The sequence below is a fragment of the Seriola aureovittata genome, chromosome 5 (genome assembly GCF_021018895.1).
Source record: "Seriola aureovittata isolate HTS-2021-v1 ecotype China chromosome 5, ASM2101889v1, whole genome shotgun sequence".
NCBI lineage: Eukaryota > Metazoa > Chordata > Actinopteri > Carangiformes > Carangidae > Seriola > Seriola aureovittata.
The window spans coordinates 11256445-11397500 of NC_079368.1; the positions used below are offsets into that span (position 1 = coordinate 11256445).

Sequence of the window (141056 nt, forward strand, 5' to 3'; positions counted from 1 at the left end):
TGCTATTAAACCTCATAATGCATTATCAAGACCTCTTACAACAAAGCATGTGTGTGTTGTAATGATGCAGGTATCTATATTATGAATTTCTAAACATAATGCATAAAGTTCTAATTTCATTTATTCTTATTTTATATATAAAATTGATAGAGTGAGCATAAACTAAATAACTGGACAATGTCTTTACTAGTAAGGGAAATGAAAAAAGGCCACATTCATTACAGGACCAGTTGACTTAAAAATGTGATACAGCTGATGTAATTATACACTTATCTGTATGTTTGTGTTTTCACTTCTGTTTCTCTTACAAGAAGGAAAAAAACACACAAACAAACACGCTAGCCATCATGCATTAAGATGAACCAACGTCATGCACAGTGTGAATTTGCATTGGAAGAGTTCAACTGTGGCTCTGAGGACACTTCAGGACTGTGCTAATTTAGGATCAGCCCATGGTTGTGAAACTGGGACACACAGTGAGACCTGTCCACAGCTAACGCATTATGGGCCACAGTGGCTGGGTTGGATTACATCAAAGAAAACAAACCCCATGACAAAGATGTACGTGTCATCACCTATATAGTGATCTGACAGCTCTGGTTGGATGCCACTACAGCAGCTATTATGTGGAGGTTACCCAAACAACTGTACTGTATCACTAGTCAACAACAGGCAGAGGTCATCAACTATTGCTCATTTAAGAGGGCACTTATCTATCAATCTAACAATAAACCTGAGAATTATATGATACCCAAACTATGAGGATGTGTTAAATGAAAAATCACAGTTCAGACCCTCTACAATTGCTGCTTAAAGCACAGTAAGCATACAATATATAGACGGACTGCTGTGAATAACAGCAGCTTCATTACATACCTTTGCCTTAAACGTGAACTGCTTGCCCACTTTTACCTTCACTGACGACAGCAGAGCAACTAGGTTAGGAGCTGTAGGCGGGACATTCAGTAACAGCAGCGTCCACTGGCCCCGCGTATTGCAGGTTGTGATCCAAACATCGAGCTGCGGCCTGTAAATGCAAAGTCACAAGGAATCTATTGGACCGCACAGCCAGTCACATGATGTAGCAATGCATATAATTTGTCGTTATCATTAAAAATGTTAAGTGTGGCAGCTGAGTGAGGGACATGCATGTGTACATGCTACTTTTGAGCAACCCTGAAGGCTATTGTTTCTTATTTTTCTCGAAAAAAAAATGAATGTTCATTCCGTGCAAACCTGCATGATCGTGCTTATGTTGGATCAAACGAGGAGTGAATGCACTATTTCATCCCCTTGCAAGTGACTGTACAAATATGACACTTAGAAACATATGTGAACTATAAAATAAATAGGCTTCTACGACATGCTGTCCCCTCTAGCATAAAACGTTTTAGGCAACAGCGTGGGATTGGGGGCGTGATGTGGTTATGTGCCTAACGCCCCCTGTTGTAATGTTGCATTCGAGTGCCTCTTTAGCACGTCGTAAATAGGATTGTCTATGATAGCAAACGGCCCGATAACAGGAGCCCTTAAGCCATAAAGAAACATATATTCTTTGAATTATTGTGGGAGAATGAATAGGACAAAATATAGACAGTAAAACATATGAAATAGACACGAACATCTTTCCTTCCTCGTTATACGATCAATAAACAGCTCATAACTTTTTTTCACTTCCATTTGTGGCATCAAATCAAGAAAATCTCATTAAACGATTTGCAAATAAGACTATAACTCTAAATCAGTTGTTCCAAAAGCAAAGGGGGGAATTTCTGATAATGAGTGGGATGATGTTTGATGTAGTTTGGACACACTTTCAAAGTGTGTCCAAACTTTTGAGTGGTAGTCTACTGTTTTTAACATCAATTTGCAAATACGGCACTAAACTAGATGTAGAGTTTCAATTATGATCAAACACACACTGTTCTGTTTTCCATCTTTATCTCAAACTCTTCCATTACTACTACACTTACTGTGAATGTAATTAAAATCTAATGATAAAAAAAAACATATTCATATTTTAGATAACATAACATTTATTCTGAATTTTGTTTTTTTTTTATGAAGATACCCATTTTTCCCGATCACCTCAACTGCTTGAAGGCAGCATCCTCCTGGATCAGCCCTTTTTATGTCTGTGATTGGTCAATTGTCCCATCACTCAATCCTGTGTAAAGGCGATTCCAAAAAACAAGTCACGTTTCCTGTCAGCCAACCACAACCCTGTTTTATTATGACACCGCGGGATTCCGCGAAATTGTTTCTTGGAGTTGGGAGAAGTGCTGCTCGCAGTAAAATAGGACAAGTTGACGCATGTGTGGGAGCGCTGATAAACGCAGACACAATAGCTCAGTCGGTAAACGCAGAGTTTTATTGATTCGTCATTCAGAAGAAAAGGGGTCTAGAAGGAGTTGGAGAAAGGAAAAGCCGGGAGGCAATTTGAACTGGTATCTTTCACGAGGGGGTGTTTATTTATCCGCCCTGTAACCTCAACAAGAAAACGCAGCCTTTGCGGAATAGTCACATTGAAGACGACACGTGTGGATGGTTAACCACATGTTTTCGGGAAGGACTGCGGTCTGATCACTTCATTGCACCCGTTTTGTCGGATTGTTTTATACATTGTATAGATACTCTCGATAGTTTCTTTTCTCCACCCGGATCTGCTACAGTGATGTCGGAGGTTGACGTCTCTGCAGAGTTTGTCCCCAGCCGACCACCGGGGCGGACAGAGGACACGTTGAAAGAGAACCAGGAGAACAGGACTTTGCTGATGGTGGCAATGATTTTATTGGACTTGAACAAATGCAGTCCCAATGTTATCAGCACTGGGGCCAGCAGATGTCTCGGGGGCAGCGACACTGGCACGCAGGAGAAGGTGGAGCGGGGGAGTTGCCGATTGAACGCCGGGGACAACCGGGGCCCGGTGGGAACTAAACAGTCCCGGAACAAGAAGGCGGCAGTAGTAAGGAGACAGGAGTCCCCTGAGAAGAAGCACTCCTGCCCCTTTGCCGGCTGTGGGAAGATGTACGGCAAGTCGTCCCACCTCAAAGCCCACTTAAGGGTCCATACCGGTAAGTGGAGGCTCTGCTTGGCAACTTGGGAGACACGCCTACGAAACTAATGGGCTCGGTTCAGTTGACGACAGCAAAACCGCTCTGCGTCACTTCTGCCATTATTTTTAATTTCAGACGCATGTTGACATCACTGTTCAAATTCTATTGGCTATTTCTAGGACATCGAATATGTTGACGAAGATGAGTAACATAGCAGTCTGTGAACATTTAAGAACTACTGTAAGACATTAAAGCTGCTATGATGATGTCATTATAAAGTCATGATTTGATACTTAAGAATGTGATATTAACATGATGATCTTAAAGACCAAGCCTACAGCCCGTGTTGTGTGTGTAATGTGACATGAGAGACCACATGTTCTTGCTAATGAATAACCGATTATAAGAAAGGTGGTCCCATGAAATTGTCCCTACTGGGGGTGTGACTGACCGGGGCGAGTGTGGGATGGGGGAGGGGCGGGGGTTGTTCTTTAATGTGCTATTGACACGCACCCTGCGAGCTGGGAACACCGTGTGCCGCATGATGTTATCCGAATAATGACTCAAATGATTGTTTTTCATCGCTGGTTATCATATAAGAGATGCAGCTGTTTTGTGTTAATGTATATCATATGTGTTGTAATAACAGCGATTGACAGTGTAGTAAACACCGACATATTGGCTTATGATTCACATGCAGGTCACTGCGACACTTTTGTCCCCACACGTTCTTATCCCGAGGTAACCCTCCCTGCACCACCATTTCCTCATACGTCATCCCCCTCCACTCGCCTCACTTCGGGTTGTAAACAAGAGCAGACATGTGGTTCGATAGAGCACGTGGAGGGGAAGATGGGGGTGGGGGTAACCATCGTTTTTTTCATTGTGTGCTTTTTTTTAATTCACGAGGCTCTTATCATGACTCACCATTTTTAAATCAATATGTTCTGTTATTGTTCCCAGAAAAAAGTGTCTATGTAGGCATTCCCATTTGATTTGCCTCAGACAAAAAAAAGTTTTGGATCTGTACTTTGCCCTCATCTTATGTTCACTTGGTTAATTTTGTATCTGTTTATCTTATTGCCAGCCCTCCCTGTTTCAAGGTAATTACAGTATTGAATGCAAATGTTTATTAGGATTAGTTTAGAGTGAAGGTTATAGCTTAGATGTGCACTCATGGGTAACCCTAATGTATTCTTTGGGGTTGCCAATCACAGTCTCATTTTAACACTTGAAAAAACATATTTGACATTGTTTTCTTCTTTTTTCATCTTGAGACTTTTGAAATGACGACATGATTCAGACATAAAAAATGATGCATTATCTCTGTTTGACGCAGCTGTAAAAAAAATGTTATGGATATTTTAGTATTAGACTTTGCTGTTAAAAGAAGAGTAACCATTTGAACAGTTTTCTCCATAATGGGTTTTGAAAAGGTTAGAAGAAAAGAAAAAAAACAGTTATTTATTTATTTACACATATACCAGTGGAGTCTGTGTGTGGTAATACAAAACCTGTGTGTGTGTGTGTGTGTGTGTGTGTGTTTCCTCAGGTGAGCGCCCCTTCGAGTGTACCTGGTCCGAGTGTGGCAAGAAGTTCTCCCGATCAGATGAACTGACACGTCACTATCGCACACACACGGGTGAGAAGCGCTTCAACTGTCCAATGTGTGACAAGTGCTTCATGAGGAGCGACCACCTGACTAAACATGCCCGGCGACATGCAGGCTTCCATCCCAGCATGCTCCAGGGCTCCAGTGCGGCTAAGAGACGCCGCTGCTCCCTGTCTGTGTCCTCTGATTCTGGTGACCAAAGCCCTGCAGGGGTGTGAGTTACACCCAGCATTGTTAATTACTGTAGTATATACTGTACATATATACATAACAGTACATGTGGTACATGTAGTAGATACAGAGGCTTACACAAACATGGACACACTCACTCGTGTGGTGTGCACACTTACATGCAAATTCCTTCAAGCCAGACAACCCAACCAGCCAGGACACTATTCAGAGAGTTTTTCTGCTACGCATGTAACATTGGGCAACAGCAAAAAAAAACCATTTTGAACCTGACTGTAATCAAACTAGAGCTTCACCCTCTTCTTCCCTGAGGTGACTGGTATTTATTTAGGGTTATTCAGGGTCTGCCAGACAGGTGTAGTTGTTTTGACATTTGTAATTATTTTAATTTGTGTTGTGCTAAGTGTTTTCGTGGAATAATCTGCCATCCAAATGGTATTCATGTACATATATAGTTTTCATAAACACTATGTGTCTTCACTTTGCATTACAGACTTTTGCAGATGAAGAAACAAAATCTTGCGACTGAGATGTTCCCAGTGTGTCAAAATGTTTTGGGAATAGTCCTTCAGTGAATGTTATTATTGCACACATAAACACATACTTCCACTTGTAGAGTTATTCTTCAGTCCGGAACAAGGCAAATGTACAGTATAGTAGTATTATCATGTAAATAGATTATACAGACCACATTTCAAATGGATGATATACTCAGTATACTGTAGTTAAGTGTTATTAGAGAGTAATAAGACAAAGCTATAATATAGAGAATTACAGAGCTTGGATATTTAATTTCATACATTTGGCTATGGACTTAGTAAATCAGGTATACTGTGAGCTTGTAGGTATAGGCAGTGTGTTTCCTGTGTTGAAACATAAATGTTGTCACATGATGATGAACTTGCAAATAATTGTACCAAAACACCTTTACAATACTTACAGCAAGACCATAATATATAAGCAAACCTCATGCATAAAGAAAGTTCATCTTTTGGGTTCCTCTTTCAGGCTTGCATTGTGTCAGTAGTACAGGAAACATAACAGGGTAAAGCCTTGAAAAGCTTAAGTGGAAACTTGACTTTTTCACTTTTGTGTTAAGACCACAGTGATTAATGTTTAGTAAAAGTGTGCAAACTGTAAACAGGAATGTCTGTGCCTTTTAAGGGTTTTGTAGCAGAGAGGAATTTCTACATTTTCAACCTTTGGAAATACTACGTGAACGAACATTGTCAGATTATTTATGTTGATATTCAATACTTTGAATATCAATGACTGTCTCTTATATATGCCAACAGTGCCAGTTGCTGTACATTGAAACTAACTTTTGTTTACTCTATATCTGGACTGAGTTTTATCAGGGAAAAATGTGATTCATGGTCATTTCAACTAATATTACACCCCCTGGTGGTGACATGGAAGCACAACATTTCTCACAACAGAAAGTCATAAAACCTTTTTTATTTTCTGTCTTAGCATTTTAAGGCACACTCTCGTGACTGGTTTATTTGTGAATCAATGAATTCCATCATGTAGCATGTTTGTATGTATTCGTTTGGTACAATGTATTTTTTATTTGTCTGGTAATTTTTTATAATATTACTAATAGGATGAGAGGTCTTATTCGTCCACTACAGTAGCCAGAAACATGTCATGATGTCATTAGATTTCTTTTTATACTTGCCACATAATGCATTGAAACATCCAGGTAGAGTGTAAAGTTAGGTCTAGTTAACCTAGAACACAAACTACATACATTTGTAAAGTGAAACGCTGTTTTTTTTTTCTGGCATTATGACAACTGTGATTAGATGTTGGTGCCTTTCAGGTCGGAGCCCTTACTTCTGATGTTACTGTACTGTAATCAGGGACTGTCAGTACAGACCCCATGTTATCGCAATATACATAGCTGTGTAATAATTACTGCTCAAAAGTTTTAACATTAAAATAATTTTTTCTTTCTAAATATGTGCTCATTACTTCTTTCCTACATCACACACCCATATCTGACACTATTAACGTGGAGCTTAAATAAAGAAATCCTCTTCTTTAATATCAAATTAATAATATAATGCAGAGGTGTAACAAAACAGTAAGGTAGAACATGGAGCGCTCCATTAGCTTTGTGTTTATTTGTTTTCATACACCGCACATAACAATAACATTGTTAAATACTGGAATGGAAGTGTTTACAATACAAGAAAATCATTTAAAAAAGGAAAACCAAAGAAAAACAATAATCACCCGTGTCTAAATGTAAAAAAAGCATAACTTTTTAGACAGCAAATGCTCTTCGAATAAACTAATTCATCAAGATGGGAATAAATACACATCTTTTAAACTTCTCTGTACTTAAGGCATACTCCAATTGCAAATAATCAACTGATTTAAGGGAGAGGGGATCATAAATGAAGTCAGTGATCCTTGATGTTGCAATTAAAAAACAATTTCCAACCTATAAGTCAAAAGAGACAAATAGATGCCATCTCACTCTTTATTTTGGTATTGTATGTCTGTATGCATGCATATGCATATATGTATGTGTGTGTGTGTGTGTGTGTGTGTGTGTGTGTGTGTGTGTGTCTGTGCAAGAGTAGAGAGGATAAATCTTTCTGTCTGAACCTGTATGCTCCCTTAATGATCGATAGAAATGGGGGAGGGGGGAGTGTCCAGTGATCAGGTTCTGTGACACTGACTGAGAAAAGATAGAGTGGGGTAACACAACAAACTGTGCTGAAAAAAATCCAAAGCCCCCCTCCAGTCCCTTTGGCCATGATGACATGGGCATCATGTGTTAGAGGGTTGGTGCAATGATGCGTGATCTTCCCTTTTGACACAGTTCATTTCAGATAAGACACTGTCACTGCTATGCAGGAAAGAGTACAAAGATATGCGCCTGAAAAATAAAAAACAAAATGTGCAAATTCCAAAAAATACAAATCAGGCTAGTGCCACAGCAGTAGCATGTGATTGCACAACAGAAATGGGGCAAAAATCAAATGTGCAACAAGCTACTTGCTTATTTTATTCAATTCCGTTATTCAGTCTGGTGCTCTTCATGCAAATTGTTCCTCAGCCATTCACGTTTATACATTCATCCCTAAACTGTGTAATGAAACATCCAAGCCAGAAGGGCAAAGAAAGCTCAAGTGTTGAAGGTGGTGTGAATGAGTGCAATGACCTGGCATGTGCTACATAACAACCCTGTACAGTACAATGAATACAGTACCAAATATCCTCTATTTGGGGTACCGAGACCGCAGTCCACACTTCTCAAATATTTCCACATCAACACATACAATCATTCTGATCCCTCTGGTTTAAAAAAAGGTAAGCATTTAAATAAAAACTTAAAAAAAAACTAGAAAAATGCAAAAATGCAGCCCAAAATTCAGGTAAGCGGAACTGTTGAGTCAGCAGTTATGATAATGTTTCTTATTCTTCAGGGAAATTGAAATCACTTTACAGCATCAATTGACCCCTTGTTTTCTGTCTACTAACATCAGTGTGTTAAGTTACATCATGTTCACCAGGAGAAGGGCTCTCAAATACAAGTGCACGTCCTACCATAGGAGGAAACCGCCACTTTTAATCATATTTTAAATACATATTCAATCTTTTTCACATATGTTCCTTCTCCTAGATTTTAAACCAAAGTTTCTATATGTTAATTTGATTATTTGTCATTGTCATTATCATCATAGCACTTAACTGTCATTACAATATTCTACCAATGTTTCACTGTCGCTGCTCTGGCGGCGAAGTAAACTCACAGCAGATGGAGATCAGGGGTTATGTTGTGTGGAATGGGGTACGGGGCAGAAGGTCAGAGAGGCGGGGTTACTGTATTTGACAGGTGGTGGAGGAGGTTGCCTGGCAGCACATGCAGGTAGGGTTGACTGATTTTGGTGGGATCAGATCCAGGTCCTCATCGTCGGGGATCTCGTCTAGGCGGTAACCATCTTTCAGCAGCTGGATGTTCAGATCTTGGTTGATTTGCTGGAGAAGGGACAACAGACAGAAGAGGTTGATGGGTTACAGCAATGTGTCCCAACCCCTGGGCTAAGGACCAGGAGACCAGAAGCATTTCCTCCTGGGCCACAAGAAAAAGGTATGATTCTGCCATAAAATCTGAATACTTATAATATAACATAACAAGCTGTTTCACTCCCTGTTACTCCCACAACTTATTACAGTAAAGTAGGCCATCAGTTTGTGAGGTAGCTGTCCATCATTAGCTACATGATCTGCACATGGTGTGCTAACCCTCTGCACATTTTGTTTGAACTTGGGTCAGGTCGAGAGTTATTAAGAAATTTCTGTGTGCGCGCGCCCAAAATAGATACATAACACGCAGTGGGAAGAGTCAAAGAAACAATGCTTACTGTAGAAAATGTGTTGCATTAGCCTAATGAAATGACAAGCTCATACCACTCTCATGCCTATCGACTCATGCTGGACCATTGCTTGGCTGGTACCAGCAACTTCCTGGAGTCTCCACTGGTTGACTGGCGACTGCTCCAATAATATGGAAAGCCAAAAGGTTCATAATTCGTCTCAGTTTCCACGGTACTTGGCGTAGACGTTGAGACTAATTATGAACCTTTTGGCTTTCCATACAGTAATTGACAAAATGTTGAGCTAAACCTTTACAGAGGTTATTTGTAAGCTTTCTCTCTTGCTGAATGTGGTTTCTTGCTGGGAGCGGGTAGTGGTGATCGGCCATCGTCTTTATAATACAAGAGGTTATAATATGCCCTCCGAGCAGTGCTACGCCTAAGGGGCAGATTGGACGCCACAGAGAGCCATTAAGGTAAGGTGACGAGACGGGCAGGAGCTAGCTGGTTAGCGTGCTAACTTCAGTAGAAGAAAAAATGTGATATAGACAAAGGTTAACGTTTGCGTTGCTTTTCACCGCTGGAGACAGTTCTTGGCTCGTATAAGAATTAAGTTTGATGCTGAACTCACAACTTTTCTTCTAGACTGGTAAGTAAACAACTGATGATGCGAACATTGACTATGTAGCAATAGCAAAACTTACAAGTAGCTCCCTCAAGAGTTTCTTTGGCGAAGTTATGGGAGACAGAATATATAAGCTGCAAACTTCATGTTAATCTTAATACACCCCCACCGCATTGACGAGTCCACAACAACAACTACAACAACACTGATTCACAGTGCCAATAAAGGTTGGTAACTCGTGGGTTACAGGGAGGTAAAAATAGTGCTGGACACTCAAGGACAGGTAGAAATCTTAAGGTACTGGTAAGAAATCAAGCATGCTGATTGTAATGAAATGCATAATTTGTGATTAGATCTTGGATCTGTGGATTTGAAAGTCCTCATTTACCAAGACCTACATGAAAAAAGAAATTCACCTGTTGAAGTAAATGACTTGTCTTGATTTTCATGAGAACAGAGACAATGTATGATGTACAACATACAGATATTAAGCTTATAAACACACTGGCTTAAAACTCACAATGGCAACCATGGCAAAGAGAGTTATGGCACTTTCACAGATGGGTGTGAACTTTGTCATGAACGGGGTGACTGTCCTAGTTTGATTGTTTTTTCTTTTTAGCAAAAAAAACTTTTGTTTGCATACAAAACAGAAGCAATGTCTTCACTTTAAATCCCAGCATTTACATTTTTATGTAAACTCTCAGTAGACAAGTAGGTAAACTGTATACTGTAATGTACTTCATAAACAATAACCATAATTCTCTACTTTGTTAAGCCACAACACAACAACTAACAACTTGCTGTTGTTAGCTTGTACTAAGAAATAGGAGCGAATGGCTAAAGTGGGTTACATTTGCTGTTAATTAGATAATTATTTCCAAAAACTAAATAAGATCTGAACACCTGTGGGCTTATAAATATAACCTACAATATATCCTCGAGCATGGACTTGTCAGGGACAGAAAACTGATGTTGAGGTTGGGACCATGTATCTGTGATTAGCTCTTATATTTGCAGCAGTGCTGAAAACATTTGCAGTAGCAGACACTCAGAGATTAAATTTCATTTGTTTCCAGCTTTGTGGCTCATATATTTGTGTACAAGTGCGTCTGCAGTGTAATCATACACTTGCAGGGAGAGCACGGGCCTACAGAATTAACATGGCTAAAAATGGGCATTCTTCAAGACTTAGCTTATAAAATCCTGACTCTTGGCTTCTTGACAGTCATGGAAAATGGAGGGAGGATGGCAAAGGGATGAAATGAATGAGAGAGCAAATGTGAAGTAATGCAGCAGAGTGCAGATACATATCTGCACTATAACACATCTCACCTCAGCAGAGGAGTATCCCGACGATGAATATCTAGACATGTCAAAATCATCATCACTGAAAAAAAAACACAAGTTAGCTTGTTTGTGTGTTTATGTGTTTCTCTGGTAAAAAACGGAGGCAAGAAGTATATTTATGAGTGTGTTTGTGTGCATGTTCACCTGTCTGTGTCTAGGGCCACCAAGGGCTTCTCATCTGGGCTCTGGTCTAAAGAGGAATAGCCTTTATTGGGCACTACCAACCTGTGGGGAGGGAACACAGAGAGAGAGAGAGGACAGAGGAGAAATTATCATTGGAGCAAAAATAGCATGTAACAGAAGAAGAGGTGGAGGAAGGAATATAAATTCCCGAACAGGAAGGGGTGAGTAAGGACTAGCAGAGATGTTGAAAGAAAAGCAAAGTGCACCTGGAGACAGTATCACAGATGAACTGAGTAACAACAGAGGTGTGAGGTTTAATTCCTCGGTCATCTTACAAAGCCTGAATCAATAAGACAGTTTTTCTTTAGAGCCCTACTCACAGAGAAAAGAAATGGATACATGAATAAAATCCATCTATTCAAGCCCATTCAAACATGTTTTGGATATTGCACATGAAAATCTATATACACAAAAACTTCAGCTAACTGAATCATTTAGCTGTATAACGACTCAAGTTGTATTTATCACAAAAAACATAATATATTTTAATTACTGTCATCTCTCGGAAAGACACCATCAACCAACAGAAGATGGAGGTCTCATTTTCTCCACTAACCAAATACCACAGCGCTCACTCCTTACCGTGTTCTGGCCATGACATTGTTCTTCTTGGGCTGCTGGTTGACTGGACTACCTACTGTGTTGCTGTTCTTCAACGAGCCCTTCCTAGCAAGCTCTCTCTGTTTCTCTGCACAACATTCACAGACACAGGAACACACACATCAGTTCAGCTTGAAATGACACCTGAGTGGCACAAAACATGATGGAATAAGGTTGAACTAATGTCATCTACTTAAGTGCTGTAATTTTGCTTATAAGACGATTCTTAAATAAACCAGGAAACTTTTATAATTTGCTGATGTGACAGCATGGCATTGCTGAGAGACAATATGATGCAGGACAAACATACTTCTTGACTTTCAGCTGCATGTCATTTTGTCACATTGTAAACTCTATGAAAGCCTGCTCAGGTTCTAAAATTTGCAAAAGAAGAAATCAGTATAATTTAAACAGACACACATCAGGAAGTGGGATGCTCGGGGAATCCAACTGGGTTTATTTCTACTCAAAGTCAGTTTTCACTTTGAGAAGACCATGAGATCCTTTCTTTCTGAACGTGACATCAGGGCTGATCAGTGTCCACAATTTACACAGTGAGCAGTGTTTGATGTGATTAAAATCTGAAAAGCACAATTCAGAAACAACAGAATTCTAATGTGATATCAAACCCTCTTGCCTTTTTCTCGTTTGTTTGATTCTAATTAGTGATCAGATCATACATGATGTTGATGATGTAAATGATGTCATAAATGCTGTTAGTCTAGTCTGAGAGTCTGAGCCAACCATCAACTAAAGTATAATGCATCAGAGACCTGTTGTGAAAAGCAGGACTAGCACTAGAAAATGTATATGTACTACAGTTTTAACCCAGAAAAGAGTTTTAAAAGGCTATCAAATGTACTTTTCCATCTCAAGGTCACAAAGGCAAAGTGACTAGTGTAACAAGCATGCATAATTAAAGGGATATGCTCTGTTTTAAAGATAGGAATTTTTTTGAATGTGTTTACAAGTCAGAAAAAGACTATAAACAACCAGTAAGATTCAACGAAATACAACTGTAGTCATCATTATGGTCTCACTTTCAACAAACGGCATGGATGAAAAATGAAATGAAATTCTAAAGTGGCTGTTGCTGTCATGTAGGTGGAGTTACATCTTAAAAGGACCCTTTTTAGGCATCTCTATCACTGAATAGTTTTCTTTTTTTGAATATTCATGGTTCTTAAAGGCTTTAGCTAGGAAACTATTATGGCAGGAGATGGCAGGTAAAATAAAGAAGTGCTGCTACGAACCACTGGACTCTGTCCAAGGTGCTGAAATGACACTTTAAGGACTAGCTTTTCATAAACAGAAGAGACTCAATTTTTCCAACTAAAAAGGCCAGACTGGCTAATTTTTCCACAGATATCCACGAGCCAAAAAATAAAATGGATTTGAGCTGAAACTATTAATCGATTAATCGATTTTTTTTTTTGATAGTAATGGACAAAACCTTTTGTTGTATGGGGACTGTTATTGAGGTGAAAAAAAGCAATTTGAAGGGATCACATTGGTAACCCTTTACTCTGAGAACTTTTGATTGGCATTTTTCACCATTCTGTAACATATTATAGACTAAATAGTTAGTGGATTTATTCTAAAGTTTGCCTTGTGCTTCTATGAAAACTGATTCCCCTCGTATCTCTGTCTTGTCTAGAGATTATGCCGCATCAACAATCTTTTCAGGACATCGAATTTACAGCCGATTACAGGATATGCTGATTCCCACAGGCAGAGACTTGGCCTACAAATACTGAAGCTCTTACTCACCTATTTTCATCTGCAGGGGTGAGGGCTTGTAGTTGATAGTGACAGGTTCTCCCTCTCTGGTGTCTGAGTCTGCCTCTGAGGCTGTGGACGAGGCCGGGTCCTGGAGGCAAATAGGAAGATGGCATGGACAGAACGATGAGCAGAAATGTGCATTACTGAGGGCTTGATGAATAATTTACGTCTTTTTGTAATGCATAATAGACCCTTCTATGCCCAGACAATGTGAATAAACAGTTCATAAAGAGATAAAACGTGAGGAAGTGTCCCTCTCTATAAAATGAATGCCAGTTTATAAAGTGTTATGTGGATCATTTCTTTCAAAAATATTCATACCTACACACACATACTGCTTGAGAACTGAGAAAGAATCCTTTTAAAACAAGTTAGGTTTTGTTACCTCCAACCGATAAGGCAAAGATTGAAACTGAATAAAAATAGCTCTTACACTTTCTCATTTGAACATATTTTAAGTAAACGCAAAACTTTGAACTTGATTTATTCCAGTAACTCTGGGATCTTTTGGTTCCTAGATCTCAATTTAGAAAACTCTCCTAAAAAATAGATCCTCTACTCACAGGGCAAAGTTTAGGAGGAAAACTACGTTACACAAGACACGGGGAGGTATGTGGACGCCTGGAGACAGCAGGTCAGACTGCTCAGGGTCTAGTCTGGCTCTCTGGCGGCCCCGGCCGTGGGCAGCAGAGGCCGCCCTGCAGGCTGCAGTAACCCAGGGCCCCGCTACAGGCCACGGAGCGCACCGCCAAATCATTTATACTGTTTTTTAATCAAAAGATGGTGGTTCAGTGGGATATATGAGCATATATTCGAGATTAAGAGCCGTTTATTAATCCCGGTAAGGCCATACAAGTGGCGTCGAAGCCGGGGCAACTTGCTGCATGGATGCTGAGGATGTAGCAGCAGTGTTGGGATGGGATGCTTGTTTTCGCCAGACATGACGGATGCTGCTCACTACGCAGCAGACCGGACGCTGCTTGTTTTACACATAGGAACAGAAACGCCAGTATATGGGCAAATGATTTATCCCCTGATTGGTTACACCGCCGTTTTAATGTTTAAGTGTTTGTTGATAGTAAAAAAAAAAAAAAACTTAATGTAAATACTCTATTGGTAGGCTACATGAGCCAATATTACGCATGGCAGGTGATGGATTTGTTGGGATCCCAAAGCATAACATCATGAATGGCAGGCCTCATACACTGAACATCCTGGAGTAATAATATCATTTTAAATAAGAAAACAATACCAAAACACTGATCGATCATCCAACATATAGCAGCCAACAAATCTGACTTACCAGCGGCTGCATCTCAGCCTGCATCTCCGCCTCCTGTACGGCACTCGGCACTTGAAATCTGTCGATTTCTTCCATCATTTTGGCAACGCGCCTCTTTGCTCCCTTCTCTTAGAAACTGAATATAATGGTAACCGGTCGTTATCGCCGAGACTGCGAGAGATCTCAGATTTGTCACAATCTCTGTAGTTCTCCGGTGGCGAGCTTCATCCCAGCAGGCAGTATGTCGACGGTGGTGTGACTGGTTGGGTGACGGTGACTCCACCACCCACTTCCGGGTGGGGTATCCCAAGCTAGGGTCGGAGGACCGAAAAGGGGCCTTTTGAAGAGGACCAAGGTGGTCCCCAGCAAATTGATTACAGATTATTATCAATATGACTATTGTGAGGCAGTTTGTTCTTTTTTGTCTCTCTGATGCATATCAAATTTAAGTGAATAAATCAAGATTAACCATCTCTAAACTATCACAAAAACAAAATACATCTTTAAAAGGAAGGCACTCTCAGAAATTAAGTTTTTAATGTTTAAATGCCGGTCAAAACCCTGCTGACATATAAATACTCACGACATTTCCTTATTACAAAAATACTAGAAAGACCAGAAGCAGACCCCTTAACAACTCATCACTCAGGAAGTCAATTAACAAAAGTCTCTTTTGTGGAATTTCAATTAAAAGCGAATAAATTACTCAGTCAAATGAACAACTTGGAGCCAATTAATTAATTACAGTGCCAGTAACTCAGTTCATCAAGGAAAAAACCTATATCTGACAAAAAAAAAAAAAAATCCAGTAGGATATTACTGATTTGGAATATGTTTGCTTTCCATATTACTTAAGCATTTAGTATGACTATAATGAACTTAAATTCAATTAAGATATAGAAACAACAGGGCAGCCATTTTTGCCTCGTGGTGTCACTCAGCATCCTGCTTGCTATGAACAGTGATGAAAATCAACAAAGTACATTTACTCAAGTATTGTGTGTACAGTTTTGAGGTAGTGTAAATAAGCCTATTTCCACTTTTTTCTTCTTAACAATTCAACTCAACAACTGTATGGTACTCTTAAATCCACAGTCTTTATCTAACATCTATAATTACTTTTACAGATTGAAATTTCTCATTAACCATATGATGAGCTCATAGATATGATGCAGTGTTATCTATTAAACTACCAAACAAGTAACTCAACTGGCTACAGCCCTAAAATGCTGTCTCCATGTTCATCAGCAATATTCAAATAATATAATATATAGCACTCTGAAACCAGTCATTGTGTTATGGGTGCTTTCACTTTTTATTTACATTTTGCTGATAATATATCTGTAGCTTTACTTAAGTATATTTTGAATGTAGGACTTGTGGAATAAAAAGTAGTAATAGCAATAAAAAGAACCTCAGTTTTCTTCCACTACAGGTTAGAAACAATCCACAAGACTCTTGCCTGGACATGTAGCCTAATTTATTTACAAACCAATAAACACATAAGTACCACAAAAAACAAGAGGTAGGCCTACAGTGCCTTGAGAAAACTTCTTTTGTGATTAGCATTAGTATAATGTTTAAATAAACATTTGAGACGTTGTCATTTTTACCTCCAAATGATTAATTTTGATAGTCTACAAAATCTTTAGAAAACGACACATTAACAGAAACACTTATAATATACAGTAATACAATCCAAATTAACTAGTGCTGGAATCAGGAAAATGTATCTTCACAATTCTGAGGTGTTGTACTTCCACTTTATACCAAGCCTACTTTATACTTCTGCACCACTACATTTACAGATGCAGATTTAGATTGTACCCTAAAAAACAAAACAAAAGAAAAACAAAAAAACATGTGATCAACTTTGTTATAAAAAAACATTGTTATAGAGTAAATAATCACCAGTATATAAAGTAGTTAGAAATAGCTTCACCCTGACCAAGTACAACATTAAAATATAAAAATTCCTTATGCATCAGTTACAGTCCTATAATAATTGGATTATATATTTATAACTTAATAAACTAATTCTGCTGCTTAATAACTGCAAGTATTTTGTACTTTCAACATTTCAAGTACATTTTTTAATGATAACGCTTGTGTACTTTTATTTAAGTGAGTTTTTGAATGCAAGACTTTGACTTTTATAATGGAGTATTTTTACACTGTAGTGTTACTTTTTCTTAAGTAAGGTATCTGAAAATTTCTTCCACCACCTAACTACAGCGACTACAAACAGCTGATTCAGTGCCTCTCTGAAGGTTTAAAATAAAAACAACAACATTATAAACATCACAACAATAGGAATTATTTCTCGACTATCGTGCTATTCTGTCCATTCCCTGTATGTACCTGTAGGGTTTCCATCTCAGTAACAATGATTGTCTATATTAGAGTTCTGCAAATTTTAAGTAGAAAACTAATTGAATCTACTTTCTATTTTAAATTACATCCGTGCAGCGTATGCCTCTATTATTGGATGACCTTACATTTTGGCAAGATGAATGAGCAGTTGCTCTCATCATACAACTTTAAACAAACACTGAATTAAATAATAACACAAACATCATGGAGCACATTCATTATAAATTCATAAGAAAATATCATAACTAGTGGCTAATGATGGCCTGCCAGAAGAACATCAGTGTGACTTGTTCTCATTGAAAGTCACTGACTACACGTCTGAGTGCACATTGTCCTTACCTGGAAATACCAGCAGAGAGCAGCAATAGCACGGTCTGCTGCACAATAATGTAGAAGCGTTTTGGCAGCTGTGGGCCCCTGCTGCAGCCAACACCAGGTGCTTACAACCGCTATGAGGCGGCACATTGTGAAGGTTGAGCCAGCAGGTGGCAGTCTAACTCTACACATGAGGAGGAGAGGCTAGATGGTGGATGAATGATAATGAGATGTGTGCAGGGTCAAGTAGGTCGGACTGTTGCAGTCGTCCAAAAGCAAGTAGTTTGAGGTGCATACCTCTGGTCATGCATATGCATTAAGTGTGACTATAGGAGCATATCTGGAGGTCAAGCTCTGTAAGTGTGGGAAATGTGATACTCTGGAAAAAAAAAGTTGTGGATGAAAAACTTCATTTTCTTAAATGTTCCCACTCTCTAATTCCTATATATCTCACACACATTGTTTTTATTTTTCTGCTGTATCATGCATACTGATTGAGTTTTCCTATCACTATCATTATTTCTGCTTATTTCATGCTATAATTAAAACCTCTGTTGACAGGACAAACATTCATACTGACTAAATTATACTGAAATATAATGATTTTGATATCAGAGCTGCACTGTTGTCAAAATCTATTTAATGACTGTGTGTGTGTGTGTAATTGTGATGAGTGCTCGTGACTCTATAGGGGTCCTGGTGTGAAGATCTGATTAAATGTGATTAGAGTTTTGTCATTAGTTATACATACACAAGGACAGTAAGATAGCAACATACACATGTATACCATCCGTGCACATTTTTACATTACTCTATAGTGCATGAATTCATGCTTCATACAGGTCATTAATCACAGAAAGCCCGAAAAATAACAGTTGTGAAAATAGATTCTCTCTCTCTCTCTCTGGGACACACACACACACATGCGTGCACACACACTTTATTTGGAGCCACTGAATTAAATTATAGATTACATAAGATTCAAATATTAAAATTTCACACATGTAGTGGCCAAAACATAGATTAACATTTGATCCCTTAGAAACACACACACACACACACACACACACACACACACACACCACACACACACACACACACACACACACACACACACACACACACTGCCCATGACTCAGTCTAGGCTGATGTGGGTTATGCAACCCCTCCAGCGGTGCAGATGAAGCTGCAGATTACTGGCCCCTCATATGTTTATTAGTAATCTCTCTGTCTGTAATATTTGTACTGATCATTATATAACACCATATTAGGTTCAGTGACCCTGTTCCATCTCAGTTACCATTGGAAGACCAGGGAAATTACTTTGCTGCTTCGTAATGCGATGGCAATGAGTTCAGTAACCATGTTTAATCTCAACTGGATGAGGTCACAGTAAACATCATCCAAAGTATAACACTCTTTCCTGAGATGATCAATAGAGTAATTGGCAGGAGAGCAGATGGATTAAATGAATGCTTATTCAGTGTTTTCTTGATAAACTCCTTCAGCTATCTCGACTAGAACATTGGCTTTGAAAACCACGGTTTTCAGCTCAGTGCTGTGGTTCATGAACTGTGTGAGTCAGAATGTGCTGACCTTCACATCCAAACAGCTCACTGTAGAGTGGATCACTGGATCTGTGCTGGCCAGTTTGCAGGGCTTTGGCACTGGTCTGGCTGGATGGGAATGGAGAAACAAATAAGAGGAAGACAGCCAAAGAGATAGATAGAGAGAGAGAGAGAGAAGCTGGCAGGCAGATAAATAGAAGGGACTCACATAAACATGAGACAGCTGTAGAGCCGCCTTTCTGACGAGCAGTTTCAAATCAACAGCCCACCAAAGGCCCAAACCATCTGTCTCATATGTGCTATAAACCACTGTTTTACACATGTGCATACATGTATTTGAACTGTTTCTGTCACACACTCTCTGGACATGCAGCTTATATATCTCTGCTATAAACAAAAACATTACACAGTTCTTTATCTCATCTCGTAATGCAGTGAAATCCATGACTCTTACAAATGTCTTACGTGTTAGCTGTTCATCTCTATAGGGCCCTAAAACAATCATGAAGTGGTGAAAGATGTATTCAGGTGCTTTTCAAGTAAAAGTAAAACCCTGAATTACAAATATTCCATTACATATAAAGATTCTACATTCAAATAGTTACATCACGTAAATATTGTGAATCAGTAAAATATACTTCAAAACTAAAAGTACTGGTTACTGGTACTGGTCCTTATTGTTACTATTATTGCTAAGCTGAATTTTATTATGTTGTAGCTGGTCATGGTGGAACTGCTCTTATTTATTAGTGGTAGTTAGGGGTAGTTTAATCTATCACAGTTTCCTGTATTTTATAAGATAATCTTATCTTTTTTTATGAAAGTTGAAATCTGTATTGTATCTACAGTAACTAGAGGTGTCACATTAATTCCTCTGAAATGTAGTGAAGTAGAATCATGGCATAAAATGGGAATAGTCAAGTACGAGTACCTAAGAATTGTGCTTAATGTAAGTGCAGCACTTGAATAACAGTACAGAATTTCATTCTGCTTTTGTATTTCCACAAGACACGACAGAGACAAATCATAAGTCAAATCAATGAAACTCTGTATAATTAAGTCGCTGCTTGTCACTCAAAGAAAATAATTGCAGCAGTTAACCCTCTGAAGATCCCTCCCTCCTCCCAATGGTGGATCATGGTTATCAGATAAGGATTATATGGTTGATGTTGACTAACAACAGGATGTGGGTCAGTGTTTAGGTCAATATGTTCCACATTGATTACCTCTGTGCAGGAAGCTGAAGTCAACTGCTATTTTAATTCAATTTCTAATGTTTAAAGAATTTGGAGGGCTGACAATGCTAATACTCAGCAAAGAAACATGGCAACAATGATTGTGGATCACATTAGTTATAAACAAGAGTGAATCATTTCATTTATTTATCAGTGAAAGATAAACTGTCATCAGAAAGCACAGAGCACAGCAATTACCTCAGTGCCATTCAGGTGAGTTCTTCTGACACTTTTTTTTATTGATTGATCATTTAATCCATAAAAATAAAAAAAATATCAAATCACCACTGCAAGTTGCAAAAGTCCCAAGTGATGCTTTCAAAGTTGTTGTTTTGTTTGAAAAAAATAAGTTATTCAATTTATAATGAAATGAAAGAAATAAAAGCAGCAAATCTTCACACAGAAACAGTGTCTGGAATTATTGATGAAATATCAAACTTGTCATCAATTCATTTTATTTTAACAGATAACTCCGCACTTCTGCGGTAGTTTTGTATCCATCATAGTAATTTTCCAAGAAACATCACATAAATGAAACACAACACAAAGTGCTGCAAGGAAAATAAAGTTAACTAATACCTGATATTAGATTTCAACTGATGTTTCTCCAACACAAAAATAAGAAACATTTCCAAAGCCCTTTCACTAAATTCAAACTGTATATGAGACAAAAACATAAATGCAGCTCTTTTCCATTTATTCCACTGATGTGGAGCTGAAGTTCTGATTGGCTCAACATTTTGTCAGTCTGGTGTGTCTCATCTCTCTCCCACCCTTAAAACAATCTTGGTATCTGATAGGTAGTAGCTGAAGTACATTGACTACAACAAATACAATACTCACTTGTTGCTGTGAAACAGTGAGTGTTCTGTCAGTCTGTCCTTTCTGGTGAAAGCTGTCTATAAATATCTTATTCAACCTTTAGAGGAGCTCACAAAATGAAAGAGAGGCACACCGGGACACGAGTAACATTGACGCTGTTACTTTTAATCCCGTGGGAGTCGGATCGGTAGAACCAGAGACGTGTGTGTCAAATGGGGAGACTGTCAAGCAGGAGCCGTGAGCTCCCTTTTCTGTAAACAACACATCAAAGCGAGTCTTCCCCTGCACTTTATCATTCCCACCAAATACATGCCCTTTATCTCTGTCTGTCTTTACTCAACACACTTCCTCCAGCAGCATCCCTCTCCTTCCTGACTCTCTCAGGCTTTTGGGTTCTACCTGTTGTCTGCAGCTTGTGAGCTCACAGTGGTACATTTTTTTTCTTCCTTAATGTGTTATTGTGACTCTCAGCCAACCCTGTCACCCCAAACTCTTCTTATCCAACTGACTCTGTCTTTGCTCTTTCTCCTCCACGTCCTTTCAGTTGTTTCATATGAAGGGATGAAAAAGAAAGGAGTAGAGGAGGCGATCATGATCTGCCTGTGTAGAGCAAAGCAAAGAGACTGACAGATGGACAGTCCCAGCGACGCACAGCAGAGATAAGAGGATTGGACCCGCTTGTTGTTGTTGTTGGTCTTGCCACAACTCTTAACGCAGATAGCTCACTCTGAGCTCCACTGACTTGCATAGAGGAGATGGGGCTGGTAGTGGAGACTGGAGAGATGTGAACAGTAAGACAAAAGGAGAAGCTGAGCAAAAATAATGACAAGAGCGGTTGAAGAGGAGGAGAGTCCAGCTGGTCTTCTAACATCCTGCAGCTCAATATTTGGCCTCTTGCAGATCCACAAAGTTAAATTTTGTTTCCACCTCAAGTCCGTGTCAAGTCATGATTAGGGTGCAGCTAGTAGGTACCTCTGTTCCCTCCTCTGCTCTGGCTCTGCTGTGAAAACTGGCACTTTCTCTTGGTGTGAAGGCACCTTGCAAGCCTTGTAGAGGACAACAAAGAGGATGAAGATGAGGACGCCCACCACAGAGTTACAAACGATGGCCACTATGGACCACACAGACAGTCCCATCCTCAGTTCATGCTCCATGGTTGACTGGACAGCTGCCTCCGGACTCGCTATGGTCACATCAAACTTCAGAGGACGGTCTGAGGTCTGCAGCCGGTGCCACCTTGGTCACTTCAATTCCCACCATTTACCCCTGAAAGAAAAGAAAATGTCTCACTTGATCGCAGAAAATCCAGACACATGCTCACATGCCCCGTACATACGCACACTTTGGCATACTTGGCTACAGTTAACCTGCCTGTCACGTGGGCCTGCTGAGTCCACTGGTGAGGTCAGCTCAGTAAAGATTACTTTCCCTCTGACAAGGTAGTCACTAGGCCAAGGTGGCTTTATCCCTGCAGGTGCTATATATGTGGAGGAACCTGCGTACTGTATGTCCAGCACCTGCATGAGTAGGTTGTATTCTCAAGACTTGCTTAAGTGTCAAATACAAAGCCTTACAAGGGCCTCTAATAAAGCTACACAGTGGAGCATTATTATGATATTTCAGCACAAGTGATGTACAAGGAAAGTGTCAGACAGATGCAGAGAAAATTTCATTTTAAGGACTTTGTTAATAATCTGTGGATGATATGAGACTATTACAGGACAAGAAAGTGCCTTTTGGTTTCAGTTGCATGTCGAAGCATCTTTTTTTTATTATTATTCTTGCTTCCTTTATACTGGCAGAGAGCGATGAAGTTATTAAACTGATAAAGAAGGTGCCAGTAAGCACTTTTTCTCACTGATTTATTTTGAATGAGTTTCAGCAGTAATGTGTTTTCAGGAGGAACATGTTGGAATATAGTTGCCATTTTTGTGGCTGATATTAAATGGGTCACGGAGGTGTACCGGTGAGACAGTGAGACAGAATGAGAGAGAGAGAGAGAGAGAGAGAGAGAGAGAGAGAGAGAGAGAGAGAGAAATCCGTTCAAGCATTAGATAGAGTGTGAATATTTTCCCTCTCAGAATTTAACAGATAGAAACTCCAGCTCATCTCCTCACTTCTATACCTCTCTCCCCTCCCTCTAATGCATTACTAATGAGGCCACATATTTCCTCCTCTCTCCAACTGAGGTATACACTACAACAGACCAACCCTGCTCTTTTCAAAGTTATCCTTCCCTTCATAGGCGTTTTATGACCAAGCCAAATAAAGATGGATAGCTCAGAGTCAGAGTAGGTGGCACTGATGCATTTGATCTGCTCTCCAACTTGTGCAGTCGGTCTCTGTTTGTACCAGATGGGTCCCTCTCAGGATGCTGGTGGCATCACTGTGGGGAAAATAACCCTCACGATCACTAACTGGGATTGCTCTCAATACAACTGCCCTCACAGTCTTGCAGAACATTTCCAAACCATCCTGAGGAACTTTTTCGCAGAATTCAAGTGACATTAAATGTAGCGTATCCAGTTTACAATTTCAATTAGAGCGAAAGCGAGGAATGTGTAAGCTATTAGATGACAGAGAGATGTGATGGGGAAGATTCTGTGTGTGTGTGTGTGTGTGTGTGTGTGTGTGTGTGTGTGCACACGTGTGTGCAAGTGCGTGTGCTAGAGAGAGGAATCAAATGAGTGTATGAGCAATGTATTGGAACAGAGGACTGCTTCCATGCTTATATACATTTCAGACAATCAGTGGTGCATATAACAAGACAACACACCACTGTCACACTGTCTATTCATTATCAACAATTATTATCATCACATTTTCATAACTTATACTTCCCAACGTACATGATTGTGGTTCATGCCTCTTTGACTACAAGAATAATTTGTTCTCATTTGCACTATAAATATATTTCCTCTGAACACTCTGATAACTATGTTTCAATTAGTAACCACACTAGAGAAAACCAAATGTAATCAGAAGTCATTATGTTACATTTGCACATTCAGGGCACCAACATGTTTGTGGGTTCCAGCATTACAAGTAAAGAAAATCCTTTCCTTTTGTGCATTTAAATTTTGTAAAAGGTAATAATGCAACACTGTTATTGACAAGTAAAAGATGTTCAGTTAACTGAATCAGGGGTTTAAACGACTCAACGATTGTTTGGCTAGATTGAGCGTTCCAAAGATCAGAACAGCACATGACTGACCATTACACACATGCATGCACTCCCTGAGCTCACAGTCAATACAAAGATAAGTTCATCTGTTACGCAATGACTCTGTGCTCCGTGGTCGTAGCAAGAAATAGTTAAGCTTTAGGCCGTGCAACAGCAAAATGCAGCATGAGAATGTGCTTGAGCTGGCATATGAACATTCATGAATGGTGTCATTGACCCATATAAAGGGCCTTTGTGCACACATGCAAACAATCTAATGTAAATGTATGCAAATATTACATGCACCAGAAAATGCTTTCTTTTAGAGGGGCAGGCATACGGGCACAGAGCTGGGCCTTCAGTGACCACATGGAAAACAGGCAAATACTTGTGCATAATGCATCAACTTGTGGTAGACTATCAGAATCGGTGGCCTCCATCTCATGTGACAGAACTGCCTCCCTTCCTCTTCAGCTCATTTGAAAACACCAGCTGCATGCGTTGCCACAACTTCACCGTGAGTTGGAGAATCAACAGTGTTGACTGCTGACACTTTCTTTTATTACACTTGACTGTTGCAGTTTGTTTTCTCTCAACCTGGGCATAATCAAACATTGAATAATAGGCTATCCTAAACTCTTACAACAGCCTACCTCACTCCTCCCACTGGTGTCTTGTGTCCATGCCTTTGGAGTTTTGTGTCCTCGCGCCTCAGCTGCAAAAAAATGGGTTGAGATAAATCTTTCAAAATGAACACCGGTCTTAAGTAACTTCACCAAACCGTTTGTGAAGCGGGAACTTTTGCCTCGAAGTAGGTCACCAAACTCTAACCGACCGTTTGGCGATATGTCTGAGCAGCAGCAGCAGCGGCAGCAGCAGCAAACGCTGGCGGGCGGTCAGCTCCGGACTATTAATGAAGTCACGCTGGCGGAGTCCCGGCCGGTTCCCAGTGACTGCTGACAGGCACAGGGCGACAGAGCGGAGATGCTGCTGTCAGTGTGGCTGCTCGTCATCCCCCGATCCTCCCCCCACCCACCTGCCACCCATCCCTTCCTCTCCCTCTCCCAGTGTGTTGCTGCTGAGCCACTTATAATAGGACGCTCTTGGATCATCCCATCTAGGGCTTTTCCTCGCCTCTGTTAGGATGCCAGATCCACAGACCAGTGCAAAAGGTCTCTGCATAAACAGTTAGTACAGAGCACCATAAAAGAGATGTTGCACCATAAAAGAGGTGTTACACCATGCAAACACCGTGCATTTTACTTGATCCTGAAGGAATATTTAGGATTCAGTTAAGCCAACTTCAACTTCAAACAGCTTCTTTTCCCTTGTCCACCCTCGTACCAAACTGACTAAAACCCTGTTATATAAAGGCTAATATACAGTATGTATGAGTTATGTTCGAAAATATGCAAAAATGTGAAAATACATGTAAAATAACCGGTAAATCTTTTTCAGAGTTTCAGAGTTTAATACAACAAAGTGAATCATTTTCAAATTAAATGCAGAAAGACTTCCAAAATATACAACATTAAGAGTATTTTGGTCTTGAAAGTGCAGTGAATTACAAGCACCTTCTTCCCTGCTATTGCACTTAAAGCAAGTTGTGCAAAGCTGAATAGCAGCTGCACAAACTTCAAACTTGTTGCCTCCTCTTTTTCCTCATTGGTATTCACTGCAGCAGCAGGGTGTCCCTGGGGGAGTTTGCTCAGCTCACCCTGTCTCTCTCTCTCTCTTTGTGTGTGAGTGTGATGTGTGGAGTGGGGTGCCCTGACCCACAGAGTTCAGTCACAGACAAAGCTTTCTTTTGAGGCCTCACTCTCACCCTCATCAGTGGCTTGAGACAAAAGTTTTGCAGGGGATCAGATCCACAGAGCACCAGTTTAATCAAAGTGCTGCATACACTGGTTTGCATGTTAGCAATAATTCAAGGGCTGAATTATTTAAATTTACTCTGACTGTAGTGGCTGACTAATAACTGCCAGACAACGTAGTAACTCCATAAATGTAATTAAATGCGGCATAAATGAGCTAAAACTGCAATTAAACTTCAAACATCAGGTTGCCACCAGTTAATATAAATGTTTTGTTTTTTAAATCAATAACTGTGATTATAATGTAATGTTGCATTCATCTTATAAGTTATTACATGTGGTCCATATAATGATTACAATACATCATGTTTTATTCTTCTCTAACAGTTTGAATAATGTCACGACATTGCAAGTTAGATCAATAGGTTTGATTATATTTTTTAATCTTGTTATTTGATACAATTTTGATGAATTACTGCACTCAGTATTAAATTATTAAATTTTCATTCATTATTACTTTATGTGTAGATTTATTTCATGGATGCAGTTCAAAGTAGACAGTCGACACTCATGGATCCCTTCACTGTTTGTCACAGTCAGACTGAATTAGTCCGGGGGCAGCACTACACGAGAGCTTAGATGGGATAGTTATCACTGATCACAGGCTGATACTCCTGAGAAAGCTGCTTCAGAAATGCGATTCATCACATCAGAAATGCACTCAGATACAGCCTGAGAGAACCGTCGAGACACAGTGAAACTCCCTGTGTCTCTGCCTCTCCTCCTGCCTGCTCTTAATACACACACACACACACACACACACACACACACAATCGTTATTGCTTGCTCTTGCAGGACGTGTCATGTGTGATCACTGCCTCTCATGTCAATAAAGACCCTCGCACACCTTCATTACCCTGTCAAAACGTATCAGTGTGTGTGTCTGCGTGTGAGCCTTGCAAATGAGACACAGCGGAGAAAGAGTGAGATAGAAAAGAAGAAGGTCAGAGCCAATTTAATTTCTTTCTTAATTTTTTTCCCCCCTCTACTCTCTCATTCCCATCTCATCACAGGGTGGAAAAAAAAACTGACAGAAGTGTTAATCTCAACTTTGCCATTCTAGCCTTCTTCTGAGTGCTGTTATCATGAGGAAAATAGACTTCCCAGCTGAGTATTATGGTTTTCATAAAGGCCGCCTGTTGAGAGGACACGGAGTTAAACCGGGCTGGTCTTCAAACAGGGATATTAGATTCATATTTTATGTGAAGGAGCTGTTTCATAAGGACACACACACATCATTCACTCTAATCCTCCAGTTTTCAACTTATTTGACAATTTGACATATAAATGGACAGTTTTGTCTGAATCACCTGGTTTGTGTATGTGGGCTATTTGCAGTGAATCACATGTATTTGTTGGTTTCAAAGCAGAAACATTGGTCCTTCTGCACAGTATCCTGTTTTGGAAAGCTGTCAGAACCAATTCCCTATCATGAGTGTATGAGGACACCTGCTGGACATTTGTTGACATCGTTTCTTTTTCTAGCAAACCTCCAAGGACAGGACAGGCCAGAGTCTGTGTCTGTAATGTGGCTAAATAAAGCCCATGATTCATTTACTGTTCATCTGGATGTGAATCTGGTGAGCATTGAAACAAACACATCACTGACAAGACAAATGCAGTTTCAGGGTTTTTTTTTTTATTTTATTGACACTTCGTCTTCTTTAGTTGCTCATCATGACCTGAGAAGAAAAAGATTTAGTCATTATTTGAAAAATCAAACAAGGAAACAGCAACTGGAGATTTTCATTCAAAACAAAGTTTAATTCTGTTTGTTTGTCTTTTTTTTACCTTGTCGATCCAGCCGTTGAAAGCAGAGACACGGGTGAAGACGGTGGGCTTCTTCTCATAGTTGCAGCCAAGGCCAGAGACGAAGCTGGCAATGCCGTGGACCTCCCAGACGCCCTCGGTGTTCTTGCAGTTAAGGGGACCACCGGAGTCACCCTGGACACAGGAAGAGAAGAGGAGGGCTCATGTTTTATTCATTTTGTGGACGTCCTAGAAGACTGGTAAGGTGCAACTGTGAGAATCCCAGTCACAATGTTTGTCCAAGTATAATGGGAACACGAAAAATATTGTTTCTTTGCAGCTAGATAAAACTGAATATGATGAGAAAAATTCCCCCTCTGATTCCTGGGGCATGTCTTCATTTCATTCATTCATCACACTAACCGCATTTATATTCACATTTGCTTTGGTTGCATACTGTAACTGAGTACATTATTGCCAAAACAGGTACAAGCTTTACAATGTAAGTTTTAATTCTTTTAAAAAAAAGAAAAGCAAAACAAAAGAAAAGAAAAGAAGAAAAAAGAAAAAGCTAAAAATGCAGAATCGAAAATAAAGAATTCTCACTCTGCTCACACACGCAAACACACACAGAAAACGAGCTTACGTTGCATCCAGCCACAATTCCATCCCCACCGGCACACACCATGGTGGTCCTGACAGCAATACCCCACCAGTCAGGCTGGGAGCAGGTGGCATGGTCAGCCACAGGCATCAAAGCCTGCTGCAGCTTATCAGCTATGGGGCCTCCGGCTAAAACACACAGGCAAGGTCTATTAACATCATCCACATACACGAGCCGTCTGTCAGATCTGCTGTACAGCTTTTCCCCAAGCATTCACAGTCCACCCCAAATTTTCAATTTAAGAATAATCCCCCCCCCGAAAAACTTTCAGCTAATACCTCATGCATGTGATTTTCATCTAAACTTTGGAGGTTCCCTGGGTAACCCTGATGAAAAAAATACAACAGGCTCACAAACACAGCCAAGCCTTCCACAAACAGTGACTTACTGTACAGCCTGCCCCAGCCGGTGATGTAGCAGGGGTAGAGGTTGGGCAGCACAGAGCCAGCAGCAGGGATACATCCCAACTGCACCTGACTGCTAGGAGTCACGGACTCAGACAGCTTGATCAGGGCAATGTCGTTACTGCAAGAAAGACAGAAAGAGAGAGAGTGAGAGTGCAAGCTGTATTTTTGAATTCTTTCTTTGGTTATCATGCCTCTACATACTAATACATCGGCTTAGTCTTATATCTCTGACTTTCCACTGGGGAAAAAGTCCAGCTGCTTATTAGAGAGTGAAAAAGGAATTTGAGATGAATGAAGACAGACAACTTGTGTCAAAGAAATGAGCTGGACCAAAGTGAATAAATACAACTTGAGACTCAGTGCACTTTGTCACCTCGACAAAGAACAGATGAGATTATGATGGACTATATGTCACAGCAGGAGACTCAGCCTGCTATTTGTACTGTACGGTGGTGCTTGTCTTACCCGAGGGCCACGAAGATGGGGTTCCATTTCTCATGGACAATAATCTTCTCGGGCAGGATCGCCTTGGAGCCAACCTCTTCCTCAACCAGATTGTATTTGCCAACAAACACCCTGTAGGAAAGCTTGGTGCTGTGGGACAGAGCAGACTGTGAGGCCCAGGTTAAACCAGACAGAAGATTTGGTACAGATTTGAACTGGGTAGCGGCCTATATGACCTTGAATGTACTTTTTTTTCAGTGACACTTGAGTTTTAAACATTTGGACTTCATAAACTGTCCAAATACTCATTTCTACTAGGGTTAAGAAGGATTTAGGGTCCAGAATAAGGCAAGTACTGTGGAGCAGAATAAGTACAGTACAGTCAAAAAGAGATCTGTTTGAGACTTCTAGGTGTGTGTACTAGTGGTTGTGGTGTTGTGTTTGTGTGTTCATGTTCCTCTGCTGCTCATACTTGATGCAGTGAGCAGCAGTCATGACCCAGTTGGCAGCAATCAGAGATCCCCCACAAGTGTGCCTCCACACACCACCCCGCTCATACTGCAGAGAGATCTGGAGACAAAAAAAGAACAACATAAAGGATACAGTAAGAAGCAGGTTGTGGATGTGTACATGGATGGCATAATTTAATGGTTTAATTCAAAAACAAATATTTAAGCACAGAATTTTCAATAGCCACTGGGTATAGCAGCTAATATCCAGATGCAAGGCCCATAAGGTTTGCCAGTAAATATAAAAACATTGACAGATGTGTATGTATTAGCATACCTGCCAGGGCCAGCTGTGGGGCTTGGCATCCACTCCATTGACCACACGTGAAGTCAGGGGCTCAATGGGTGGGGTCCCGCACCCAAGGGCTGGACAAGGAGGAGACAGTCATGAGTGTGATGGGCATGAGAAAGGAGCAGGAGGAGGAGGAGTTGAGCAATGAAGTGCTTTTATTCCCATCAGCAACAAACTGCACCATTTTTCTTTTCAGTTTCAAGAACGGGAGAGAACTGAGTGCTGGCTCCCTGTGTGGTAATATGCAAGCACGCACACTCACTCACACAACTTTGAAAACACGTAGACACAATTACACACAAAATTAGAAAATGCCAGATGTTCTTACCGCTAGCAATGAGCACTGAGGCCAGCACAATGGGGATCATGTTGATTGATGCTTCTGCTGAGGGACAGCAGGACACACACTCTCTTTTAAACTTTCCACCACAGGCGAAGCCCGCTCTGAAAGTGGGAACACACACTCCTATTGGTTTGTCGCGGCCTCCGGGGGATGAAGATGGACCAATGGCAGTGAGGGTCAGTACAATTGGATGGCTGACGAAATAACACAGGTGTGTTTAATGGAACATTTCCCATGACCTTCACATAGAGTTACATGTATGTGTGATCCGCTGCCGTGCATCGGATGTGTGTGTGTGTGTGTTCAATAGCTTTCAGATGTATACATGCAGAATATGTGTATGTATGTACACGCAGAAGGCACATTGCAGACCACTTCCACATCATATTCTGCATTTTACTTTCACTGCTCTCCATCACAAAGTATCTTCCCTGAAACCTGGAATTAAATGCTTGCATAACAGCATGGGAAGCCAACATCTGGATTACTGGCACTGACTTGTTTTCTCCAAAAAGTAAAACAAAAATCAAACTAAGAGGCATTACTATGATAAATAACCAGGACAATGAGAAACAGATGGTGTCACTGATGTAGAAAATATTGACAGATACACCACAATCCTTTTGGCATCTTACAACGTACATGGTTCTGCAGTGAATTCTGCAGTGCCAGGAAAGTGAGACACACTGAGTGACTCGATGTATGATCAAACTTGTCACACATTTCATATTCAAACAAATGTGTCTGTGCTGTGTGTTTGTGAAGTCAAATGCACAGCCCCAAACACTGACCAAGTGTATCATGAGGTCATTATAATGACTTGATTGAGTAAAACTTAAGTTATGAGACTTGGAGGACACAGACACAACTCCTGAGGTATGAAAATGTCATCGTGTGCAGGCCTGAGGTGACTCAGCATGCAGACATTGTAAATCTGTCAAAGGCTGCTTGGGTAATATTCAATGATGCAATAAAGGTTAGGTGTTACGGTGGCGCAAACATGTAGAGTCAGTAGAAAAGGTGTTGAGTAATAGCCAGTGTATTAATAGTCAAAGGCATAGTATATATAATGATCGTAAAGATGTTTCTGATGAGAGAACCTGACATCACTTTAAACACAATCAGGTCATTGGGCCAGAATTTTTTTCAGCTGTTGTAAGAGCTTTATCTCTGATCTGTGAGCTCTTTAAACAAACACTGTGCTGTAATGCAAAGTATTTCAAACAATAAAAGGAACATTTTCATCAAACTACGTCAGATCACAGATTGAACTTTTTGTTCATGAATCATTTAATTTCCCAGCTCACCACTAGATGGGACAATTTATCTGTTTAGACACCAAACAGAGTTACATTCTTTTACAAAAAATAAAAATTCAGGGCAATATTTTGCGTCCGTTTGCTGCAAGAAACTATATCCAAACCTTGTCGAGTGAGTCATTTAGGAAATCAATTCTCAATCTAACCGAGCTGCAGAATCTGAAAAGGAGGTCAGCCAAAACTTTGACATTGAAAATGATAGTAAGAGCCCTTCACTCACTGCAGAGAATACGTTGCAACTTATAAGAGCTGGATCAGTTTGTTAAAGCTGCCCAGCTGCAGTTTACAAACTGGATAAAATACTTGATAGGATGAAAAAATACTTGAAAGGCAACTGCAGGAACATAACGGGCTAGACACACTCGAGTTGTGTGAGATTGAATGTGTTTGTCCGAATGTACTTGTGTTTGTGCATGTATTGTTGCCGTGGGTGTGTGAGCTTCTCTACAGTTTTGATATGCAATTAATTGAAAGCTAATCAAAATTACTCTTCAAATCTGTAAAACATTGTTAAGCATATTACAGTCCAGTGTCCAGAATAGATGCTTCTCTTTTCCATTTTCTGATTTTCTCTTGTATTCATTAATTTCATATCGGCCAGATGACACAAGATAATGAACTGAGGTACACACGGAACTGATATAACTACATTAAACAAAAAAAGAGATGAAAATAGACGAAGTAAATAATCTCAGTTAATGCAGTTTTTTGTTGCAAAACATATCAACCTGACCTGACCATCCATATCAAGTTCAAAACCTCTGAGCTCCACAATCTGCTCCTTACCACTGAAATACATTTATATGCAGTCAGATACAGTCTGTCAGGTTGTGAGATGAGGCTCACTAGCTTCATTGCTGAGCAATGACTGAACCCCCCCAGGGGTTTGTAACAGGTACACTCCAGCCTGTTTTCCCTATCAGAGCAGCCGCTGAACTCTGAATGACACTCCATGTGAGCTTTATGGCTGGTCTCTATCACTTTGGTGCAGTAAACGCTGTACTGGCCACTGCCACTCCTCATGTGGAGCAAAGGCGAGCGATTTTACAATAATGCATAAATATTGTTGTGACAAGTCGGTGCTGTTGGCTGTGGTCAGCTGTTTGGTTTTTAACCCATTTCCCTTGCATACCTCTTTGTACCCAGCATTACCACCACTGGTATGTGTTAGCACAGTGGGCTGGATCATTTGATTTGTTGCAACAGACTAATGTTTAGCCCATTTTGAGCCCACTAACGTCCATATTGTTAAGCATTTTTGCCTTTAAAAAATATACAGCTGTATTTTTCAGTGGCTGCCTTATTTGCCACAGGCAGTGTGTTTTGAGCCGCAGGGCTGAAGTAAATCCAAACATCGGCTGTCTGCTGCTGATTTGCTTTCATCATTATCCTTCCTACTGATGTTAACAGAAGGCTTTCCCTGCCTTCGCATTTCGATTGTCAGTGCATATGTTTATTTCATTTGGATGCCTTTGTTTATTGCGGTTTTAATTCGCCGCTTCTCATCATTTTGGGTTTGTCATCCCTTCGAAACTCCCAGGTTGGGAACTACTGATTTAATTAAATCTCATAAGCACATCATGACCCAACTGGTCTTCCTACAGGTCTTGTATGTACTTGCCAGGTTTCCATTCTTCCATTCTTTCATGTTGAGTGGGAAAGAGTGACAGGGGAGTAGTGGGACTAGGTGCAGCCTGTCTCACAACGTAGTGCCTAAAAGACTGTTTATTGTTTGAACATGTTATTTGTCTGATTTGGACTTTGTGCCTGGTATGCTCATGTGCCTGTAATTTACACTCACTCAGAGTTCCTGTTTTCACTGGAAAACATCCTCTCTGTGTTTCTATGACAAATAAATGAACATGAATTCAATTTGTCAACCACAAAAAACAACAACAACAAAAAATATATATCTTAGTGTTTATTTCTATGTTTTGCCTCAACCTTACTCTAATACCTCAACCAGACTTAACATTATAAAACTCTTCATAGATATTGGAGACTGACATCTCATTTTTCATCTACCCTTTATACTGTCTTGTTCACAATTGTCATTTTTATTACTTTTTTATATAAAAAACTGTTGTTACTTTAGTTTTTATTATTCTGTCTTTTTCTGCATATGGGTGTTCTTCCATTGAGTATTGTTCTTCTGCACTGAGACCTGTCTCATACTTATTCACAAATCTCTGCAGAGTTATTCATAGTAATTTGGTTTAGGAACCACCTCAGCCATTTCAGACTTACGGGGCCTGTTTTTCTCATATGCAGAGTTACTGAGGGACTTGGGCAGCATACAGTGACATAGAACTTGAAAGCAATGCTTATCAGAATTGGACACATTGACAGAATATTGCACAGCCAATTAAGTCTTAAGTGGTCTTTGAAAAAAAAAAGTCTTCATTACCTTTGTTTATTTATTTATTTTTTTTAACAGCAGTTAAGTCTATTGCAAACTATCTTTTGATCACTCAACCTAAATGATGAATTTTCAGGCTCCACAGGGCCTAAGATATCGCAACAGTTTGTTTTAACATTTACAGTAATTACAGACAGTTTATGTAATTTGATTCAGCACAAATGTGTAGGAAGAATGATTGCAGTGTAACACACACACTGCAGAACATTGACAATGTGTGGTGAGATTAGATAAAATCAGCAAATGCAAACTATATGGACTAAATTCTAGGCTAAATATAATCTAAAGGTCATTTGAAGAAGCGTTATTGTACACATATAACAACAGCAACAAAGACTAGCACAACTACAACCACTGATAACACAATACAAACATGATATAATACTTTGTGCCTGTACTATATGGCATTGATTTGGAACAGGGGTTTCTGTGTATTTCTTCTACAGGAAAAATGTACCAAGTGTATTTTTCTGTTTCCTAACATCAAGAAATGTTCACTATGCCACTCAATGCAAACAGTGACCTGCATCATGAAGCAATGGCCACTGTCTTTCTTGTGACTTTTTTTTAATTGGTTTAATGATACAGTCAACACTGTACCTGTCTGGTGCCTGAGATCACTCAATTTGGCAAGGGTCCAAGTGTTCAAAGGTTTTCCTCAGGGCTTGTATAAATCCTCTGCATACGTCTTATCAAACCTGCAGAACGTCCAAGACCACAGAGCCCCAGACACACAGCAGTGAGTAGACACCACTTTCAGATGGTTTTTTTTTTTTTTTTTTTTTTTAATTATTATTATTGATTTTGTCTTTATGTCTACCTAAATCAACATTTCACTTATAACTAAAACATCAAAGTGTAATGTAGCATTGATGCATCTTGGTGAAGCTTTTTTTTTAAAAAAAAAAGAACTATTCAATAGCATCTAAATCCCCTCTTAAGAGTTCACACACTTGTACACACAGATGTGCATTTAGATAGTGTGGTCTCTCTAGCTTTTGTTTAGTCATAATGGTATTTTGTTGCATTTCAAAATCTGAGCTGCAGTTACAATAAGACATGTTGACATTTTCTATTGTTCCTGCTCCAAGGTCTCCTGTTGAATCAGAGCTAGTGAAAGAATATTCACAATGTCTCATTAACAGCTTGTAGTCATTCTCAGCTCTTAACTAAAAGAAGAAAACTGTCTGACAGGTCCCTACAGAGTAAAAATGAAAAGAACAGAAATTAAAAAGATGTGCAGGAATATAACAGCTAATTTTAAAAAAAAAAAAGTAATTTACTTGTACACTGACATACTGTTAGTGCCATGAGGAAAACAAGTCGTTAAAGCAATAGCTGTTAAAAATAAACTACTGTTGCAATTGTTATTATCCAAAAATGAAAGATAAAAAAAGCAATACCTGAAGCTATTATCCACAACAGTTCTGGGCTCGTCAGTGTCGCTGTTTTGTTTTCAAGAGACTCGATTTTGAATGCGGCAGAAGGAAACTACATGAAATGCCCCCCTAAAAATGACAGCACACAGTCAGGCATCATTTGCAATGCTGCAGTAATCACAATCAAAACTCACAAAGTCAACATTGTAAGAGACTGTTAAAGCCTACAGCGGTTATCTCCCTATTGCACATTCCCATTTTTATTGTCTGTTGTACTGGTGTCATGGGAATGAACAAAATTCTGGCACTGCTGATTGGTTCCAATAGCAATTCACATAGTCAGAAAAACTCTGATATTGTAGCCGAAACTCAGCATGGGGCTCCGTCTTGAACTGCAATGATTTGCTTTTGCTAATCACGCAACTCTCATATATATTTTACAATCTCCATTATGCGTGCAATGTGAGGTAATGAAAGGGAACTGGTTATTGGATAACAGATAAGACAGCAGACATTGCAGGTGTCATTCGCAGTGCACAACCCCCCGAGAGCCATGAGTTCGCACGAGCAGGACCTGATACATTACATAATGTCTCCTCCAACAGAACAGATGCTCTTTATCTCACAAAACCATCTTTAAATCACTTGTAGTGTTCGATTGTTTAATTTGAGCGTTGAAACCTTAAAACACAGGCACAGAGGTGTGAAGGACCATAGAGGGATACATAGAAGGTGTGAAAGTGTGATTTACTGTTTGTTTACAACACAGCGATCAAAAAATTTGGCTGATTCAACTGATTTATAAAAGATGGGCCATGGCTGAGATGATAGAGCAGGCTGGCTGCAGATCCCTGGCTTTCCCAAATTCAGGTTGCATCAGGAACCAATGGCAAATCAAACGGCTCAGCTGTGGCAACTCCTCATGGGAGCAGCCAGAAGACAACAACATTGATTTACAAAGATAAAGCTGCTAAAGACCTGGGCAGCCTGTACTGGTGGTTATAATCTTATTATTTAATTAGTCACAACAATGATGAAGTATTCTGTATTAACATGTGGTTTCTGTAGAATCTTACGCAACCTCCTAATTCATGCTCGTACCTAGTTCCAGGGCTATAAATGGCTCAGACACCTAGTATCATACCTGTGTGTGTGTGTGTGTGTGTGTGTGTGTGTGTGTGTGTGTGTGTGTGTGTGTGTGTGTGTGTGTGTGTGTGTGTGTCAGAGAAAGAGAAATGGTGGGATAGGTGTGGTTGTGGGCCAAGAGATGTGCTGCTGCTTAAAAATCACTTGCTGTCATGACTTTCTCTCTGCTTTATCGTCATAGATTTTACAGTATTCTTTAATCAAAATTCAGCTTTCAGTGACACTCCTCTCCTCTCCTCTCCTCTCCTCTCCTCTCCTCTCCTCTCCTCTCCTCTCCTCTCTCAGTGTCCAGCAGGCAGCGATGTCCACAGGCCAATGGGCTGGAGAGATTGGCGCCCCTGGTGCATTCTGTGGAAGAAACCCCCGATCCAATCCCGACCACCATCAAGGGAACTATTCCAACGTGGATCAATGGGAGCTTCTTGAGAAATGGTCCTGGGAAGTTTGAATTTGGGAAAGACAGGTATTTGAGGAACACTAGGAATAAATCCTACAGCTCACTGAGCACTGAGCTTTATTGGCATGATAGTTTACAGAAAGGTACAACGTTGACACATTACATTAGGACTGAAACTTACATTCAATTCCTAACTGAATTCACAAGGCAACAACTAAAGCAGTCGTGATGGTAAACTTTTCTATAAAGTTGTATAAACCTGTATGGTCAAACAGTACAGACTGAACAAATGTCAATAATAACAGTAATTATATGTAGTGAGAAATTACACTTGAACATTTATAGTACATCATCACCACTGGGAACTGCAGAATAACAGAGGAAACAGCATGAGTCAGCAGACTAAATGCCACCAGCATACAACAGCTTTGAGGTAGCCTGTGATCTGTATCTTTGCCTTTAAATGTACAGTAACAGGATTGTTCAGGATTTACAGTCGGGAGAAATTCAACGAATTATCTGAAGAGGCAACATACATAGTCAAGCCACATAGTTTAAGCTGTCACTTATTGAACCACACAAGGGGATGCTTTCCTTCATCCATGAAAAATGTAATTTTTTCTGTCTTCATGATTATGGTGAAATTAGGATTTTCCCTCCCAGTGTTTAACAAAGGATTGATTCACCATTCACCATTCACCATTTTTCAGTGTCTCCACTGTGCCACTGTGCTCACATCACTCTCCCTACTTTGTCTTACACAAATACCCTGGCGGGAAATGAATTGCCCTTTTTTTCCCCCCTCTCAGATACACTCACTGGTTTGACGGCATGGCCATGATGCACCGGTTCCACATCTGTGAGGGCAATGTCACATACAGCAGCCGCTTCCTACGAAGTGACTCATATGTCCAGAACTCAGAGAAGAACCGCATTGTGGTGTCAGAGTTTGGGACATTAGCAATGCCTGATCCCTGCAAGAACATCTTTGCACGTTTCTTTTCACGCTTTCAGATTCCTAGTATGTATGTCTTCTTTACATATTGCATATTCCCATGTTTAATTCACAGCATAATGTACCACCAGCATTGCCAGATGTTCAGTTCATTTGTGGATTTACGTAGGTAACAAAGCGGCTATGCCAGATTCCCAGAGGCAAAGTGAAAATCAAACATATAGTCACAGAAAAAAAAACATATCTTTATATATGGATATAGATGTTTTTTATTTGCCTTTTACTGTATGTGCTATACTGTGTATTGCTTTTGCAGCTTAATGCAAGCTGATGTTTCATTATATTGTGTTTTTAGTTATTGAGGGAAAAGGAACAATATATTTGTGCATGTGTGTGTGTGTGTGTGTGTGTTTGTGTGCGCGCGCGTGTGCTTAGCTGCGAGGGAAAGATCAATCTGAGGGTTGACATAAAGCTTCTGAAAAATTAAAGAGGAAGAAATTGATTTAAAAAGTAGACTTCAGTGATAGCAGTGAGAATGACGGGCTTTGCCAAAGTGCTGTATTTCACATGTTCCGGACATCTGTATGTGTGAACAGAGGCCACAGATAACGCCAGTGTGAACTTTGTCAAGTACAAGGGAGACTATTATGTCAGCACAGAAACCAACTACATGAGACGGGTAGATCCACAGAGTCTGGAGACAAAGGAGAAGGTGAGTCATTGCATGAAATATAAAAGTGTCCATTGAAAGTTCATGCTGAGTCAGAGGGTAAAGATGAGGATGATGGGTAACTGTTGATGATGATGATGATGATGATGATGGGGACAACAAAGCTAATGATTCTGTCCATTTAAGGTGGACTGGAGTCAATACATTGCTGTTAACTCAGCTACAGCCCACCCACACTATGACCGAGAGGGGGCCACGTACAACATGGGCAACTCCTATGGCAAAGGCGGTGAGCGTCTTTGCTCCTCACCTGTCTACATACTTAACTAACTGAACTATATTTATGTAAATATCCTTATGTTATCCGTCCTAACACATGCTGTACAACATGATTTGTTTTTGGGCCTCCTCAGGTTTCTTCTACAACATCATCCGTGTACCTCCTCCAGAGGACAAGGCAGCGACGGAGGACTCAGCAGACCTTACTGGAGCCAAAGTGATCTGCTCCATCCGTGCAGCTGAACCCAGGAAACCTTCCTATTATCACAGCTTTGGTGAGATTCACACTCCAGCATAACAAACAGGCTGCGCCCTCTTTAAGTTGTCTGCATGCTGGATGTATACTGAAGTGGAATTAATGATTTCTATGAGATTTTGTTTTCTGCCTGCACTGACAGGATGAGTCTACTTCAGTGAAAGAGAGCATCACAGTTTTTTTTCGTGCTCTTATTAATTACTAATTTGAATTCTTGTCTTGTCCTGCTTCTTTTTGTCAATCACAGTTCCTTTGTCTTTCTGTTCAGCTCTCACTATCTTTCTCTGTCTATAACTCTGCCTCTGACTCATACACAGAAGTGCACACTTTCTCTTCTACTCTGCATCTCTTGTAAAAAAAAAAAGGAAAAGTAAAGGAAAAGTAAATTAAAGAAATAATAATAATGATAAATCTGTTTAAAAGACACACAGTAAACTTTTACTGTAGTTTCTTTTATGGCTTGAGTCTGAAAGCACCGTTATCAAAACATGTAATAGGGTTTTGTTTTGTTTTTTTACTTGTATATGTCTATAATTCAGTCACTGATCATTTATAGCAAACGTAGCAGGTTATATAGTTGAATTTGGCTGAAAAAGCTCTGCTCTTTGAGGGAGAATTCCTGCAGGAACATGAAGTCTGCTGGGAGAACTAATCCCCCTTAATAAACAAATACATGAATATTAGATTGTAGTATAGTCAGTGTGGAGGTTGGGCGGATGGGGGGAGCTGCGACAGCATTGGCGTAAGCAGCAGTATCAGCAGAGTAAAACAGAGGGTCGGGTTGGGGTCTTGTTATAATGGTCCCGCAGTACACCTGCACAAATATGTTTGGGCGTTACTAGTCAAGCAAGCAAGACTTCACCACCTTGCGTAATCTAACGCAATGTTGCTCCATTTGTTTTTCGTACTGCACCAATTCCTTGATTACATCTCAAATAATATTTCCAGCAGACCACCCTTGCTCTGCCAGACTGTCTGGCACCAAGAAATCTCACAAGTGACGCAGTGTTGTACAGTTATACAAGGCGCCACATTATAACTAGAATACTGTATCAGCGTTGCACTGATGAGTTATGCACTTGTCAGATTCCGATGTCTTATGCCACCATGACACAGCAGGTCTACAGAGCTTGAGAATATGATTGGTGATATATGATCAAATCTGAAGGAAACTGTGCGTGTATTTTAATGCATGCGTCTTCTCCTGCGTGTGCCCTCCTTCTCCAGTCATGTCGGAGAACTACATCGTGTTCATTGAGCAGCCGATCAAGCTGGACCTGCTGAAGTTCATGCTGTACAGAATCCAGGGAAAGAGCTTTCATAAGGTCATGACCTGGGAGCCTCAGTATCAAACCAACTTCCACCTTGTCAACAGGCACACTGGCAAGGTGGGTTGAATTTAGTTCACTGCACAGCCATACATTTGCTTCATGCAAGACAGTACAAAGTAGGAAATTACACATTCAGCTGCTGAAGAGTCTGAACGAAAAAAAAAAAGGAAAGCTGCAAGCTAATCTCTTCACGCATGATGAAGTTTTTTCCTTATTTGTTTTGATGAAGTCACACTCTAATGGTGTAGCTTTTTTTCTCATACATTGTTACTCTCAATTTTCTCATCTCATTACACAGCATTCCCATTAAGCATACAATAACAAACTTTCAAAATGTGAAGGTACAACACAATAACAGCCGTGCCAAAGAGGGAGCTTGTCTTCAAATGTTAACAACACACCAGCTCCTTCTTGTTTGTCCAAAAGCCTTTATAACCCTTATTATTTTGGTAATATGTTATGATTCTGAGTCCTGATTGGTTGATGTTTCTGGCCCAACAGGAGAGTGAAGTGAAATACCAGGCAGCACCAATGTTCACACTGCATCAGATTAATGCTTATGAGGACAACGGGTTCTTGGTTATGGACATGTGCTGTGGGGACGATGGTGAGGTCATCGGCGACTTCACGCTGGAGAACCTCCGAAGAGACTCGGGAGAAGAGATGGACAAGGTGAATGCATTCCCTTTTACACACACACACACACACACACACACACACACAGACACACTGATCCATCCATCCAGTTGTTACTTACTTTAAACAATCTCCACAAAACACAAAAAAAAACTGAAAGCTAAAATCTAAAATCTGAAGCAGCAAGGATCTGGAGAATTTTTTGGTGGTTCAGTGTGAAGGAGCCAAGGTCATCTCCCTCTCACTCTCTCTTTATATGTTTTTTTCAACAAAGTCTGTCTCCTAGGCAGAGATGGTCCAATTGCATCTGATAGCCTCTTATTTTTTCATTTACTCTTTCTTTTTCATGAATTGGTAAGTTCCTGATGCAGTGTATAACTTTAATCAAACCGTGCTCACTGTACTTAAAATATAAAAAATACCTCCAAATAATATCACCACAATTTAAAAAACACAATTTTGGGTCAGTATCTCATAGTTCCTGAGGCTGCATCGCACCTTTCAGCAAAGAAGCCACACTAACAAATGTTCATGTCGGTCTGATTTCTTTTGGCAGTTTTACAACTCGTTGTGCAGAAACCTTCCAAGGAGATACGTCCTACCCCTGACTGTGGATGAGCAAACTCCTTTGGACCAAAACCTTGTCACTCTGAATAACTCTAAAGCCACAGCCAAGAAGACAAAACCAGGAGAGGTGGGAGTGCATGACGGTCATTGTATATATAAAGGATTATGTTTAGCTGCACATCGCACTGTACATTGATCCTTTTTTAACTGAAAGCAAGTAAAGAATGAGACCTGTAATGATGAATACAGCCCACACACTCACACACACTTGCTTTTGTCCAGCATGATCTGATGCTGAATATACTTCCTGCGAGATAGTAATTTCGTGGCTTTCAGCAGATAAAAATGTCAAAAAGAGAAAAATATGGGTTTGTAACTGCAATTGGGGGTACATATATTTTTAAAGGAAAATTAAAAGACATTGATTTATTCTAACTAAAGCTTGAAATGAATGGCCAGAATTTTGTGCAGGTATCCATTTACCTGTTTTAGAGAATAATGCGATATTGATTTTCGCCCTCACAGCATTAATAGTTCACAGTAAATCAGGTCTGTTGGTGTGAATTAACTGCCCACATTTTTTTTTGTGGCTAAAATCTAAACGTGGCACAGATCTGTGAAAAATCCTCACTTTCTCTTGTGACCCCACAGGTTTACATGACCCATGAGGAGCTTCATGATGACGAGCTGCTGCAGTACGGCGGCCTCGAATTCCCTCAGATCAACTATGACCGCTACAACGGCAGACCTTACCGCTACTTCTACTCCTGTGGCTTTGGACATGTCTTCAGCGACTCCCTGCTCAAGATGGATGTCCACACCAAGGAGCTTAAGGTTCTCTATCAATCAAAGACTACTTAGAGAGACCCCATTGTTAACTGGGCCACGTATTATCACATCAAAGTGATTTCTACTGCTGTTTCGCTATCATTGAGTGGGAGCAGTAGGTTGGGAGTTGGTTTTATAACATGAAACAGCTCGGAGTGAAGGGGATGTTTATGTAATCTTCCCTGTCTAGGTGTGGCGTTATCCCGGCTTGTATCCGTCTGAGCCTGTCTTTGTTGCTTCGCCCAAAGCTACTGAGGAAGATGATGGAGTGGTTCTGTCAGTCATCATCACACCCAGAGAAGTAAGTCAACAAATGCAAAAAAGAAAACAAACAAAACCAATCTACAAGAGAAGCAGCACACAATATTAACTTCGTGACAACCTTACTTTAACTGATACTGACATTATGTTGTATCTGTTTACTTTGATACTTTATAAGGAAAAGGACACTTAACCACACACAGTCATAAAGCTTACAAAGCAGACTTTGTATATGTTTTCTGTGCGCCCTGACCACACATACTGTATATGCAAGTAGAAGACAAATGGTTTAGTGCTTTCACTATCATTACTGCGAGAAGGGTGTTCTGTGACCTTTTTCTTTACATATCATATTTAATCTCCTCTGTTTCTGTTTCCAGGAGAAAAGTACTTTCCTACTCGTTCTGGACGCCAAGACCTTCACTGAACTGGGCAGAGCTGAGGTCCCCGTCAATATTCCGTACGGGACCCACGGCGTGTTTAACGAGATGGGTTAGATGTGCCGCTGTTTGCATTTCTGTGGCAATTTGCGGAAATTCACCCAGCAACCGACCACTTTGTTCACAGAATATAATATCTCTGTTAACGTCACTGCCTATAAAACCCCTGAACTGTAAAAGAAAGACGAAAAGAAATAAGAGCTGGGGAAAAAAAACTGCAGACTCATGCTATTTATTTGTGCCTCCTTAATAGGAATAGGTATATGTCCTCAGTGTGTGCTGCCATTACAGTCAGAAAGATGGCAATCTTTTGGAGACAAACAAGACAGACAGTCCAGCACGGCTTCAGCGCACTGATAAAGTTTGTCCTCTATGTGTTCTTATGTGCTCTTGTAAGATTTTGAAGGACCTTTGGACAATGGCCAGATTACCATGCAGATGGTGCTTACTTGGAAGGACCAATACTTTATGTGGGAAACATTTAGAAACGAATACATGAAAGTCAATACACACATTAAAATAAAAAAGCATTTCTCTTTTTTTCTGTTTAAACCCAAAGTGTTTTTGCATCATCACACCACTGGAAACGCTATACTCCCAGTGAGGACAGAACAGCACTTAGGATACATAAAAATGCATCAGAGGAAATGCAATTTCTGTCAAAGTAATGTGATAGAAATGGACAACGTCTGAAATGCCTGGAAAACAAATGGATCTAACTGGTCGATAGCCACCGGAGAGTCTAGCAGAGGTCACATCAGACATGTGGTGCTTTTTATACGCTCACAACAACCCAAAACAAAGTTGACATACACATAAACACTGACATGTAGGACCTTGTGTGTGAACAAGAGCAGCTTCTTGTTTCATTGTATTAGACTGTGAGCTAACCAGAACAATGTAGAATATAACACACAGGCCCTACCCAGAATGTGAAGTAGCCCACAGCTGCACTTGTCACTCCAGCGGCTCTGCAATTGACTTTACTGATGCTTATTTCATTGGCTATTTTCCCTCTCACATTGATCCGAATGGACTGATTTGAAGTGACTCCGGGCTCTGCACCTGATACAGGCACTATGGCTGTGTGAAAGCTGAGACGTTTCAAATATATTATGACCCATATATTTTTTGCCCTTTTTAATGTTTCAAAATTGACTTTTAGTCAAGAGTCAGAGTGGGGGAAGTTTTACAGATATTTTGCAACACCAAGTCCCAACCTTCAATAATTTATGTCTGCACAGTACACACAAGCAGAGGTTTTATCTTTAGCTTCTTGTATTACTCTGAACTGAATAAAACAGGAAGGAATGGAGCTATAGTGTCCTGATTAAATTAATTTAATACTGGGAATTAACAACACTTATGTTTTTGTCATGTTCTCCGCTCAACTCGGGTTGTGTCTCCTAATAAGCATGCTGCACAGGTTTCCCAAGATACACATTAATTAGCCCATAATTCCTAATCTAATCAGTCATGCTTAACCTCAGTGTGTGCTTGTATATGTGCCTGTGTGTGTGTGTGTGCGCGCATACTGTATGCTCATGTTCATTAGTACTCTCTCCAACGTTCATGACCGGCAGAGAAAGATACAGTGACCTTTGCCCTCGGATAAATCTCAAGCACATTTTTTTGTTGGCAAAGCTGTGAGGTGAAGCAAACCCTTATCAGTGTTGCCCAACACCCATTTTAATTTAAAGTATTAATGGATAAGACATTAAGAATAAGGATCAATGGTTCATTCAAGGTGTTAGTCTAGAAGTTAACACTATGGCTAAAAGTATTGGATTCACGTGGGTTGAGTTTAAATGGCCAAACATTCTAACTCCAGGCATTGTGGAAACACACTCACTTATGCAGCCATCTGTACACGCTGTAACACAAATAAACTAGCGTACACAACATTTGTATGCAAGTTAGTCTGTCCTGCTTTCAAGGTGACAGTTTCAGACTGTCTAAGCTCTTATTTGACCCATGAGAGTAAGCATGAGCTCACTCTCAAAGCCCCCTGCTGTCTCACTAAGCACAAGTTATTGCACAGTCTTAACTTTGACTGTTATCTGTGTCATTATTTCATATCCCATGAATTCATAATAATAATAATCATAATCATAATCATATATATTCACCATATTACACACACTTCTGATTTTCCTGCAATAGTGAGAACACTGTCTTCTAACCAGATTGTCGTTCCCTATCTTCATGGTCTTGAGCCATCTTGTGGGAGTGCGGTTATCTGACATACAGCTGATGTGCACGTGTCTGAAAACACTTTCTCGCACGTAACTGTTACGAGTGTATGAGAATGAGCCATGCTTGAGTGTGTGTATGTGTATGTGTGTGTGTGTGTGTGTGTGTTGCTAATGTACACGCAAAAAAACTGCTGATGCTTTATGAAGTCAGAATGCAGCAATTAAAGACCCATGGAGGAGGGTGAATCATACAATGTCAACAGGAATAAACTTCCTCCATGGACCTGACAGCCTGGCTCGAGACAAAAAAAAAAAAGTCTGAGGAGAAGATTCATCCATATTGCACTATTATGGATGGAAATAATGTGATGCCTATAAAAGAATTCAAAATGTAAATTTAGCTGTTTTATTCACTGTTGCAGCTAGTGTTTCTCTCTTGATTTGGTGCCTTTTGGTACTTCCTCTTCCTGAGCCTCCTTCTCAGGCAATTGTAAACTTTATGTAAAGTTTATGCAACTGCTCCTCAGTAAGAAATTACTTGAATAACCTGACGCCTTCTTTGTTATCTCCTAGAATAAAAGAGGGAAATTGGTATTGAAAACAGTTGCTTGAAATGCAAAAGGTTCCAATTCTGTGTTGAAATGTACTAGCATTTGAAAACAATTTAAACCCCAGGATGCATCAGTCACTGCCGTACTAATGCAGGACAGATACATTCATGATGGTGGATGATGCTTTACAGTGTCCTAATAATGAAAGAGACTTCAAACTCTGGGGGAAGACGAACACAAGCCCGGGCCAATATAGGCAGAATGAGGCTGATTTTGCCATTATAACGGCAAGCTCTTTTCCCTCTTGGATGGAAGCCTGGGCTGACAGTCAAACATCATTATGAGCCAGTGGCCTTGCAGTTTGTCACTGTCAGAGCCTCTAAATGGAGACTTTGTTTTCAAGATTTGTAAAGATTTATGACATTCCTGGCACTAGTTAAGCAATGATGCACAACAAAGTCATTTTGTTTAATGTGAAGCCACTTTGAAAAATGGCTCGATTCTGTGGTTTGTGGGGTTATTTCCTGTGAGCACAAATATAATACGAGACGTTGTGCTCTTTTTTTCTTCCAAAAATCTTTCCTTCAAACAGATGGAAACAGATGCCATGAGAAGTGTTGGGATATTGTTGAAATGGATGGTGACATTTGCATCATCATTGTTCAATCCACCTTTTAACCCTGCTCCTAAAAATCACTTGCAAATTTCTATGGGTTTGTGGTGATGTCAGCCAAAAATGATTTGGCCCAGCGGCCACGTTAAATACTTGAAGAAAAGAGTCACTATTTGCTGGCTGACCGGATAATCTTGTCATGAGTGCAAGTGGCCAATACAGTTATCTTGATGGGTAGCAGTTGTGGCATCCCCACACCTACAGCTGCACTTGCTGAACAGCACTGTAACGACTCCCTTATGAAAGAGATAGTATCCATGGGAGAGGGGTATTATACATGAATCACAGAGATTGTTACACAAAAGCTTTCACAGAGAATCCTATAGCAATACCACAGGCTTTTAGAGAAACAGGCTAGGGGAGGTCACCCTCATCTCACTGCTGAGGACCACAGGTGCATCTGTCCTCAGCTCCCTGCACGAAAATTACAGGAACATCGTGCTGATTTTTTCTATAGGGTAACATGCATTATGGGGCTTCGTTATGACCAAGTCCCACGTTTTTTCCACTGAGAGCAGCCGCCGGCAGCGCCCTCTGCTGGCTCACAGAAACTCCTCTTTATAAAGTGCCGTGATGCCTCGACACGCATGCAGTCAGTGCAAAAGAAGCGTTCACTCCCTCTCCAGAGGAGCGCACAGCTTTTTGAGGGAGCCAGTGGTTAGGAGGGGGAAAAAAATCCAGTCAGCGTTTTGTAGCACTTTCCGATGAGTTCTTCTACCTCGTTAGAGACACTGGCATAGCCGACAGATCACTGTTTGCCAGCTTAAGGGATGTTTTAGGGACAAATTGTCTCCAAAGGGCAACTGGAGCGGGCAGTCTGAGCCCTTATAATGCGGGCAGACCAAGTCTCAGTAGTTATGAACGCAGCGCAGACGGACCCTGAGAAACTGCTTTCATGGATTGACTGATTGATTGATTGGCATTTGATTTTTTTATTTTTTCAATATCAGAGGATTTTTTTCACTCTGTGTCGTGATTCCCTAGTCTGTTATTCAAAAAAATAATTGTGGATTATTATTGGGGAGTCGAGGATTTTTTCGGAGGTGCGTCTTTATTTTGAAGTTGAATGAGGATATTGACTTTTTACAGTTAGCCTGCCTCTGGGTAAAGGATCAGAAGAGTGGAATTAACCTCTCACAAGGTGGAAATATTAGTCTTATTGGACCCCAACTCATCTTTCTCGCCGCTGAGTCCAATATGAAGTCTGTCACTGTGTGGATGTGCGTTTACGTCTTTCTACTGCTCTTAGGTGAGAAGTGAAATGTGGAAACAACACCTACAATTGTGTGCAAATTGTGAATTTTGAGGCTCAGAAGATAAATTGTGACATCAGTAATTATTGTCAGAGGGCAATTTCTGGTAGCCTGTGTGTGCCATGTTTTTTCTCTAGCCGGAGTTGTTGGAGGGCACAAGGTTATTCCGTGTTTTTATGATATGCAGGAAAATGCTGATGGGCGTTCGTGTTATAGTCGGATGGTTTAATTAGATTATGTGTAATTGTCACACATTGCTACACACCGAACTTGGTCTATGTGATTGAATCACTTATACTGCATCCATTAAACAACCACAGCTTCCACAGAGGAAATACAGTTCATTATTATAACAGCACAATACAGCCTTTAGGCGGTAAAAGGAAAATGTGTTTGGTCTTTTCAGTTACACACTTATGTTTGGTTGATTATGAAAATATCATCATCATCATCATCATCATCATCATCATCATCATCAGTATCATCAAGAACAACACGATTATCATTATCAGTGTCGTCCAAGAACGCCAGTAGGCTACACCCGTTAAACCCATCTGGACTGATACGTTCAATGTACAGTGAACTTCATGTTACTCTCCTCACACCCGTTGCTATCTGATTCTGATGCAGTATCACTTCGTCTCCTCCGAGCTCGATGCTCAAGATCACCACAAGGGGTCTCTCTTGCCATTTCACCAGAACTCTCTGTGCTTTGGTTTGTGTGAAGGCGCGTTTCTATCTTGACTCCTGTCAAACCGCAACACCTGTGTCTCTGCTCTGTGGATCACTGTTTACCAAGTGCAAGCTCATATATTCCTGCCCACCTAGATGTGAATTAAGCGCACTTTTTGATTAGTTGCTCGTTTGATATGAGATAATTAGCAAGATATTCTCCAATGATCGAGTCCTTCTTATGATTAGATTTAATAAGAATGTGAAAGGTGCGGTATTGTTTGTTTTGGAGGCACTAGAGTGAATACAGGAAATCACAGGTCACTCACTGAATATTAAGTAAGTGACACATTAACAAGACCTCAGGTAGAAATGTATGAGACTGATATGAACCATGAAGAATGTAACTGATTGCTGAAGGTGCCTTGTCATGCCTGGGCATGTCATAGGCCATCACACCTGTCGTTTCAAACCTGTTTCATGGGCTGCAAAAAAAAAAAAAAAATGAAAGCAGGTTTATGATATATGTTTGCACTTGGAAACACTCTCAAGCACACTCATAGACGAACACAATACCCCTCGCACATTAATTTACAATTTCTGAGCCCCCTTTCTCTTGTCACCCCCACCTCTTTCTCCACCTAGATGAGGCAGCGAGTTCCTGGGACGGCCCCTCAGCTTTGTCTGTGTCCTTGGCCACCAGTGTTCCAGGATCTCCAGGCACCGGCTCTGGGCCCGGAGCTCAGCCAGAATGGGTGGACTGCATCCAGGCGAGTGACATGTGCAACCAGAACCCTTACTGCAGCTCTCGGTACCGGGTGATGCGCCAGTGCCTTGTGGGCAAGGAGAAGGAAGCCATGCTGGACAACAACAGGGAGTGCCAGGCTGCCTTGGAAGTGCTGCTGGTTAGTCCTCTGTATGACTGCCGCTGCAAAAGGGGCATGAAGAAGGAGCTGCAGTGTCTGCAAAACTACTGGACCATCCACATGGGACTCACTGAAGGTATGAGGCTGATGGTTTTATGAATCTCTGTCTCATATAATTCATATCACATCATAGTTAACTATATGGCAACTTCAGAACCTGTGATAAAATAACACATTTTTAAGTGACGCTGTTTTAAAAAAAAAAAAAATCTGCAAATGTATTCATGTAAAATTAGCACTTGCTTTTTCAAGTTTTTACCAGTCAGCTTACCATGAATGATCTGGGTCTTTCTTTCCTGCTGCATTCCCTTTGTGTGAATTCAGCTCACATCATGTTCAGTCGTGTTATAACTGAATATGTATCACAGGGCTCTACCTGAGCCTCATGGTTATGTACCACATAACATTGTATGACAAGATGCATGCTCATCGCTGCAGTAAGTATTCTGTAGTTGTCGAAATGCTACATACCTCTATAGATATTAATGCCTATGACTAAGTGCATTCTTCAGCATCATAACATCTATTTTAAATGAATCTTATGAACTCAAGTACCAGTGTACTTTCCAAGCAAAGACAAGAGGGATATACACAACACCCATTGTTGATGCCCTATTCCCTGATGCCCTGTTATAGTGATACCCAGAAGCCCCTGATGAAAAATATATGCTTTCCTACTTTCCTCGCCCTCTTGAAGGTAATGGAGCTATAATGGGATTACATTAGGTAGACCTGTTATGGTAGACTTATTGGTTTTTACCTAAAGTGTTCCATATTACCATGTAATTAGGTTATAATCGTATAGCTCAGTGCCCTTTATGTGTCCACTAACGTAGGACATAAAATAGCACTCTTCTTGTAACATTGAAACCTTCTGGTTTTTAGACTGCAGTGCATTTAGAGAGCATAAAGCAGCCTCCTGGACCGACATTACTCTTGGTCCATCCTTAAGGGTAAGAAGCACACAGTGTTTCATGTTAAGACAAATCTGACTGAATCCGAGCTGCTGGAGATGCGGTGCCCTGGGGATCGGGCTAAAGGGGGACCTTAACCCAATAGTGACATTCCTCCATGCTGGCCAAAGTCTCTGTGACTCCGGTGTCACGCCATGTAAACACGGAGGACATAATGTACTCAGCTGTTTTGACACGTGGGCCAATGGTGGAAGCATTGCAAAGTCTTTGAGCTTTGAGCGTTCTGGGCTTTTGTGTTGTGATCCGTGAAGTGATTCGCCAGGCTGACTGCTCATAGCACCAGCTACACTTCATCAGACTGATGGCAGCAGAGGGTCCCTGACATGAGTTCAAGGGAAATGTAATGACATGGATGCTCCCCAGGCCTTGTGTCCTTTCCTATCATTCTCCCCTTTACTAACTCTTTCTCCTTTGTAATGATCTGTCTGTTTCTGTTCTCCCTCTGTGCCACTTTCTCAATCTTCTTCTCCTATCCCTAACAAATATCTGCCTCCGTCAAAGTGTTTGTGTTTGAATGCATCATGCCATTTGTCTGGATATCAAAGATAGAGACCTCCGGTGCCTGCAGCATGCCCTTCACAGAGCTTGTGTATCTTTGCAAAGAATGCTTCCCAGCAGTGTCCCCTTTTGGCCCCGTCGCCCTCGGAGATAAAACCCGCTTTAACACAAACGAAAAGCTCTTACAGTGCAGCTTTAATCTAATCACGATCCATTGTGCAGTCAAGCAGGCTTTTGTTAACTGGAAACAATCTATGTACAACATCCTTCTCTGGAAACAAACACGAAGGGCAGAATCCCATCAGACCCTCTTGAAATGGTGCTAAACCACTTTTTACAATTGTTTGCAGTGTTGGGAGTAACTAGTTACCTAACGAGATTATGTAATTAAATTACAAAATAAATGTAACTGTAATCTGTGAAAGGTACATACAGGTCTGTTACAACATATGCAAATAAATCACGGTTACTAATCAAGATGTTGGTGATTAAAAACATCTGTATATTTTCCTTCAACGTCTTAAATCTAGAATATAACATTCATTACCAGATAGGTGTGAGGTCTAATAACACTCACTAACTTACTTCAGCATTGTGTTTTCATTAAATATTAACTTGGAGAGGTCATTAGGTTGTGAAATCTCAACAGGGCACCATCAGACTAAATTAATTGTGCTGAAAAGTCATCAAAAAATAATCAAATGTAAGAAGTTACATTACTTTGATGAAGTAATTAAAAAAAGTTACATTACTAATTGCATTTTTAACGGGACGAATCTCGCAACACTGATCGTTTGTCGACAAAACAGGAAGGTTTGGATGAAGTTGTTGGGTTAGCTGATGCGTAATGCTTTGAAAGATTTGTCTTACTCATGTTAATGAGGAGAGATGAAAACCACCAGTGTGTGTGAGAGGATAGGAAGGAGGAGGGCAGCGATTGTTAAAGGCCTATGTAATTTCTATCGATGTGATGAGCTATGTATGTAAAGTACTGCCTGCTTGATGGTTGGAAGACAAATATATTTAGTCACTTTGCGCATATGGCCACTTTGCTGCAACCTAAGGCCAGTATAAAGTGTAGAAAGCCATATAAAAATCTCACCCTAGCTAGAACTTGTTTCTTGTGACCCGTGTTGACCAGGGGAAGGAAGTTGGCCTGCAAGCTTGAGGGCTAAACCATTGAGTCTGTGAAGAGAAAGCTGATGTCGATCAGTGATGGACTGGGTTTGAAACAATGCCCTGCTCCAAGACCAGCCCTACACGAACGGCACACTGATACTCCACTGCCTCGGGCAAGGTCACCACAGTTAGTTTGTATATTAACATTCTTCATTTCAAATACAAAACCAGGTGAATGTTGCAAAAGTTCATTAAAAGTGTATCTTTGAACAAAAATAATCATGTTTCCCTATAATGGACAAACACAGCAAACAGGAAAAACAAATCAAATGTCTTCAGAAAGACAGAGGGCTCTATGTTCCTTTTTTGTCAGAGCAAATGAATTTAGATTTGACTGTTTTCCTGTGAAATGTAAAGACATAAAGTTGAGCTTTTTTTTAGGACCACATCCATTATTAGGCCACTTATTAAAGAGTGTTTTTTTCGTTAATGCTGATGATTTTGTACTTTCATTCTCAAGTAAGAACAAAACATCAATGCATCAAAGAACTGCATGATCATTTCTTCACATATTCCTACCCAAACTGTGCTCAATAGAAAAATAGGTAATTAAATACAAGGCAAATATGCATAATAAATATTTATGCAGGTCCATGGTTAGCTGCTCAGAATTAAGACACTGTAATAATCAGACCACACATTTTTAATGTGTGAGTAAAGGAAGGATCGCTTCCAGAACATCACGCAAAGAACAAGCCCGAGACGTTTGCACTCAAATCAGAAATGACTCAATTTAAATGTGCCCAGCATTGCATGTTTAATCTTGAAGGTCTGTATTTTCTAGATCAAAAGGACTTTGTCAACGAAAAGACCATAAGTCAGAAGTATTCACCGTGTGGATCAGTCTAGGGAGTGTACTTTAAGTGATATGCGGAAAATCAGTCATCTTAAACATTCAAACTGATCCTGGTAAAGTCTGCATCTTGAAATTCATTACTATGCTGCTTCTTCATTATTACTACAAACTAATGCAATAGTAAGAACTCTAAAAAATACTGAAAATAATAACAAACCTTACTGTCAGATGTTTTTCTTTCATCAGTTCCTTTTGTTTTTGTAATAGTGAAATAGTGGTTTCAGGTTTGGAATGGATATTTATAATATATTGTAGTAATAATTATCCATATACACATAGATGAAAGGCTCAGGACAAAATGTGTGCAGTTATATGAGTTTTCACCCCTATTAGTATAGTAGTGATAGCATTTTACATTAGGTGAGTGGCCTCCAAGTGAATGCATAAAATTAAACACCTTTAGTTTTAAGACAATTATGGTCAAAGGTAGGGTAAAGCCAGGTGTGTGTCTAATCATCAACTGTGAATAAAAATCAAGATGAGAAAGAAAGAAAGAAAGAAAAACTGTTGCTCTTCTCTCACCAAGAAAAACAGGCCTAAAATATTGATAAGTAGGTGCATTTTGTATTCGTATACAGAAAAATAAAGAAAATATGAAATCAAAAAATAGTGCTGCATTTGTAAATACAATTTGAAAAATTGTGTTTTCAAATTTAACTTCCAGTATTAATTTCTTTTTTACTGAAAACAATATTTAAAAAATGCTCTCCAACACTGTGGTAGTTATTTAGGCCTGATTATCATAAGAAGGGCATGAAAGAAAAAGTTCAAAATGATAACAATAAGGATAAAAGGGAATATGTGATGTAACCAGGTGGTGTGATGTCAGTAGGTGTAATGCCTGGTGTCTGTAGCCATTTGACATTGCTGTGAATTTCAGAGTGATTAAGTAAACATTGTTCATGTATAAGCTTTAAACCACATGCACCCGTCTTAACCACTCTTTCTCGTGGAAGTTCACTGCTCCTTCACTGAAAACTGAAAATTTCATTCTTATTTGAAAGCAAACTGAAGAGTCTACCTTGAGACTAGAAAGTTAATCATTTGATCTTTAGCCAAGTCAGACCAGACTCGCCATAAAATGCCCTGGTGGAAAGGCCCTCAAGCTGCAGTGTGTCCTGTGTCCATGAGCTGTAACTGTAAATTACATCAGTAATAGCAAACAAGGTCCAGGCACTTAGGAACAGGATGAGTTTTCTCTACTTGCACAAGTCCAGTGACAGGCCTGAATCTTTGAAAGGTGTTTGGAAGTTGACAACTTTTGTGATGAAACACGGTATTGCCGCTGAGAAAACGCCTGATACAGTACAGAGCGCCTGAGTGTCACAACAACGTGACTCAATGCCATCGTCAAGTGTTGCTTGATGCTTGCTGTGTCTTCGTGAAACAGCAGCAGAAAGCATTTTCACACATTACAGCAGGTGGTGGGACCTACCTTTCTGAAGCATTTTTAATTTGAAAAACACATTCTTTACCGGTGTGGATCTGTTCACATAACAAGGCCCTGCAGGTACAATGTGGGGTCATATTTTCCTCTTGATCGTTATACTGTTGTTTCCTTTAGGTTACTGCACTGCCCTGTTTAGGCTTGAAACCCCAGTTAAAGGGTGTTAAAATGCCTTTGAGCCATCACTGATGGTGCTAATGGTGACCTCTTAATTGTGTTTTCTAACGAAAAATGGCAGCTGAATTCAATGCGTCAGTGCAGCTATTCTTGATGGATAATGGGTGGTTTCTGCACTGAACAGGCCTGTGTCGGTGTGAGGCAATAAGGTCTGGCAATTTGAATCTATAAAAGAAGTAATTACTAAGAAAGAATCATTGGCTGCTATATACAGGGATATTGTATTGTATGGTTCTCTCTCTCGTGTGCTCTGAACCTCATGTGGATATAGCCTTGCAGGTTTGCAGTAGAATTGGTAATTTAAACAATAAGTTCCACATCTACAACATACATTATTTCATGGCCTCAGCTTTGAAATCACAGCCTTGGTCTCAAAGTAGGAATCGAAGATCTTTTGTGAGGACCTTTCAGAGCAGTTTAATTAGCCGGGCCAACTTTTACTGCAGAGAGAGAAAGGAGCGCTCCACCAGTGGACCACACCAGTCTGCTCCAGCTCAATGTGAGAGGAGACTGTATCCCAACATGAAACAACGAGAATACCAGACAATTTTGTGGAATGATTTATTTCCTCCATTTTCTGGACTGTCAGCATTGCAAAGGTCATCCTCTCAATATGTTACTGCATCATGCTAATACAAGAAGTTGCATGAAACAGTGTAAGAATGCTGTGCACATCATGAGAGAGCAAGGCAGGGGACAGGATAAATGGAGAGGGCGAGAGAGCAGGCAGGAGGTGCAGACAGGAGGTGCGGACAGGATGTGGGGACAGGAGGTGGGGACAGGACAGTAGATAAATGACGGGGGGGTTAAGAGAGAGACAAAGAAAACCAAAGATTGAAAGAGCGAGAGGAAGAAAGAGAGAGTCATGGGGGGAAACTACAGAGGAGGGGAGGGGGTTACAAAGGTACACAGTATTCCTGGGTGAAACCATCATTACTATGAGCAATGGTAGCAGTCACCGGCCATTACCTTAGCCATCCACTGTCATAAGCAGAACATTTTTCCAGCCTGCCCTGCATGTCAGGGGATAGAGGAAGCAGGCTCCTGCATGCTGAATATGTCCTCTCTACTTTCTCTCTCCCTGCGCCGGGGACCCAGCACTCGCTAGGTGGCTACTTCATCATCAGAGGAAGGGACCTGTCGATAGCTTCTGGATGTGATCAATGCGGTCATTCAGAGCTTTCCCCTCATTGTCCTTTTCATCCCCCCTTCTCCCCTTTCATCTTTCATCCCAAAATGTGAAACGGATCAGTGAAATATGATGACAAAACAGGAGCTGTTTGTCCTCGTCAATGTGTCTAATGATTTTCTATACTGTGTAAAGTGAACTGCCCAAGATGACTCCCATTCACCATGAGGCTGGTATAGTGTGTGACAGTGCCGCTGGAATGGGGGCCAGGTAGCGGGGGTTTAGATTAGCCTTTTATAGCAGAGTGAGTTCTCAGGCTCTCTGTCAGAGGCGAGAGTGAGTGACGGCCCATTCTGCTCAGTGAATACTGTCATGATGTGGGCATTAAGACTCACTCCTGGCAGAAAGGTTCACAGCGATGCTGAATGAATGTGCATCGCAGAAGTCAACTAGCAGGCCCGGCGGCTGTCATCACAGCATGGCTGCCTCTCTCTTTCTCTCCCTGTCTTTCGCTCTCTTTCACTCTCTGCATCATTAATTGAAAGAGCTGCTTGTTGAAATAACATAACCAAGTGTTCTGTCTTCCATATGAAGGAATTCAAAGCACAATTAGGAGTCAAACACATTTTATACAGTCAGATTAATTATTTGGGTTGCCATTTCTCAGTTGCCAAATTAATTATACAGCAGCACTAATCATGTTCACAGAAAATAATTAAATTGCTTAATATTGGTTATTTAAGCTGTTATAAACTTGTACCATCCAAAATTATGAGGTTTTCTATTCATTCATGCTGATCTAAAAAAGAAAATGGTGAGGGGAGGCTGCAGTGCTGCTGCCTGTTTGTGATGTTCTTCCCAATATGCTGCTGTGCCATGAAGACGGTGACAGTTTTTATTGAAAGTTTTGCAGGATTTACACCATTCAACATTTAGTACCTGACACCAGGTATTAAAATGCTGATTTAGGTAAGCGAGTGTGTAACTATTCATATTAACATCGCGTTCGCATTGCCAAAGGGAAGGCTGAAAATTTCAGCACTCATTTTCTCAGCTGTGTTTGCCCACCATGCCACACTGGATTGGAATTGTGACTTGAAATATTATTCTGAGCTAATCCAATATCCTATTTGTATGGTTTGAAATTGAGTTTAAAATGTCAATATCACTTCAAAAGCTGAGCCGTTAACTAAATTTATGGTTCAACTTGTGTTCAGTTAAGCACAGTTTGAAGAAAGATGCATTTGTGGTATCACTTTATCTTTTCTTTGTCGAAATGAGCACATTATGGGAGGAAGTTGCGAGAAAAGATTAATGCATTTTATCCTAATGTAATAAAAATGTGAATTCCCATATTCCAGTGTTTCCTCTAAAACAGAAAGCACAAGTGTGCCTTGAGAGGCAATTTAAAGAGGAGACTGGTCTGTCTGGCCTGAACTCCACTGACAGCTCATTTGCAAACTTTGGGAGCTCTGACAAAGGCTCGGTCACCTTTTGTTGCCAGCCGAGTTTATGCAACAGCCAGCAGGGCTCTGCAAAGGACCTCCGGCTGTGCTCCAGGCTGCTCAGGCCTGTGCTAAGCTTTCTTTGTATGTAATTAATAGAAAAACAGAAATAGTGTTGTAATATATTGCTAATATTTGAATAAGAACTAATATGTAACATGAGAGTTTTTTTTTTTTTCTCCAAACTCCCCTGCAGCAAAAATAGGGAACAATATAAAATCAATATTAAACAGGAGCACAATTGATATAGGGCACCTTTGAAAACACAGCAAGGTGAATGACAGTTATTAAAATTGACTTTGCTTCCAGCCATAAACGGTTTGCCAAGAATGTCACTAAAAAAATCCATAGGACAGTTTCCATCACCTCAGGAGTTGAGCTCATTGATAATGCATATGAAAAGGATGAGTGATGGAGCCTAACAACTTCATAAAAACCCTTATGGCAAAGGAGAGAGCTGTGAATCCACTTAAAAGCAGTATTCTTCTCATGCTTTAACTAGGGAGAAGCCTGATTGTCTGTCTGAACCGTGCCGGTCATGCTCCATACTGTCAGAGCAAATGAAGTCAAACGGAGGCTTAATTACAGCGATCAGTTGTTGCCCTGCGGCTAAAAACATCTTATCACTAAACAGCTGGGAAGAATTTTCTATTACTTGATGGATACATAATTGGGTCCAGGGTGACTGTCAAAGAGCAGTTTTTTTTTTAAAGTACAACAAGGGCTCCTGCTGTGGGGTTTTTTACATCCTGAGGGCGGGTGTGATTATATTGTGTTTTGCAATTTTATGATTCACCACAGCTGGTAACATCCATGTAAGTAAGCTTCTAAAATTCATTAAGTACAGCTACTGTTAGTGTTTGACATTATTGTTTTACAGGGTCACCACAGTACACACTGTACAGTTGGGTGTAATGAAATTTAATGCGCCCTATGACCGTTTGATTCCCGGCTGATTGTGCAGTGAAGCTTCTCTAAACTGCAAGGAGCTGTGTAGGCATAATGCCTCGTAACAAGATGTTGTGTTTTTGGAAAAAGACAGGGCTACTCTGTACTGTACAAAGTCTTCTTGGTGTACCAGATGAAGCGTTACACTTTTCTGTGGAACATCTGTCCCCTTTTTTGAAGTACACAGTCACTGTGGTTGCTGCTGAAAAAACATAGAAGGAGGGTTAAGGAGTTTGTTTTCTGAGTACGTGGTTGTATTGAACTCTTGAAAAGCTTCTAAAGCCTTTAGATGGTAATTGTTGTAGTTACACATAGTGAGAGACCTGGAGTCCAGTCCCCTCTCACGTCCCTCTGACTCAACAGAAATGTAAAAACAGAGATAAGGCTGACGGCAGAAGGAAAAAAGACAGAAATACTCTTTCGAATAAATTCATGTGCACGCATATCTTTCAACACACAAACAAAAAAAGACAAGGAAGAAAGGCTCATACGCTCAAAACTTGGGGGATTTAGGTAATTTTCTCCCTCGCCTTCTTTATGTTACTCCTCTCTTCTTCTGATTTTCCTCTGTCGTCATCTGTCTTTTCTTTTCTCTCCTTTGTGTCGCTGAACTGTCTCTCCGCTGCTTCTTTTCTCTCTCTCAAACAACAAAAACATACAATCCTCAACTATGCCAGATGTCAATAGCTATATGTGCTCAGAGAATAGCCAGCTGAGCTGCTCCATCTTGTTATGATTGTCAATATTGATTTAGAAGAGAGATGTAGAACTGCACATAAAGCAGTGACTCTGCGGACGCACACAAGTCTGAGGTTGGTTTTCTTTACTCTGTGGACAAATTATGATAGAAAATTCCCTTTAGTAATTCCCAGTTTAGTCATTCCTCTTCACTGTGTGCCAGTGCACATGTAGATATCGTCCCTTGCTCTTGATTAATTTTAATGAACAAATTCAACTTGTATAACTTGCATTCCACCTCTGGTGAAGTATGATTACATATAGCTGATGTTATCATGCCTTATTTCTGACTCTTATTATATTATTATTATATTATATGATTAAATATAATCACAGGAGAAATGAATAACTTTGTATTGTATGAACCAGTAACCGGAGGCGCACACACACACACACACACACACACACACACACACACACACACACACACACACACACACACACACACACACATACACACACACACACACACACACACACACACACATGCACAAACAAATACAGCTTCCACACAAGCCTTGCCCATTATCACAGCAGCTAGAAGACAGCGTTTTATCAGCTCGCATCATCTTTTCAAAAGAATCCGAGGAACATGTTGATAAACAGAATGTACTGTATCTATTGATTGGATCTACTGATTGGTTGTCCATGCAGCATCGGCTTGTACCAACAGGTTTCAGATTTTCTCATTTTTAACAGCGGGTCTCCGAGCCTTCCTCACAACACCCTCGCTGTGTTTCTGTTGGGATCAGAATGCAAAGCTATTACACACTGGAGGGTTTGTCTCAATCACACCGAATGGCTATGAATTTTAAATGCAGGATTAGGGCCTACAGAGAAGCGGGCACATGGGAGGAACTCAGTCAGTTGAGTGCTAATTTGATTTTTAACTTTTTTTTTTTTTTTTTCTTCTTACAATCAGCTCTGGCAAGACATTGTTAGCAAGAAAAGATGCACTGCTCACGCTTTAGTCCTTCGAATGCTCCACCAAATCACACCACAGCAGGAACAAATACTCTCTCCAAAAGGAAATGATCTGACCGTGATGAACATCCTGTTTTCCATATCAAAAACAAACAAACCAACCACTCATAGTGGGAGTCAGTTGTAGGTCAGCCACTTCAATACAGTGAAATGATTTCAGTACAGTTTAATATTACATTTTGATCTTGCATTCAGTCGATCTCTTAAATGAAAGATAAAGAGCCTGCTCTGTGAAAATCCAGGGCTGAGAAAGGAATCATGACATGAATTTCCTCTCTGTTTTTGTTGAGTGATCATGAGTCTTTGTTGTCCTTTTTATTGTTTCAGGTGGAGACATGGATGACTCATCTCCGTATGAACCTGTAGCACCAAACCGACACCCTGATGCATTCCGCTTGGCCTCCATCTCCTCAGGTAACACAGGTTTGATCTTAACTGAACATGTTGTAGTTTTTCCATATAATCGAAAAAATGATGTGAATATTTGTCTTAGATATTGTGTAATGAAGATTCCTTTGGGATAAAAAAACGAGACCAAAAATAAAACAGTGTTGTGGTCCAAAGAGCCTGTGTTGATCTTTCCTCGCTGGCATTCCAGCAGTCAACTTAACTTGGCCTTTGAATAAATTATGTGGTTATCGTTTGATCTGTTTTGCAACATATAACGCCTGGTGTGGGTTTGTGAGGTAAACCATATAGCCTCTTTGTGCTACCCCACATTTTTTCCACAGCTATTGATTTTGCTTTCAGTTTGATTTCCTCTTTGGTGTACTAATTAAACAGCCTAGCACTCAGCAGGGGAGCTATAGCCTGCTATTTCATTTTCTGGTTATTACCGTCATGGTATCACTAATCAATGCAGGTCTTATTATAAGACGCAGCTACAATGGTTATTGCAGTGCACAGAAAGGAGGTATACAATAGGTGTGATTGGACATAGGGACAACGCCTGTCCATTGCCAGAGCTACAGGCTTCAGTCACTTGAAAATTCAATCGTTTTCTTTCATCCAGTTCTGACAGAAATTTCCGGAGGATGTTCTCTTCTATTTTTTTTCCTTTTTAGCCAAAAGCAATCCACGAACATTGAAGACAGCACATTTTCCTTTTCTCTTGGCTGATGTATCTTGCTTTGTTTTATAACTGGGAGGTACAAGAAAGACACGCTTTTTGCATAATCCCCTTAGCTTGAAATCAGCAGTGTATCACTTGTTTTTGAAAATGCGCTTGTTTGATATATTGAAAGACCAGAATAAATATGAAAGAGTGCAGGCTTTGATTAGTTTTGAGTTTTGAGCGACGATGGCAAACTGCCTTCTCTGAATTAAGTGCAGGTTCATCTAGAAAAGCATTCAGAGAGCGCATACTGCCGCCAAAGCTGCACAATCCTCAAAATTAGTTACTTTGATGATAGAACATTTTTTAAAAGTTGCATCTGAATTTGAGATCTGCACCAAAATATTTAAAATCTACAATCTCGCTGATTCATGATTAGGTTCTATTAGGGCTTTGTGCAAGGATAAACTTTCAAGCTCGTGATCACTGAGTTATGGCCATTTCCATTCATCATATTGCTGTACCGCCACCTATATGCAAACTGCCATCAAGGATTGCAAAATCACTCAGAGTTGATTTGTGCACTAAATATGGCACCAATTATACAGTCAGCTCAAGAGTAATGGCAGTATATTTCAAATAGGCCTTCAAGGATTAGGCAACTATTTATAAGACCAAAAGTATGAAACATTAAAAATTAGATACCTTTTTTTTCATCCTACAACATTTTGTACGAGAGATGGTAAAGGCTGGATGACATATCCAGCGGGTACAAGTGCCCTGGTAAAACAAGGAGTGCAGTACAGTATACCTAGACATATTAAGATACAACAGGGGGCTCATTACTGTATCCATTTTGCTTCAGCTATTTCCTGCATTCTCTCTAAGGTGAAATATTGGATTTGCTCTCTGAAATCTGTTTAGCCGCAAGCTTTCCTCATTATTTATCATTTCTGAGGACAGAGTAATTGATTGTGGCGCTGAGAGGAAACCACAGGCAAACAGATAAGTAATTACACACTTGTTTTGTGGAAATACTTCTCACTTCAATTACTAAACTGCTCAAAAATATTCTTAATCACCTATATAAATGTATAGAGACCCAGGGAATATATGATAGGAATATATGCTATCTGGGTTCTTGATGAGGACAGGGGAATGTATACTCTCCAAGAGGAAAGGTAGGAAATTGAAAAATAATCTCTTATTTTAAAAGTTTTTGTCTGGGAGGAAGATAAGGGACAGAAGTGTGATAGAAATGAAAAAGAATTATATACTATTGTGAGCACTCACACTCTGAAGTTGAAATGAAACAGAACATATAGAGACTCTGTTTCTGCATCGCCTCAAGGGATACCTGCAAAACTGTTTAACTCAGGCTTCTCCTTCTAATGGTTACTGTGTCGTCTTAATGTTGCACGTCTTCAAACTGAAAATCTGTGTGCAATGTACACGCACACAGACAAAAAGACAGTATTCAATCCCCTGGGATGTGTCCCTTAAATAAGGCCAGTGGCCGTCTTTGGCCTTGTCTGCTTTTACAGCAACACTCATGACAATATAGCCAAGGATGGCTTCGTCAGAAACACTGAGATAAATTTTGTTCCTCTTGCCCTCGCTCTGCTGGCACTGTGCACCTGCATCAGCAGTGTTTCATCACCTTGGTGCTCAGCACAGTTGCATCGCGGGCTGACTAGAGTGTCCTCGTTGACAGCAGTGGGCCTTTTTCCAGCAATTTCTTTGCTGTGATGGCACTGTGGTGGCTCTCTCTCGAGCCCTGTTCCTCTTCTTCTGCGAGTCACGCCTCTCAGCACTAAAGAGTGAGGGTGATATTATAGGTTAGGTTAGGAAGTAGCTAAATGAAAAATATGAGCGGGTTACATTAAAAAAAGGATTCTTTCGAGCTTCTTTTTCATCGAGTGGCCCTATGCGGACTGCAGGTTAGCCTTTAGTTTCTTTTTTTAAATGGACCATTAGTCCAGTTTACACAGCACCAGACACCTGACATAGTTCAGATAGCTCCTCTATCAGCTGGAATGAACTTGTCCTGTCCAAAAAGTTCTGTGTCAGATAGATTAAGCCACATTTTGTCCCACAGGCTGAATATGGCCACAATCTGGTTTCTGTCATGAGGTGTGATGCTGCACTCCTGCCCACCTTCCAACCATCTGCTTAAGCAGTCAGCTTTTTGTTGGGTGTAAGCTGTGACACTTTATTGCCATGTCACACTGTCAGCGTCAGGGCAGAGGGTACAGTTCTGTGATAGATGATGGAAATGATAGAGGGGAAGTGAGCAGAGGTTATACAGGGTAGAAAACATGTGAATAGGACAATACTGACAGCTCACTTGAAGTGGCAGTGACCCCTGTTTACCAGCAAGTGGAAATTCTGTGGAAAAACACTGGTGTTCTCCTTTGGGAGTGCATGTGACAGCTCGAGTGAATGCAGTCCGGTCAGGACCCAAGGCTGGTGACAGGTGAGCCGGTATCTGAAATATGATGATGGTTATACTGTATGTACTCTATGTGTACTGTAAACCTATAGTTTTCTTAACATAGGTGCCCAGTTTGTAGGAAGTCACCCTTGTGAAAACTTAAAGCTGCAATAATCAAATACTGATCACAGCAGTATCCTGAAAACACAGAGTGCTGTCTCAAAGTTTATTGTCACTACAAACATACCTGTCACAGTGAGTGACGCATAGAGAAACACAGAGATGAATCGAGTGACTTTATCAACAAAAGTGTTTGACTTTCATTAAGAGATATCTTACTATGTCTATAAAAACAAGGACGTGTCACCACTGTCCCCAAAACACAGACAGCACTGGTTTACAGTAGAAATTAAAAGATTCAATAACGCCACAAAATATACCTTTCAGCCACTGTAGAGAGTGACTGAGCAAGTGCCTCAGTGTGATAGAAAAATGTAGCTGTTATCATCAGTATCTGAGCTGTAGTAATACTATCAATGACAGAAGCAAAGAATATTACATGCATGTGAAGTCATCTCTGTTCAGCAACACAAAACTTCAGCGTGAGACCCATGATAACAGTATTGTCTTTAACAGCAGCAGCACATCACAATATTATTTTTTATTAACTGCTGCTATTTTGTTTACTTATCTAGATTATTTCAGGGCATCGTGATTAGACATACAAAAATATATTTTAGCATGCTGCTACAAAACCTATTACATGGCTGGACTGCAGTTTCAGCCCATTATCTGTTGCTTCTCTCCTATTCTCAGTGCTCACATATACAGTATTTTAATACAGCCGAATTTCCATTACAGCTGTTCTCATTTACATGTTTCTGTTTTTCAGACAACAGAACAAGTATGAAATAGTGACTGAAACAGCCCATTAAGTCTACATATTAGCCTCCAAGCCGTTTTCAAGTGGCTGCTCTGCTGCTGCTAAAGTCCTGATTTTACAACCACACCGTCGTCTGACAAAATCACCAAACACATAAAGACAAAAGGCTGTGCTGTGGTTTTAGCTATATTTAACTGCAAAATGATGACTCAAAGAGAAAGTTAGAAGCAACAGAATATTAGTGTTTTCACATATAGTCCTTTTTAAGTGAACCAAACTCAGTCCTGTTAAAGTGGACCAACAGAAAAGCATTGTGAGCTCATTTGAAAGTGGACTTAGTTCTCTTTATGGTCCACTTCAGCTCTGATGGACCTTCAGTCCGTGTGCGTGTGTGTGTGTGTGTGTGTGTGATTGTGTGAGTGATGTGAGATGTTTTTTCGAGCGTCCGAGTGCAATATCATGTTAACTGCATTGTCTTCAGTGGAAAGCTTAGGTACAAGGGCTACAATTAAGCTTGTGAAAAGAAAGGCACATGTGTGTAACTTTTTGTTACAAGAAAAATCTTAATCATCAAATGATGCTGAAGGGAGCTAAGTGAGTCTTTCCCAGGGGAAATCTGTTGATAATCAGCTCTCTCTGCCCAAAACCCCTTTAGTTGCCGTAAAAATTGAGCACAATAAGAAATATTAATGCATAGTTTTCTTGTTCTAATCAGATTGTACTGAACACCAGTGAGAATCTAACAAAATCAAACGAAAAGATGAAGCATGGAGGTGTTATAGGAAGGCACATTTGTCTTGTTTATGGTCCCACACCTGCCAATGACAGACATCTCTTCGCCCCACTGAGTTCAGTTTGTTCAGAAAATAATCACCTTTGGTGCTTGATGTGATCGTACTAGTTTGTTTGATGCATGCACAAACTTTTTGTCGATGCAGAGTAGGGCTGCAACTAACAATTACTCTGATCGTTCATTAACATGCTGATTGTGTTCTAAGTTAATCGATTAATTGTTTGATCCATAAAATATCTGAAAATAGAGAAAACTCCACTATGATTTCCCAGAGCGCAAGTTGACATCTTAAAATTGCTTGTTTTACCCGGTCATCACTTCAATAAAAGATATTTAGTTTACTGCTATAGAAAATGAGACAGCAGCAAATATTCTCATTTGAGAAGCTGGAAAAGAAAATGTTATGGCACTCTTGCTCACATGTAGAGACCCAGTAGAGGGTTCTCGCTGCGTTCGCGGGAACTTGACTTACAATGAATAACCATTATTTTTCTCAGTTTCAAGACAGAGATGCTGTGCAAGTCAATAGCCCTATATACAAATCAATAAGACATCATGTATGAAAGATGTGGGAGAGAATCCCTCCTTGACAATGCACCAGAACCCTTATCAAAGCCCAAATGACTGCCATATTACGTACAGCATGCAAAGATATTATTGACTCTCATTGTTAATATGCTCCACGTGAAATGTATTCTGTTCTCTTGACCCAGCGCTGAGCTAATTAACTTATTAGGAGCAGAGGGCAGCATAGAATCCTGCATTCAGGGGTCCCTCCAGGAATTAAGTTTAACATCCCTTAGTTAGACCTTCTAACTCTCCGTACTAAGCCTCTCACCTCTCAGCTCAGTGTGCACACCATCCAATTAAATCCAGAAAGCTGTTTCCACAGCTGGGGAAAAAGGACCAGTGCAACAGCCGTGCTCAGCATGCTGTTGAAATGTTTGACATTTTCACATTGTCCTCATAATAATTACTATTACTTAGGCAAACACTAAGATCTTTTTTTTTTTTTTTTTTGCATGTGTACAGTATGGGGGTTTTGCTTATTAGGGGCCTGACTGTATCTGTATTTGTTTGTGCAAGGTTGGTTTTGTGTGTACCCGGGATTGTGCCTGTGTGTATTACTTTGTTTATATGCTTCATTATTTTGTGTGAATTCTTTAATCAGTTTACCCTTAGTCCTGCCTTAGATTGTCTCTCTGTGGGTCAGTAATGAGCATTGTTGTTTGCGGCTCACTTATCAGAGACACTTTATAATAGTCAGCGTTTTTCTAACAAGTTTGAATTAAACAACAAAGAATAATCCACAGAAGATATTTCTTTCTTTTTTTTTTGTTTTTTAGGTAGTTAGTTATTCCATTCTTGTATGTTGGTGATGAAAAAGGAAGCAGATTATTGAAACAATATTGTGTAGGTTCACCTGACACACAGATCGTGTTTAGATTATTTCAGCATGTTTTGCATTATTACCAGTGACGGCTGAAAGAGCTAAACAGCATGCATATTAAGGAGTGAGGGGGCCACTGAGGACGCTCCGGCTTTGAATTTCACTGGAGGAAGCCCAACTTGAAGGCAGATGCTCATAATCAGCTCAAGTATTTAGAGGTGTGTTTACAATTATTTAAAATTCCTTTGGACACCCTTTCTCCCACCTCCATTCTCACATACAAATATTTAGTCGTCTCTCATCATTTCCATCTCCCCTCGCTCTCTCCTATCTGGCATGCATTGTGCAGTGATAATTTCACGCTCAGAGGTAGAATTCACTTGATCCCTGGGAACAGAGGACTTCATGAACTCCGTTTGTCTTCCTCTGATGACGTCTACATGTCTAACTTGCTCAGTAAGGCTTAGGGAGATGATGTTGTAGATCCAGTGCACCCTCTTCTTCCCCTCTGCAAACCCTGCTGCGACGTGGCGTACAGAGCTAATGACTGATGAGCCCTTTGACACGGAAATGCTTGACATGCTCCTCGGGGTCCAGACTAAAGACTTCCCTAACAAGCTCTCGCACGCTCACCCAGGGCCGTATTAAATCCAAACTTTGGCACCTTTCCTAATTACTGAGAACATACCCGTAGCCAAGAACCTCTTCCTAACCTGGGCTGAACTCCCCTCTGCAGCCCAGAGTCCCTCGAGTATGGGATGATATATGAAATGCAGAATTCAAATTAGGCTGACGGAGAGCAATTACTGGGGAAGGAAGATCCCTATACAGAGTATGTGAACGTTTTATCCACTTCTTCTTATTGATACGTGCTCTGTCCACCTCTTTCACCTCTCCCTTTCTCTATTTATTATTCCTCTCTTTTTTCTCAGTGGAGCACAGATCTTTTCAGTTTCTCTCCTTCTGTCTGGATATAGGTGTCTCCTGCCTCTGCTTCTTTCTTACTTCTTTCTCTTTGCTCCTTTCCCTCTCTTTCTTTTTCTTCCTGTGTGTGCTATATGTTCAGAAAGAATAGATGGTTATTTCCACTACATTGCCATCAGTGGGGTCTAATTTATGATGCCCATCGAGTAGAGAGCCCTATTAAAAGCCTATTTACAGTCAAACGGCAGGATCACTGAAAGCAATGACAGTGCTTTAACTGTTGTTGACACCAACTAAATGTTATGAGACCACATTTTCTGTACACACTGGCAGCTAGTTGTGAGTAAACAACATGAGAAAATTTGATAATCTTATTGTGAATTCATGTCTTGTATTCCTCAAATTAATTTGATGTCACATTGCTCTACGTGCACACGTAAAACATCTCTGCATGCATTCATATTAGTTTATTCTTCAACCAACAGGTACCAAGATATTATGGGGGGAAAAATTATTTATGACATTTCCTGCACTTAATGACACTGATTGCTCTGCGTTTATAACATCCGTTAATCAATCAGTGCACCCACTTGCCCATCTATGTGTTCATTCATTTAGTCAATACCCTGCTTGCTCATTAATGTATAGTACAACAGGCAGCAAGGTAAGTTAATAGATACGTGCAGACTATTGTGATGCTGAGAGCTGTTGATTGCGCTGCTGATGGGCTGGGTTAATTATTCCGACCAAGAGTCACACATCTTTCCTAAATTAGGCTGGATTAATTGAAAGCTCTCCAGCATGTCTCTGTAAGTGTCCAATCTGTTAGTCTGTGTCCGCTCATTTGATCTCTCTATCTGTCATGATCGGCTGCTGTAATCAACTGCTCAAGTCTCCTCTCCCCTCTTAAAGCTTTTTCCATTTTCATAATTCTTGTATCATTAGCTTATCAACCCCTTTCTCCTCACATTATAGCCGAATGTGTTTGGTGAAAACCTTCATTGTAATGCACTTGGAAAATCAATTATAACTCTGCAACACAATACTGCACATTTCCCTGACCATCTCCACTTCTTTGCTTCCTTCCTCTTCTCCTTCTGCTCTTGCTATCATCCTGTTTGTGTGTAAGCACGTCAAAGCCATCAAGTGGGCTTTGTGTCTTATGTTCGCCCCAGGACATCTTTTTGGGTTGAGCTCCAAATTCAATCTCAGCTCCCCAATCAGAGGTAGTAAAAACCCATCCATCGCTGCAGCCTCAAAAACGGCTTCAGCCCTGCTTGGTCAGATAAATCTTAGTAGCTCATCCTTCTCCTATTTTCTTTTCATCCTGGACCCCCCAGTGGCCCGCATTAGAGCCTGCAGATGGCCAGGGGAGATTTAGGAGCTGCAATCCATCAATGTAATGTAGCCTGAACCACTGGACAACCACCCTGCTAACCTCTCCTCCAGCTGGACTGTACCGCCCCGCTTCGGGCCAGCTTCAGCCGAACTTGGCCCACTTTAGTAAAACTTTGGCCCTGCTTTGACCTCCTCATGCTCAGTGCCAAAGTCCGCTCTCTTTCCCTTTGCTATTGTAATCACAGATCAACCAAGTTGCTCCCGCTTGACGTGGTTGGCTAATTGTCTCACATCCTGCCAATAAGGTTTTATGTTTGTTACTGTTGCGTAGGTGATTGATCTGAGCACAGTTCTGTCTGCCTCTTCAGTCACTTACATTAACAAGACTGAGTATGCTGTGCTATAAGGCATCTGTTGTAGAGCATTTATACTGACTCCCCTCAGAGAGTGCAAGGATAAACAAGTTTCATCTGATGTTACAGGGATGTCTTATGTGAATAAGTCCATGCTCTGATCATTTGAATGAAAAAGAAGGGAAAGGTTCTCACTGGTGACCTGCGCACCTACATCTGTTGAACTCAGGACCTGTCTCTTAACACCCTGCCCTGTTTTATCAGAGCGGCTGCTACATTTAACCTTGATACATCTAAATGAAAGCCCTGGTTAATGGAAAGCTAGAGTAAGTGTGCTTTCTTCCTTCTCTGATAAACCCCCGATATTCTACTTCTACTATTCTTCAGTGGCAGTGAGTTTTGTTTTATCTGACGTGATCTGAAACCGCAAAGTCATTAATTTTAGGGGTATGCTTATTTTTTTTCCTCCTGTTGCAGTGTGATGTGTTCTATGTAACCCCATTTCTAGGATTGATAACGTGCGATGCACCACTTGAAAACAGTGCAGCATCTTTAGCAGGCCCTCTCCCTATAAAATAAATGGTCTTCTTCTTGCTCCAGGCTGTCTGATAGACACAGAGTGAGATTGGTTCTGTTGAATAAGAGATGAATCTCTCTGGGTGTCACCATGCCGCCACGAACTCTGAAATATCATTATCTACAGGGGAAGGAGGTTAACTTCTCTAATATAGCCTGAATACAAGAGAGGGGTGCCACAAGTGAACATGATCCTGCTTTATTACTGGTATATCTCAGGGAAAGGTGTGTTTTTTTTTTATTGTGTTATATGCAGTATGTCAGAACACCCAAACACACCTAATGATATAATCTGTTTTCCACAAATATGATGTGCAGCCGGAGGGGTAATTGCAATGTTTCAGTTTGTGATTATACTAAAAAAAAAAAAATAATAATAATAATAATAATAAGAGAACTTAATCTTGTACTTGAACCGTCCAATAAGTGGATCATGCAGCACAGCATGTAGTCTTTGCCAAGTCCTTAAGCTTAACACGTTTTGGGCAGACGATACAGTATTTTGCCACTGACCAGTAATCACATCAACATGCTTTCTCATCAGTATTTTCCCAAGGACTCCTGTTTGCTGTGCGTTATTTCCATTAGACTAAATCAAATTTCTTGTTTCTGTCATTATAAGTCAAATAACAAAAAATTACAGTACATTTCATTGGTATTAAATCAACATAAAGTTTAATACATTAGATGACAACTTTATAATGTGCTAATATTATGGTAATCACATCATAATATTACCTGTAAATGAATAATTTATTAATATCCAATTTGGAATCATAGTTTAATTCATTTATATTTCACTCAAGCTCTGAAACAGACTGAATCAATAATTCAGTTAGAGTGGATTTGGGCTGGCTGCAGGCATCTCTCCAGTGGCTCACTCTTGGTTGGAGAAACAGAGAAGCATAGATGATATTGAAGCACCTCCTTCAGTGTTCAAGCCTAACATGTGCAATGAACTCCCCGATGGGCAGAGATGCAAGGATTATTGTTTTATTTGTTGATCATACTGCAGCTGAGCCATCTGTAAACTACATACGATCGGTGATGTTGATTCGGACTATCAATGAAAAGATTTTTACACCTCTGTTGTGATTATATTTGATCCAGGATGTGTTTGCTAACAATCCTTTTTTGGAAATACATGTGAATAAGACTGAAACCCACAGGAGTACTTCTACCTCTAATGTATCTGCTATGACAGTGATGTCTGCCATTGGGTTTTCAAGTGATTTAACCATAAGAATATGAACTTTTTCACCTTTCGGTTCACTAAAGTCTCTAAGTTGTCTTCTTTGTATCCACTCTCAGGGATGCTCACAGTAGCACCAAAGGGTTTCCACTGTCCTGATGCCGAGAGAAACTGCAACCCCTGTCTTGATGCGGCCAAAGCCTGCAACCTCAACAACAGCTGCAAGAAGCAACGCTCCAGTTACATCGCTACCTGCAGCAAGGAAGACCCCAACAAAGGTGAAACGTGCAGCAAGAAGCGCTGCCACAAAGCGCTGAGGATGTTCCTGGACCGTGTGCCCACTGAGTACAGCCACCGTCTGCTCTTCTGCCCCTGCCAGACTGAGGGCTGCGCTGAACGACGCAGGCAGACGATCGTGCCTGATTGCTCCTATAAAGATAAGGAGAAACCCAACTGTCTGGAGCTACGGAGGGTCTGCCGCCAGGACTCTCTCTGCAGGTGCAGTAAAGGGAAAGCCTGCGGGGTGGGATGTGAAGGGCAGAGGAAGAGTGTCCCGTACTGTGTGTGTGTGTGTGTGTGTGTGTGTGTGTGTGTTGTGTGTGTGTGTGTGTGTGTGTGTGTGTGTGTGTGTGTGTGTGTGTAGTGCGAGGGTTGGCAGGGCACACATTCATTGTATGTGAATACATATCAGTTTTGTTGGTTTGATCGACAGATTTTTGCGCTGTGTGTATGAGACGAGCTGCTGCCAAGTACATCTGAGGATTCATTATCATCTTCTTATATTCATGGAAATGAGAAAAAAATAAAATTGAATCTGTGTGTTAGAGAGGGTTCCTGGTTTTGGTGGCAATTTCCCAGCTCCCACGGCATCCTAAAGTTTTATATTTCTCTTGCTGTAACTTTGCCAGCAAAGTAATTAGACTTTCAGGGAAGCCGTGGCTATTAGACTCTGGATGAAGATGTGAGGCTAAGTTGAAGGGACAACGCTCAATTAAGCTGAGCAAAACATTAGTGGATCACTTTGGCTGCATGGGGCCTCTATTGGATTCAAGCGGCCAGATTCAATTCACACCTACCCAGCCGTGACATGTTTTCTGGTGTTAATGCCACTGAGAGCAGGTGAAACACAGCGGTTGTACTATCAGCCAGATCAGCAGGCAAGATCCTTTTACCCCCCCCCCGAACCATGTGCTCTGTCTGGCCCTCAGTAGGGTACACATCCAACCAGCTGAAGGAGATATGCTCTGCGTTCATTAGTCTAATAGATTAAGAAAAAAAAAGTGGGACATTTGAATAATTGTAAGCATTTAAAAGCTCATTTATGAGCCTAATGGTGTTCGACCGAAACGTTAGACCCTAGAAAGTTCTTTGCTAAAAATAATACTCATGATGTGTGACTTATCAGAAGGGTGAGTTTTTGGCTAATTTTTCATGTCCCAGTGTGATGGATGATTAGGCAGCTGATACAATTCAGTGACAATCAGTGACGGGTCTTGACAGAGTTTGTGGATTTAATACACCAAGTAGCTGTCCAGCCTCCGTCGGCATGGAAGATGATAGCACCCTCCCTGGTTCGTTACTCGCGGTAACTGCCTGAAAATTAGACGCCTGTCGCGTCTTCCAAAAAGTGCTTTCAGTTACTGTCACCGTTTGCTTTCATGGAATAAATTTGGTTAGGTTTTTGTGGCGGACACGACAACCAATACAATAATTTAAAAACTCATATCTTGTGCACTAAAACGAATAATATGTTGCACAATATGAATAATAGTCATAAAAAAGCATTAATCTAAGTTTGAAAACACTTCATAACTTTTTTATTACTTGTGGTTTTGCTCTATTTCGGATAACTAGCCAATATCATATGTTTCTGTAACAAGTAAGAATGATTTAGAGTCAGAAAAATTTGAATTAGACTAGCTAATGGTGCACAACAATTCCTTGTGACTAGTATTTCCGTAGTACTTTACATTCATCCTGTTTCCATGGAGGTGAGCAGCCTTTGAGGCTGAGCTTTAACGGTGAAAACCCAATTCTAAATCCAACCACTCCGCTGCTAAAGACGGGAAAATCTATGGCCTCTCCTGCGATTTATGATTGTCTTGATAATTACCTGCTTGCCTGCATTGTGTAATCTGTTTTCAGGCTGAGTTGCTTTCTTTGACCTTTAGGCCCTCAGGTGTCTGCTGTGCTCCTCCTTATTGAGAAAGATGAAATAGAACGTTAAAGCTCATTATCTGTGGCTGTGTTATGCCCCACCGAGGTCAACAGCTCGATGAGCGTGCACACACTCATACGGATGGTACGGTTACACGCTGGCCTGTGCACCCACAGACCAAAAACCATTTAGCAGCCACACATGAACACACAAACACACACTTTTACACACAGCCACTTTGATCTTGAACGTGACTCTAATAATCCGCTGTGTGGGTGCTGCATTCTCCCGCAGTGAATAAGAGCCGCCATGCAAGAGAATGTCACTACGGTGCAATTAAAGTGAGATGTCATTGGTCAGTGCTGGATTTACAATGCTCTCTGACTGGTGATTTTATCCTTGAGGTGTCTGCAATCACTACCATCACCATGACCATGTGACATATTCTTAATGTGTCCTCTATCTGTCTCAATGTCCCCTCTCTGTTACATGATGTCAGGAAGTCCTGGAAGACCTTTGAAACAATAATTTGTTACTATGATATCAACCAGCATGTGGTGCTCTTAATTGACTCATCTTCAGTGTTTTGTTCATGCAAATTGAACTTAAAACTTATTTGTCATGCTAGTAGACACAAAGTGCACAGATGAGAGTTTGGTTTGTGCAATGTTGATGATAAACACAATTGAGCAACTCTTAAAAAAAGAGCCCTTAGTAAACTTTTTAAACGCAGAAGTCACAACACGCTCAAGTACAACACCCGAGGAAACTTTGCTTGTCACCATTCTCCCCTCTCAGAGATGTGTTGATAAAAGAAGGGGGAGATCATTCAATGTCAGGCCTGCCTCCCCTGGGGATGCCTCTCTGACTCCAAACAGGGGATACACAGATAGCCCGAGCCTATTTCCCTTTAACACAAGGGATGGATCGCAAGAGGAGGGAATAAGAGGAGGAAGAGAAGGAGGGAAAGATAATGAGACAGAATGAGACAGAGAGGAGAGGGAGGGAGGGTCACAGCATCGATCCGGGCCGTAAAGCTACTGCAGTGGGTTGGAGGTCAGTGGTTTGGTCACACAGCTATGGATCAGCAGACTCTGCTGGCCATCTCAAAGACAAGCTTAGCTCCCTGCAACACATTCTGATGAAGAAAGGGTCACGGCTCAAAACACGCCCAAGTCAAAACGGATTTAAAAATGTAGACTCACCGATTTTATTATTTATTTTAGATTTACAGAAGCCAGCAGTTCCTTGCATTGCACTGGGGAAGAAAATGCCTCCAAATACTTACCTTTAGCACATTGGATGCCAGATTGGCTGTGATTTCACCTTTGGAGACTGTTCAGATTGTTCCAGGTGGAGCTCAGAGCTCAATCAAACAAAAAATAAACATTTGAGAGGATTTCAAATATATACTTTTGGCTTGGGCTTAGGTGGCATATTGCACTGGAAGATTTCATTCTCCTTCTGTCTCTGTGGAGGCAATTGTTGACATACTCTGGAGATCTAGGGACTGTAGATGGACAGAGAACAAGCATTAAATGGAGCAGCACTTATTCCTTACACCTGGTTGTACTTCTGCTGCAGTTATTATGTTATTTCCTCCCATAATCCTGCACAAACAGAAAAAAACAGTCATTCCTGTGTTTGTTACTGTTCTCCTGTTTTCCTCACTTCCTCTCCTCTCCTCTTCGCATCTCTACCCTGTGTTCTCACCATCCTTCCAGTGCATCCAACATGTATTCATATGGGACTACTGAGTCCAGAGAGTGACAATAGGCTATATTTGGATGTGCTTTTTTGGGTAGTGTGTGTGTGTGTGTGTGTGTGTGTGTGTGTGTGTGTGTGTGTGTGTGTGTGTGTGTGTGTGTGTGTGTGTGTGTGTGTGTGTGCATGTGTGCGTGTGTGTGTTCACGCATGTATGCAAGCAGAAAAATTCCCAGTCCATTTCCATGTCAGTTCACACAGCACAAGCCCAATGAAGCCTAACCCAAAGAGCATTGAGTTGTATATGTATACCGTATTGATTGGCTGAAGGATCAATGCAACACTTCTATCTTTGATTTATATCCATTGGTCTCCAGGCTCACTGGGTGCTCTTTGATTGAGTTCTTTGGCCACTGGTTTTCAAAGTGGGGAGATAATCGATCACTGTACAGGTAACCTGACCCAGTTTAGGAGATGTACTGTACCAGGCCGCCTTTGCTAACAGAAATCTCACAGACTGCAACACTCCCTCTTTTTCACACACACACACACACACACACACACACACACACACACACACACACACACACACACACACACACACATTCACTGCCCTAAATCAACAGTTGGTTCTGTTGTATCTGACAACTCCTTCACTGAGGGGAACGGTGTAGGGAGAATGACTGGCCCAGATGGCATTACCCTGTAGCTTCTGAGACAACTCTGACTTTTATCATCAGTTTTTCTCACTTTCTCTCTCTCTCTCTCTCTCTCTCTCTCACACACACACACACTATCTTGTGCTCTCGTACTTGTGAGGACCCTCAATGTATTCCCTGGCCACTAACCCTTCCCTAACCTCCTGTTCGCACATACGGTCAGCTCTCTATGATATGCTGTAACTTTAATGAGCAACCAGGGCTTAAATTTAAAAAAAAATGCTGTGTGGAATTAGATTGCTCAAGAAATTAACTACTTCGTTGAGTGTGGGTAAAGCAGAACGCCAGAAAATAAGTTCATAATGTCTATGTAAAAATGCAAATACGCCCAAAGCTCCAGACTCATGGGGATGCCTGCTATTAAAAATCTGTATTATATGTGTGAACAAGGCATTAACCATCACAACTACATGCCTAAGCTCAACGCTTTCTTATAACATTGATTAATTAATTTTTCTTTTCTTTTTTTCCTCCCTTTCATACAGCAGAAAATTGACAATTTTTTACCTCGCTCTGAGAGCAGCAAGGACAAACCAAGACAGTAAAGCTGTGGCTGTAAAACCAAAACAATTAGCTGAGAGACACTAACACGCTCTGTAGAGTTGAGCAGTCACTGTAGTTACATGCTTAAAACAGAGGAAAATAGACTTGAAATGTAAAAAAAAAAACAAAAAAACACTTCAGGTCATTGTTACATGCATATAGTGCATTTGAAACACAAGCCGTGACAAAAACCTTTGTAGACAGCTGTACTGATTAAAGTACAAGTTTATCTGTTCAGTCATGTGAAGAATGCAGCTGAAACAGAAAGAAAGTTCTTCACACATAGTTATATCCTTTGTCAATACAAAAGTATGGACTGATTAGCTTTAAACCTGAACCAAATGTGATCTGATTATGATCTATGGTCTAAAACCAAGTCGTAACCCTCAAACAGCCTGTAGAAGAAACAAGGAGATGTCCTCACTTTCCACAAATGTTCTCTCATGGTCTCAAAATCAAAATGGTCCTCACAATGACAGAAGTATAAAGGCATACACACACACAACAGATACAACTACTCATTTAAAAAGTTTGTGCTCAAGGTAATACCTTGACTGTTTCTATCTCCCTGGCTACAACACAAGCTATCAAAGTGAAGTGTCTTTTCTGATAGTGTAAAGCTCTGGTTTTGCAAGCAAAGCATGTGTCAATTGGTGACCTTTTCCTCATATATAGTACAGTTTTCTGCAGTGCGCGGCTTTAATCAGGCCTTAGCTTCACTGGAGACGTGCTCAGCTTGCTGGCTACACATGAGAGCGGCAAATGGGGGGTGAGAGGAGAGCGAGAGCGAGAGAGAGAGAGAGAGGGGAAGAGAAATTGTGAGAGGGATGGTGCAGGAACTGGAAATAAAGAGTTTTGTATTTAATTCCAATACATGGATTAGTATATGCCCATTTACTTTCCCAACCGTAATCTCTAAGGGAACATGGTATAGCGGAAAACTGCAGTCATTACCGCCTAGGCCTCATCCTTTCCTCCAATGGTACCGTATCTATTATTAATGCACACATTATCAATAGGGCTGCAGACTTACCTACAGAATGTCCGATGTGTGGTTTTGAATGTGTCAATTAGGGCCTGCTCTTTCACTCTTCATCATTCTCACTCTGAACTTCTCTTTGTACTTAAGGAGTCTCACTCTGAACTTCTCATTGTACTTAAGGAGTCTCACTGAAAGCTGCAGCAAGTAACTTTCTGGAAACTTTTCCCACAGAGTTGTCTGACATGTGACTAATAGTTCTATAATTACTGGTAATAACAACTTTTGCAGCGTACTGCTAACTCTTTTTTCAGGGACAGTTCATCCATTTTTTTGACCTGTACACTTTGTCAGGCGGATGGCTGTTTGCCTTGTTCAGGGAGTATTTAGTGAGTTAAGATAACCTTGAATAATCTGCTCAACCCTTTCCAAACAGACAGTACTGGGTTGTGTGTGGCACGCTTGGTTTAGCATTAATCCCAATGACATAACATTCAGTTGGGGGCTGTAAGATATCTGCAGCGGGTGGTGCACACAGAAGCAGAGACAGAAAGCGAGAGAAAGTGAGAAAGTAAAAGAAACAATGAATTGCAAGCCAATTTTCTGGTCACCAAACAAGGAACATTGCAATCATGCAGAAGTAAGTGTTTCAAAATAAAACGAAATGTGGGTTGATTAGATGAAAATGCAAGTTCAGACTGTTGCTCTTTTTATTTTTTTTACTTTGGATTTTCTGCTTAATAATGCAGGGGAGGTTGTGTCACCAGACAGTTTTTGTTGGTCTCAATTCTCTGCTGAGTAAGGGGGCGAAAGGTTGTGTCATGTGACAGCTAAGCTAAACTGCCTTGTGTTTTGACTGAATGCCATCTGTCCACATTGCCCTTTTAGAGTATTGACTCAGAATCCCAATGAGTACAGTGCTGCCAAAAAAAAAGGCAAAGCCTCTGTCCAGGCACATTGAAGAGAAAATAACTGTGGGTAAAATGGACCATCACCTCTGACCAGAGCAACACAGAGGGTCTCAGGGTCACCAGCAGAAATTTAGGTGGGAAAGCAGAGCAGAATGCAGCTGCAGCCGTTCAAAGTATAAGATTCTTGAGAGTGTCTTTTAGTGGAAAGAAAAAAATATCTCTGACAGATTTTATGTCCTTTTAATCAAAATATATTCTTCGCACTCCACTCACAAGGTCAGTGCTATATTGTTGGGTTTACATAAAAATGGTTATGACGTAATCAGCCGTGCTGCACAATGCAGAAAATTCAGAGCGTCAAAAGAGAGTAATAGTAATGCATCAGTATTGCCGAGCCGCTTTGTTTGCTTTGGCTTTTAACATTTAGTGACACAAGGACACACAAGGCTGTTGAGTCCTATTGATTGAACCGGGGTCAAATTCCCACACCATGAGCTTGCACATGAACATTTGAGGCTGCAATGACAATCAGTTTGTTCGACAGTGACAACAGGACATTACTGACAGAGGAGAGGTTAAGAGAGGAGAGGAGAGGAGAGGAGAGGAGAGGAGAGGAGAGGAGAGGAGAGGAGAGGAGAGGAGAGGAGAGGAGAGGAGAGGAGAGGAGAGATAAGGACAGATGAACACAACATACAAGAAAAGAAAGGCAGGGGGGCAGAGCGGAGCAGAGAGAAACATCTTTTGTTTTTCTTATTTGCTTCATGTAACTGCTATTATGTTGGCAGCTATTGTGTCATGCTTATTGTTATGCTCTCTGTAGATGAGTGAAAGATATGGTTCCTAAAGCCTCTCTAGGCTGATGACTGAGGGAAGTGATAAGACTGAAGAGCCGTAATTTTCGCATTTAACAGAAATTATCATCCGTAGAAGAGATCATATTTGCAGACGGAGCACAGAGGGATAGTCTCTAAACCAGATATGACTCTCAATAGACTGTTGTTTTAATGTAGAAAGGCAGCTATTAGAGGATTTTGGAGTCTGATAAACGTTTTTCCTCCTGCCTCTCTTTCTTCATGAGGAAATGGTTTCCAAGGCTGACACTCATCTGATTTGAGTCACATTGTTTGTCATGGGCATCAAGTGATAGGAATAAGAATCCATATAAAAAGCCATTAGTTTTCTATTACTGCCAAGCTGGATGGACAGGCACTCAGCGCTCAGCCGAATCACTGTGTTTAAAGTGTCAGGTTGGTTGAAAGAAGTCTACCTCTGTGGGGGCTCCCCTGCCACTTCCCTGGGGGCTGAGTGGCTGAAATGACCATAAAACTCTGTTGAGCTAGACAGCCTGTAATTTCAGCAGCGAGTGGCGCTTCGCCGAGGTATAATGGAAAGCCCTTGGAAGCCATGAAATGTGCTGCATCCCGGTGCTGGAACACCATTGTCTGAACACTCAGGACACCTCTCTAAACTTTAAATTACTGTTTTTAAGCCATCATTGTCTGAAAGAGCTCCGCTTCTATAAAGAAACACGGTGCTTGTTCGGTTTCTTTAATCTTCAGTGGTCTTTGCCTTTCCTACAGAAATCTGACGTTTACATTTTTTTTGTTACAGACCCATTGCCCATAAGAAATAGAAAAATGGAAAATGTGGTTCTAAAGGTTGCTTTGTATAGGCACAATAGAGTTGTTCTCTCTCCCCTGTCTGTTGTATCTTTTTTGTCATTTATGGCGTGAGTGTGGGTACAAGTACCTTCTTTCAGTGTGAACAGGAATGGATTAGAGAGGGTTTCAAGTGAGGAGGACAGGTGTGGAGAGGGGAAGCTTTGTATTTGTGTGTGTGTGTGTGTGTGTGTGTGTTCTTATTTCTTGTGAATTAACATTAAGCATTGTGTATCGCTATATGAGTGTGCGTGTGTTTGCATGTGTCGACTTCTGTGTAACTCGCTGCAGCCATGGCAGAGCGAGCATATGTCCCGTTTTCTGAGGCGAGGCTCTCAACGTGTTAGCAGCACGTCACGTCGAGAGGCTCTCCGGGTGATTTGATAGGAGGGCGGATGGAGATGGAGTCGGAGTAATGAAGTGAGTCTCAGTGGGGTTTGCTGCTGGAGGCCCAAGCTCATCACACCACACTGGCTTCTGTGGTGAAAGACACAAAGAGAGAGAGAGAGAGAGAGAGACACACACACACACACACACACACACACACACACACACACACACACACAAGCAGACAGACAGGGAGATTGTTACCTCATCACCCTGTATCCACCCTCCAGCCAAATCTGATGTCTTCTTATTCACAGTGTCGGGATGCAGCATAAGCACATTGCAAAAACAGACTCTCTCTGATTGTATTATGGTCACATGTATGAGTTTCCTGAATGACAGTGTCTATCCTGTCGAAAGCAATAGATTCTGTTTTTATTTGTTTATTTATTTATTTTTGCAGATAAACATGCAGGTTGAAGCTCAGTGTAATTACAATGCCTCTCATCTGATCCAATTATTTTAGAACCTTATAAAAAAGGGCCAAAATGATAAATATGTGATCAAGTGTCTGCACTCATACAGCTGCAATGCATATTTATAGACAAGGCAGGACGTTCATTTCTGTGATAACATTCCACCTGATGCACCTATCAGCGCTTTGTTCTTATTTCTTTTTAACATGGATCTCTTGCTCAATGCATGAATGCAATGCTGTAGATGGATCTGACAAAGTTTATCATGAAATGCAGTATAATTTAGTCACTTGATAAACAAGTCACATGTGTAAATATGAAAATATATGCAGAGGCTTTGTTCACATATTGTGGCCAGTATTGCTGTTATTCGGTCAAAAAGTATGTATTTCATTTATTTACAAGTGCTACATCTGTAGCGTTTTAGCATGAGGTGTTATCACATCCATTTTGAGACACCACCAGGTAAAGACTTTACACATTTTTCTTGTGTGAATTGCATTTTGTGAGTTTTATGGAACAAATCAGCAGAGAGGAAACTTTTCCTGCTGCACAAATTAAGGTAAATTTTTACATTTTGTCCACACGGACTACAGCGTAAAAGCATGAGCAAAAAAAAAAAAAGACATAAAAAAGGGGCTACTTTGTATGTAGAGCATATGAGGAGCATGAGCTGTCATTATGAGTTTTTATATATGGACAGCTGCATTAAAAGTGTAAAAATACGTGGAAGTGAATCTGTCAGATCAATGAAAAACCTGGTTAGAGTAAAACATGTCAGCCTCTTATGTAGACAGGTTTTACAATTTGTTAGAATAACATTGAAACAAAAAGCCTTGCCTTCTTCATGTGAAGTGAAAGACAGAACTTCTGATTTTGGCACCAGGAGAAAGAAGTGTCTAACTAGAAGTGGCTAGTGGCTATGATAAGATTAGACTAACTAAACTATCTACTGTACAGACATGAGGGTATTTTCCCCAAAATATCGAACTATTCCTTTAAGCAGCACCAACATCACTGGCTTGAGATAAATCCTAGCACTCTGGCTGGCATCTGGATGACAATTAGTTTCTTTATGGTAATTAAAGTGTGTCACAATGAATCTGACAATGATGTATTGCTGTTAAAAGTCACCCTCATATCACCTTTTACATAAAAAAAAAAAAGAACACTGAAACAAATGACTTTATAACAGGCTGAGAAAAGAGGAGAAGGTTATCACAGCAGCTATCATGAATGAGTCGACTCAAATGCTGTTTATCAGTTATCGACTCGGCCAAAAATTAGGAACCAGTCACATATTCAGTCAGTCTGCACTCACTAAACCTGTTTCTGTGTGTGTGTGTGTGTGTGTGTGTGTGTGTGTGTGTGTGTGTGTGTGTGTGTGAATGTTTGTTTGTGTTCGCAAAGGACAACACAGCCTGAGGTACGTTAGAGCACCTTTGAACTTAAGGCGGCAAAAAGTGGTCAGACCAGGTCAGAGTAAATGAGTCATGACAGAGAGAGAGAGAGAGAGAGAGAGAGAAATGTGCAATGGATTGTGATTCACTTAGTGGGCAGCTGTGATGTGAACAGTAGAGACAGAGCAACTTTGCACACGCTACTCCCAATAAACCTACTTAAGTGGATTAGCAATGCCACCCCGGGGGCTTCCACAGACTTAAAGCTCTTATCACAAACACACACCGAAACAAAACATACTATTTTTATCAGTTCCCTCAGTTTGTGGGGAAAGTGAGTATGGGAGACAGTTGAGATGTCCAGGATAAGCATGAAAGCTACGGCCAGAAGAAGCATGTGATATCATTCTCATCCTTACACTAATGCCCCTGCCTTTAGGTTTATGTTGCATGTTGTGAAGATAGTAAATAGCTAGCCGGTGCTGAGGCGTGAATGAGACGTGGTTGCTATTCAGCACACCTGTTCGAGCAGCCCGGAAACAGATGTTGCATATACTTTCCCAGTTTTGATGCTGGTCACAATTGGCAGCTGCTCTTGAGGAAAAACGGTGCCAAAAAATTAGGCCCAGTGCTTTGAATTTGTGTATGTGTATGTGTGTGTCTGTGTATGTGTGTGTCTGTGTGTGTCTTTGTGTGTTCATCTGTCATATGATTGAAGTTTATGACTGAGCCCCTGCCTCTCTTTCTCTGTCTGTGCCGTGTTTCATGTTTGTTGTGCAGGTCTCGGCTGGCTGATTACCTGGTAAACTGCTGGATGACTCCGCACGCAGCGAGCACCTGTCCCAACCAAGACAATCACCAAGCCTGCTTGGCCTCCTACGCAAGGCTCATCGGTCAGTGCTGCCAAGACTGTGGCTGACACTGTGATGTAGTGAGAGTGTGTTTGAGAGAGAGAAAAAAAGATTGATTGAAATGGCAGGAGACATACAGAAATGCACATTTACCTCCACATCGCACAATATTTTTCTGAAATTTCAGATACATGGTGAGATAAAGAGTGATGGTTATAGGGCGTTTGAAGAAGAGACAGTCTGACAGCAGTCTCTTGTACCTTAATTTTTATCATGACAAGCAGGCAGAGCAGTGAGACTCAGTTTTTTTCCCACCCTCCTACTCTGATATCTCCCCCCAGCACACTGGACATCAGTTCACTACTAAAAGTAATTAGTGAATAAAGCCACAGAGAGAGTGTTTACTTAATTAAAACACTTGATGACCATCTGTTTGCTCATAGTAAATGTTGCTCAAACAATGTGCACAGACTAGTTCGTGCATATTTTTCAATCCCAGCCAATGTTTGATAACAGCACCTTGGTCATGTTGTGGCAGCATCAGAGAGCTTGCAGAGCCTCCAAATGCAAATGTACGTGAAATACCATTTTTAGCATAGTGGTTGCTGAAGTGTCCATATATATTTCAGAATCAGTCAGTGCTTCCCCGCCATGTGTCATACATTGTGCAGTATGAAGTGATGATATGCCATGGAGCTTCCCGGACTTCTCTGGAAAATGCTACACAAAGTGCATCTAACACCCCTTGCTCCACCTGAAAGCATTGAGGCAAAATAAAATGTTTTAATACAACAGTGCTATATTCAAGCCGCAGACACACTTCCTAAAGCACCTACTTTGCAAAATATTCATAACGTAATGGCCTCTTTACATTTAAAATTAAGCATTACAGAATACTTCACCTTCCCATTCCTATGACTAACATCTTGTTGTCCATTTTACATACTATTTGCAATAAATGTAGTCCATTATTGTCCATTAGTGACCCATAAATGTGTGTCCTAATGTGCATATTGTTTGTGTGTTTGTGTGTCTGTGTTGTTGTGTGGATGCCCTCACAGGGACCGAAATGACTCCCAACTATGTGGACAGCAGCTTCTCCAACTGGACCATATCCCCGTGGTGCACCTGTAAGGGCAGTGGAAACCAAGAAGAGGAATGTATGAATTTCCTGCGGTACTTCACCGACAACACATGCCTAAGTGAGCCATCCCGACACAATGATACTCTGCATGCATCTGAGACGTGTTTTGTAACTGACAGGGTTCCAGCATGTGATATTGATAAAACCACAATTGCGTGATACAGGAGTTTCTCCTGCAGCCATGTAAGGGTAGAGTGAGCCATGAACTTCGATCTAATGCAACTTTAATAGTTTCATGTCAGATTCTGTCTTTCTGTGTTGTTGAGCTCTCCTGTCAGATTACTGTGGATGTGATGTTGTTGAGGGGTGGATGGTGGTCAGTGGAGACTGAATGTGGAAAAAAATTAGGTGAAAGGCATCAGCTACTTTAGACATCCAAGTATTGAAATGTCAAAAGAAAATTAACTTAATTTAAATTTTAATTAACTAATTTCATTTAAATTGAACAAAAAATAATTTATAATTTATTTTATTTGGTTATTACAAAGGAGGAAATAAAGCCGGAAGGCTTAAGAGAGAAATATTTATGGATGGATGGATTGATGGATGGATGGAAGTTCTGATGAAAATTTGCCTGCTACATAGTTTGATACAGCTTATCCACAGACACTCCTTTGCCCACTGATTAAGTTGAAATTAAATGTTCTTAGTTCCTCAGAAACGAGTCATTTCTTATCATTTCTCATCCCTCCTTTGGGCAAGATCTGCCCAGACTTTAATACAAAAGAAACCATTTGCATGTCATTTTCACATTCAATCTGAGAGAGTTAAAGGGCTTATCCCTAACAGCAGAAAAATGTCATGAAAACGGAGAGATCTAGCACAAATGAAATAATAGGGGGAGCTAAAATACATATCATCTGTACATCTAATGCATAACACACAGAATGCAGCATGACAGAGTGGTTACCTCAAACATCCTTATGCTTTTTTCACTGAGAAGTAAAATACAGAGATCTCCCTCCTTGCTATGCCGGAGCGAGCAGTGTCATCAGCGCTACAAGACACCATTGCCTTTAACATGTTCCATTGTGTGGATAATGCTTTCAGACCATTTCAATAGATTGCTGGGGTACCGTTTTAGCTGAGTGTGCAGGATGAGGGATGAGGCTGGGAGCTGAGGAGGCGTCTTGAAAAATAACACAAAATGCAGCATCTCCTCTCTGCAGTCAAGGGGAACGGGCGATAAACTTCGACACACCAGGGAGGAGAATATACACAAAAACACACATATACATAGATATATGTGTCTGTGTGTGTATGTGTTTGTGTGTGTGTCTTTCAGCTCCCCATGACCCCCATCTTTCCACTTTCACTGTTTCTGCAGTGTGAATCATTTCTTACATTGATCGACAAACCAAAGCACATTGCAAATGAAAACCAGGTGTTCGGCAAATAATTTACTAATAATCTACACCTCTCCCCCACTTTACCTGACAAGTTCAAGCAAAACAGTCAGTCAGTCCAGCAGATTAATACTTTTAGAATATACGTTTGACTAAAATATGTGGGGAATCCAGCAGAAAACATTCCAGGATATTATAATGACAGTCCATACATAACCCTGAGTCCCTCCTCTATCTATCTTTCTTCCCTTTTTTCTTTCCTCCTTTATCTCTTACTCCATCTGTCCCTGCAGGTAGGGCAATGCAGGCTATGCCCAGGGGTTAAAGGAAAACTTATTCAGAGTTATTAAAAAATTGAATTGCTATTGGCAATGAGCTTAATCACTCTGTGGAACATTTGGGCGCAGTAAAACATCCTGTGTGCAGGCCCTCCAGCCAACTAGTTTGATTTATGACTTTAGTCCCCCATCTTACAGCATCTGTAGGGGGATAGCTAGCTATAGCCAACCCTGACAAACAGATGCGTAACATCGCATGTCTCAGCAGTGCTTCACCAGCTCTTCACTGCAAGGATTAAAGTTGCGAGGCTTCACTCTGTTTCTCTCTCTGCTTTTATTTTCCAGCAGCAGCCCAAACACCAGTGTTGAACAGAATGAGAAACATGAAGGATGATTTTGTATGTGTTAAGTTTGCAGGTGTATGTGTGTGTGTGTGTGTGTGTGTGCGCGCCTTTGTATGTGATTTGCTGTACAGTATGTACACTTGTGTGTGCGTGCAGCACTGCGTAGGCGGACAGAGGATGTGACAGACAAATCTATGTGTCCATGCGTTGGGATTACTAAAGACTGTGTGTGTGTGTCCATCCGATAATGCATGTGTGTTCCACAAGTATCCTATCTGTCCTCCCTGTGTGTTAGTGGGGAAATGCCATTTCTCCTTTGTTTGGGAATGTTTTGAATTTGATCAGTAACATAAATCTATTCAAAGTCATCTCTGCATGCTGACCTTATAATGGAGGTGGTTGCCAAGCAATTACATGCCTTGCCTTCTCTCTGGCTGAACAAAGAGAAACAAGCCTCATGTTTTAAACAGATGAGCAGTGAAAAGGTACTCAGCCCCTATTTTGCCATATCTAGCTGAAAAGCTGACTGAACAGGGAGTTATCACAGTTTTGCAGAGACTCACACATGCACTTAGACACAAAATTATACACATGCATACAGTACATCTGCAGGCAGACACACAAGCACTCATATGCATTCACAGACCGCTGTCCTCTCTTTGAGCTGATTGATTTGCTACTTTTAAAAGATTCCATTTCTAATTGTACAACTGCCGGCAAACATCATCATCTCAAGTGCAGATATTATACCACTGTTTGGTCAGCTGGTTGCAATTTGACAGCGTCTGTTGCAACATAAAAGGGTTTTTGTAAGGAGCTAAGGACACGAACCAAAGTTGTTTGGATTTGATAAATGTGTCCACTGTGTCACCGCAGGATTCACTTAGGGAAGCATAATTAGTAGCTAAATTGATAGCATGAACATGTTAGACATTCAAAGAGAAGGCACAGACTCAAATATTAAACATAAAACAGCATTGGTATTTTGTAAGACAGTAAAATCCTCAGCAGCCTCCCCCGTGACAGATCTCACAAACAATCCTCAGATTGCCGTTTCTGATTAGTTTGGCATAAAACTCTCAAGCTTGTTCTGCCTAAGCAAAAAGAGTGCCTTTCCATTCTCGTGTTACTCCTTCCTTCTTCAATCCCTCTCTGCCCTCCCTCATTCCCTCGGTTGCCAAAGATTGGGCAGGGGACCAAGAAGTTGACTTAGAGCTGTCTGTCTGCTAGCTGGCTTCTTGCTGGGATGGTAGTCAAAAACAAATGACTTTATATCTCTGTCCCTGCAGGAAATGCCATTCAGGCCTTCGGTTATGGGATAGACAACATGCAGAACAAAAGTGTTTCTGTCCCAGGCACCTCGGCGATGACGAAGACGGGGTGGGATTGGACAACGGGCACCTCGGAACCTCCATTTGTCGCCATCCCAAAGGTAATAGGTTTGCACTGATTGTTGCATTGCATGGGATATTACAGATGTTAAATTTATATGCAAAAATGTAACACAGAGTCATTATTTCCTGGCTGCTTGTCAATCAGGTAGGCTTTTTGAATTAAGGGTGTTAATCCTGGAGTCTATTATACTATATATAGGTCAACCCATTGTGTAAAATTTAAACAGATATGATTTGTTGCAGCACAAATATATCCATACATGTTCAGCAGTTTCCAGCAACTTCTTTGCATAAATTTGAGAAAATGGACCTATTACAAGAAGAACCAAAAAAAAAAGAAAAAAAACACTCCTCCACTCAGTTTCCATGAAACGAGGATTTTGAACAGTGGCAAAATCATAAAGCTCAATACTCTGCACCATTCACATTCACATCACATTCAATCTCTATGCTTGTTAAAGCAATTGGCACATCAGAACAGACGCTTTATGATAAGACAGTTTATGCTACACCCAAGATGATGACATTTGGTTGAAATATTATATTTCTCTCACACACAATGAAATAGTGAAAGGAATGGGGGGTGGGGGTTTTAATCTGGATTAGAGGTTCTAAAATACTGGCCCAGGGCCTGTTCTCTGCTGAATGCCGTCTACTCTGAAGACTGCAGTCAACTCTGCTATAACTGGGTTCACCGTCTGGAGCAGAAAACATCATTCTTTGCTGTGCTGCAAAAATGCATGTGTGTTTGTCTTTCAATGGAACTGCACTTCATTTTCTCTTCGAATAAAATGTGAAAATGACCGAAGAATATTGTCCACCACAGACCTCCTCTCCCTCTCTGTCTCTCATGAACAGGACAAAAAAATTTCACTTTGCACTTTGAGCCGACGAAGGGTTTTTCTTTTTCCTCTTTCTTTTTTTATCTAGCTCTTGAGTTTGATTAGTTTTCAAAATGAAATATTGTTTTGTTTTACAGATGTATTTTAGATGTGCCATGCAGCCTTCTGGTGTAAGACTAATGATGTTTTTCACCTTTGCAGTAGACCCAGTTACCAAGCTTGGCTGAATTAGACACTGTAGTATGAAACTGTACTTTGTAAAACCTTTAGCTGCAGCTGCCACCGCTTCCGCTGCTACTGTTGATGTTATTGTTAATGTAATTTTTCGGTGACTATTACAGGTACACACAAAATCCAGGCAGCGTGCAGTGTTTATGGATGCAAATTTGCATGCTGACTGAATGACTACCATTAAGACATCTATTTTGAGTAATTCCAGGGGCTTTCACAGCCATTAAATGGTCACACTGCACCTGAGTCATGCAGTATTGTCCTTTATGCAGAAACCCTCATTGTTGTGAAGACAGCAAATTAAAACCTTAAAAATGTTGCAAAGAGGAGAATTAATGAACAAGCGCCACTGATAACAATTACAATGTGTGTGTTTGGAAAAGGTATTGGAGAGAAAGAAAGAGAGAGAGAGAGAGAGAGAGGATGGCATGGAGAGAATGGATGGTGGAGGAGCTTTCTCCAAGGGTTCTGTGTGTGTATGTCGGTATTGATGCACCGCTCTTTGCCTGTCTCACTGCAGCGTGGTGTTTAATTTATTGTAAAAATGGTAATTAGGAAACAATAAGACGTGTGATTACTCAAGCAGGAAGTTTATAATTAGAGAGGGAGCTGTTAGGGACATTTTGGGCGGCCCTGTGTTCTCAGACAACTATGCCTGGCAATTAAAACTTGTCAAACTTCCATGGCAGATAAATTGGGGGAGTGTTGTTATGGTATGAGTCCTCTTGGCAGAAGACTGACTGTCCAATGCTGTAAATCTCAAGGCGGCCAGCGTGGGCCCCATAGTAACACACATACACGTGCAGGCGCATGTGTACAAACATTCTGGGTAACAGAATGTATTAGGTTTGTGATGGATGGATGGATGGATGCCAAACAACCATGACATCAAGGGACACCCTATAATATAAAGCACAGTTAGAGAGGAGTGGGAATCTACGGTCTGTGACTAAGCCTGTTCATGTCAGTCATACTGCTGTCTTATAGACTATAGAGTATTTTCAGCTAATTTAGATGCTAATTATTCAAAATGTCACTGTCAGTGGTTGTGGGCTTTATCCCATGCTCAGTGAGTACACATATGGGCTGAAGCTTCGTCCTTAGAGTATTGTAAGTCAGAGGGGTAAGTCCTGCTTTGTTTATATTGAGAAAAACAATTGCTTTTCCCATATACTAATGTGTTTCTGTGGAGTTTGATGAAGTAAATAGTTAATTCCCAATGATGTCTGTGTTATATTCCCAGGGTCAGTGCGGGTCTCACAGATAAGATGGATTTTGTGTGGGTTATAATTGTAATCCTGATTTGAATTTTAATGCCCTCACTTAACAGATTCTTGAACAAGGAAGTGTTTAAAATTGAAATATTCATTTCTAATTGCATTCAGTTTCATTTACAATGTAATATAAACCAACTTGTCTGTGTGAAAATCCCCTCCCTAACCTCTCTAACCATTGTGAAGCTGGCGTTGTCTGTGTTCCCATGTAACACTGTCATGTTGATTTTCAGCTCAATTGAATGGAATTGATTGTGGACAGAAACTACGTAACTCAGGGTTATTCGATAGCTAGCCTTGGGAAAAGCAGCCCCACCGCACTGTAAATTTGACAGTGCTGATCAATAATGAAAACACATGCTGTCTACATGCGTGTGTAGTTACTTGAGTTACCTGAATGACAAGTGTGATAAACTCTTATCAACAGCTTAAATAAATACTTGTAAATGTTTTCCATCCCCTCTCTCTCTCTCTCTCTCTGTGTGCATGTGTTAGAGCACGGGGAGATAATAGTCTGTTTTGACATTTTCTGTATTCCATCATGGTGCATGTGTTTGTGCTTTTAGCCACTTGTTTATGTGTATGTGTACCGTCTCACAAGCCTGAGTGTATGTGTGGATATTGGCTGCAGCCAGAGATCTGGACTCATGTCAACAGGCTGCTGCCACACATCACTGCCCTTGCTAATTAATTGGCTTTTAGTCGCGGATGTGTTTGGTGCATTGTCAAGCTACCCATTGCTTTTTTTCCCCTTCTTTTGGCAACTGTCACTTAACCATTTCTTTGCGGTGTAGAGTGAAAGCACAAGCCCAGGTACTGTGATAACTGTAGCTATTTTGGATACCCTTTATCTCTCTCCCTCACTCTCCCCTCTTCCTTCTCTCCTATAAGAAAAAAATATGCCTGTCTAGTTAATATAATTCAACACTATTTTCTTGTTTCATTATCATTTTTTTTCTTGCCTTTCCTTGTTCTGTTAGTAGATGAGGTGCTGCTAGATAACATCAGAGTAGATGTTTTTTTCTATGTACAGGAAAATGGACCAAAGTGCAATCTCTGCAAAGGTTGCATTGGTGAAAATAAGGTGAGAGGATGGTGGAGGAGGATGAGGAGGAGGAGGAGTAGGAGGAGGAGAAGAAAACGTTTCATGTTCCTTATGATGTGCCTCTGTATTGCTGTGCTGGACTGAAATTGGTGCCTCCGCAAATTGAGCGAGACTACTTTAACTTGGAGGCAAATGGTTATGCTTTGTGATACAAGAACCCGAGCAAATATAAAAAGTATTCAAGATGCTAACAATTTTATGGAAAAGCACAGAAGTCCATTGTAGTGTGGATATAACAGTGTAACTCAGGAGGCCACAGAGTTTAATATGTGGATTCATGTGTTCCCACTGCTCTCTGCCATAATGTGACAGTGCGGTAAAATGCACGGCCTGCTCTCTGTTCACACACTGTAGGCCTACACGAGTTGATTTTCTCTTGTGCATAACAATAAACATTGTAGTGTTTTGTTTGTGTGCAGTCAAACTGCATACAAGGGGTCTTGCAACTGTTCTGTTCGGCCACTACTTGCTGTAATTTATGCCTTATGAAATATTGAAAGAAACCCACAGCCGCTGCTGGTTTCTGTTGTGTGTGTTTGGCTTCATGGCATGTTTTTCTTGTAAATAAAGTCTGTAATGATAGCTTTAAAAACTGTTTAGAGACTTGCTGGCGCAACCTGAAAGAGTTTAAGAAAAAAGTCCTCACAAGAAGCTTTCCTTTGTTGCCAACTTGTTTAAGAAGCAGAGAGCATACTAAGCAGCAGGGGCTTGAAATATGCTTCACATATCAAAACATTTGGTGGATCAAACACTTAATGTTCGTGCCAAAGTGGGTCTGCTATGGATACATGTAATTTCCCTCTCTTACTCTGACTTTCACACTCGTGTTTCCTTTTTTCTCCTCAGCTCTGACCCTGTCCCGTCTCACCTCCCCGCTGTCTCCTCCTCCTCTCCCTCTTCAAATGCCAGAACAGGAGAGTAGCATGAGTGTCTGAGTCATGTCTAACCTTTACACATCTCTCTCCCTCTGTGTGTCCCTCTATCTGCCCAGTATCCTGAACCAAGAGACGGTGGCCTGGGCAAAACCCAGGGCCTGCCAGAGGATCACTCTACCTGCCTGTGTGCCAACATCTGGGCTCTGCTTCCCGGCCTGGCTTTGGCTCTTGTCCTGGCCCAGCATGCCTTATAGAAGTGCCAGGAGGAGAAAAAAGAGGTCATCCACCCACAAGCTGATCCCAAAAGCAGAAGGTGTTATTTCTGAGACTGATATTAAGAAGGCTGAATCTCTGGGCAGTTGACATAAATGGCATTTATGAAAGAGGAAAAACAAAAGGAGGTGGAAAATGTTGAAATTTTACAAACTGTGAATTTGTTGTTCATTTGATGTATTGTTTGGGTGGACCACAACTGTGATGGAGTACATGGCTTTAAAAAGGACCCTTGATAGGAGAGGCCATGAAGGCCATTTTGTGGGAACGGCTCTCCCTCCGACTGAGACACCAAAACCCGGAAGACTGAAGCTGATCATGTCAAAGACTCCTGTACTTTTCTCACCAAAGGAGGGAGAGAGGGAATGAGCAACATAATTAAAAGAAGGCAGAATTGACAGAAAAGAAATTGTTGCAGCAAGAAAAGGAATGAGCATGAGGTAAATGGGGTAGAGTGAGAGCGAAAAGAGAAAAGAGAGACATATTTCTGCTATCAGTCACTCTTTTTTTTGTCTTGAATTGGCTCTCGACTTAATCTTCTCTTGGATGAACAGACCACAAATTTAGGGGCGGGGATGGGGGATGATTACATTCTGTCTCTTCAACACTAGTGTAAACTCTAAACTGTAAAGCCTACTCAGTGTTCTAAGTGTTGGTATAGTATCCGTGACCATAATCAATCTACCGTACAGCTCTTTCATTTGGGTGCTACAGTATACTTTTTCAGCAGGCGGCGAAAAAGAACTAAAGATGGCGACGTTAACAGTAAATGGTTCTCTGGTCATTTGAGATGTTGTTGTTGATGACTGTGGGTGTTCGTCATACGTCCACCTGCACATGTGTATATTTCTGTCTCTATGTATATAAACAACGATTTTCTTTCATTCAGCCTAATGATATCTACAGTACCTTGAGTGGACATTACTGTATGCTAAGATGGCTCTGTATTGAGTATTGATACTAATGGAAGGCCTTCATTATCTGCGTTTATATTTGTCTATAAAGGTTTGATCACAAAGAATGTATACAGGGATGAGATTAAACGAGCTCACACTGCTTGGAAAGCCATAACCTGTGTCTGAGTATCATGCTGTGTTCACCAAGTGTGTATGGGCAATTATTACAATGTGTGAGTGTGTTCATGTTTACATGCAGAAGTAAATAAGCTTATGAGGAGCAGGTTAAATTGCTATTGTGGGGCTTCATATTCTCCCTCAGAGAGCAGAGCAGAGGTTATGACGCATTGTTTAATTGCAGGGTTTATCAGAGTAAGGACAGCCACCAGTTTTTGAGAGTGCTCGAATGTGTAATTTCCTTCTCTATTGTTCCTCATTTAACGGAATATTTTTTAAAGGTACCATGTAGTAGAATAGAAATGAAAAGATTTCCTTATAAATAGTGTTTACCATACCATACCATATTTATTGACCATATATATTGTTGAAAAGAGTGAACCCTTCCCTTAACATGGTCAATATTTTTCCAAAGTAAAAAAGAAAAAAGCTGCCTTCAAAACAATAGTTGTGAAAATGGGAAATACATGTTTTCACTTTCTTGCTGAGAGTTAAATCAGTATGAAGCCACTGCCTATTGCTGGTTAGCCTACCTAATTAACTAAATAAAACATAATATCTTGTTTGTTTAGTTTGCAAAAACTAAAGTGTAAGAATTATATGTTGTGACTTTAGTGGGAGTTACATTTGGACAAAGCCACTGTTTCCAGTCTTGTGCTTATTTAAACGAATTTCAGATAATCCTCTGCTGGTGGCAGTTTCCTATTTACTGTACAGGTATCTTCTCATCTAACTCTTAGCAAGAAAGACATAAAGTGAATTTCCCAAAATGCTCAACTACACCTTTAAGTTGATATTGCATTTTCACAATTACAATATTCTGAAGCCAGTTTCATACTAACGTTGGGCACAGTTTGATTTCTTCTTTTTCTCCTTCCAATTATTCCGTCAATGTTTTTCTGTCCCTCCTCTGCAGCTCAGCAAGTAAATGTAATCACAACTCAGAGACACAGAACGAGTGTTTCATATTTCAAAGACTTGTCTCCTATCTTGGAGTTGCAAGTCTTCACGGTCAGTGTAGGCAGCAACCAACAAAATATTCAATGTGTATATGAGCATGTGAGTGTCTTAATCTATTCTCTAAAAAAAACCTAACCCTCTGGTAACCGCTTCACAGTGACAAATATGTAGCATTAAAACTGCAAAGTCACTAATATGACTGTTTTGAGCTAGAGGAGCTGGTGACTTCAGCAAATCTGTGTCCAATATTTAGAGTCATTCAATGTAACAGATGCAACTCCACATTCAAATGAACCACTTTTATTTGTAAAATATCATATTAAGAGTATACTAAGAGTAATATTTCCCCCATGATGTATTGCTTCTCTTCTCAAAATATAAACTCTCTGACGTGCTGAAAAAATATTGAAACTTTCATTGGCATGCTTGTGGATGAAAGATGTATTTTTGTATGTTTATGCATACATCATTCTTTTTGCTTGCAATGAATGCAAGCTGAGTGTTAGCTCACAATCACTATTTCCACTGAAATGTTTATGTCTTCAGGCGCCACATCAAGTTTAGTGTTGTGCCACATAAATGTATGCTTCTGAACCAAACAGCTTTATGTTACCAGCTGATTTAGAAAAGGGTTTACAAGCTGTCAGGGGGGGAAAGATGTAAAATTAAACCCTGCTCACAATGTTATTGGTAACCGTGGTTGCACCGTGTACAGTGTGGTGAGGTCTGGCAGAAATTACAATGATTTCCTAAACTGGTGGGTTTACTGCTCTGGGCCTGTGAGAACATAAAATGTCAAACACTTGTATATAATATTTGTAATTTTTTACTCGTGAGCTCCACATTCAACACGTTTGAGCAGTAACGCTGTGTTTGATGTTTTTGCTCAGTCTTGTTTTGCATGACAAAAGATCTGGTGACTATATGAGGTAGAAAGTCCAGACTGTGGGAACAAATAATCACACAATTGTAACATCATTCATCATTTCAAACTAACAAATTACTTTAAGAGGTAAAATTACAAAGAACGCATCATTAATTTGTGCCTGCTGTCAGAAGTAAGTCAACAACCCACACAAATAAGCATCTCTCTTTATTCTCAGATATTGTTCCGTGCCATGCTGCAGTCCTTTTGAATTATAGCGTACCTCTGGAAAAGTTTACAAGCTGCTGTAAATGACTCAAGGCATATAGGATACATGGTTTAGAGGCAAGTCAAAAATAAAATACATAAAGGGGTGGTGTGCAAAACAGTTGAGTTTAAACAAATCTATCTATCTAAAACATTTTTACAACATTAACAGTAAATATCTGGCTCTGTGTTTGAGAGTGAAAAGTTTGGTATCTTACATCAACATTAAACAGGTTCCGAGGAAGAAATCCATCAAACATGAATCAGAGCTGTCAATTCTCCAGCAAGAACAGCCTAACTAGTCCATAATGCAATACAGCCATAATGTAGTGCAGACCCCATCACAGATACAACCTGGTGCTTAAGATGTTGACTCCAACCCAGTCACGGACTCTTTTCACAGCATGGAAATCGTACTATTTTTATACCCTTACATTTCAAAATGACATTACAGATATAGTGTATTTGAGCTTACTATGGCAATATGTGTTTGTCCAGTTTGACACTTGGGCTCAGCTTTACCTGCAGTCGCTTACACCTTTATGTATTTTATATCGTGCCTGAATAATTTAGAGCTCAGTGGAGTCTACAGCAGGATTATTACTGGGAGAAGCTAAAATGCAAACAGACTCCAGCATTTGTACCCGGATGATAACAAGAATCGGCTGATGTTTCTGGGTTATGTTCTGTGAGACGTCACTGACTGACACTTCATGTTCAACCCTTTTGACAACATTTAATGTTTCTTGACTTTCATTCTATGTGTGAAAGCAAATACACAGCATGCCATAGATATAAATAATAGCATTTACCTGTTAGTGGTATAGTGTGTCCCATAAATGTAACAAGAAAGTCAACTTCTGCCCCCTCTGCTTATAGTTTACAACTTGCCCAATCAGATAATTTACAGCTAAAAGCTCTCTGGTTTTCCAGTTTATGCATCTGTCACCAGAACAATGCTGTCTATACCTTTCTGCCTATTAATCAAACTTTGATTTGGTCAGTTTGTTGCTTACTTTTCAGAAAAATAGATGACGCACTGTGAATGATTGTGTAGTCAGCTTCCTGCAAAGGCGATCAAAACCGGCTGATAAATTAACAGTTTTGACATGTAGGAAATGCAAATAAACTGATCAAAATTCCAACCTCCCTTCTCTCCATATCCCCCTCCCTGGAGTGGGTCTGAGTTTGTGGTGGAAAAAGACAGCAGATCAGCAGTTCTTACACAGCTTAAGAGAATGTATATGCGGGAGACCTACATGACACACAGCACAATTTAGAAACGTATCAGGGACTTTATGGCAGATATTACCTGTGCAGGAGCACTGTTGTAGGACAACTTGAAAAGAGGCAGAATAAAGTGTTTTTATAGGGGGAAAGTGAGCTGTGGCAGCTGGGTTTGAATGTTAGATGTAAAGCCAAAATGATATGGTTATCTGTCTGCATGAGCATAATTTAAGCTTCTGAGACATCAATGCGTAGGACATGTGTCTGTGTGTGTAGAACAAAGTGCTCAGCTGCACAACTTTAAAGCACAAACCATTTGCAGAGTTGTGGGCGCTCCTTTTGTCCCTGTGTCCTTGCATCCTGTGTCTAAACACAGAGTGTATGTTTGAGCTTGTCTCTGTGTGTGAATGCATGTGTACACAAGGGTGTGTGCACATGGATATGATTGGAAAGGAGTAAAAAATCTCGAAACAGAAAATTTGCTGGGAGGGCAATTCTCTCTGTCGTTTTTTTTTTTCAAAAGGAGTCCTTGTGGAGTCCAGTTTGTTTCTTCTCTTTAGAGAAGGGTAGAAGAGGAGAAACGAAGGAGGCAGGTAGTGGAGGGGTTTTGGGGGCACGGGAATAAGAAAGTGGCAGGTAGCTGTACATTTCACAGTTGATTAATGAGTCAGTGGGATGATGTCTCTTATCAACACTCTGCACATGGCGGAGGGAGAAGAAAGGTTTACTGGGGCTAGGAATGCTCCAATCACAGACGTCTCCCATTGCCGTCCCATCATTCCTTTCTGTGCTCACCCACCTGTTTTTGCGGGGCTCTCTTCTCCCTTCTCCTCTCCGCAGCAGTTTGTTGCTGATGCAATTGGACCCTTCACCCTGTGTTAGGTGAGGTGCCAATGAGTTTTGTCTGAGAAATATGTGATACATCTGCTGCTGTAGAGTTCACAGTGTGTATCACGGTCTTTGTTTGGAGATTACCACAGGAACTGATGTAAAAGCTTGTAATGAGTTGTTAATATGACTTATTCCATCGTGCAGGAAGAAAGTACAGCATGCTGCCTGCTGACAAGTGAAAAAGATCTGCTGGTAAAATATTTGGTAATAGATACAGATGTGCTTGAAAATATAACACTTTCATGCTTGACAAAACTAGATGTTTGATATAAATTCCTGTTTATCAAGTTTGATACACAGCCTGGACGCTCAGATTCCTGATAAATATGTATGGCATGCACTAATGGCTCTCAAAACCACTTGTGATATGAACTGAGAATGATAGTTCCTTTGATGCCTGGACAGGAAAAAACCCAGCCACAGCATGTATCCTCAGCGATGTGATGCACAATGAATAAAATAATATAAATCGCAGGGGGAAAAAATGAGAAAAGAAGGAGCAGCAGACAAATAAATTCAGAGTAATGAAGTGTTCACATTCCTGTGTGTAGTATATATCCTTGCGAGATTCGATATTACTTTAATGCCAGCAAAATGCCAGCAGATGTTTCTGTCACCAGCAGGAACCTATTTTTTTCTGTGCTTTCATTTGTTCCTCTAAAGGTGTTAATATTTTACTGTAATGTGAGGAATCCTTTATGCTTGATCGATTTGCAGTACAATATTAATAGCAGTTGTAGGGAACTAAAGTGATTAGAGAAAGACAGATGCAACACCAGTGATACTAGCTTCCTCTGAATGGACTGCAGTGCTCAACTATTGTTGTCAAGAGGACCTTTTGCCTTTCTTAGATAAATCAGGAAAGACACAAATGGGAAAAAAAAGATGAATGTGACAGCAAATCTGTTGAGTTTAAACCCATCGCAGTAACATGGTATTGGTTAAGCCACCAGTTTCTTCTCTCTGAAGAACCTTATTTTGCTTATTTTATATGCGAAAAGGAATGATAAGACCTGATGCTAAAAATTGAAAAGTCAGGAAATAGTCAGGACAAAATCTTGCTTATTAGAACAGTCATGACGGGTTTGGGCATTTCAGCATGTCTTTCTATTGAATGTGTTTTTCAAACACACATTAAACAAAACAAAGGTTGGCCAGAGCTGTAACAAGTGGTGGTGGTTCCAGATGGCAGTGAGAGGTAATTGAAAAATGCGAACTTTGATACCCTGCATTCATGCAGCCCAACAACTCAAGCAGGGGCTGTACACAAATATTCCTGCCTCTCCAGTCGAGCTTTTACATGACAAGATGAATTTGATCAATATAGATGGCACTTCAGTGGCAGCATCCTTTTAGTTTTTTGTCTTTTTTTCTTTTTGCATGAAAAAACATATTTCTGTCTAATTTACACTTGTCTATGTCATTCCAGACAAATATTGTAATCAATGTGTAAGAAATGGTGTGTAGTTGGAGGTCATTTATGATATAATGACAATAGTAAGATCTAAGCAAAAGTACCTCTTCACTTTGTAAAGCCAGGATTTGAGGGTCAATCACTGTCATAGCCCTGGTAGGTGTTCAAAAGGACCATGAATTCCTCAAAACAAAATGTTTTTTTGACAACAGACTGTTTAGAAAAAAGAGCTGGAATCCTTCAGATATTTCAGTCTGAAAAAAACAAGCAAACATCTGATGCATTTGAAAACAAAAGGGTTTGAAAAGTTGGAGAGTTCTTCAGCCTTTTCTTTTACCTCAGCTGACCATTGAGACAAAAACTTTCAATTGGGATGACGACTCAGACACTGCCAGACATTGCTGTCCTTCTCCTTGTTCAAAGAAGTTGGTTTAACCTTTGCACACATGAGCTCAGGTATTCCCAAAGGACTTCAGTGTTAACAGTCAACACAGTTTCTTGTTGTTAAACTTCAGCAAATGTCACAAAATTACTCTTATACATAGATATAAAAAGTGTGTATTACTGGAAAAAGGCCATAAGGACTGCATCTACTTTTATATTGACAGACAAGAAATGAGAAGAACACGTTCATATTGATTTTTTTAAAAAGGGGATTCTTTTTCCATTATATGATGTTGTTCTTGTAATTAATTGTTAACTGTTTCTTTAGTTTTCAAGGGCATAGGTTTGGTCTCAACATTGGTAGGGATACAACAACCTCGCCACCCCTCCAAAACAAAGAGAGTGACTTTTAAAGGCCGTCAAACTAATGGTTTATTAACATATAAGATCTGAATTTACATTCAGGATTGCCCATATGCAAATGTGACTAAATGTACATGTGTTGAATTTCCATTTATGAAATATATGTACATATGTAGTAAAATCACATATGTATTTAAAATATAGCCAATTTATGTAAAAATGTAATAAAACACCTGTTAGAAATTGGAACAATATCATATTTTGACAAATATGTCTAGCTATTAGAAACAAGTATTTTAGTATGTCTGCTTATGTTATAGACATATGTTACATAAATATATATCAATCCCAAAGCCTGTCACTGTATGTTCATATTATATATGTGAATATAAAAGACATATTTAAATCTAATAAGAAATTATCAGGAAAATCATATACAAACATAAAGAATTTTAATAAGCATATTGTTTCAATGAAGAAGCATTTTATTATGATTATTTCATATGTGTTATAAACTTATAACTTCAACTATCCAGAGGATGTATATGTGTCATAATAATATATCCTTTTATGGGTGACACATGGTAACATCAATCTTCATATAGGGACATATATGTCATATATATGTAATAAGTCATAGTATACTAAGGCATAAAAAGTCATTGTAAAATCAGTAATAAAAAAAATGCCACAGTATGGTAATGCAAAAAAACATAGTATAGTAAGGCATAAAAAAAGTCATAGTATAGTAAGGCAGAAAAACAACATAGTATAGAAAGGCATGAAAATATCATAGTAAGTTAAGTCATAAGATGTCATAGTATAGTAAGGCATTAAAAAGTCATAGTATAACAAGGTATAAAAAAGTCATTGCATGGTAGGGTATAAAAAGTCATATTATAGTAGGGTATAAAAAACGTAATTAAGTTAAGCATAGAAACATCACTATATAATAAAGCATAGAAACAACATAGTACTAAGGCATACAAAGTCATAAAACAGTAAGGCATAAAAACATCATAAAAAGTCATACTATATTCAAGCATAAAAACGTCCTAGTATAGTAAGGCATAAAACATCATAGTATGGTAAGGTTTCAAAAGTTAAAATAAAGTAAGGCATAAAAAAGTCATAGTCATAGTCATACAAAAATGTAAAAAAGTATGTTCTATTGAATGAAAAATGATTGCATGATGTATGACAGGAAAACATAGTCTACATTTTCATTAGAAAAACAAAAACAAAGAAAACACAAAGACCATGCAACAAATAGTGGCCAACATAAATACACACAGAATATACACTAATCCCTCCCTTCCTCCCCTTTCCTCAGTACATTATATGACAGTAAAGGATGTGATGGAAAATAAGAACAAGTGGTGAAAAATTATGATGATAAGGAATGTCCACTATGGGTTGTTTTTCAGTTAACAGAAGAGTCGCCGCCAGATCCTGTTAAAATGTGACTCTCTGCTCCTGAAAGCAAAACTTGCTGGAGGCAACTGGAGGGTGTCAGTCATTTCTTTGAGCCCCACCTTAAAAGTGGGAACCTCGTTCTTCTTCCAAAAGTCAGAATCAATTCTTTGGCTGTAATCGGACCATTGGTAAGGAGTTGCCTCCTGACTCCCAGGAAAATTAAGACAGGTTCAATGTGGATTGTAAGAACATCAGAGAATGTTTGAAATATTTTTGTCTAGGATTGCTCTAACCTGGGACAGAGAGCAAAGCTATGGAGGAGATTTGCTTCCGTCATATTGCATTCATCACACTGTGAGGGAATATCTAGAAACATCTTGTGGAGCATTGCTTTTGAATAGTGGAGTCTATGTATAACACGGAACTGATTCAGACAGTGCCTCAGGTTAATAGAGCAAACATTAACCTCTTCAAGTTTTTCTTCCCAGATCTCATCTGGAATCTGTGTCCGCAGTTCATTTTCCCATGCAGTTTATGTCATGGTATATTAATGGAATATAAAAGTCATATTGGTAAGGCGTAAAAAAGAAGTCATAGTCTAATGAGGCATAAAAAGTCATAGAATAATAAGGCATAAAAAGTCATAGTCTAATAAGGCATAAAAATGTCATAGTACAGTAAGTTTTAAAAATGTCATAGTATAGTAAGGCATAAAAAAAGTCATTGAATAGTAAGGTATAAAAACGTCATAGTCTAATAACGCATAAAAAAGTCATAGTACAGTAAGTTGTAAAATGTCATAGTAAGGCATAAAAATGTCATAGAATAATAAGGCATAAAAAAGTCATAGAATTGGTAGGCATAAAAATGTCATAGAATAATAAGGCATAAAAAAGTCATAGAATTGTAAGGCATAAAATCGTCATAGTCTATTAAGGCATAAAAATGTCATAGAATAATAAGGCATAAAAAAGTCATAGAATTGGTAGGCATAAAAATGTCATAGAATAATAAGGCATAAAAAAGTCATAGAATTGTAAGGCATAAAATCGTCATAGTCTATTAAGGCATAAAAATGTCATAGAATAATAAGGCATAAAAAAGTCATAGAATAATAAGGCATAAAAACGTCATAGTGTTATAAGGCATAAAAACGTCATAGTGTTATAAGGCATAAAAACGTCATAGAATAGTAAGGCGTAAAAAAGTCATAGTCCAATAAGGCATAAAAAAGTTGTAGAATAATAAGGCATAAAAAAGTCATAGTCTAATAAGGCATAAAAAAGTCATAGTACAGTAAGTTTTAAAATTTCATAGTAAGTTGTAAAAAAAATCATAGAATAGTAAGAAATAAAAACGTCATAGAATAGTAAGGCATAAAAAGTCATAGTCCAGTAAGGCATAGAAAAGTCATAGAATAGTAAGGCATAAAAAAGTCATAGTATAGTAAGGCATAAAAACGTCATACAATAGTAAGGCATAAAAAAGGTCATAGAATAGTATGGCGTGAAAAAGTCATGGAATAGTATGGCATAAAAAGTAATAGTCTAATAAGGCATAAAAGAGTAATAGTCTAATAAGGCATAAAAAATTCAAAGTATAGTAAGGCATAAAAACGTCATAGAATAGTAAGGCATAAAAAGTAATAGTCTGATAAGGCATAAAAACGTCATAGTCTAATAAGGCATAAAAAGTCATAGATTAGTAAGGCATAAAAACGTCATAGAATAGTATGGCATAAAAACGTCATAGTCTAATAAGGCATAAAAAGTCATAGATTAGTAAAGCATAAAAACGTCATAGAATAGTATGGCATAAAAACGTCATAGAATAGTGAGGCATAAAAATGTCATAGAATAGTAAGGCATAAAAAAGTCATAGAATAGTAAGGCATAAAAACGTCATAGTCTAATAAGGCATAAAAAAGTCATAGAATAGTGAGGCATAAAAACGTCATAGTCTAATAAGGCATAAAAAAGTCATATTATAGTAAGGCATAAAAACGTCATGGAATAGTAAAGCATAAAAAAGTCATATAATAGTGAGGCATAAAAACGTCATAGTATAGTAAGGCATGAAAACGTCATAGAATAGTAAGGGATAAAAAAGTCATAGAATAGTAAAGCATAATAAAAACATCATATAATAGTATGGCATAAAAAGTCATAGTCCAGTAAGGCATAGAAAAGTCATAGAATAGTAAGGCATAAAATATTCATAGTCTAATAAGGCATAAAAAGTCAGAGACTAGTAAGGCATAAAAACGTCATAGAATAGTATGGAATAAAAAGTAATAGTCTAATAAGGCATAAAAATGTCATAGAATAGTAAGGCATAAAAACGTCATAGAATAGTAAGACATAAAGAAAGTCATAGAATAGTATGGCATAAAAACGTCATAGTCTAATAAGGCATAAAAACGTCATAGAATACAATGGCATAAAAAGTAATAGTATAATAAGGCATAAAAAAGACATAGAATAGTAAGGCATAAAAATGTCATAGAATAGTAAGGCATAAAAAAAGTCATAGAATGGTATGGCGTGAAAAAGTCATGGAATAGTATGGCATAAAAAGTAATAGTCTAATAAGGCATAAAAAATTCAAAGTATAGTGAGGCATAAAAACATCATAGAAGAGTATGGCATAAAAACGTCATAGTCTAATAAGGCATAAAAAAGTCATAGAATAATAAGGCATGAAAACGTCATAGAATGGTAAGGCATAAAAAAGTCATAGAATAGTAAGGCATAAAAACGTCATAGTCTAATAAGGCATAAAAAGTCATAGATTAGAAAGGCATAAAAACATCATAGTCTAATAAGGCATAAAAAGTCATCGATTAGTAAAGCATAAAAACGTCATAGTCTAATAAGGCATAAAAAAGTCATAGTATAGTAAGACATAAAAACGTCATAGAATAGTGAGGCATAAAAACGTCATAGAATAGAATAGCATAAAAAGTAATAATATAATAAGGCATAAAAAAGACATAGAATAGTAAGGCATAAAAATGTCATAGAATAGTAAGGCATAAAAAAAGTCATAGAATGGTATGGCGTGAAAAAGTCATGGAATAATATGGCATAAAAAGTCATAGTCTAATAAGGCATAAAAGAGTAATAGTCTAATAAGGCATAAAAAAGTCATAGTATAGTAAGGCATTAAAACGTCATAGAATAGTAAGGCATAAAAACGTCATAGTCTAATAAGGCATAAAAATGTCATAGAATAGTAAGGCATAAAAATGTCAAAGAATAGTAAGGCATAAAGAAAGTCATAGAATAGTATGGCATAAAAACGTCATAGTCTAATAAGGTATAAAAACGTCATAGAATAGAATGGCATAAAAAGTAATAGTATAATAAGGCATAAAAAGACATAGAATAGTAAGGCATAAAAACGTCATAGTCTAATAAGGCATAAAAAAGTCATAGTATAGTAAGGCATAAAAATGTCATAGTATAGTATGGCATAAAAAGTAATAGTCTAATGAGGCATAAAAAGGTCATAGAATAGTAAGGCATAAAAATGTCATAGAATAGTAAGGCATAAAAAAGTAATAGAATAGTATGGCATAAAAATTAATAGTCTAATCAGGCATAAAAAAGTCATACTATAGTAAGGCATAAAAACGTCATAGAATAGTAAGCATAAAAAAAGTCATAGAATAGTATGGCGTAAAAAACGTCATAGAATAGTATGGCATAAAAAGTAATAGTCTAATAAGGCATAAAAGAGTAATAGTCTAATAAGGCATAAAAAATTCATAGTATAGTAAGGCATAAAAACGTCATAGAATAGTATGGCATAAAAAGTAATAGTCTGATAAGGCAAAAAAAAGTCATAGTATAGTAAGGCATAAAAACGTCATAGAATAGTATGGCATAAAAACGTCATAGTTTAATAAGGTATAAAAAATGTCATAGTATAGTAAGGCATAAAAACGTCATAGAATATTAAGGGATAAAAACGTCATAGTCTAATAAGGCATAAAAAAGTCATAGAATAGTAAGGCATAAAAAGTAATAGTCTAATAAGGCATAAAAACGTCATAGAATAGTCAAGCATAAAAACATCATAGAATAGTATGGCATAAAAAGTAATAGTCTGATAAGGCATAAAAAAGTCATAGTATAGTAAGGCATAAAAACGTCATAGTATAGTATGGCATAAAAAGTAATAGTCTAATGAGGCATAAAAAAGTCATAGTATAGTAAGGCATAAAAACGTCATAGAATAGTAAGGGATAAAAAAGTCATAGAATAGTAAGGCATAAAAACGTCATAGAATAGTATGGCATAAAAAGTAATAGTCTGATAAGGCATAAAAATGTCATAGAATAGTAAGGCATAAAAAAGTAATAGAATAGTATGGCATAAAAAGTAATAGTCTAATAAGGCATAAAAAAGTCATACTATAGTAAGGCATAAAAACGTCATAGAATAGTAAGCATAAAAAAAGTCATAGAATAGTATGGCGTAAAAAACGTCATAGAATAGTATGGCATAAAAAGTAATAGTCTAATAAGGCATAAAAGAGTAATAGTCTAATAAGGCATAAAAAATTCATAGTATAGTAAGGCATAAAAACGTCATAGAATAGTATGGCATAAAAAGTAATAGTCTGATAAGGCAAAAAAAAGTCATAGTATAGTAAGGCATAAAAACGTCATAGAATAGTATGGCATAAAAACGTCATAGTTTAATAAGGTATAAAAAACGTCATAGTATAGTAAGGCATAAAAACGTCATAGCATAGTAAGGGATAAAAACGTCATAGTCTAATAAGGCATAAAAAAGTCATAGAATAGTAAGGCATAAAAAGTAATAGTCTAATAAGGCATAAAAACGTCATAGAATAGTCAAGCATAAAAACATCATAGAATAGTATGGCATAAAAAGTAATAGTCTGATAAGGCATAAAAAAGTCATAGTATAGTAAGGCATAAAAACGTCATAGTATAGTATGGCATAAAAAGTAATAGTCTAATGAGGCATAAAAAGGTCATAGAATAGTAAGGCATAAAAATGTCATAGAATAGTAAGGCATAAAAAAGTAATAGAATAGTATGGCATAAAAAGAAATAGTCTAATAAGGCATAAAAAAGTCATACTATAGTAAGGCATAAAAACGTCATAGAATAGTAAGCATAAAAAAAGTCATAGAATAGTATGGCGTAAAAAACGTCATAGAATAGTATGGCATAAAAAGTAATAGTCTAATAAGGCATAAAAGAGTAATAGTCTAATAAGGCATAAAAATTTCATAGTATAGTAAGGCATAAAAACGTCATAGAATAGTATGGCATAAAAAGTAATAGTCTGATAAGGCATAAAAAAGTCATAGTATAGTAAGGCATAAAAACGTCATAGAATAGTATGGCATAAAAAGTAATAGTCTGATAAGGCATAAAAAACGTCATAGTATAGTAAGGCATAAAAACGTCATAGAATAGTAAGGGATAAAAAAGTCATAGAATAGTAAGGGATAAAAACGTCATAGTCTAATAAGGCATAAAAAAGTCATAGAATAGTAAGGCATAAAAAGTAATAGTCTAATAAGGCATAAAAACGTCATAGAATAGTCAAGCATAAAAACATCATAGAATAGTATGGCATAAAAAGTAGTAGTCTGATAAGGCATAAAAAAGTCATAGTATAATAAGGCATAAAAACGTCATAGTATAGTATGGCATAAAAAGTAATAGTCTAATGAGGCATAAAAAGGTCATAGAATAGTAAGGCATAAAAATGTCATAGAATAGTAAGGCATAAAAAAGTCATACTATAGTAAGGCATAAAAACGTCATAGAATAGTAAGCATAAAAAAAGTCATAGAATAGTATGGCGTAAAAAACGTCATAGAATAGTATGGCATAAAAAGTAATAGTCTAATAAGGCATAAAAGAGTAATAGTCTAATAAGGCATAAAAAATTCATAGTATAGTAAGGCATAAAAACGCCATAGAATAGTATGGCATAAAAAGTAATAGTCTGATAAGGCATAAAAAAGTCATAGTATAGTAAGGCATAAAAACGTCATAGAATAGTATGGCATAAAAACGTCATAGTTTAATAAGGTATAATAAACGTCATAGTATAGTAAGGCATAAAAACGTCATAGAATAGTAAGGGATAAAAACGTCATAGTCTAATAAGGCATAAAAAAGTCATAGAATAGTAAGGCATAAAAAGTAATAGTCTAATAAGGCATAAAAACGTCATAGAATAGTCAAGCATAAAAACATCATAGAATAGTATGGCATAAAAAGTAATAGTCTGATAAGGCATAAAAAAGTCATCGTATAGTAAGGCATAAAAACGTCATAGTATAGTATGGCATAAAAAGTAATAGTCTAATGAGGCATAAAAAAGTCATAGTATAGTAAGGCATAAAAACGTCATAGAATAGTATGGCATAAAAAGTAATAGTCTGATAAGGCATAAAAATGTCATAGAATAGTAAGGGATAAAAAAGTCATAGAATAGTAAGGCATAAAAACGTCATAGAATAATATGGCATAAAAAGTAATAGTCTGATAAGGCATAAAAAAGTCATAGTATAGTAAGGCATAAAAACGTCATAGAATAGTATGGCATAAAAAGTAATAGTCTAATAAGGTATAAAAAACGTCATAGTATAGTAAGGCATAAAAACGTCATTGAATAGTAAGGGATAAAAATGTCATAGTCTAATAAGGCATAAAAAAGTTATAGAATAGTAAGGCATAAAAAGTAATAGTCTAATAAGGCATAAAAAGTCATAGATTAGTAAGGCATAAAAACGTCATAGAATAGTAAGGCATAAAAACGTCATAGTCTAATAAGGCATAAAAATGTCATAGAATAGTAAGGCATAAAAACGTCATAGAATAGTAAGGCATAAAGAAAGTCATAGAATAGTATGGCATAAAAACGTCATAGTCTAATAAGGCATAAAAAAGTCATAGAATAGTAAGGCATAAAACAGTCATAGTATAGTAAGGCATAAAAATGTCATAAAATAGTATGGCATAAAAACGTTAAAGTCTAATAAGGCATAAAAAGTCATAGATTAGTAATGCATAAAAACTGCATAGTTTAATAAGGTATAAAAAACGTCATAGTATAGTAAAGCATAAAAACGTCATAGAATAGTAAGGCATAAAAACGTCATAGTCTAATAAGGTATAAAAACGTCATAGAATAATAAGGCATAAAAACGTCATAGAATAGTAAGGCATAAAAACATCATAGTCTAATAAGGCATAAAGAAGTCATAGTATAGTAAGGCATAAAAACGTCATAGAATAGTAAGGCATAAAAACTTTTATTGAATGAAAAATGATTGCATGATTTATGACAGGAAAACATAGTCTACATTTTCATTAGAAAAACAAAAACAAAGAAAACACAAAGACCATGCAACAAGTAGTGGCCAACATAAATACACACAGAATATACACTAATCCCTCCCTTCCTCCCTTTTCACTCAGTACATTATATGACGGTAAAGGATGTGATGGAAAATAAGAACAAGTGGTGAAAAATGATGATGATAAGGAATGTCCACTATGGGTTGTTTTTAAGGTAACAAAAAAGTCGCCGCTAGATCCTGTTAAAATGTGACTCTCTGCTCCTGAAAGCAAAACTTGCTGGAGGCAACTGGAGGGTGTCAGTCATTTCTTTGAGCCCCACCTTAGAAGTGGGAACCTCGTTCTTCTTCCAAAAGTCAGAATCAATTTTTTGGCTGTAATCAGACCATTGGTAAGGAGTTGCCTTCGTGCTCTTCTCAGGACTCCCAGGACGATTAAGACAGGTTCAATGTGGATTGTAAGAACATCAGAGAATGTTTGAAATATTTTTGTCTAGGATTGCTCTAACCTGGGACAGAGAGCAAAGCTATGGAGGAGATTTGCTTCCGTCATATTGCATTCATCACACTGTGAGGGAATATCTGGAAACATCTTGTGGAGCATTGCTTTTGAATAGTGGAGTCTATGTATAACACGGAACTGATTCAGACAGTGCCTCAGGTTAATAGAGCAAGCATTAACCTCTTCAAGTTTTTCTTCCCAGATCTCATCTGGGATCTGTGTCCGCAGTTCATTTTCCCATGCAGTTTATGTCATGGTATATTAATGGAATATAAACGTCACAGTGGTAAGGTGTAAAAAAGTCATAGTCTAAAAAGGCATAAAAAAGTCATAGAATAATAAGGCATAAAAAGTCATAGTCTAATAAGGCATAAAAACATCATAGAATAATAAGGCATAAAAACGTCAGAATAGTAAGGCATAAAAAAGTCATAAAATAGTCTGGCATAAAAACGTCATAGTCTGATAAAGCATAAAAAGTCATAGATTAGTAAGGCATAAAAACGTCATAGAATAGTATGGCATAAAAACGTCATAGTCTAATAAGGCATAAAAAAGTCATAGTATAGTAAGGCATAAAAACGTCATAGAATAGTAAGGTATAAAAACGTCATATAATAGTAAGGCATAAAAAAAGTCATAAAATAGTATGGCATAAAAACGTCATAGAATAATAAGGCATAAAAACGTCACATAATAGTAAGGCATAAAAAAAGTCATAAAATAGTATGGCATAAAAACGTCATAGAATAATAAGGCATAAAAACGTCATAGAATAGTATGGCATAAAAAGTAATAGTCTAATAAGGCATAACAAGGTCATAGTATAGTAAGGCATAAAAACGTCATAGAATAGTAAGGCATAAAAACATCATAGTCTAATAAGGCATAAAGAAGTCATAGTATAGTAAGGCATAAAAACGTCATAGAATAGTAAGGCATAAAAACGTCAGAATAGTAAGGCATAAAAAAGTCATAAAATAGTCTGGCATAAAAACGTCATAGTCTGATAAAGCATAAAAAGTCATAGATTAGTAAGGCATAAAAACGTCATAGAATAGTATGGCATAAAAACGTCATAGTCTAATAAGGCATAAAAAAGTCATAGTATAGTAAAGCATAAAAACGTCATAGAATAGTAAGGTATAAAAACGTCATATAATAGTAAGGCATAAAAAAAGTCATAAAATAGTATGGCATAAAAACGTCATAGAATAATAAGGCATAAAAACGTCACATAATAGTAAGGCATAAAAAAAGTCATAAAATAGTATGGCATAAAAACGTCATAGAATAGTAAGGCATAAAAACTTTTATTGAATGAAAAATGATTGCATGATGTATGACAGGAAAACATAGTCTACATTTTCATTAGAAAAACAAAAACAAAGAAAACACAAAGACCATGCAACAAATAGTGGCCAACATAAATACACACAGAATATACACTAATCCCTCCCTTCCTCCCTTTTCCTCAGTACATTATATGACAGTAAAGGATGTGATGGAAAATAAGAACAAGTGGTGAAAAATGATGATGATAAGGAATGTCCACTATAGGTTGTTTTTCAGTTAACAAAAAAGTCGCCGCCGGATCCTGTAAAAATGTGACTCTCTGCTCCTCAAAGCAAAACTTGCTGGAGGCAACTGGAGGGTGTCAGTCTTTCCTTTGAGCCCCACCTTAGAAGTGGGAACCTCGTTCTTCTTCCAAAAGTCAGAATCAATTTTTTGGCTGTAATCAGACCATTGGTAAGGAGTTACTTTCGTGCTCTTCTCAGGACTCCCAGGACGATTAAGACAGGTTCAATGTGGATTGTAAGAACATCAGAGAATGTTTGAAATATTTTTGTCTAGGATTGCTCTAACCTGGGACAGAAAGCAAAGCTATGGAGGAGATTTGCTTCCGTCATATTGCATTCATCACACTGTGAGGGAATATCTTGAAACATCTTGTGGAGCATTGCTTTTGAATAGTGGAGTCTATGTATAACACGGAGCTGATTCAGACAGTGCCTCAAGTTAATAGAGCAAGCATTAACCTCTTCAAGTTTTTCTTCCCAGATCTCATCTGGGATCTGTGTCCGCAGTTCATTTTCCCATGCAGCTTATGTCATGGTATATTAATGGAATATAAACGTCATAGTGGTAAGAAGTAAAAAAGTCATAGTCTAATAAGGCATAAAAATGTCATAGAACAGTAAGTTGTAAAATGTCATAGTAAGGCATAAAAAAGTCAGAGAATAGTAAGGCATAAAAAGTCATAGAATATTAAGTCGTAAAAAAGTCATGGTATAGTAAGGCATAAAAAGTTATATCGTAATAAGGCATAAAAAAATCATCCTATAATTAGGCATAAAAAGTCATAGAATAGTAAGCCGTAAAAACGTCACAGTCTAATAAGGCATAAAAATGTCATAGAATAATAAGGCATAAAAAAGTCATAGAATTGTAAGGCATAAAAATGTCATAGAATAATAAGGCATAAAAAAGTCATAGAATAGTAAGGCATAAAAACGTCATAGATTAGTAAGGCGTAAAAAAGTCATAGTCCAATAAGGCATACAAAAGTCATAGAATAATAAGGCATAAAAAAGTCATAGAGGAGAATAAAAACGTCATAGAATAGTAAGGCATAAAAAAGTCATAGAATAGTATGGCATAAAAACGTCATAGTCTAATAAGGCATAAAAAGTCATAGTAGAGTAAGGCATAAAAAGTAATAGTCTGATAAGGCATAAAAAAGTCATAGTATAGTATGGCATAAAAAAGTCATAGAATATTATGGCATAAAAACATCATAGTGTAATAAGGCATAAAAAGTCATAGATTAGTAAGGCATAAAAATGTCATAGAATAGTAAGGCATAAAAACATCATAGTCTAATAAGGCATAAAAAAGTCATAGTAGAGTAAGGCATAAAAACGTCATAGAATTGTATGGCATAAAAAGTAAAAGTCTGATAAGGCATAAAAAAGTCATAGAATAGTAAGGCATAAAAAGTCATAGAATATTAAGTCGTAAAAAAGTCATGGTATAGTAAGGCATAAAAAAGTCATAGAAAAGTAAGGCATAAAAACATCATAGTCTAATAAGGCACAAAAAGTCATAGAATAGTAAGGCATAAAAACGTCATAGTCTAATAAGGCATAAAAACGTCATAGTGTAATAAGGCATAAAAAAGTCATAGAGTAGTAAGGCATAAAAACATCATAGTCTAATAAAGCATAAAAAGTCATAGAATAGTAAGGCATAAAAACGTCATAGTCTAATAAGGCATAAAAAAGTCATAGTCTAATAAGGCATAAAAAGTCATAGAATAGTAAGGCATAAAAACGTCATAAAATAGTATGGCATAAAAAGTAATAATCTAATAAGGCATAAAAAGTCATAGAATAGTAAGGCATAAAAAAGTCATAGAATAGGAAGGCATAAAAAAGTCATAGACTAGTATGGCATAAAAACATCATAGTGTAATAAGGCATAAAAAGTCATAGATTAGTAAGGCATAAAAATGTCATAGAATAGTAAGGCATAAAAACGTCATAGTCTAATAAGGCATAAAAAAGTCATAGTAGAGTAAGGCATAAAAGCGTCATAGAATAGTAAGGCATAAAAAAGTCATAGTAGAGTAAGGCATAAAAACGTCATAGAATAGTATGGCATAAAAAGTAATAGTCTGATAAGGCATAAAAAAGTCATAGTATAGTATGGCATAAAAAAGTCATAGAATATTATGGCATAAAAACATCATAGTGTAATAAGGCATAAAAAGTCATAGATTAGTAAGGCATAAAAACGTCATAGAATAGTAAGGCATAAAAACATCATTGTCTAATAAGGCATAAAAAAGTCATAGTAGAGTAAGGCATAAAAACATCATAGTCTAATAAGGCACAAAAAGTCATAGAATAGTAAGGCATAAAAATGTCATAGTCTAATAAGGCATAAAAACGTCATAGTCTAATAAGGCATAAAAAAGTCATAGAGTAGTAAGGCATAAAAACATCATAGTCTAATAAGGCATAAAAAGTCATAGAAGAGTAAGGCATAAAAACGTCATAAAATAGTAAGGCATAAAAAAAGTCATAGAACAGTATGGCGTAAAAAGTAATAGTCTAATAAGGCATAAAAGAGTAATAGTCTAATAAGGCATAAAAACGTCATAGTTTAATAAGGTATAAAAAATGTCATAGAATAGTAAGGCATAAAAACGTCATAGAATAGTAAGGTATAAAAACGTCATAGTCTAATAAGGCATAAAAAAGTCATAGAATAGTAAGGCATAAAAAGTAATAGTCTAATAAGGCATGAAAACGTCATAGAAAAGTAAGTCATAAAAAAAGTCATAGAATAGTATGGCATTAAAACGTCATAGTCTAATAAGGCATAAAAACGTCATAGAATAGTATTGCATAAAAAGTAATAATCTAATAAGGCATAAAAAAGTCGTAGTAAAGTAGGGCATAAAAACGTCATAGAATATAATGGCATAAAAAGTAATAGTCTAATAAGGCATAAAAAGTCATAGAATAGTAAGGCATAAAAACGTCATAAAATAGTATGGCATAAAAAGTCATAGTCTAATAAGGCATAAAAAGTCATAGAATAGTAAGGCATTAAAACGTCATAAAATAGTATGGCATAAAAAGTAATAGTCTAATAAGGCATAAAAAGTCATAGTATAGTAAGGCATAAAAAAGTCATAGAATAGTAAGGCATAAAAAAGTCATTGAATAGGAAGGCATAAAAAAGTCATAGACTAGTATGGCATAAAAACATCATAGTGTAATAAGGCATAAAAAGTCATAGATTAGTAAGGCATAAAAATGTCATAGAATAGTAAGGCATAAAAACGTCATAGTCTAATAAGGCATAAAAAAGTCATAGTAGAGTAAGGCATAAAAGCGTCATAGAATAGTAAGGCATAAAAACGTCATAGTCTAATAAGGCATAAAAAAGTCATAGTAGAGTAATGCATAAAAACGTCATAGAATAGTAAGGCATAAAAACGTCATAGTCTAATAAGGCATAAAAAAGTCAGAGAATAGTAATGCAATAAAAGTCATAGAATATTAAGTTGTAAAAAAGTCATGGTATAGTAAGGCATAAAAAAGTCATAGAAAAGTAAGGCATAAAAACGTCATAGTCTAATAAGGCATAAAAACGTCATAGTCTAATAAGGCATAAAAAGTCATAGAGTAGTAAGGCATAAAAACATCATAGCCTAATAAGGCATAAAAAGTCATAGTCTAATAAGGCATAAAAAAGTCATAGACTAGTATGGCATAAAAACATCATAGTGTAATAAGGCATAAAAAGTCATAGAATTGTAAGGCATAAAAACGTCATAAAATAGTATGGCATAAAAAGTAATAGTCTAATAAGGCATAAAAAGTCATAGAATAGTAAGGCATAAAAAAGTCATAGTCCAATAACGCATAAAAAAGTCATAGAATAGTAAAGCATAAAAACGTCATAAAATAGTATGGCATAAAAAGTCATAGTCTAATAAGGCATAAAAAGTCATAGTATAGTAAGGCATAAAAAAGTCATAGAATAGTAAGGCATAAAAACGTCATAGAATAGTATGGCATAAAAAAGTCATAGACTAGTAAGGCATAAAAAAGTCATAGTACAGTAATTTGTAAAATGTCATAGTAAGTTACAAAAAAGTCATAGTATAGTAAGGCATAAAAACATCATACAATAGTATGGCATAAAAAAGTCATAGAACAGTATGACATAAAAACGTCATAGTTAGATTAGATTAGATTAGATTCAACTTTATTGTCATTGCACAGAGTACACGTACTAAGACAACGAAATGCAGTTAGTATCTAACCAGAAGTGCAAAAGAGCAGTTAAAGTGCAAGTGTGTGCTGTACAGGTATGTAAAGTGAGGGTGTGCATAAGTAAAGTGGAGATGTGCATATGTAGGGTACAAAATTACAATGATGAGGTAGCGGGAATAAATACAGTGAGTGCTAGACAATGAGTAGAGACGGTTCAGAACAGTTCAGTGCAAGGTTAGGTGGCTGAGGGGGTTGGTGTGGCAGTCACAGTCTCTGGGTTGTGTGTGTGTGGGGGGGGACACCGGGGTTGTGAGTTCAGCAGGGTGACCGCTGCAGGGAAGAAGCTTTTCCTGAACCTGCTGGTCCTGGAGCGGAGAACCCTGTAGCGTTTCCCTGAGGGGAGGAGGGAAAACAGTCTGTGGCTGGGGTGAGAGCTGTCCCTCACGATGCTGCGCGCCTTCCGCAGACACCTCTTGCTCTGGACAGCCTCGATAGAGGGGAGGGGAGAACCGGTGATGCGTTGGGCGGTTTTCACCACCCTCTGGAGTGACTTCTGGTCCGCGATAGAGCAGCTACCATACCACACCGAGATGCAGTTGGTGAGGATGCTCTCGATGGTGCAGCGGTAGAAGTTCACCAGGATCTGAGGTGACAGGTGGGCCTTCTTGAGTCTCCTCAGGAAGAAGAGACGCTGGTGAGCCTTCTTGACCAGGGTTGAGGTGTTGAGAGACCAGGAGAGGTCCTCGGAGATGTGGACACCCAGGAACTTGAAGCTGGTGATAGTCTAATAAGGCATAAAAAAAGTCATAGACTAGTAAGGCATAAAAACGTCATAGTACAGTAATTTGTAAAATGTCATAGTAAGTTGTAGAAAAGTCATAAAATAGTAAGGCATAAAAACATCATTGAATAATAGTAAGGCATAAAAAAGTCATAGAATAGTAAGTCATAAAAAAGTCATGGTCTAATAAGGCATAAAAAAGTCATAGTCTAATAAGGCATAAAAAAGTCATAGAATAGTAAGGCATAAAAAAGTCATAGTCTAATAAGGCATAAAAAAGTCATAGTCTAATAAGGCATAAAAAAGTCAGAGAATAGTAAGGCATAAAAAAGTCATAGTCTAATAAGGCGTAAAAAAGTCATAGATTAGTAAGTCATAAAAAAGTCATAGTATAATAAGGTATAAAAAGTAATAGTCCAATAAGGCATAAAAAAGTCATAGTCTAATAAGTCATAAAAAGGTCATAGAATAGTAAGGCATAACAGTGTCATTGTATATTAAGGCATAAAAAAGTCCATATTCATGGTAACACTTTCATGGGATTTGTTGATGGAAATTAAACTCATACTTTAATATATATCCACCATTTTATATTTCTGTCTAAAGAGGACAGGAGCCAGGGTTAGCTTGCTGGTTAATGCTAGCTTGCATGGTTAAATAACATCAGTTGACTTTTTCCTGGTGATGTTGGGTACCACTGTGATATTCTCACCTGACGTAAGCCTTCAGATAAGCCTCGCCCTTTCAGACAATCGAAGGCAACCATGCCTAAATCAGTTGTCTTGGAGCCGTAGCCTCTTGAAGGGGCACATTGGAATCCATATTTGGAATCTAATATGACTTCTCTCCCAACATAGTTTGAACAAGTTCACTCAAATATTGGTAGTGTCAAATCTTTCCTCCTAAAATATTTGTGGGGACATGTCCCAACCATCCATATGCAAACCTAGGCCCTTGGTAGTTTCTAAACAAGAAACAGTGGTATTTATGACGAGTTATTTGATAAGTGAAAATTTTTTCAGTGGAGAGGAGAGACGCACAGAGACAGAGAAAGAGACTGTAATTGAAAATCAAAACAAGGGCCTCTTTTTTTTTTTAAGCAAACGTCTTGGTTGTCTAGTGAGGAGAGTGGACAGCAGTATTGAACCAGATCACTTCAGATGCAATTCCTTGCTCCATTGAAGAAAGACTGGACATTTCTATTGTCAAGACAAAAAAAGTGAAGGTAAAAGAAAAAGAGGGGGACAGAGGGAATAAAAAAGAGGCATCAGCAAGATCAAAGAGGCGTCTCAGAGAACGCAGGAAGGAGGGAGAAGAGGACTCAAGCTACTGGAACTGTGAAACAATCCGATATAGATTCTGCCATGGCTGTACGACTTTGACTGCGTCATGCTCACCCCTCTGCCTCTCACATGTGGGGGGGTTATTGATGGAGCTGTCATATCCAGGCTGAACATCTGTAATGAAATTCTACTCCTCTTATTGGATTTGGCGATGGGATCTCTGTCTCTCTCACAGCTGTAGTCTGGCTTTTATTGCACAGCCACAGCCATCCTGTGGAGGGCACATATATATACACACACAATACACAGCACTGTATGGAGTCCTGCGTGCAGGGATTATATTGCTACTCACCACTGTAAGCTGTTGTTTACCCTCTCTGGATTGGTCTGTCAACAGTGTATGTTTACTGTATTTTAATACTGTTCTCATTCTCAGAAGAAGGTTGCCAATTGAATCAGGAATAAAATTTTGTTTGCGCTTTCTGAAAACATATTATTCTTGCAAAAGGAGAAAGGCACAATGCAAACATAATGGACACAGGCTCCCAAAGAAAAAGCCAGGAGTGCAAAGTAGAAGCAGAGTTGGTATCAGCACTGACTGCAGGCGGCATGCAACAAAAGGTGGTTGGTGGGAAAAGTTCTCCAAGTGGCATTACTGGGGGAGGGCAGGAAAGTAGCCTAATAGAATAGAATTGAGTAGAATAAAAAAGAATACTACAAGACGTAATTTATGAATAATTTATAGTAGAATGGAACCTAAATATTACAGTGAACTTGGGTCCATGAAGAGCTGTTGCGGCCACGGGAGGAGCTTTCATCCGAATTTCCAAGGGAAGCAAAAACGAAAGGCAAGAGGGCGAGAAAGAGGGACAGCACAAACAGAGCGAGGAGACAGAGTATAAAATTCACATGACAGGTCTGGTTATCTTGAATGCAAATGCCGGCTGTGTGTTTGCTGGAGTGACACATTGGTTCTTTTATTGATAAATTGAGGACCGCTATGCTATAATGCTACCAATATACTTTGCAGGGGCCTGGGTAAAGGACCCACTCTAAAGGCATAGATGATGACAGACTGTTTAGACTGCCTCTCATTACTCTTGCACCTCCCGGCCCAGCGCGTTAACATGTTTATGACGTATACATAGTGAAAGATTCATTATTTCTGCTGCCTGTGGTGATTTAAAATGGTATGGGTGGATTTTTGGATTATAGGAGCTCTCAAAAAATAAGCCTTGTTTTTTTCTTACTATTGGAATCTTTGAATTTAGAGCAGATGACCTATCAAGACACATCCTGCAGATAAAACCAAACACCAGCAAAACACCAATGACTTCTGTCAATTTCATTTGGCTTTTTGAGTTTGATTACATGATTACGGTAACTCCTACATGAGGTTGGAGGAAGGAATTGTTCTTAATATTGTTAATCTGATATCACCACTTCAACCGTTGAACACATCAGACTAAATTCATACAAGACACTGCAAAGTGTGAACATCCATTATGCAAATATATTCAATCCATACCTCTGTTTTGAAGGTGCCAGTATAGGAGCTTCTGTGTGCGTTCTCTCTGTGGACGTGCACACATTGCATATAACCTAACGCAAGTGTCTTCCAGACTTGTAATCATATTTACATGGACCGTACATATTCCAGCAGGAGTGCTATGTGTGACCCAATCACTGGGGAAGGTTTTTGAAAGCCAACTTCAGTAAAACATCACCATTATAAAGCAAGAGAAAGGCACAGCAAGAGGTCCAACAGTGTGTATCTGTCAACAAATATGCAGAAAAAAATGATTTTCATTAAAAATTCAGAGACACAGTTCATGCTGCATATCTTAAAGAGATTCACAATTCATTACATTTCTTTCCCCATTTTCTTTCTTTTTGATGAGCAAGTGTTTCCCCTCACCGAGGGTGCTGCAGGGCTGCACAACAACTTGCTACCCCTCGACCAATTAGAAAATTACTCAGTATATGAAATACAGTACAGTGGTGCTTCATCAATTACCGTAAAACAGAGTATTTAGCTGCTCCAGCAAAACTGCTCCAACTGTGGCGGTGGTCTTATTTATTTCTTGGTGTTAACAGTCATACCATACCCAACTGCAAATAATATTAATGAATTATAAATATTTAAGTGTGTTACACAACCAAAAGCAGAGAGGAAATGTGGACTTGTTGGAAATAAGTGGCCGTTATTGGGGATAACTCATCATGAATGAGATGACGTCAATATATCAAAGAGTATTGATAAAAAATTAATTATTATAATGGACAATACATTTGTTGATATCAGCAGCTAATAAACTAAAAACTCCAAATTTGTTGCAGTGTTTCAACACTGCATTAAAGAAAAAGGGGAAGGAGGAGAAAAGAAAGATAGATTTTGACATCTGAAACACCTTGATGTCAATGAAAACACAGTAAAGTTAAGTTTGGATCAAAAACTAAAGTATAAGTGTGGACAGAGATTTATTTAGTAGAAAGAAAGTCTGAGGAAAGGTGAACATCATACAGAGCTCAGTGCAATGGTAGAGAGCCGCTCTGGGAATCTCAGTTGGATATCACAAGTGTATGTATCTATGTGTGTGTGTGTGTGTGTGTGTGTGCGCGTGTGTGTGTGTGTGTGTGTGTGTGTGTCAGAATGTGTTGAAGCTTGTATTTTTAGGTCTTTGCCCAGGGCCGTTGTACTACCCTGAGTCTGTGTACTTTATGTATGCATTGAGGCATAGAGAGAGGGGAACAGAGAAGGAGGAGGGGGGTGAGAGATAGAAAAAGAAAAAGAGGATCTGAAGGTGGGATGGATGAATGGAGGGAAGAAACGTTGAAGCCCCCCTCCCGTCACCCCCCTCCCTGCCTTCCCCCTCCTCAGACGTTAGCTCCAGGTTTGTATTCTGAATGAGCGTATTGGCTGGAGAACTGCACTCCACAACCAACAAACCCCAACCCCAGAGGACCCCACAGGGCCTCCAGCAGCTGTGGACGGACGTGCTGAACAAACCCAATGTCAGGCCAAAACACCTCCTCTTACAACCACACATCAGGCAGGGCTGCAATCGAGAGACAGAGAGAGAGAAAGGAGGGGGAAGTGCAGGGAGGAAAGGTGGCAGAAGAGATGTGGACAGTGAGAAATAACAAGAGAGATGGGGAAATGGAGGAAAAATTAAAGGGGGAGGTGGCGAGGAGGGGGTGAGGTCTGGGTTGGGGTGGGGGTTGATGTCTCACAGATAGTAATGAGAAGGGAGAGGCCTATATACACTGTGCAAATTTGTGTGGTGCATGTATGTGTGTGTGGCGATGCGAGGGCTCAGAATGTTATACTACGATTATTAAATTTAGGACAAAGAAACCAACAACGCCACCCTGGGAATTGCACCCAGGGAATTGTAAATAAATATAACTATAAAGGAAGGCACACAGGTAAGTAATACAAGGAAGGGCAGGAGACGTGGTTCACGGTAGCAAAAATAATGAACACGTTTATTGGAAGTTGGTCTCACAAGTTAAAAAGGGTAGTTCACGACCGAACTAATAATTAACACCCTGCTCCAATAGCTGAGGCTCACCAACGGTGAGGGACAATGTGGGGGGAAGGAGTCCAAAACAAAAGGCACCCCACGCTCACGTGACACACACAAAGGTGAAGTGCAAAGCAACCAAATCCAGAATCACAGCACACAAAGAGGAACCACCACCCAGGACACCGCCACCACTGTCGGCTCGCAGCAACTATGGAGGGAAGGGAAAACACAATTAATCAACAAGATACATAAACACAAATCCCTTATAAAAATGTAAACTAACAATTGTCCAAAAAAAACAAAACAAAACAATATTACCAGTCTAGGACTGAAACTCAATGAAACAAGAAAACAATAATTAGACCATTAGCTTAATGACAATTTAGCAAACAAACCAAACAAGATACTAAACAAACAAACAAACAAAAAAGAAAGAAATAAAGAAAGTAACCAATGGACACAGTCGTTCAATAAAAATAAACTAATTGATAAATGATCAACCAATTAACTCAAAACAATACATTCAAAGAAAACATAAAAATACCTGGTCCCATCTAACCCCTGCACACGCTCACTCGTCCACACAGCCAGTCAGTGAATATGACCATTCATCCCTTCACAAACAAACAACCGCGCGCGCACACACACACACACACACAGTCCTGACGGGGCAGCTCTCGCTAAGCCCGGCGCCCAGAAGGGGGGGCCGGACACCGGCGACCTGGGGGAGCAGACAGCAGCCTGCAGAAACCGTCACCGTAGCAGCGGTAGCAGCGGCAGCAAGCGAAGCAAGAAGCAAGCGAAGCAGAAAAGATGCACAACCGACAGTCTATTTAACGGGGCAACAGAGCCATCCACAGCACCCAGCCACCACAAACTGCGGGTCGGCGAAGCAGCAGTGTTCCTGGACCTTACTTTATATCCACCGTTAGCCACGGGTCCCGAACAACAGGAACCCTTCCGAGGAGGACAGTGACGAGGAGCCTCGGCACCGCTCCGTACTTCACTGGAGCGTCTGTGGTGCGTGATGCGTTCGGGATCAGCTATAAAAAATGGACAGGTGAGGTGTTTAACACCTTGGCTAACAGCTATGGTTGGAACTAAACATAAATGCCAAGGTGTCCATACCTTGTCCTTTTAATGTCTTTGGCAAACAGGGAGAATCGCCACCATCCCCTTAACCACAATGGACCACCGTCTCGAGTACAAAGGAGGAAGCGGAAGGCCGGGAAGCGGGAGGGCCTTCGAGCCAGGAAGTGAGAGGACAAGAGAGGGACACGGCCCCCTTTTATTCCCTCGCCCTCTACGTTAATAGGCTACAGCGCCAGGTAAAGTGCAGAGCGGCAGACTTAAATTCAATCAGCCCCAGCATACTGCTACAATCCACCCCCCCCTTTTTCATCGTCGACCCGACGATGCGCTGAAAAGATATAAGGGTCAATGCCAGGGCCTGAAGAAAACAGACACAGCGTTGGACTGGGCGGGTGGAGGCCTCGCCTGAGCCATTTCATTGGCAGGCCTGGGAAGACGATGGGGGTTGGGATGTTGGCCAGCCGTGGATCGGGCTGTCCGCCGCATGGCAGTTTCATTAATCCCTGGGGGAGTGACTGCCAGAGGGACAGAATGGGGAGGGGGCACAGGTACGACTGCAGCGGCAGGCAGTGCCAATGCAGGTGCTGTTTGGGTTTCTCTGGCCATCCGGCCAGCGGATGGGGTAGGGGTTTCCCTCACCAAAACCAACAAATCATCATCGGATGATTCGTCTTGCATCACCAGCTGGCCCGGGGGAATAGGAGGAGAATCAGAAGTGCTGCCCGGAGAAGCGACCCCAACCACGGCCTTAAGCAACGTTCGATGCACCCGCTTGACCTTGGTGAGGTCATCTAATGGTGCCACAGTATACACAGGACCTTCTCCAGGGGGAGCCTTGATCACCCTATGCACAACTGAATTCCACTTATCCTGAATCTTGCAACGACCTCTCCTGCCCAGATCTCTCACCAACACCATCTGGCCCTCCACCAGGGGCTGTGACCGAACAGTCTGATCATGGTTCCTTTTTCGGCGCTCAGCTGTGACCTTTAACCTTTCTCGAACACCTTCAAAAGCCAGGTGCAACCGGGTCTGGTGCTCTTGCACCCAGTCATTTACTGCCCCACCAACAGGATCCTGCACTCTCCCCAACAAGAAGTCAACTGGGAGCCTTGCCTCACGGCCAAACATTAGGAAAAAGGGCGACTCCCCAGTCGATTGGTGGGGGGTGGTGTTATAAGCATACATTACCTGTGGTAGACAAGAATGCCAATTGCTTTTGCGAGAGGCTGGAAGGGTGCGCAACAAGTTGTGAAGCGTGCGGTTGAACCGCTCGCATTGCCCATTCCCTTCAGGATGGTAAGGAGTGGTTCGGGACTTCTCAATCCCGTAAAGTCCACATAGCTGCTGAATAAGGGCACTTTCAAAATTCCGACCCTGATCGGAATGAATTCGCACTGGGACACCAAACTTTGAAAACCACTCATTGACAAGCACCTGGGCCACAGTAGAGGCTCTTTGATCCCGAGTGGGGATAGCAAGAGTGTATTTGCTAAAAACATCAGTCAACACAAGGACATTCTCAAGCCCATTGCCGGTTGGTTCCAGCATGGTATAGTCCATTGCCAAAATTTCATTTGGCTCAGAGGCCAACAAATGCCCCATGAAGCTCCGGGCCGGTGGCCCAGAATCCTTGGCCACCTGGCACCGCTCACAGGTTTGACACCAGTGTCTCACATCAGAGGTCATACCCGGCCAATAGCACCGCTGCCTGAGCAATTCCAAGGTCCTATCCACACCTTGGTGGCCATGGTTTTGGTGAACCTCAGTGAGGACCTTTTCTTTCAAAGCAGCCGGCAAAAGAACCTGGAGAACCGCTTCCCCACCATCGGAGCGCAAAACCTGCCTATAAACCACTCCAGCCTGTTCAGTCAGCCGATCCCACTGTTTGAGGAGTACCAAAGCTAGCTGGGATAGCTGCCGGCGCTTCTCACGGTCAGGGTATTGCTTCTGCCGCCAAAGTGCACACACCTCCATGATCACAGAATCCGCCTGCTGAAGTGCAGCAATATCAGCAGGTGGATGCTGGGGCAAAGCTTGAACAGCAGCCTGACAGGCTTCAGGCCCTTGAGCTTGCAAAGCTTGCTTCAAGGGCGGTGGAATTGCTGTCCCAGAGACTATTGTGTCAAAGTCTACTACTACAGGTGGGTGCATACGGGACAGGGCATCTGCATTAGCGTTAGCTTTACCGGGACGGTAGCGAACCTCAAAATCAAAGGCTGCAAGCTGGGCTGCCCAGCGCTGCTCCAAAGCACCAAGTTTAGCTGACGACAGATGGCTAAGAGGATTATTGTCCGTAAAGACAATGCACCTGTGGCCAAGCAAATATTCACGGAACTTTTCCGTCATGGCCCATTTTAACGCCAAAAACTCCAGCTTCATGGAGCTATAATTAACTGGATTGCGCTCTGTCGGCCTCAAGCCTCTGCTTGCAAATGCTATGGGCCGGATCTTTCCTTCCTGCTCTTGTGAGAGCACTGCGCCCAAGCCTCCATGACTTGCATCCACCTCTAGGATGAAGGGGAGGGCAAAGTCGGCGTATGCAAGCACAGGAGCATTGGTAAGTTTGGACTTTAAGGCCTCAAAGCTCTGCTGGTGTTTTACTGTCCACTTTTCTGAAACCTGGCGTTCGGACCGCTTGGACTTTGATCCCCCAAGCTCAGCCACCAGGCGATGTAGGGGGGCAGCCAACTTGGCAAAACCTTCCACAAAGCGGCGATAGTAGCTAGCGAACCCGAGAAAGGACCGCAGCTCCAGGATGGAAGTGGGGGGCTGCCAGTTTGCTACCACCTCCACTTTACCTGGATCTGTGGAAACACCGTTGGCAGAAATAACATGCCCTAAGTAGCTCACCTCTTGTTGAAAGAACGAGCACTTTGACATCTTGGCCTTCAGGCCCTCTTTTTGCAACCGCTGCAGCACCACCTCCAGCCGCTCTAGATGTTGCTGGAAGGTGGAGGAAAAAACTACAATATCATCCAGATACAACAGCAAGGACTGACACTGCTGGTCCCCAAAGATCCTCTGCATGAGCCGCTGGAAGGTGCTAGGTGCATTACACAGCCCAAAAGGCATGCGATTCCACTCAAAGAGCCCAAATGGAGTGCAAAAAGCCGTCTTAGGTCGATCGACCTCTGCAACTGGAACCTGATTGTACCCGCTGGCTAGATCCATGGTGGAGAACCAGCGGGCTCCGGTCAGGGCATCCAGCAACTCCTCAATACGTGGCAGGGGGAAGGCGTCCTTCCTGGTCCTGCTGTTAAGGTGTCGGTAGTCTACGCATAAGCGCAGACTGCCATCCTTTTTCTTAACCAGCACAATTGGGGAGGCAAAAGGGCTACTGCTTTCCCTTATAACCTGCGCACCCAACAGCTGGTTAATGTGCTCTTTGACCACCTCATATTCTGATGGCGGAATCCGCCGGTAGCGCTGACGGATAGGAGTGTTATCCAAAAGCGGGATTTCATGGGAAATCAAGTTAGTACAACCCAAGTCACCATCATGTGACGAAAAGACTGAGGCGTGTTTCCGCAGAAGACCTCGCGCCTCTTCCTGCTCTCCAGCTGACAAGACCGACAGGTCGACTGCATCCACCTGGTCTGGAAGCGGGGGGACCACAACCTGGGATGCTAAGGTGGCTATTTGAGATGGAATCTCTTCAACACCAGGGGGCAAACTCACCACACGAACCTCATTCAAGGTTCCCACCACTGTTCGAGGGTAGAGCAGCACATCCGAAGAACCCACGTTCACAATGGGGATATATGCAGTACCACTCTCGACTCGAACCAGTGCTGGGGAAGCCAGAAGTCCAGCAGGAAGTCCCTGATCTGAGGGTTCAAAGAGCACCGTAGCGCCAGAGCAATGTGCAGAACAGGTAGCTAAAACCACCTGCATGGTGCCACCAGGGATGCGGCAGGCCTTCTTGCCTCGCACCTTAACTTTACCAGCGGCTTCAGAGGGAGGATCCTCGGAAGCCTGGTGGCATCTTTGTAGTGCTTGCACAACAGATTTTGGTGCTTCAGTGACAATGGGGAGACCAAACAGAGCGAGACCATGTTGCCCAAACAGCATCCTGTAACACCTTTGCAAAATATTCATCCCCAACACACCAGGTGCGGGAGGAGATTCATCAGCTGGGGGGTCCTTGACCACCAGTAACCCACACTCCGGCAACGACCTGCCACAAAGCTCGACTTCAAGCTCCAGATAGCCCAGGTAGGGAATGGGCAACCCGTTGGCCGCTCGAAGTCGCAGCCAATGGCAGGACCGAAGCCTCTCTTGGCCCCAAGCCTCAAAGTGCTGCCGGAAGAAGCTCTCCGTAATGGTTGACACCATAGACCCCGTGTCCACCAGACAAGGAACCACTACTCCTCCCATGACCACATCCACATGTGGACAAGCGGCAACTAGCTTAGCTTCTTCCCCAGCCCCTGAAGAAACTTTTGAGCCGGTGGTGGCTCCCCCCGAACTTTGGCTCTGCAGCTCGGCGGGCGCTAGTTTCCCGGATGCTGACCTGAATTATGTTGCATGCCCAGCTGAGATGAAGCGGGCGCTAAAGGTCGCGGACGGGGAAGAGCACGCCCTCCTTCGCACTCTCTGGCAAAATGGCCCGGTTGCTGACACCGTCTGCAAATTACTGGACCACGGTAAGTGGAATGATTACGCTGCTGATTGGTCTGCAGCTGAGCAAGACTATCAGTGAGCCTGTTAAGCTGTTCCTGCTGGCGCATTAACATTTCTTTCACCTCCAGCAGCTCACCAGCCTGAGGTCGATTAGCCACCGGAGGGGCACTCTGAACACCATACTGTAAACCCAGAACTGAGGGAACCGAGTGGCTCCGACCCCGCACACCTCCTGGCAACCCCTCTCGCTCCCACCTGATTGCCTCTGCCCTTGCCTCAAGCAAAGAGACAGCAGGCTGCCTGCGCACAAGTTGCTTCAACTCTCGGCGAAGGGAACCGTCAATAACGCTCTCGACAAATTGATCTCGCAATAAAACATCTGCATTTAACATGTCACTGGGTGCACTTTGTCTCACAGAAGCCATCAGACTCATCAGCGCAAGGGAGAATTCCTGAAGCGTTTCCCCCTCTTGCTGGCGTCTAGAGAAAAAGGCTTCCTGCAAGGCAACATAAGAGTCCGTACAACCATACAGCTCCCGCAGAACAGCGATAATTCTAGCCGGGTCACTTCTCTCCGCGCTAGAACGATATTTTATTTCTTCCCGCGGCTCTCCCTCCAAGTGGTCGAAAAGAAAAAATGCCTGATCGGACAGGGAAAGGTGGCGAGCTCTCATACAGGCCTGAACCTCTTCTATCCACCCTTCTAGCCCTAGGCCTGTCCTACCCCTAAAGACTGGGCACTTCCTATCTCTGGGGATCAGGACCAGCCTCTCTGTTACAGGAGCGCTAGAGGTGGAAGGTGCTGGAAGAGGCTCGGTGGAGATGGGAGGTGCAGCGCTAGGACCAGGTACGGCCGCAACCTGCTCCCGCTGCAACCTATCATTTTCCGCCCTCAACTGTGCCACCAAATCCCTCATTTCTTGCAGTTCCCCCTCCATTACTTTACTGTTACCACTAATCCCTGGACGCTAATCTTACAACACTTAACAGGAAACCCACTGCTGCTTCGCCTCAAACTCAATGCATCCACTCACACTCAAATCACAATCCAGAAGATGGGCAAATCAGGAACAACAACAACAAAAAAAAAAAACCAAACTACAGAGAACACACGTGTCCGCCTTCACTAAGTAAATCCTGCCGACAACGCCAAGTTGTGGCGATGCGAGGGCTCAGAATGTTATACTACGATTATTAAATTTAGGACAAAGAAACCAACAACGCCACCCTGGGAATTGCACCCAGGGAATTGTAAATAAATATAACTATAAAGGAAGGCACACAGGTAAGTAATACAAGGAAGGGCAGGAGACGTGGTTCACGGTAGCAAAAATAATGAACACGTTTATTGGAAGTTGGTCTCACAAGTTAAAAAGGGTAGTTCACGACCGAACTAATAATTAACACCCTGCTCCAATAGATGAGGCTCACCAACGGTGAGGGACAATGTGGGGGGAAGGAGTCCAAAACAAAAGGCACCCCACGCTCACGTGACACACACAAAGGTGAAGTGCAAAGCAACCAAATCCAGAATCACAGCACACAAAGAGGAACCACCACCCAGGACACCGCCACCACTGTCGGCTCGCAGCAACTATGGAGGGAAGGGAAAACACAATTAATCAACAAGATACATAAACACAAATCCCTTATAAAAATGTAAACTAACAATTGTCCAAAAAAAACAAAACAAAACAATATTACCAGTCTAGGACTGAAACTCAATGAAACAAGAAAACAATAATTAGACCATTAGCTTAATGACAATTTAGCAAACAAACCAAACAAGATACTAAACAAACAAACAAAACAAAAAAGAAAGAAATAAAGAAAGTAACCAATGGACACAGTCGTTCAATAAAAATAAACTAATTGATAAATGATCAACCAATTAACTCAAAACAATACATTCAAAGAAAACATAAAAATACCTGGTCCCATCTAACCCCTGCACACGCTCACTCGTCCACACAGCCAGTCAGTGAATATGACCATTCATCCCTTCACAAACAAACAACCGCGCGCGCACACACACACACACACACAGTCCTGACGGGGCAGCTCTCGCTAAGCCCGGCGCCCAGAAGGGGGGGCCGGACACCGGCGACCTGGGGGAGCAGACAGCAGCCTGCAGAAACCGTCACCGTAGCAGCGGTAGCAGCGGCAGCAAGCGAAGCAAGAAGCAAGCGAAGCAGAAAAGATGCACAACCGACAGTCTATTTAACGGGGCAACAGAGCCATCCACAGCACCCAGCCACCACAAACTGCGGGTCGGCGAAGCAGCAGTGTTCCTGGACCTTACTTTATATCCACCGTTAGCCACGGGTCCCGAACAACAGGAACCCTTCCGAGGAGGACAGTGACGAGGAGCCTCGGCACCGCTCCGTACTTCACTGGAGCGTCTGTGGTGCGTGATGCGTTCGGGATCAGCTATAAAAAATGGACAGGTGAGGTGTTTAACACCTTGGCTAACAGCTATGGTTGGAACTAAACATAAATGCCAAGGTGTCCATACCTTGTCCTTTTAATGTCTTTGGCAAACAGGGAGAATCGCCACCATCCCCTTAACCACAATGGACCACCGTCTCGAGTACAAAGGAGGAAGCGGAAGGCCGGGAAGCGGGAGGGCCTTCGAGCCAGGAAGTGAGAGGACAAGAGAGGGACACGGCCCCCTTTTATTCCCTCGCCCTCTACGTTAATAGGCTACAGCGCCAGGTAAAGTGCAGAGCGGCAGACTTAAATTCAATCAGCCCCAGCATACTGCTACATGTGTATGTAGTGGAGTACTGGTGAGAAAGATATGGAGAGGGGAGCAGAGACCGAGAGAAAAACAAGAAGACGCAAAAAAGTGAGAAATCACAAACCAGGCCGAAGATTTTCTATTTCACCAAGTCAGTTTTCTGTGTTCTCTTTCTCCCACTACAGCAGTTTCTTAGTGAATACTGATATAGCACAGACATATACCAAGTGCTGCACTTTGTAGCTACAACTGACAATAAAGTTCTGAAGATGGAGCTATAATAACTGGTGATTACTCCTTCTGCAGAAAAATGCTGCGTTCTGGAAAGAGGGATGGGTGGAGGAACAGAACGCCCTTAATAAACACCATCCTCTATAAATTTTACTTGTAATATTTAACTGCAAACTGCAAGAAATCTCTGTTATAAAATATTTCAACTCATTAACTGGGCACTGTTAAAGAAATAGTTCATCATTTTGGGAAATATACTTATCCACTTTCTGACAGAGAGTAAGATTAGAAGATCAATACTACTCTCATATTTGTCGTAGAAATATGAAGCCAAGGCCAGTGGCTGAGAAGATTAGTTTAGCACAAGGACTGAAAAAAGTGGGGGACAGCAAGAGCCATGGCTCTGTCCAGTGGTTACAAAATCTGCCTGCAAACACCTCTGAAGCTGACTGATTAACATGCTATATCTACTCTTGTTTCATTCATACAAAAATGTTTGAATAAATAAACAAGATCTAATATGTTAATAAGTGACCTTTAGAAGTGCTGGCCGACAGATTTTGTAACCACTCTGTGGTGAGCAGGCTAACTGTTTCCCCCTGGTTCCAGTCTTTTTGCTAAGCTACTGGCTTACTGGCTGTAGCTGCATATTTAATGGGCAAATAGTGAGTGGCATTAATCTTCTCATCTAACTTTCTTAAGAAAGTGAGTAAGCATATTTCCCAAAATGCTGGACCATTCCTTTAAGTGAAAACAGCACAGCTGAGAGGCTCAGATCAATGTGGTATTTATCCAAGACATGTATATGGCTGTATTATAAGTGAACGCTGCGTCTCCATCACTGACATGATGATTGCTCTGTCTTTAACATAGATGTCACTGGAGACTCCATGAGATGGAAAGAAAGGTTAGAGAGATGTAGAGCTGGAGATAAAGGAAGATAATAAACATTTCATGGAAACAGTAGGGAGGAGGGGTGATTAATTCAGAGGGTCAATTATGCTGAAAGACTAGATGTCTGCTTGTTGATGTTTGCAGCTAATGGGGAAAGACAATAAGACAATAATGGACTTACACAAAAGCTAACGATTCCTTCTCACTCCTCCAAATGCTTCCTGTCAACTGAAATGCTGTTGTGCTCATCTTCTACTCTGATTTTAAAGGGAGATTTTTAGCTACACTCTTTCTGTTTAACGGCGAGGGTTTTCACAGCTAATACACTGCACACCACATCATCCAAGGCCATGGCGTTCAAAAACCTTGCATACTCTTTGTTGGCCTTCTGATCTAAATGATTCATTTAAGTGACTAAATAGCCTTTAGAAATGTAGATATATTTGAATATATTAAAGTAAAAGCAAGGCAAAGGTAGACTTAAGCTTTGGTACTTTGAGGACAAAAACTCAAGAATGGAGAATGTAAAAGTTATGAACACCTGCCCACCCACTTATTCATACAATTATCGAATCAGCCAATCATATGGCAGCAGTACAAACCCTGCAGATACAGGTCAGAAGCCTCACTTAATGTTCATTCAAACATCAGAATGAGGACCAATGTGATCTCAGTCACTGTGACCGTGGCATGATTGTTGGTGCCAGAACAGCTGGGCTTGAGTATTTGTGAAACTGCTGAGTTCATGGGATTTTCACCAGTCTCTAGTCTCTCTTTATCCAGAATGGTGAGAAAAAAAAGAAAACATCCAGTGAGCAGCAGTTCTGCAGATAGAAACGCCTTGTTGATGAGAGAGGTCAGAGGATAATGGTCAGACTGGTTGGAGCTGACAGAAAGGCTGCTGTAACTCAGATAACCACTCTTTATAACTGTGGCGAGCAGAAAGGCTACACAAGACACAAATGGGCTACAACAGCCGAGGAACACATAGGGTTCCACTCCTGTCAGCCATGAACAGAAATCTGAGGCTGCAGTGCAGGGGCGCAGGCTCACCAACACTGGACAGTTGAAGACTGGAAAAACGTAGCCTGGTCTGATGAATCTGGATTTCTGCTGAGGAACACAGATGGTCGGGTCAGAACTTGGCGTCAACAGCATGAATCCATGGACCCAACCTGCCTTGTGTCAACAGTCCAGGCTGTTGCTGGTGGGCAATGTTTTCTTGGCACACTTTGGACTCCTTAATACCAATCAGTCATGGTTTGAATGCCAGAGCCAATCTGAGTATTGTTGCTGACCATATGTTCCCCTTTATGGCCACAGTTGAAAATATTCTAATGGCTGCTTCCAGCATTATAATGCACCATGTCACAAAGCAAAGGTCGTCTCAAACTGGATTCATGAACATGACAAGACAAGAGAGTTCAGTGTACTTCAATGGCCTCCCCATTCACCAGATCTGAATCTAATAGAACATCTTTGAGATGTGGTAGAAAAGGAGATTGGCAGCTTGAATCTGCAGAGATGATGTGATGCAATCATGTCAACATGGACCAGAATCTCAAAGGAAAGTTTCCAACATGTTGTGGAATCCATGCCATGAAGAACTGGGGCTGCTTTGAGAGCAAAGGGAGGAACTACTCCGTATAAATGTGGTGTTCCTAATAAAGTGCTTTGTGAGTGTAGTAATGTTGCATAATCAGATTGCAAAATTGTTGGCTGGAATTACCTTTCTTGTGGGTATCTTCACTTTAATCTTCAGCCAACTGGGACATTCAGTCCACTGACACGGGAATAATGATGCATCTGTGGGAAGGGGATTGAAGCTGTGAGGAGGAAAGGAGGGGAAAAAAATCCCAACATCCCAAACTACAGTATTCAAGTGACAGTGGCAGGTTTGGCGTGACAGAGCCTAAAATTTATTATGATATTTACTCTCACTCACTGTCTCCTCTCATTTTTCACTCTCCCAGCACTCAAATCTGCAAGTTACAATAACAAGTGAGTAGAGTTGAGTCCACTCAGAAGTTTTGCTCTGTTTTCATTTTAGAAATTATAGATCTACTGTAGACTTGCAAGGCTGTTTTAAGAGTTGAAGCTCTACGGAACTCAGCCCATCGCCCTGCAGCGCTCAGGTCTAATGAGTTGAAACGAAAAGAAGACCAACTGCTGACGTTAGTGGCTGAGCATTAGCTTGAACCAGGCCCCATGCATACCCGCTTATCTGTAAATCACCTGTGTTCTGCAGACCGTATGGCCAATTATATTGAGCTAAACCAGTACACCAGAAACAAATCAGGGCACAGTGTTGTCATCCGCTTATTCCAGATCCAGAGAGAATTCTTGTTATTTTATTTATCCTTTATCTGCTTACAGGGGATAACCTTATTAGGATATAATATATTTTTCAAGATCTGGTTTCTTCCTCACTTGCCCAGTGGGCTCAATCACCACTGTAACAGGGAAGACGGAACAGTGTGCAGTGTGTGTCTGTGTGTACATGTGTGTGAGCCGCTCCAAGTCATTCATAATGTTCTCTTGGTCCGATATGATCGAGTTTAGTTGAGTTTACCACACAGAACAGCTGGGTATCGAGTCCATCTCTGCAGGATTTGTATGAGGAACATAACAGAATAAAATAGTCACTTTTATTTAAATTCATGGGGCATATGAAGGGGCTGAACTTCTCCCAGAACTGTAGGGTCAAACTGCCTCTGATCCAGGGTCTGTTGAAACTTTGGACAGTCAGCCTTAGCTTTAACCAATACCGTGACATCCCCTCAAACACAGAGAAATTGACTGCATTATTGATCTGCATGTAAGAGGCAGAGATAACATTGACACTGCATTATGTTGAGTAATTTATCCTTTGACTTATGATAAAATGATTGACATTAGAAGGGGATTCTTATCAGGGTTGAGTAACCTTCCTATTCATCAAAATTATAAGTCACTACATGAAAGTGTGAGTGTCTGTGTTGATAAATGGACTCTCTGAGAGTGTTTGATGTTGGACTTAACTACGCTTTCTCACTAAGAAAGAGACAATTTAAAACAACCCACCCACCCTCCAAAAGGCTGCCTTTGAAACAAAAGAAAGTAATTACTGATATCATCTCAATATGTCACACAGCTTCAACTTTTATTTTCTTTCTTTGTATGTCTGTGTTTTGTGTACATGCACCTGTGTTCAGTGGTGTGCACGTATTTGTGTTTGTGTCCACTCTCCTCTTCTGCCTAGTGGTCCACTCAAATTACACACTCTATTATCTGGTCTCTCCAGCCAGCAAGCTCATTTGGAAATGAGATTTAAAACAGCAATAAATATAGAATTATGTGGAAAAAAAGGGAAAAGGGAGTGATTTTAAAATTGTTTTGTCAGGGGTTGGTCCAAATCACAACTGGGCATTTGGAAAAAAGGCAGATAGAAAGACATAATGGCAGTGACTAACTGCTAGCCTGTGTTTTTGTGCATTCAGGCCCCCTTGCTGAAAGCAGTATTTTCTCCACAGTTTGAAATCCTTTTCCCAGGATAATTATCCATTGTAGATGCCCATCCTTAGATAATGACTGCCTCGCCACTGAGCTAGGAAATTAACAGGGACCCTGTGTGCTGCAAGCACAATGGAGGGACTGCCCCCTGTATCAGCACTCAGCTAATTTTAACCAAGGAGAGGAATGGGGAAGCTGTTGTTAATACTCCCCTCCTGCTTATAAGGAATAACATAATTTCATTTCATGTATGATATCATCTAGAAGGAAGAGAAAATGAAAAATAGTGTATGAGGAGACCTGGGTTTCATGAAGTGAATGGCAACAGTGCCCCCTTGTGAAGCTGACAAGAAACTTCTCTGCTGTCAGTGACACTACAGCTGAAGACTTGCAATAGCTCCAAAATTTTCCTTTTCTTTCACACATTAAGAAGCTGATTTGTGCGGTTCAGCCTCATACTGTCAATACACCTTAGTTACTTTAGCTATGCTAAAAAGGATAAAGTGATCAGGAAAGATCAGGTCTGACAAAATTGTTTCGGAAAATGGGTTATGTGAAGTGGGTTTATTTTAAAGCACATGGCACAGAATGAAAGACGGCTAAAATAACAGTATGAATAAAGTGCAAACACAAGCTGGTTTTCTGTCTACAGCGGGATTTTTCTAAGTGCATTAGTGCAGCAGGGCCTCAGTTTTAATTGTGTAGCAAGTATTAACACATTTGTTTAGTGCTGTGCTAGTGTTCACTGAGGCTTAATTATATGATAGTGAAAGCCATTTTTCACCACCTTGGCCTGTTCGTAAAGTAATAACTACTGGATTACAGACAGCTATTTTCATGATTTAATTGAGACACTTGTTGGGAGCTGGCATGAGGCCAAAAAGTCAGCTATAGGTTAGCTATTATTGCAATTTACACCAAATTACACCATCAATCTTTAGAAGACGCTACAGAAACCAATAAGATTGTCATCTGGAGCTAACATCCTCTGACTGTGCTCTATGAAGCAAACAGATTTCTGTGGGAGGAGGTGTTTGGTGTATTCTACTATTATGTATACACTACCTGGACCGTGCACCTCACTGCAATTTATAGCCCAGATACACTCCATATAATCCCAATTAGCAGATGCTTAAGACTTCTTAAAGCAGTTAACTGTTGTTAGCCTCTGAAGTGTTAACCACAGGGAGAAATGAATGACTTTATTTGTTAAATTCAAATACACATGCAAAACCTGGGGCGCAAATGGGCTTGATCAGGGTGACTCTGGCAGTGATCCATCTGTACTGCACACGGGCACAGTCACCCTGCACCTCTATGCCCCAGCACCAAAAATTTAAGTCATCAACAACAGTTCTTCTATTAACCCCACAACTTAATAGGATTATGTGCAAATCTAGTCTGAAAGGTAAAACAAGGGTAAAACAGCAGCTGGAAGCTCCAAACAAAGATTCAGTGAGCAACAGAGGTGTCCCTGTCAAACCATTAACCTCTCACATCTATACCTTTCCATGGGGTCTAGATGTATATTGATGAGCAGGTCCGTTCATGTTTGGCCTTATACTTTTATCTTACATCAGTTAATCCTTCTACGTCCTTAAAGACAATGCTTGCCCTGGCTCTGTGCCCAACACCTTCAACATGGAGAGTATGCTGATGAATTAAAGCCTCATCAGACTGTGGCTTCACTGGCAAGGTACATTAAATCAATACTAATAACCCCTGTATGTGTTTGTGTGAGTGTTTTAATGACAACATCAGTATCTGGGTGTGCATTGTGTACTATTCTCTCAACTCGTGCCACTCATCAGGTGTGTGGGACAGACAAGACAACTTCATTGTCCTCATCTAACCTGACAGGCTGTTACTGTGCGCTCTGACCGCTTGGTGCCAGGCTTATTTATATGCTGCTGGTGAGAGAGATCTTGGGGAGAGCAAATTGCCTTCGCACAGAGAGAGACAGCCATCACTGCTTTGAAGTGTGAGCATCTGTGTGTGTACGTGTGCGTGTGTAGACTCACTTCATCTCTTGCCACGGGCAGGACAAGATGTATGTATTTATGCCAGGGAAAATAAAAATCTGTGTATGGATTTTATTTATTGATGACAAGTTTATGTTGTTTGTTGTCAGGCCACGGCGCGCTGCAGATTTATCAAGTTCACTGGGAAGCCGTGTTCTTACAGGTCAACAAGCAGGTGAATGTCTCTCCTGCTCTCACTGGCTCACACCAGCTCTCGGTGGAGTTGTGATGTACGGGGCTCGAAGGGCTGCCCTGCTCCTGCTGTACCAGCAGCGTCACACAACGTCCCTGTAGTGCCTGACTCCCTGACTCGTGTCCCTTGTTGCAGCAGCAGAGGATGAAGCAGCCATACATCATAGGCCAACTGTGTCCTCTGAGTCAGTGACAGACAAAGACAACAGAATCAATAAAGCCTTAGCTCAAGCCCTACTTCTGTGCACTCAGACCTTGCCGTGGCCTCTTTACCTTCTCTCCTTGCTCAAATTCCATCTCTTTTTTTCTTCCCTCCTACACTTTTCGCCCATTTTTCTCTCTTCACTTCTGTCTTTTCCAGGCTGACATCATTTATCTGTGTCTGACTACAACTTCTGTCAATATTATCTCAATCTGCCCTTCTGCTCAGCTGCAGGTGAACATGCCGATACACAGTGGAGCTGTCAACCTTGACAGTAGATGAAAAAAAGAGAAAAATACTTCAGAAAGAAAGAAAGACCAAGGCTTGAGGATTACTGAAGGCCATTCAGCTTGTTAGTGCAGCAGCACCTACATCAGACAAATGCAAGCTTAATTTTTTTCAGCAAGGGGGGGCTGAGTGATTCAAGCTCTGGAGGGGTGAAAGGTCCCCAAACAGACAGTTTAAATGATGGAGGGCCTTGTGTAGTACCCACAAACTATTTCAGACAGCAGTGGAAAAGCTATTAGAGAGATAGAGGGAGCACTGGGGAGTAGTTCACGGTAATTAAACTAGAGCGTCAATGTCACTGCTACCTGTTTATGACCCGAAAGAGTAGCAGTTTCCTGTGGTGAAGATGTTTGGCTTTCATTTATTACTACAGATTACGATTATGAAGACCTCCCACAAAGGACTTGAATTTTATTTTGGGAAATTGTATTTTGATCCCATGTAGAAATATTTCCCCACAAAAATGATTCTTCAAAGATAATGTTATGTTGAAGTTGCAAAGTATAGATGACTTCAAATTTAAAATCCTGTAGATTTATTCTAATGAATTATGTTTTAAAGTCACTGCTTATTCTGACCTTGAAATGAAACCTAAAAAAATGTATATAAGCATGTAAGACCACTTTAATAGCATGGTGCTTTGCTGTAGTCTAGTGCCAGTAAGCATTTGAAAGAGTAGGCATGTTTTATTATCCTTTTATCTAATTTGGTATGAGATGAAAAAGCCCAAACTGATTTTTTTTTTTTTAAACTATGGTATTCTGCATCTTGGAAAACAGCAACTTTAATTTCAGACTAATGTTTCAGTCCAACAGAGCCTTTGTCAGAAATTTTGTAATAAAACTTTTCAATATTCATTGCTGCTTACAATTTAAAATGATGGTTGTAAATCATACAGCTACTGTTCACGTTTGTTCAATGTGTGATACTATTGAGACTTGACAGAGTCTATTTAATCTCCAGTGTAATATGGATTCACATTGGATTCACGTTCAGCTGCCAACATCCACCAGGCTTCCAAAAAAGGCATATGTGCAAACACAGAGCAAGCTTACATAAGAAATTGGATTTTGATATCGGCTCTGTGTGTGTGTATATGTGCTTAAAGCACTGGTTTACTAAAATCCTGAGGGTCTAAATGCATGTGAATATGTGACTATATGTATTTAAGGTTATGAGTACATATGGTCTCACATGTGTACAAGTGTGAGATACCGTATATTTGTGTGTGTGTGTGTGTGTGTGTGTGTGTGTGTGTGTGTGTGTGTGTGTGTGTGTGTGTGTGTGTGTGTGTGTGCGTGTGTATGTGTGTGTGTGCGTGTGTGCGTGTGTGTGTGTGTGGGGGGGGGGGGGGCCACCCACCATTGACAAGGGTCAGTTTCTTGGGCCAGCTGGGTCAACAACATTATGCAGGGTCTTTTTATTCAGCGAGGTATTGATCCTCCTCCATGTGTTTATTTGTGTGCGTTTGTGTGTATGTCTGTGGGGGTGAGTGAAGATAAGCAAGGAGATGGGGCCAGGCCAAGAAAAGGAGGCACATTCTGGAAGAGTAAATTTGACATAAAATGCAATCAATTGCTGCAGCCCATTCCCAGTCGGACAGCCTGAGCTGCTCCTTCAACTACAGAAAACACCACACACAAAACTCACATGAGTAATCACGCTGGTTCATTCATTTTGGCAGAAAACACAAACATCTCTTAATTGTTTTTCCACAATCTTAAGAGACCTGCTAGAAGATTTATATGACATTGAGGGTAAAGAGAAAAACACACACACGCACACACGCTCTCACGCACAAGGGGTGCCAAGGTACATGAATGATCAATAACTATTTTTAACAACCTTGGAATCCATTATTGAAACATTTAGACTAACTTAAAAGAGCAGACTTTTTCAAAACACAAAGGCTTTTAGGTAATGATGAAATGACATGCTCACTCATGCACAGAAACACACACACACCCACACACACACACACACACACACACACACACACACACACACACACACACACACACACGCAGGCAGGTGTGAGGGCAAACAGGATGCTGGTCAAATTTGGGGCCTTCAAAGAATGAGCGGACAATGACACTCTGATGGGGGTTCTTTGTCATGACAACGCACACTGACACACCCACATGAATAAAATGGATGTGTACTGTTCAGCTATAACACCAAGTAGTATAAAAAAGGGGTGGGGAAATGATACTGTGTATTGAAATGAGTTATTTCATATACACCTTGGTCACAACTAAGATTACAGGCTTGTATCAAGCACACAAACACACACACATCTCTGGCACCCACTGAGTGTAAAGGCGATGTCCCTCACTGTGTTCCTGGCTGCTGATTACATATTATTATCCAGACTAAAGGGGGAATATCATTTCAAGACAAATTGGCACACCAGGAACCCTGAAGGAAGTCTGCTGCAGTCATTATATCTCCACCAAACATGCCCAGACAGCAAAGAGGAATACTGCACTTTTTTGTTCACAGCCAGCAAACTTCAAACTTTATTTTATTGTATTAATTGTGAGAGAGACGGGAAGTTTTGATACTTCTAATTGTGATGCAGCAGTTGCTGAGAGTTTTGGGGCAAAAGATTAAGAATGACAAAGCTGTAAAAGAGGGAAGAAAGAAGAAAGAGGAAGATAACAAGAACAAGAAGAGCACCCTGACAGGCGCATAAGAAAGTGATGGACACAGACAGACAAAACAGGAGCTGAGGCAGAGAGATTGGAGGATGTACTTGCATGTCAAATGGGTACTCTGCCAAGATTGCACTGTGGGGTTATAACCTGCGCTGGTACCATTTATTCAACTCATCTGTTACATAAATAAACCAAAACACAACATATCTGTCCCTGGCCTTCTGTGTGTGAGAGAGCCAACGGAGTCAGTTGGATCAGTGAAGCAGCAGTGCATGGTGGGTAACAGGACGAATGAGTCATCAGCCCAGCAGCCAGTTACTGATGTACTTACAGGTACACACATTTGCACACATATAGGCTGGACAGGTTCACTTGAATGTAGTCACACAAATGGACACACAATAACAAGAATTAGGCTGCAACTGGTTTGATCTCTTACGGTGCTGCACAGGCTCAAACACGTAGATATTTTGACCACTTACAGATATTGTATGTGGATTAGAGGTGTGGGCAGGGATAACGTACTGTATGTAGGCATACAGAGGCAGTGAAGTGAGTTAAGATAAATAGCGGAGCTGCTGGGCAAATGCCAGGAAAAGAGAAAAAGAGAGAAGTAGGGTAGAAAGTGAGAAGAGACAGGTAGAGAGAGATAGATGCAGAGAACAAGGGATGAAAGGGAGAAAATACTACAGACAGTACAACTTAAGAGAAAATGTATGTGAGAGGTGTATGAGGCAAGCAGCGGAGGGAGGGAGAGAGGGTGGGAGGGAAGGAGTGTTGGATGTTCAGAGTGAAGGAGAGAGAGAGAGCGAGGGAGTTCAGAAGGGAGGCAACAAGGATACACTGTAAAGAGAGGGAGGGGAGAGCGAGAGAAAGAGCGTGTTTATTGAGGAATGTGACAGTGTTCAGTGTATGGGAGATGGGACGGACTGATTGCACCACACCAGGTGTTGTACAGTGGTGAGAAAGGGACTCAGAGAGAACATCAGCAACAACAGCAGACATCTCTTTCTCTTCACACCAGCACTGCTAGCTAGTATCTTGCTGGAAGTGGTTTGTCTACAGTGATCCACACAGCTTTGGGAGACAGAGCAGTGGCTGTGACTGTGGGGGCAGGCAGACTCTAATGGAGGTAAGTCACCTCCAGCCAGGCTTGAAGAGAGGTTATGGCTGTTTGACTGGATGTGACAGGGGACAAATGATGGTACACACTCAGTCAGGGCTCACAGCCTCTGCACCTTCAAACAGGGGTGAACCCGAGTGGCACCAGCAGATCCCACAGATCTGACTGTGTGTGATTTGTTAAGTGGAGCTGCCGTGATTGGGCTTTCATTAAGTTTTTTTTTTTTTTAGCTAAGTTTGTTCCAAGTGAGGAACAAAATGTAAATTAGGCTCATTTTAGTACCACGCTGAATTATGCCTGTTGTTTACATAGTTAAACATTCTGACTGAACCAAAGTTTCTGAGCGTTGAAGCAGTCCAAGTCTTTTGCTACTTTTAATATGCAAGCTGAACTTCAAAGTAAAAGCATCTCTGTGTTTGAGGACATGCCAGCTCTTAATGAAATGTTTGTTTTGAACTTTTTTTTCTTTACAGGAAACTGCCAGTCATGTACTTTACTTTCAGCACAGCCATTACCGGACAAACCATTGTTTTTAAACTGGTGAAATAATAGGGCGTAGCATGAGGATCTATTTAAATGTTACACTATACACAGCAATTTAGGGAAATAAATGGCACTGGACACAGAATCAGTTGTTATTAGCATACTAAGCATGAATTATGTGTGTCCATCTAAATATGCTCCACCCTATAATTTTCTAAAGTAATTGGCCGCACTGCACTTAAATATTCACTTGATTTTGTTGTATAATAAATGGCAACACAAGTAGGAGATGTGTATGGGGAATAATTTGCACTTTGCACAACCTCCCAGTTTCAGCTCTGTCACACCTGTGTATAGTAATGTACGTGTTGAGACATGCAGGGATCCTGAATTACTGCACATTGTGCTGGTGACACAGTGGATTGGTGAGTACAGGGCACCTGTTCAGGCACGCTCAGCTTTGCTCTGTTCTGTAACTTATTGTATCGGAGAAAATACAGGAGAGAGACAGAATCACAAGGAGATGGTGTGGAGGATGAAAGTTGCAAAGATGGTTATCTTGTCTGTTCATGGCAGAGCATAGTATAGCAATTCCTTTTGTTGATGTAAATATTTTGACTTTTTATATCATTTCAAATCTTATATATTTTGTCATGGGAATTAACGCTGCTTATTTCTATATCTGTGGCGTGTGTCAAACCGCTGGAGTTGTCATGACCTGCTTAAAATAACTGTCCCAGATACCCAAATACAGCATCCATTCCCGAGTGAAGGCTCTATGTC

At 40.2% G+C, this 141056-nt stretch overlaps 6 protein-coding genes and 3 long non-coding RNA genes across 9 annotated transcripts in view; 5 read left to right on the forward strand and 4 right to left on the reverse strand.

Annotated features, from left to right (window-relative positions):
- The first annotated feature begins 2242 nt into the window (after positions 1-2242).
- klf9 (Kruppel like factor 9) lies at positions 2243-6820 on the forward strand. The gene is made up of 2 exons (XM_056375915.1): positions 2243-3074; positions 4609-6820. The coding sequence occupies exons 1-2, from the start codon at positions 2675-2677 to the stop codon at positions 4884-4886; spliced, it is 678 nt and encodes a 225-aa protein (XP_056231890.1). The 5' UTR covers positions 2243-2674; the 3' UTR covers positions 4887-6820.
- Positions 6821-6966: 146 nt separating this feature from the next.
- On the reverse strand, positions 6967-15292 carry fam219ab (family with sequence similarity 219 member Ab). The gene is made up of 6 exons (XM_056375916.1): positions 15035-15292; positions 13720-13819; positions 11932-12037; positions 11311-11391; positions 11152-11206; positions 6967-8853 (listed from the first exon to the last, which is right to left on the reverse strand). Exons 1-6 carry the CDS (start codon positions 15110-15112, stop codon positions 8695-8697), a joined length of 579 nt encoding a protein of 192 aa, XP_056231891.1. The 5' UTR covers positions 15113-15292; the 3' UTR covers positions 6967-8694.
- On the forward strand, positions 9445-13970 carry LOC130169314 (uncharacterized). The gene is made up of 3 exons (XR_008827815.1): positions 9445-9667; positions 11325-11510; positions 13607-13970. It is a non-coding gene; the product is annotated as an uncharacterized LOC130169314 (long non-coding RNA).
- A 5329-nt stretch (positions 15293-20621) lies between the features above and the next one.
- On the reverse strand, positions 20622-25521 carry LOC130169313 (uncharacterized). The gene is made up of 2 exons (XR_008827814.1): positions 25143-25521; positions 20622-22592 (listed from the first exon to the last, which is right to left on the reverse strand). It is a non-coding gene; the product is annotated as an uncharacterized LOC130169313 (long non-coding RNA).
- A 2459-nt stretch (positions 25522-27980) lies between these two features.
- On the reverse strand, positions 27981-35982 carry ela3l (elastase 3 like). Its single transcript, XM_056375914.1, has 9 exons — positions 35913-35982; positions 30757-30965; positions 30414-30502; positions 30100-30197; positions 29649-29777; positions 29165-29301; positions 28759-28904; positions 28155-28307; positions 27981-28045 (listed from the first exon to the last, which is right to left on the reverse strand). Exons 2-9 carry the CDS (start codon positions 30794-30796, stop codon positions 28028-28030), a joined length of 810 nt encoding a protein of 269 aa, XP_056231889.1. The 5' UTR covers positions 30797-30965; positions 35913-35982; the 3' UTR covers positions 27981-28027.
- Positions 35983-38592: 2610 nt separating this feature from the next.
- Positions 38593-44960, forward strand: bco2l (beta-carotene 15, 15-dioxygenase 2, like). Its single transcript, XM_056376736.1, has 9 exons — positions 38593-39098; positions 39243-39345; positions 39470-39610; positions 40819-40979; positions 41424-41594; positions 42115-42252; positions 42777-42959; positions 43144-43254; positions 43595-44960. Exons 1-9 carry the CDS (start codon positions 39057-39059, stop codon positions 43709-43711), a joined length of 1167 nt encoding a protein of 388 aa, XP_056232711.1. The 5' UTR covers positions 38593-39056; the 3' UTR covers positions 43712-44960.
- Positions 44961-47677: 2717 nt separating this feature from the next.
- Positions 47678-93199, forward strand: LOC130170069 (GDNF family receptor alpha-2-like). The gene is made up of 8 exons (XM_056377191.1): positions 47678-48322; positions 49644-50000; positions 60687-60773; positions 71416-71794; positions 82952-83064; positions 84084-84224; positions 87424-87566; positions 91972-93199. The coding sequence occupies exons 1-8, from the start codon at positions 48271-48273 to the stop codon at positions 92107-92109; spliced, it is 1410 nt and encodes a 469-aa protein (XP_056233166.1). The 5' UTR covers positions 47678-48270; the 3' UTR covers positions 92110-93199.
- A 34180-nt stretch (positions 93200-127379) lies between these two features.
- On the reverse strand, positions 127380-128705 carry LOC130169036 (uncharacterized). The gene is made up of 3 exons (XR_008827772.1): positions 128466-128705; positions 128253-128380; positions 127380-127544 (listed from the first exon to the last, which is right to left on the reverse strand). It is a non-coding gene; the product is annotated as an uncharacterized LOC130169036 (long non-coding RNA).
- A 10800-nt stretch (positions 128706-139505) lies between these two features.
- lzts1 (leucine zipper, putative tumor suppressor 1) overlaps positions 139506-141056 on the forward strand; it is an 18326-nt gene continuing 16775 nt past the window's right edge. Inside the window, exon 1 of the mRNA XM_056377155.1 lies at positions 139506-139799. The gene's annotated coding sequence lies outside the window, so the exon portion shown is untranslated. The remainder of the gene's footprint in view (positions 139800-141056) is intronic.

What these genes read in the sequence shown, in the direction of transcription:
- klf9 (XM_056375915.1), top strand. Translation starts at nt 2,675, where the DNA reads ATGTCGGAGGTTGACGTCTCTGCAGAGTTTGTCCCCAGCCGACCACCG. An exon ending in CCACTTAAGGGTCCATACCG is followed by an intron (nt 3,075 to 4,608) that starts GTAAGTGGAGGC and finishes GTGTTTCCTCAG; the next exon opens with GTGAGCGCCCCTTCGAGTGT.
- bco2l (XM_056376736.1), top strand. Translation starts at nt 39,057, where the DNA reads ATGAGACGGGTAGATCCACAGAGTCTGGAGACAAAGGAGAAG. An exon ending in CAACTCCTATGGCAAAGGCG is followed by an intron (nt 39,346 to 39,469) that starts GTGAGCGTCTTT and finishes GGGCCTCCTCAG; the next exon opens with GTTTCTTCTACAACATCATC. An exon ending in TCCACACCAAGGAGCTTAAG is followed by an intron (nt 42,960 to 43,143) that starts GTTCTCTATCAA and finishes TTCCCTGTCTAG; the next exon opens with GTGTGGCGTTATCCCGGCTT.
- LOC130170069 (XM_056377191.1), top strand. Translation starts at nt 48,271, where the DNA reads ATGAAGTCTGTCACTGTGTGGATGTGCGTTTACGTCTTTCTACTGCTC. An exon ending in CTTGGCCTCCATCTCCTCAG is followed by an intron (nt 60,774 to 71,415) that starts GTAACACAGGTT and finishes ATCCACTCTCAG; the next exon opens with GGATGCTCACAGTAGCACCA. An exon ending in CATTTGTCGCCATCCCAAAG is followed by an intron (nt 87,567 to 91,971) that starts GTAATAGGTTTG and finishes CTATCTGCCCAG; the next exon opens with TATCCTGAACCAAGAGACGG.
- fam219ab (XM_056375916.1), bottom strand. Translation starts at nt 15,112, where the DNA reads ATGATGGAAGAAATCGACAGATTTCAAGTGCCGAGTGCCGTACAGGAG. An exon ending in GTGGCCCTAGACACAGACAG is followed by an intron (nt 11,207 to 11,310) that starts GTGAACATGCAC and finishes TTTTTTTTTCAG; the next exon opens with TGATGATGATTTTGACATGT. An exon ending in CGGGATACTCCTCTGCTGAG is followed by an intron (nt 8,854 to 11,151) that starts GTGAGATGTGTT and finishes TCCCTTCTCCAG; the next exon opens with CAAATCAACCAAGATCTGAA.
- ela3l (XM_056375914.1), bottom strand. Translation starts at nt 30,796, where the DNA reads ATGATCCCCATTGTGCTGGCCTCAGTGCTCATTGCTAGCG. An exon ending in CTCAGTGCTCATTGCTAGCG is followed by an intron (nt 30,503 to 30,756) that starts GTAAGAACATCT and finishes CTCCTTGTCCAG; the next exon opens with CCCTTGGGTGCGGGACCCCA. An exon ending in CCCATCTTCGTGGCCCTCGG is followed by an intron (nt 29,302 to 29,648) that starts GTAAGACAAGCA and finishes TCTTTCTTGCAG; the next exon opens with TAACGACATTGCCCTGATCA.